At 35.5% G+C, this 144,179-nt stretch overlaps 2 protein-coding genes across 3 annotated transcripts; one reads left to right on the forward strand and one right to left on the reverse strand.

The window, feature by feature from the left end:
- Positions 1–23,179: 23,179 nt before the first annotated feature.
- Positions 23,180–102,090, forward strand: LIS (WD-40 repeat family protein / small nuclear ribonucleoprotein Prp4p-like protein). 2 transcript variants are annotated; one of them, XM_089830638.1, is made up of 6 exons: positions 23,198–23,588; positions 23,699–24,943; positions 69,720–70,173; positions 70,437–70,634; positions 100,890–100,971; positions 101,551–102,090. In XM_089830638.1, the coding sequence occupies exons 2-6, from the start codon at positions 23,814–23,816 to the stop codon at positions 101,643–101,645; spliced, it is 1,959 nt and encodes a 652-aa protein (XP_089686764.1). In that variant the 5' UTR covers positions 23,198–23,588; positions 23,699–23,813; the 3' UTR covers positions 101,646–102,090. The 2 variants fall into 2 exon arrangements, with proteins under 2 accessions (XP_089686763.1, XP_089686764.1); XM_089830637.1 differs by having other exon boundaries at positions 23,180–24,943.
- Positions 102,091–127,266: 25,176 nt separating this feature from the next.
- Positions 127,267–129,288, reverse strand: LOC149556357 (18.3 kDa class I heat shock protein-like). The gene is made up of 2 exons (XM_089785859.1): positions 128,858–129,288; positions 127,267–127,697 (listed from the first exon to the last, which is right to left on the reverse strand). Exons 1-2 carry the CDS (start codon positions 129,174–129,176, stop codon positions 127,420–127,422), a joined length of 597 nt encoding a protein of 198 aa, XP_089641985.1. The 5' UTR covers positions 129,177–129,288; the 3' UTR covers positions 127,267–127,419.
- Positions 129,289–144,179: the final 14,891 nt, after the last annotated feature.

Genomic DNA, 144,179 nt, shown 5'->3' on the forward strand with positions numbered 1-144,179 from the left:
CAAATTTTGGGGTTTTTACCTCGTTTTGCATGTCGCCCTATTTTCTTGGGTTTTCTTGGCATGAGTTTGGTCACGGCTTGAATGATCCATTTGGATATCGATCAGACCCTTATTGCACTTTTATGTTGCATTAGGATATGTGTTATGTCCATCCTCTCGATTTTGTTTTCAGTTGAGTGACTTTTTGCTTTGTGATCTCATCCAGTGCTTGTGTCATGATCTTCGTGATGGTGGTGTGCCACACACGAGTATGTACATGTACATTTTTTGGGTGACTTGCAAGGTCTAATCTTTAGAGTACTTCCAGAAGTTATGATCATTAGGGTTGGGTTAGAAGTTATGATCATTAGGGTTGGGTTAGGGATTTGCATGCCTACGGGCACTCATCGTTGGATGAGCATGGGTAGGGCAGTGTAGCATATGGAGGGGGCTTCTATCCCGCAGCCTAGTGATCATTGTGCCTATAGGGTTGGCGAAGGAAAGTAAGTTTTAAATAAGTGATAACTAAAATAACACATTGGGTGGTAATAAAACATAAGATAATAAAATGGTTCAAGATGTGCTCCTTCTATTAGGAAGTTTGAGCCGCCAATATTAGCTTGGGCTTGTCAATTCCAAGTGACTCTCCATGATGTTAGCCCCTACTTAGTAGCCTTTGAGTGTCTAACCAGGACCTGTAGTTTATGCATTTTCTTTGTCTTGGTTTCAGTCATCATATTGTTTGGCATGTGCATTAGCCATGGACTTTTTCTTAGCATGTGATTGTGGTTGGATCATTATCTCCATTAGCACGATGGGTGTGGACCTACGAGTACCACATGGTTGGGAGGCATAGCTACCCACACCACTACTAGGGACCGACGTACAAATATGGTCTTTGTTCTAGCGTGACTGTTGATGGATGTTTTCACTTGGTACTTTGGGTTCCAGAGTATGCTTTCTTATGATTCATGCTTTCATTGAGATGCTTGTATATCATGTTTAGATGATGTTATTTATTGATACATTTCCTTACTTTGATGATTATCATGTGATAGGTGATGTTATCTACTTGTAGAATTATCTGATGCTTTACTTCTAGCATGTTAGATTTCCTTATGCTTATGTTGTAGCATGTTTCCTAGTGATGTCCCCATTATGATAGTACCGACAATTTGATCGATGGCTTGGGATGTTATGCGTGGGGGATGGCTAGGGCCCACAATGGTCTTATGATGCCATTGACGGTTGGAGGAACCACGTATTTAGTTTGTTTATACTACTCATTGCACTATTATTTCCATTTACTATGATGTTGCTTGTGTACTCTGTGATGTTTCCTTTTGTACATTCCCTTTTCTACTTGTTGATGGTTAGATGTAGTTTCCATCTTTCAGTAGTATGTTCGAGTATTCACGCCTTGAATTGTGGATCTGGTACTCCTCGGTGTGGAGATTTTGAACCCTATTTAACCTCTTTTGTTGTCTTTTTGTGTTTTTGCATTTTTCCTGGGTGACCATGTGTCAGCATGGGGTGACATAATTTTATGTCGCATGCCCATTAGGATTCTTTCATGCAATACTGGAAAGTATCACACCCTCCTTAGTGAAGAGTCATACAATACTAGTAAAGTATCATACACTCTTAAGAGTAGTGTCACCCTATCACTAGAAGTGTCGCCTTGCTTCTTTAGAAATATCATGTGATACTAGAAAGTATCGCCCAATGTTGATTTAAAGTATTGCTTGGAATTTGCAAAAACCTGTGTCAGTGGGTAGCGGGCACTTTTCGATGGGACCCAAACTTTTTGAGAGGTGTTTAGGGTACCCTCTTAAGTTCTCTTCAATCCTTTGGTGTCACATTATGGATTCGAGATGTTTTGTTTCAAATTTAGTTGTGTGTCTTCTATTGTCAATTCAAGTAGTGGCGTCAGGAGATCTGTTGGTTTCTAGGATGGTGGTTAAGTCTTTCATTGCAATCTTTGTGACCCATGTATGTTGTTGTCTTGTGCACTTACACTTGAAAAAAAAAATCCTGGCTTGTATTTCATCCTTGTTCCAAGGATCTCCAAGTAGGACCTTACACTAACCAATAATATTATTATAATAAAAAATACTAATAATGTTTTTCATTTTCCACCATGACTGCTACTAGTTTTATGGTTTGGGTCATACATATGTATGTATGTATTTATATACATAAACAACCACTAATATCATTTTACTATTGAAATTCACTATTAAGATAATAACCACTTGACAATTTATCAATTAAAAGTGCACACAAAATCTAAAAGTCGCATCTCCATGTATATGCAATATTTAGCTAATTTAAATCATTCAACTAGCATTGACCTGCTTGATATGTATACCTTCATATGGTAATTGGATCATGTCAAAACATGTGGGAATTGCATCAGAATCTATGGTGATGCATGTTTAAAACATTTAATCTAATCTTTGCAATTTCCTTTCTAATGGTTTTTTGGGTTTTCATTCTTTTTAGATTTATAATAGGACACAAGGCTTGGATACTGAGATCTATTTTTGAACAATTGCCTATCTTTCAACAACTACTCTATCGCCTTCTCTAGTGTTGGGTTTCTGCTTGATCATATTTGAACTATATAGAATAGTCAGATATAGTATTTATTGTATTCTTTCTTATGTACCCATTTTATCCTTTTGTCTAATGGTCATTTCTATTTTGACCCTCAATTTCACTTTCTCCTATGTTTGTTCTCTTTTATTGTATTTCATTCATGTGATCACTCCTAACCTAAGGTGTTGGTAAAATTTTTATTTAATATGCTCTAGAATTGTTAATAGTTTAGGACATCTATATTGATCTGGTACTAAGATCTAAATTTGTATGTTGCTCAAGATATCCATTCTATCAAGGCCACCATAACAGGGTATAATAAAGATATTGATACACCCAAAATTTTAGTGTCCAATGAATTCGTTGTTGTTATTTAAGTAATATAAAACTTGGGAAATCTACATTATAATGAAAGACATCTTGTATGGAGTTGATAATGAAATTAATCACAAGGGAAGCAAGTCAAAGCATGGATTTTTATTTTCTTTTAGGTTACTTATAACATTAAATTTCTCTTACAATGGAAAGCGACGTTGCAGAAACCATGCAGGCAATGGAAAAGAAGGGACACTAGTCTGCCCGCCAGGCTCTGTTCCTGGCCTTTGTTTCTCAAGCTTCAGGCCTTTTTGTTTCTGGCCTTTTGAGGCAGCTTTTTTTCTGTCTTTTTAGTTTTAAGTTGTTTTCTGCTGTAAAACTTTGGGTTTCAGGATCCCTGTAAAACCTGTTTTCCTAATCAAAAACATTAAATTTCTCTTACATCTGGCTTTCAGTTTTGATAGTGGACCTTCTTATTTTAATATTAATTTTTTTACCATTTTTTTTGGAGATACCATGACATGAAGCCATCATAGCCTTTGATATTTATAGGAGAGTTGGGCAACAAGTATCTTATTTTTTTCTCTATATTGTACTACTTTATCAAACTATTATATTGACTAATGTTATGTCTGTAAGATTTAAGTTTTTTTTAATAGATATAGGTTTTTACTACTAACCAATTGTTTATAAATATTAGAAGCTTCAAATACTTTCTCTTTAAATTCTTAATTGATTTCTTCATATTAGGAAATTTATATTAAAGGAATGTATTTACATCATTAAGCCTTGTGGTTTGTTTCCTTGGATTATATAGTGTGAAGCCTCTCATAATAATATGTGTGAAATCAATATTTTTGTTTGTATTTTTCTATATTTCAAACTTGTAGAACTTGAATGGATAAAATGCTTACTGAAGTAACAAAAAAATATAAAGTCAAAGCTATACATTACAATTATAAGGATCTTTATCCATAAATATTAACATGTAGAGTGTCATTTTTGTGGTTTGTGTTTATCACTGCAGTTATGGTTTGTATTTATCACTGCAGTTATGGTTTGTGACTATGCAAATATCCCATGAAGTTTTCAGATGGCGATGCATAATTGAAATTTAGTCTATTTCAAAACTCTTAGCAATATTTATATAGATATAAAATACTACTCAACATGCCCAAAATATTATTTAAAAAACTTTTCTATCCTTTCTACTACTACTATATTGCTCATGGATTAGCCTCTAGTACACATAGTACACTTATTATACATACTTTTAGGCTTTTTTAGTGTGTTTCTATTATGATCTCATTCCTCTTATAAATTCTAATGTACTACTTAAAATTGAGAAGGCTACCTAGTTTCCTTTAATATTTCATTTATAATATATTAATTTCTATAGAGCTCTGAGATTAATCAATTTACTTAATTTCTTAAAGATGATAGAATTAGAATTCATCCACTATTTAATTTAAGTGATTCAAACTCTTGATAACCAGAAAATCATTTCAACACTATGGTGATGTTTCTTAGTAGTAATTTTTTTGTTAAATTTATTGTCCAAGTATTACTAGTGGTTCTATTTTGTAGGCAATCAAAATTATTTATGGATGCTCATAGCCTTCTAATGCATGCCTATAATGTGAAACATCTCGCATTACGAAAAAATCACTGAGGAATTTGTAAAGCATTGTGTGTTATGATAGGATGGAGTTATGCCTTACCACCTAATATTGCCAAGTCATTAGTCTTCCACGTCACTGAAGCAATAGAAAACAAAGAAAATCTAATTTTGTGGCTTCCCTTTATACTTGTTTATGTTGAGTATACTCTTCGAAAAATTTATATATATAACTTTTAAAATATTTTATAGGTAATATTTTGGATTTTTGTTTAACTATTCTATCAATAATCATTAACATTTGGGTATCCATTTCATGCACACTCTTGTATTTATGATTTAGAATCTATTAAATCACATTAAAGATACAAAATATATACAATATACTGGAAATAATAAGACAATTATAAAATATCTAGTACAATTTGTGTCCAAACAACTTTTAAAATTCAAAAATTAAATTTATAGGATGCAATATTCTTCATTACCTATGTACAATGATGACACATCTGGCTCGTCTTTATGATATAACGGGGGTGTCATGATATTGATTTTTTTATCTAAAAGTCCACGAATCACTAGAATAAAAAGCTGGAAAAGGTAGAGAAGATTAAGAAGGAGAAGGAACACATTAAAAGGAATGGAAAGATGCTTATAACAAGAACTATGAGATAACTTGCAATCAATGCGATGTTTGGAGATGATGAGTAGAGCATGTCTTGATGATTTTTTATTTATAACTTTGTCATTTTGCATGGTTCTTTTGTTTGGACTAATTGTATTATTTTATTCATAAGTCAACTTACAAACAATTACTTACAATGGTTACAAACAACTACGTAGAGGAAGAAATATTCATTTGGCCTCTAATTCAAGATATTTCAGGTAATATATCCTATAACATAAAGGCTTGTTTCAACATACACTTTTTATAATAGGTTGTGCTTCTCATTTGAACCTTGCAAAAGCCTTTTTTGTTGGTAATTCTAGAAAACAAGCCCCCCTGGTGTGAATAGTCTAATAAGAAGTTGTATAACTAGTAAGAAAACATTATTTTCATTTAAAGATATTGCATTTATGGCCTGATGTGAATTGATAAGTAAATATAAACACATAATAGAATATAAATAATATCCAATGATGAAATATATGAAATAGGTTGACATTATAAATTAGAGGACCCAATAGTTGTGCTTTCTAACTTTGTGTTTCTCAAAATACTACTTATAAATTTTAAGTCAATCCCAATTTTTTGCAACAAACTTCTCAAAAATTCCATTGTTTATAACTAAGGTTTTGACACCATATCATAAAATATAATTATACATTAACATATTTCTAGTTTAGTTGTCCACAATGACCCTTAAAACTAAGATTGATATATGTGTGGTAAGGCATAGTTAATCATTCACTAACATGACATCATATGCATTGCTTCTTTTTATAGCCATTTTAATCAATTATGAGTAGTAATCATCAACATTAACACCTTTGAAGCCACAACTATTGGTGTGATATTGTTAAAAATGATTGATTATTTTTTGTCATTAGATTGTGGTTGTCCTCTTTGTGCACAACCATTAATTACCCTTCAAATTACTTAAAGAACAAAAGGTGTAATAGCTTTTGAGGAAAAGTGTATTATGTTGGCATATGAAACGTGGCATCCATGCAATTTAAAAGCAAAACAAAATGTAGAAGCAAACACACAACCTTCTCTTTCAACATTTTTAAATAGTTAGATTATGATTTCAATTTAGTTTATCATTTATTTTCTCCCCTAATATTTAAAAAGAAACCAACTAGTTTTAAAAGTGATTGTATTGTTTTGTCTTATAATTTATTACAACAATTTGTATAGCAATATTTTATATAAATGTAATTATCAAGTTGTTAATCAAACAAAGCATTTCACTTGAAGCATGAACCAAAATTCATTGAGAGAAATTATAGCTTGAAGACAAATCATCAACATAAACTTAAACTTTATATCAAATTCTATAGTTAAGTAGGAAATAATTTTCATAGCAAGTCAAATTGTGATTTTTCTATCAAAATTCCCCTATGTAGTTTTTTAGTCAAACTCATTGACCCATGTTTCATGACTAGCAATTTATCATAATTTGAATTATCGTGAAAAACATCTTCTACTTATCAATTGACGATTTTAAGGGGCTTTCTAATGCATGGTTCATAAGGCAAAACTTTGTTAAAGGATTTTTATTGGGGTTGCACGAAAAGTGGGTTGAACTGTGGAGGAAACTTCATAGTTAAGCATGCTTGAGCTAGAGTAGTACTAGGATGGGTGACCTCCTAGGAAGTCCTGGTGCTTCACCTCTATGAGCATCACCTAGACACAATGGGTGCTAAGTATTCCATTTATTTTCATGAAAGATGAATTCTTATGAACCGATACTCATGAAACATGGGTCAATGAGTTTGACTCAAAAGATATACAATTGAATCTTGATAGCAATATCACAAAATTATATAAACAAAAAAAATTAGTTTGAAAGACCTATGAAAAAAATTAATTAGTATGTTTGAGAAGTCAGCGAATTTTAAATATGGTGTGCATTTCAAGAAGTTGTGGCATCTATTAGATCATATGTTTTTTTTATGGTAGCATATTAACATACGCACATATATGTTGTACATCTAAATTAATCTTAAGGGTTTGAATCTTGATGGAGGGTTTTCTATATTTCATGTCTTTATCTTGATATTCAATCAATTGAACTACAACCATTACATATAATAGAACAATTTAGAATTTGATTTTACTAAATAGTTATTTTAGTAAAACACGAACACAAATTTGTAAAAATGTTTGTGATCACCATGATCGATTGGACCTCAAATTAATGATAATTGATAAATTAAGAAAATTTCTAACAAGGAGGTTTGCAATGGAATTAGGAAGGTTGGTGTGATATGAGTAGGAGCAGTAGGGCTTGTAGCTGCCAAGGAGCTAAAGATAGAAGGATTTGAAGTGGTGGTGTACTATAAGAAAAATATAGATTTGGGTGACATTTAGTTGTATAATCTCCAAATAAGAAAAATTGCAACAATGGTGAACTAGCATACACTTCCTTAAAAGAACCTTAAAAAATGCACATTATGTTCCTTACTAGTATAAATATGTAAAAGATCACATATAACATATTGATCAATAAACCAAGATAATATCTACAAGCTAATATAACTATTGAGACACTCACAAACTACCTTGAAAGCTAACATAATCAAAAGAAAAACCATTGTTAGAATTATCACAAGTATACTCCCACTCCACCAATGCACATTCCACACCATTCTTCAAACATGTTGGAAATTTTTGAATTTTTTACATAATATATGTCTTAACTTGTATTATTGGGTCTACAATCATTTTCTAAGTTTAAGCAAATCCTCAAATCAAATTCTTGTTGTCTCTCCTATTTGTGCTTCATATTTTCAAGTTACAACAATATTCTCAAGTAAGAAACACTCTATACAATTAGAAGTGAAGATATACACTTTATCCACTTTGTTACATAAAATTTAACATTCCATCAATTTCTTTAAAATATCTTAAACTTCATTGTTTCTCAAGTCTATTGTTCAAATCTTTTTAAAAATTCATCTACACACATTATCTCTAATGTGTTGAGAATTCTTGTGGTCATGTATCAAAGTTGTGTGATAAGTCAGACGTGTAGAATTACTAAAAAGATGTGAAAAAATGATTCATTCTATTGCAAATCAAAATGAATTCACATTGGACACAAATATTATTTTTAACACTCCAAGTGAGGATACAACTTAGAGTTATATTGTGCATGGTACAAAATATTATATGGCTGGAATGAAAAAAATCATATAAAGAATACTAAGCAACATAAATCAATAAAGAGAAAAAAATATATGCACAAAATCAAGACACAAGATTATGATAATGATATAATGGTCTTTGAATAATATAAAGTATATGGTCCAGTAAGGACCTTATCACAAAAGTAGAGTAACAAGGGAACCAAAGTGTCATTGTTAAACTTTGGAGCATAAATACATAGCAACAACCTTGGAAAGTGAAAGTAACAAAGAGGTAGTGTAGTTTGACAAAATATAGCACAACCTATCAATTTGCTATCAGCCAAAGATGTTGCAAATGCACCATGCTTAGAATCTACTCTATGGAGGCAAGAGATGTAGAAACAAAAAAAAATTGATCTAAGTTGTATTTAAATCCTCAAGGTTTCAAAGGACCATGAACCATGTTTGATAGAAGAATCAAACAAAGAAATAAACCATCAAACGAGCATGGACATTAAAAAAATGAAAATGAATTTAAAGAAACCATTTTTTTTGTTTTCTACAAAAGCTTGGTGTTTTGAGTCGAAGAATTTTGATTTTGGCACTTTTATTTCATAAAGGGTGAAAGTGGAAAGATAGAAAACATTAAGGCAATTGTTAATGTTCTCCCATGTTTCTATTGAATAATTTGAGATGTTTTGATGGAGTGAAATTATTTTATACAACAATTACCATAGCATCTCTATAGACATTGGTCTCACTAAATCTAACATTTTTGAAATTTAGAAATAAATGAAATTAAATAACTACTTTGTTTGGCTTGTGGACCACCTGACCGATAAAGAGATTGACCATGAAGAGGGTCTAGCTAATACAAGTGAATTGGATGTTAGAGATACAAATCAAATGAATGAATGGGGGTTTCTATCACAAAGAGGACTTGCTGGTGGCAAGAACTTGAATATCATTGAAATACTTGGTCAACATGACTTTGATAATATCAAAAAATGGGATGAATGTTATATACCTTTATATTTCCATAACAATGCAGAGCATTTCGTAAGTACAAACAAGACATCCCAAACAGATGACCACTCCATATTACAAGATCATGCTCTAATATATCCATTATCTCCCATAAAAGAACTAGCACTTGCCACTATTAAAGAGCATTATAATGATATTTCCTCCAAACAACCCCTACACATGATCATGCAAGGAAGGATAGTCACAGGGAAATCATACTTGATACATTGCATCAAACATGCACCTTGGGTTTTAGCATTAAAAATAATAATCTACTCATTACTATTTCTCCTATGAGAATTGCAATATTTAACATACACGCATCGACCATACATGCTACCCTTAGAAAAATAATAAGAGAAATGTACCCTCAATGTGGACAATATCTATTAGTCTTTCAGGAACAGACAAGACATTTGAAAGATCTCCTTATGATGAATTTAGCTTCATAGGATCAAAAATGCTTTTGAAAATAGGTGATAGATTCTGTGAAGCTTTCACCCATCAACAAAAAGTGTGCTTTGGAGGCACATCTATAGTTCTTGTTGGCAACTTAACACAACTACCTCCTTTTACATGTATAAACCAATCTACTCAACACACTCAAATGCCAAATACCTTTGGGAGAAATTCACAACAATTATCACATCAACAACCACATTTCACCAACAAGGTGACACTCAGACTCAAATTGACTTTCATTGCATGTTTCAAAACATCAACAATGGAGATTTGACCAAACAACATTGGGAATTACTAATGCGACATACAAACAAAACACTACATATTTATAAACAAAGTGCATTTGAACAATCAATGCAACTTTACTCTACAAACAATCTAGTGGGGCTATACAACAACAAAATGCTTAAATTACTCAATCTTCTTGTTGCAATCAGTAGTGCAGTAAAAACACACTTACAACCAAGTATTGATAGTGATGTTGACTAACTTGCAAAAGAACTCTTGTAATGTAGAGGCCAACGAACAATATTGACAAAGAACCTCTAGATTCAAACAAGCCTTATGAATGGATCACTTGGTGAGGTGGTAGATACTATGTAGACACCTTGTTATAAATTCCTAGAACTACTTCTATATGTGGTTGTCTAATGTGATAATTACATTGAACCATCTTAGAACCAAGATGAACCAAATTTTTTACACATAACACCTATATCCTTAGGTAATCATAGACATATACCCCTACCAATGTCATGGACACTCACCCTATATAAATCTCAAGTATTAACACTTCAGAAAATAATAGTTGATATCGGTAAGACAAAATGACAAGGTTTTACTTTTACAACTATATCAAGAGTTAAATCACTTGAAAACTTTCATATAGAACCACCAGTCTCCTTTAATTGATATTCAAGAATGAAAAATTAATCCATATACAATTATTAGGAAAAAAATAAGAATCTTGATTACAACAACTCTCACTAGTTCTCCCTTAATATATTATATTCAAAAACTACAATTGGAACAATTGTTGCATTGTCATTGATGTCAAACCTTACTAGTAAGACATTTAATACCTGTGTTGAGTGCCATATTTATTAATTGATGAAGAGGATTTGAAAAGAGAGATAACTAGGTGAGCTAGTGAAGTTGTTCAATGAAGAGGAGCAAGTATGATGTAATTAGATTGGGCACTTGATTAGTTAGTCTTTGACAAGATAATGAATTGTTTAATAATTATATGAAGTAAGGAAGATAATTGAGTTGATGTTTAGAAGAGAAGACAAGAAATTGAGTAAAACACTACATTTGATTGAGTGATAGTTTTACAAGGCTATTGAAGCAAAAGATCAAGGAACTTAAGGTTAGCCAAGTAAACATTATTAGTCAAGTGATAGTTATGGTCAAGAAAGTTGGAGTAGTGACCGATTGTAGTAATGACCACATGAACCAGTGGAAGCCAAGAGAGACAAAACAATAGTAACTGAGCTACACAATGATGACTGAGTGTCAGCAAAATTTATCATTTGTAAAAGAATCAAGTTTGAGGTTGACACAATTGAATTTATGGATTAGTCAAAACACGTAGATGATAAGAATTGATGACTTCATATATTTAATGCACAAATAGAGTTTGTTATGCAATCAGAGGCAATGGTTTAAGAATAAGTTTCTATAAGTATCAAGAAAGGAGAGGAAGAACAAAATGATGGATAAATTCAATGGGTCTAACCTAGCCCTAAGATCTATGATGTTATTTAAGTGGCAAAAGATCAAAATTATCTATTTAAGGAGGCAAAGAGATATTTTCTAAAGTTGGTTTTGTTGTTGATTAGTGATCTTAAGGAGAACCTGTGAAGAACAAAGTAGCAGAGAAGTGAGAAGATTGATGAAGTGTGATTGCTTAAAGGATTTCCAAGAAGATCAATTATGGAGATGATAATGGAGGCCAATCAATGAACCAACATGAGCCAAATGGAGATCTGAATTTGTAAAGTGAGTTGTGTTTTGCAAATCAAACCCGATGTTACATTTTAACTATTGTGGTAGTCAAGATCCTTTAATCAAGGTTGACCTAACATTCTTTTTGTAAATCCTTTAATCAAGTTGACATTCTAATGAAATGATCCAAAGTCCTCTTAGTAGGCCACTCCTAATAGGGTGATTAAATTCTTTAACAGGGTCACACCTAACATTGTGTTTAGTAACCTAAACAGGGTTGGATCTCAATTGAGCTCACTTCAAAAGAGTGAAAAGTTGGTCAATAGCATGTTGCTGGTGTTTTTTTCCCAAAATGGGTTTCCACATTAAATCCTAGTGTCATTTGCTTGTGTGAATGTTATGTTATGCATGTTATTTTTATAGTTGTTTATTTTATAGTTGGTCGACACATATAAAAAACATAGAGTTAAAGAATGTTGAGTTGTTGATGATATGTTATATTGACTGAATTGTTTAATGAGATTATTTAAGTTGTTTAAAGTAATTAAATATTGAATTGGTACATCTGGACTTGAGGATAAGTGATTCACCCCCTATTAGTTATCCTAAATATTCTAACAATTGGTATCAAACCATTTGGTGCTTATGAGGAAAGTTTAAAGGGAATCAAGTCATAGATCAAGATGTATAAGAGAGAGGAACCTAAGTTGAACAAGCATAACTTCCTAGCATGGCAATGACTGATGAAATTACATCTATTTGGAGTTGGAGATTCTACAAGATACCACCTGAAAAATGAGTACATTGAAGCACCTAGACCCATGAGTGTTGAGAAAATGAAGAAGAAGCATGAACATAAACAAATGATGTTAGATTATGCATCTACATTGAGTTACATTGAATTTGATGATGTGGAGGATTACACTACTGGAAAGTAAATATGAGACAAGTTAGCACAAATCCGCAGAGGAGACAAAAATGTGTTGAGAGCTAAAGTTGAAAGCTTGAGAGGAAAGTTTGATCATGAGAATGAAAAAGGTGAAATTGTTGCACAATATTGTGGTTGAATCAAGAAGGTTGTGAATGCTATTAAGGGAGTTGGAGGCATCATATATGATGATATGCTGATAAGTAAGCTATTGAGGACTTTACTTCCTATATATATAATTAGAGTATCTCCAATTCAAGAAATGAGGTGTACACCTGGTAATGATCTAACCTTGGGTAGTCTAATTGGTAGACTTACTACATTTGAGTTGTCAAATGTTGATAATTATGCACCTGCTAATGTTGAATGTGCTTTCAAGTCTCAACTAACCCTTGATGGAACTAAGAGAAAGAAGAAGATTAGACATGTGGATAGTGATATTGGATGGGATGTTGATTTTGATGAGCTTGAAGCATCACTGGCAAGAAGGCTACTAAGAGGAAAAGGTAAGCCCCCTATTATCTTCTTTACATGTAATGAATTTGGTCATATTGCTACAAGCTGTCATGATAGAGATGACAAGGAGGAAAGGACGGACAACAAATAGAGAGGAAAGAGAGATGAAAAAGACATATGAGGTAACAAAGATTACAAAGGAAAAGGTAAAAAATCTTGTTGCGTTGCTAAAGAAGATGGTTCTGATAGTGATACTGATGAAAAGGATGAAGAAGTTGTATATGTAGCAATTAAAGATGAATTTGATGAAGATGATAAAACTATTTGATTTCACATGTAAACAAGAATGACAGATGGATAATTGATAGTGGTTGTTCACATCATATGACTAGAAGTACAAGTAAGTTTGAAAAGCTAAAACATTACGATTGAAGTCGTGCTAAGTTTGGAAATGATGCACCATGTTATGTGAAAGGTAAATGATCAATTATACTAAATGATAAGATCGTATGTGATAATGCATATTGGGTTGATGGTTTGAAATATAACTTGTTGAGTGTGGCATAGTTGATTAGTTCAAGCTACTGAGTTGAATTTCAAAATAGGAAGGCAAAAATATTTGATGCTACTGGTGAACTAATTAGAAGTAGTGATCAAAGAAGAGGTAACATGTTCTATCTAAACCTATCTGAAGATACTTTTCTATTTGTACAATTTGAAGATATTTGGTTATGGCATAGGAGGTTATGTTATGCGAGCTTTGATAATTTGGTAAGCATTATCAATATGAAAAGAGTTAAAGGGTTACCAAGATTAAGAAAACCTGATAAAGTGATGTGCAAACAATGTCAAAGTCTAGTTTCAATAGCAAGACATATTCTTTTGATGATATTTTGGAGTTAGTTCATACTAACTTATATGGTCCCATTAGAGTACAAAGCTATTATGGTGACAAATATTTCATTCTATTTATTGATGACTTTTCTAGAATGATGACTATAATGTTTCTTAAAGAAAAATCTGATGCATTTCAAATATTTAAGTGGTATTTGGCTAGAATTGAAAAGGAAACACAAAAGAGTCTAAATTCCTTGAGATCAGATAGAGAAGGTGAATTCATATTAGATGAGTTCGACATATTCTGCAATGACAAAGGAATCAAGAGAAAAATGAGTGCACCAAGGACTCCACCACATAATGAGATAATAGAAAGAAGAAATAGACCAGTGAAGGACTATGCAAGAACATTGATGATGGAGAAGAATGTTTCACAAGAGTACCATAGAGAAACTGTGAGTACTACAATTTATGCTCTTAATTGAGTTCATGTGGAGAAAGAAAAGAATGAAGAGGAATGCAATAAATAACCTTAAGACTACAAAAACTTTGTCTACATATATGAAGGTGAACCTATAACCTTACCTAAATGACAGAAATAGGCTACTAAACATCAACAATCAGACACTATTGAGGTTCAGCAGAAGAGCTCTGTCGAGCATCAATAGGCTACTAAGCATCAACATGCCATAGGAGTCGAGTCACAAATAGAAGAATCCAAATAATAGAAAGAGATAACTGAACACCAAATAGAAGAAGCCAAGTTGTAGTGAAAGATACCTGAAATAAAAGAACAAGCAAAACCAAATGGAATACATGAAGAAAGAAGACTTGAGCATGTCCTAGGAAAATATGCGAAGGGGAATCATGCACCAAACCAAATCATTGGACGTAAAGATTCAGGAGTCATGAAAAGAAGTAAGTTGAAAAATGATACATGTTTATTATGTGAAGTTGAACTTAAATCAGTTAAGGAAGCTTTGGAGAATGAAGATTGGATAAAGGCAATGAATGAGTAAATTGATCAAAATAGAGAAGAACAAGACATGGACATTGGTACCCAGGGCAAAGGACAAGAATGTGATTAGAACAAGTGAATTTTAAGAAAAAAGTTGAATGAGAAAGGTGAAGTCATAGGGAACAAGACAAGACTAGTCTAAAGGGATATGCACAAGAAGAAGGAGTTGATCATGGTGAGACATCCACTTGCAAGATTAGAAGGAGTGAGAAATTTTCTTGCATATGTTTCTTACAAAGGATTCAAAGTATACAAAATGGATGTTAAATTTACATTTTTTAATGGAATCTTGGAGGAAGAAGTCTACATTGATCAACTTGAAAGATTTGTTGATCCTAGTAAGAGGAATATGACATGTAAACTGCAAATAACATTATATGGTTAGAAACAAGACCCTAGAGCATGCTATGAAAGGTTACACACTTATTTAGTGAAAATTGGTTTTGCAAGAACTAATGACAATAACAGTTTGTACTTGAAAAGTGAATACAAAAGTAAAATCCTGCTAATTGAAATCTTTGTTGATGATATCATATTTGGAGGATAAGATCTGTTATGCAAGTTATTTGTTAATGAGATGATGAAGAAATTTGAGATGTCAATATTTGGAGAGATCAAATTCTTTGTTGGTTTACAAGTTTATCAACAGAAGAAAGGTATTTACATTACACAATCTAAGTATATAAAGGAGATATCGAAGACCTTTGGAATAAAAGACTCAAGACTAGTTAGAACACCTATGGTTACTGGTCATTAACTCTCAAATAATGATGTTTCGAATGAGGTGAATCAAATATTGTACATGGCAATGATTGGAAAATTGCAATATGTTGTACATAACAAACTCAACATTGCATTAGCAGTTGGGATTATAGTTAGATTTTTTGCTAATCCTGGAGCAAATCATATGATGACAATGAAAAGGATACTGAGATATCTAAAAAAGAACAAAAGACTATGACTATGGTATAAGAAAAGTGATAAGTTTGAATTGAAGGGTTACACAAATGTTGATTGGGCAGGCAACACTGATGACAAGAAGAGTAAAAGTGGAGGATCTTTCTTTCTAAGCAAGAGATTGATTCCATGGACAAGCAAGAAACAAAACTGTGTTTCTCAATCCACAACAGAGGTTGAATATGTTGTTGCAACAATTAATTGTTCAAATATTGTATGGATCAAGTAATTGTTGAAAGGTATGAAGGAAGAGATAATTGAACTTGTTGTGATATATTGCGATAACACAAGTGTTGTAAACATATCTAAGAATCCTATGATGCATGTGTTACCAATTTAACATGCCTTTTAAATTGTTATGTTTTACGCTAAACTAATTATGTTTTATCTGCTAACTAAGTGTGTTTAGCAGTTGAGAGTATACAATATAGAAAGAAAAGAATGCAGCAAATAAAGTATAGGAAGCATAAGAAAGAGAATTGATCACTTTTTATAATACAAGTGCTGAAACAATATTCAAAGTATTCAAATTAATATATTTTACAAAGTGTTCATGTTTACACAGTACTTGAATACAATGCATTCAGATATTACTAGTGCTCTCAGCTCCTAACATAAATATCTGAATTAAACACATTGTACAAACAGAAAAGTACTGAAAAAGAGATAGAAAGGAAAGGCATTCATTTCCTGAATGGAAAGTTGTTGCGTTGAACGCTAGAGGGTTGATCCCACATCTCCATCCGAGAGTAAAACCTGCAAAAAATGAGTAAAGAAATGGATCAGTTCATACGAACTGAGCAATGGAAGACTTTCCTATCATCTATACTCTGCTATTTATACAAAATGGTCATCCAGATAACTATGCTAAAAGGCAAGAAGGCAAGAACAATCCAAAGGAGATAAAACTCATTTTTACTAATAAGTTTGTTCCATGTGCAGATACAGGCATGAAGACATTGAGGAGACCATAGAAAAGACGTGCATAAGTTACAAGCACAAAACTTTCTGGTCAAATCAAGGCGGGGCGAAGACAAAAGACTTTGAGGAGATTGGTTGCCAAATCATTCATGGTAACACATACCATTTAGCACTTTGACCTGGTGCTGATTTGATTGATGAGCTTGGTGGTCTCCACAAATTTATGAATTAGTCAAGGGCATTGCTTACAGATTCTGGTGGTTTTCAAATGCATTCTGTTTCTAATGCATATGCGGATATAACAGTAGGCTCCCACAAGGGTTATTGAGCCCGACGTACCCACTAGAAACAAGACCTATGAAGGTGATCAAGACAAGTAAAATAGGAAAACAAAAGTATTAAGGGACATTACTAATAGTTTTGAAACCTTTTGCTTTAATATATGCAAGCAAGTGTGATAACAATAAAAGTATAACAAAAGAATGCATTTAGTGTTGATAAAGGATAAACATCACAAGGAGCAAGAGCTTTATTTTTGAGTTTTGAGAAGTAAAAGTACAAATATAGAGCGGACAAACATCTTATGCATATTGAGAAGAAAGTTACAACAGAAAAGAATGTCTATGAACATGGATGTAAAGCAATAATCAAAGAATGGGTTTCAGAACTAGCAAGTTGAAAGCTACAGACAAGAGCAGAAGAGAAAAAATGAAAGAACTATTTGTAGGAGAAAGAGCAACACAGAACCATCAGAAATGCTATAGGAGGGGTACTATAAGTAGAGTGCTTATACATTGCAATAAGTTTCAAACATAAATGAAATGCAAATTTATTACTGTTGCTGTTAGAACTATAAATAGCAGAAATTGCAGCAATGAAATGTATTTTCGTGAGTACATTCTATACAAATGGATCAAAATTGCAAGGAGCAGCAAGGGGTTTTGTCAAACAAGAAAATCTGGAAAAATAAAGAGAGACAGTAATGGCAACCTGAAACCCTTGAAGCTTCAGATTTGTTTTTGAAAACAACAAAGAAATACCCATCAACAGATTAAATCATGGCTGTAAACTCAGCACAACAGTTATCTGCAACAGCCACAGAGTTTCAAGAAATGGTGTCATCAGCCACAGTTTTGGATTTATAATGCAACAATATATGGTAAAAGAGTACGAGAATTATCAGATTTAAAAAATAAAAAATGCAGGAGCATAACAGCGTTTTAAAACGTCAATGGCAATGGCCGAAGTAAGGTCACGTCTGCAGAAAAATCCTGCAACACCAGCTGTCAAATGATAGGCTCTTAGAAGGGATAAATCATATGTTATACTATGAAATGCATACATCCCAGTTCGGTTTTTGTTAAGAATCGAAGGATCACATTAGATACCATGAAATAATGGATAAAAACCTTTGCAAAGTGACAAGGGTAAATTGCTAGTTTTATTCAAAGCAATTGCTATTATACGAAGAAGAACGAAATCTTAAATCTGAGAATGCTTCAGTGGTTACATACTTGTTAGGAAAATGCAAATAGGGTCGAATATAAAAACATGTGCCATTTCAGCAGGTAAACAATAATGGAGTGGCCATGGCATTACAACTGGTTCTACAAACCCAAAATGACGGTTAAAAATGTGAAGAAAACAAAAAACTTCTCCAAATCATGGCGGCTCCAAGATACAAGCTCTTTCAGAATACACTATCACAAATACAACAGCAACTCTCCAGCCATAGCAAATGAGAAAACTCCAGTCATGACGGCCAAAATGAGCCATCAACAAATTGAGACAACAGAGAAGGCTCCAAATCTGACCAAGAGAATGTAAAATCGCAGCATATACCAGTCGGGTGGCTAGGGTTTGAAAACCCTTTCATTCTTCCCCACGCAAAGAGCAAAGAAAAACACAAAAAATGCCTTTTACAAATGCCTTAAACGTATTTCAAGTTTTCCCTTTGCCATTTTTGATAGAGATTTCGGGTCCGAGTTGGAGTTTGTGTTTTTTGGCATTATATTCATATGCATGATAAAAAATAAGTGATATCTCAATCACTTTATAACATTTGAAACAAGGAAATAATTACTATTTATTTATTATTAAATCCTTCTATTCATATTAACACTAATATGTTTTAAATTAACAAATAAAACGTTAATTTTAAACATATTAATATTAATATGAATCATAAGGATTAATGAATAAATAAATAATTTCTTTTGTTAATATTTAATAATATTGATGTGTTTTATAATATTTCATTGCACATTAATATTAAATAAATATTTATAAGAAGATTTAGAGTTGTAAAATTAATAAATTAAATGGCCATCATTATAAGGCCTTTAATTTTTATTAATTACATAAAAGGAAATTAAGTGGAGTTAATTGCCTAAATGCAAGGAGAGCTATATCTGGAATGGGAAAAAGACGTTCAGTTAATACTTGGAGATGAGATTGTTTGATATTTTTAAGCAGCTTATGGGGCAGTTAAGATTAGTTATGCATCAAGTTCATGTGGAGGGCTTATTTTATGCATATATTGCATAAGTTAAAGTAGTTTCACATGCTATTTTTGTGGTTCTCTTAGTACATCCGAGTTGGAGTTTTTGTGCATGATTTTGGAGAGTTAAAGGCAGTTCCGAGTTATCCAGCAGTTATGTAGGTGGTTGAGTGCAGTTTTCAGAGGCTTTTTCATTGTTTTCATCATTTTTGGGTGATTTTTCATAGGCATGGGTTTGGAATCCGAGTTAGGGTTATTCTTCTATATATTGTACTTTCATCTTATTATGGGGGACCTTCTTTCGGATTCAGATTTTTCTTGCAGATTGCAGATTTTGAGTTGATTGTAAGGGCATTTGCGACAGAGATTCTTTCAGTATTGATTATAGAGATACAACGGTCCCTTGTCATAGATTCTTGTGCAATTTTGTGAATTTCTTGCTTTAATGTTGTGTTCGCCTTCATTATAGTTACATTCCTAGTTGCAGAGTTGAATCGTGATACATGTGATTGCAGGTCTATGTTTGTGATTATTGCTTTCTTGCAGAAAATAAAGGGAAAACTTAGGTATCCCTTTTAAAGCAAGAGATCCCAATCCTTATATAGAAACACTGTTGTGATTACGTGATTGTCTGATATTGTGAAATAATTATCTTTTTTTCATATTTTGTGTTGAAGTAATCAAAATTGCATTAGTAACCATTGGTGTATCACCTCACTTAGATTAGTTTTAAATCGTTCATTCTTTCATTTCTTACCTTTATCTCAAGTACAATATAGGATTAGGTGATCACAACTTAGGAACCGGCCTAACTTCCGGAGATTCTTCTCTCGTTTTAGGACAACCCACCACCCGAGAGAGTTTCCACTGTTTCACAGGATAGCTTGATTTTATATCTCGCTAAAGGCGCAAATCCTGATTGACAACAACATGCAAAGAAAAAACACATTGCTATCAAGTATCATTACTTGAGAGAGTTGGCAAGACAAAGAAGTGAGAATGGAATATGTGAACACAAAGGAGCAGATAGCTAACATATTTATTAAGGCATTACCTAAGGATGCTTATGCATATCTCAGAGGTAAGTTAGGGGTGATTCCCCTATCTGAAGCAAGTCGAGGAGAGATGTTTCATTGCATCAAATGTTATGATCAAATTATCTTATACATTGACACAGGAAGTCACACTTTAGAAGCTGCCTAGAGATTGTGAAAAGATGAACTGAAGCATGAAGCAATTGTGACTACAAGGAGTCAAGGTAAGATGAAAGAGAAAGTGATTTTGACATTTCAGTCAGACATCGACAGATTGAAAAAGTTATACATATGAATGATTGATGTCTTTGGCATTGTTGTCAAAGAGGGAGAATATTGTTGAGTTACCATCCTATATCTGAATGAAAGAGGGATACATATGAAGCTAGATGCATATCAGAGATAGAATATAACTAGCAGACTAGAGGTGTTGTCATCCATAGATCACAAAGAGAAGCATACATATGAAGGGAGACGTATAAGTGAGTGCATGGATGAGAATGAGAATGAAACTAAGGATATTGATGAAGATCTGTATCAAATCACAGAGGGAGTTGTTACTAATAAATCATGAGAATGTCTTTTGCATTTGCATGGTAACTAGAGGTGTTGCCATCAATGCCAAAGAGGGGAATTTTTAGAAACCACAATGGAACAATTGTTATATTGTCATTGATGTCAAACCTTACTGGTAAGACATTTATTACCTACATTGAGTGCTATATCTATTGATTGATGAATAGGATTTGAAAAGAGAGATAACTAGATGAACCAGGGACATTCTTGAGTGAAGAGGAGCAAGTATGATGAAATTATAATGGGCACTTGATCAGTTAGTCTTTGACAAGACAATAAATTGTTTAATCATTATATGAAGTAAGGAAGACGATTGAGTTGATGTTTATAAGAGAATACAAGCAATTGAGTGAAATACTAAGCTTGACTGAGTGACAATTTTACTAGGCTATTGAAGTAGAAGATTAAGGAACTTGAGGTTAGTCGAGTAAATAGTATTAGCTGAGTGATAGTTATGGTTGGGCAAGTTGGAGTAGCAACCAAGTGTAGTAACGATTGAGCGAGCCAGTGGAAGCCAACCGATACAGAACAACTGTGACCAAGCTATATAATGGTGACTGAGTGTTAACAAAATTTATAGTTTGTAAAAGAATCAAGTTTGAGGCCGATACAATTGAACTTTCAGATTAGTCAAAATGTGTGGATGATAATGATTGATGAGTTGGCATATTTAATGCACGAATAGAGTTTGGTGTGTGATCAAAGGCAGTGATTTAATTTCTAGAAGTATCTAGAAAGGAGAGGAAGAACTAAATGATGGATAGATTCAATGGATCTAACCTAATCCTAAAATGTATGATAATGTTAAAGTGGAAGAAGATCAAAATTACCTAAGGTTGGTTTTGTTGTTGATTGGCAATATTAAGGAGAACCTATGAAGAATAGAGTAGCAGAGAAGTGAGAAGATTGGTGAATTGTGATTGCTTGAAGGATTGCCAAGCAGATCAATGATGGAGATGATAATGGAGGCCAATCAATGAACCAACACGAGCTGAATGGAGAGCTGAATTTGCAAAGTGATTTGTGTTTTAAAGATCAAACTTATTGTTATATTCTAACCATTGTGGTAGTCAGAATCCTTTAATCAAGGTTGACCTAACACTCTTTTTATAAATCCTTTAATCAAGGTGACATTCTAATGGAATGATTCAAAGTCCTCTAACTAGGCCACCCCTAACAGGGTGATTAAATTCTTTAACATGGTCACACCTAACCATGTGTTTTGTAACATTTGATAGGGTTGACTCTTAACCAAGCTCACTTCACGAGAGTGAAAAGTTGGTAACATGTCACTGGTGGTTTTTCCCAAATTGGGTTTCCACGTTAAATCTTGGTGTCATTTACTTGTGTGAATGTTATGTTATGCATGCTATTTTTACTGTTGGTTGACACATATACAGAACAAAGAGTTAAAGAACGTTAAGTTGTTGATGATATTTTATATTGACCGAGCTGTTTAATGAGATTGTTTAAGTTTTTTAAAGTTATTAAATAAATTGAGTTGGTACATCTAGACCTAAAGATAACTATTTCACCCCCTTAGTTATTCTAAATATTCTAACAATATTATGAGTCTATGCGTGTTACTTCATTACTTTTTTATTGCTACATTTATGTATTTAAATATTTTCTTTCCTTGGCGAATACAACTATTGTATTATGGGTATTATGAGAAGATGCCCCTTATGGTGATGCATATCAATTTTTTAAGAAATATATCTCTTCTTGTTCCAAAAACAAACTACCCATTACCTTATAATGCATAATATATATTGAACTTGCCAAAAAAGGTGTCTAAAAGATTCTACTATTTTTGTTGAAAATAATTTACTTTGTAGACAAAATACATACCAATTTAACTATCTTTGATTTTTGTTTTCCATTTCTATATTTCTTTTTGTTTTATAATAAACATACATAAATTTAAGAACAAATAAATTAAACTATCTCAAATTAACATTGTTTAATTTATTTTTCAAACTTAAAAATATCCTTTATACAACCAACCAAAATGTATATGTAGACAACCAACCATATTATATAGATTTGTACCTTTTGTCACTATGGACATACACCTTCCTCCTAATACTCAGCTCTAATTCCTTTCTCATTCCTTTCAAACAGCTCAACCATTCCAATAAAAGAAAGAAAAGTAAATCCAACTTAAATTTTTGTAGCACATCACTAAGCCGAGCTTAAGATCGTTCCTATGAATGAAATTTCATAGGTATATGGGTCCAAATAAATAAAGTATTTCATCATGATTTCAACGTTTTATTTTTGGGTTTCAAATGTTTTCATTCATTTTTTCTGTTTCATATTTGTATGAAATTATGAATTTAATAGTTCACGAGGTGATCAAAATCATGATTCCTCGTGAAACCAAACCATTATACGCTTTTGTTCCAAGGAGTTCAGGAAAAAATTGGCACGTAAACGACTATCTGTTTTTCATTTCTCCTAGTTATAAGACGTTCTTTAACAGCGTACTGTGCTTTTCAATGCCGGGTTCAAATGTTCTTGTGGATTTCTATCAATAAGTTGATATCAAGTGGGAAAAAAATCGCGGCAGAGGGATTTTGAGTTTTGGGGGCAGTTTGTTTGCTTTATTCTGTAATGTAAGCGGAGGCATAAATTCCAATTCAATGGTAGTTGTTCTTATGGTTCTGTCAAATATTCTTGCAAAGAAGCATACTAAGTTCTAGTGCACTGTATTTTTGCTTTGCAGTGCAAGGATGTAATAAAAAGCCGGTCAGAGTCATAAAACCGGAGACACTGCTGTGTTCAAGTGATCTTAGGTTCAAAGTGGCTGGGAACTTGAAGAATTTGTAATTTAGGGCACCATGGACGAACCCTCTGCATCAGCAGGGTTGGATCCTTCTACATCCGCAATCAGCCCAATGGATGTAACTACTTCTCCACCAGCACCTTTAAATTCCACAGAAGCAATACCCCTAATTTCGGCACCAGTTGCTGCTGTTTCAGCAGTTATTGCTCCTCCTGCAATTGTTCCTCCATTTATCCCTCCCAAGACTTTAACATCCACACCAATTATACCTCCTACTCCTCCACCTCCTGTTAGGCCCCTTGCGCCTATTCCTGCAGTGCCTGCCGGGGCTGCACCAAATTTTCCTCCTTCATCCCCACTTGATAATAATTTATTTAGCTCGTCTATGTCTGTTTCTCCACCGATTGGAGTTCCACCTGTTGCCCCTACTCCAGTTATAATTCCCAGGCCCCCATTTGTACCTCCGGTTACTCGGCCTATAGCTCCTTCCTCCCTTGTGTTGTCTGCCCACCCTCCAGACAGTAATGATGAGCAAGGGCCAGATACAGACAGCAAAGATTCAAGCCCTTCTTCAAGCCCTGAACATCCAGTCCATTCATCCGCAGCAGACTATGAGATTACTGACGAGATTAGAAAGGCCAAGGAGAGGCAGGAACAGTTGGTTCAGGAGCTTTTGATGCGTAGGCGGGCTTATGCAATGGCTGTGCCTACAAATGACTCTGCTGTCCGTGCCCGTCTTCGGCGTTTGAATGAGCCTGTTACACTGTTTGGTGAGAGGGAGATGGAAAGACGTGATCGGCTCAGAACTCTTATGACAAAGCTTGATTCAGAAGGTCATCTGGAGAAGCTTATGAAGGTTCAAGAAGAAGAAGAGGCAGCTGCAAATGCTGCTGCTGAAGATGCTCAGGACACAGAAGGGCCTCAGTCTTATCCTTTTTATACGATAGGCTCCCAGGAATTATTAAAAGCTCGAACCGAAATTATGAAATTTTCACTTCCTCGGGCAGCCTCGAGGATACAGAGAGTTAAAAGGAGGAGAGAGGATCCCGATGAAGATGAAGATGCAGAATTGAATTGTGTCCTGGAACAGGCATCCAGGATTATTATGGATTGTAGTGAAATTGGAGATGATCGACCACTTTCAGGATGTGCATTTTCTTCGGATGCAAGTATGCTTGCAACAAGGTACTGTTTTTTTATTGATTATTTTATTTCCTACAATAATGCATATGATGCCAAGGAAGATTCTATGCATATCTCGGTTAGGTTTTGTTTCACAGACAGGGTGCATCTCCTAGGTAGCGTGGGATGTGCAGGAGATGTTTTGACAATGTACACGACGCCTCAAACAGACTGCGGATGTCTCTGGACATCTCCCAACAACTTAATTGATCTTTCTTAGTCTCGACATCTTTCCACGGTTGAATGGATATTTCGTAGTCCATAAATGTACAAAAATAGAGATATCTCTCATGATAATGTTAAGTTTAGCCCAGAAATATATGATATACAGCACTAAGGAAGAACAAAATAGATACAAAGTAAGTTTAGCCCAGAAATATATGATATACAGCACTAAGGAAGAGCAAAATAGATACAAAGGAAACACAAGATTATCCTGGGAAAACCCTTCCACTTGAAGGGAAAAACCAGTCACACAACAAAATATCACTTTTATTGATATCAGAAATGCTAAGTGTACTAAGCTTTTCACTTTGATGCGATATAGATGGCAAATAAAGAGACTCTTCGCATTACAACTGAAAGTCTCTTCAAATTCCAAATACATAACTCTTTGTATTTCCATATGCACGCCTTAACGCATGTCTTACGACACATGTCTATATTTAATATTATCTCAATTATTATAAAAAATCACCTCTTCAGCTGAAGGTGACCATATTGGTTATAACGACCATATTTCTAAAAATTAGAGATAAAGATCTCTATTGCAGCTACAATCTTCAACACTCCTTAGAAAGAGAGAGATCTTTAGCATAACAATCACACATAGCTGCAACAAAAAATGTCAATGATAAATTCTAATCACATTTATTTTCATAAAAAATATGTTATCTCAGCATAACATAATTCATGGAATCACTCAACATGAAAAATCTGCAAGAATCACATCCAGCTTTCATCACAGACTCTATCAACGTGATGTTGTCATGGAATCTCTCAACATGACAATCCTGCAAGACTTTTACATCACGAATTCTCTCTACGTGATGTTATCATGGATTCTCCCAACATGACTTGCCTCCAAGTATCACAGCCAGTTTACATCACGGACTCTCTCAACGTGATGCTGTCATAAACTCTCCCAACATGACTTGCAACTCCCATCATGGAATCTCTCAATGTGATGACATCATGGACTCTCTCTACATGATGTTCACCATGATTTCTCATAAGTGAAAGAGTTTGCATAGCTGTCCTTACAAAACTCATAATCAATAAGACAATCACCACTATAAGATGTATCGCGACTGAGATTCTGTCTCATCAGAGACTCCCTCTCAGAAGGGACAACTTTGATCGCCACACTAAGATAGATGACGTAATCTCCCTTTGAGGTTGAACATCTCCCTCTGATCAAGAAACGCCCTTTTAGTCTTATATTTGATTGTAAATATGCATCATTAACTCAGTAAGCAACATTCTCATAGAACCTATCATCATCCCATTGCGTCCTGCAATCAAAAGAGTTTAATAATAACTTATAAGATCCATACAAAAACATAAAATATATCAAAATTCGTAATCATGAAGAACTTATCTCTTCCTCAACGTGAGTGGGTTACCATACAACAAAACCATCCGATCAACAACTGATTGCTAAACCCCATACAGTCCTGCTCTTGGCACAAAAGCCAACTCCGATTACAGATGGCCCCCTCTAGCAGTAGGTGCTTCCTTTGTTCTAGGACCTTTAGCACTAGCAGTAGCTTGTCCTGAAGAGCCTTTGAAATTTCCTATTTCAATTCCTGTCTGTGATGTTTGAATCACAACAAGTTGTTGCTTGTGATTCTCATTCACAGACTGCACGCAATAACTCCAATCAAATAAAAGGCAAATGATCAGAGTGAAATAATTTATTCCCTGGTAGAGAATGAGAAGAGTCCTGCATAGCACTAAGGCCCTCAGAAAAAATTGCATAGCACTATCTCATTATTTTTGTCCTTTCCTTGGACCTGCTTCAACATCCGAAACATTATGCTCTGGTCTAAAGTATGCTATATCCAATAAATCTTTCATTGATCATTACTCTGTGACTCCCGTCACACCAATCACGAACAGAAAGGAGTAACTATATACAAGCAGAGACCACCCCGAGGAGATTCATATCTTACGATATGCATAAAGACACAAACGGGAAGATATAGGGAATCAAAGGTAAAAAATGAACTTCAAGATACTTTCACATATAAAATGGTAAAGAGCCATCATCAGGCACATAACCACCAGCGGACACAAAAGATGAAAAGGCCATAAATGGCCAGAATCTCAGACGATGAGAAAGAAACGTGATACAAGGCAAATAAAGTAACAGAGAAATATGACACATATAATGCAGAGCTGTGAACAATTATTTCCCGACAAAAGGCACAAATGGGCAATACAGGACAAAATACACAGGTGCGAATAAAAACGACAGTTAGAGAGAAAAAGATTCTCTACAACACGAAAGAGATCCGCTACAACTCTTCATAAATGAGGAGATACGAGCTAACAAAGAACAAAAATAACAGACTGGAATTATAGAATCTATGATGCTTTGACAACAAGGATAAAAGACACAAAATACTGAAACTGCCAAAGAAAAAACTTTAAAAAAATTGATACATGGGAGACAACTCTTACTCTAATCGTCTGATGGGTCCTGGATGATCAACACACGTGGGCCATCGATTTCTACGATACAAAATATTGTTGCTCTGTGAGCGGTTCAAACTGAAGATCTTCTGAAATAAGCAAGCTTATTGAAGCCCAATTGACTCACTCCTTTCCCAGTGTGAATATGTGTGGAGCGTGAAGATGACAGCGAATGTAAATGCGTGCATGTTATAGACATGGTTTTTTTTCTTTATTTTATGATCCCTGACAGGCCCCAAAATGATTCAAAGTGAGCTCTCGAGGAAATGTCATGGATACAATATTATTGGTATCAAGTGCTCAACCATGCGATTTCTTAATAGTCATTGTAACAGAAGACACCTTTTCATGGAACCAAACCCTCCATTCAACCTTCAAGGAGTTGAATGATGAGCTCCTGATTGAAAAATTCCGAATTTGATTATCTCAATCATGAATTTGACTGACCTGTTCATCATAACAAAACTACTGTCATGAAACTTGTACCCAGACAATTCCCTCCAATGCCCAACATTATTCCACACACAAGATTAAAACTGACAGATACCCACCGTTAATGTGGTTTGCTTTCCAAAACTCACAAGTTCACAACTGAATTGGAATCACATATAACTCCAAAATAATTAATTAATATAGATCCTATGGATTACCAATGAACAAAGAGAGACTCCTTTAATTACTGTTTTATAACTAGGCTCTAATACCATGTTAAGTTTAGGCCAGAAATATATGATATACAACAATAAGGAAGAACAAAAGCGATACAAAGGAAATTCAAGATTATTCTGGGAAAACCCTTCCACATGAAGAGAAAACTCCAGCCACACAACAAAAAATCACTTTTATTGATATCAGAAATGTTCAAGTGTACAATGCTTTTCGCTTGATGTAATATATATAAGTTTCTAACAAATAGAGAGACTCTTCACATTACAACTGAAGGTCTCTTCAAATTCCAAATACATGACTCTTTGTATTTTCATATACATGCCTCAATGCATGTTGTGCGACACACGTCTCTATATTTAATAGTATCTCAATTATTATCACAAATGTCCTCTTCAGCTGAAGGCAAGCATAACGGTTATAATGACAATATTTCTAAAAATCAGAGATTAAGATCTCTATCGTAGCTACAATCTTCAACATGCAATAATACCAAATTAAAGAAGGGAGAAACAACTAAACTATAAAGGGTTAATGCCTCACTTCCAAGCCACTTCTCACTTAATCAAACAGAGAACCTAAGCATGTTGTTGAAGAAAAGAATGACGGGATTAGGAAATAATTGTAGGTTTTGAGAGGAACAACTTCATTTGCATTTACAACTTATGTGTAGGACTTCATGTTCTCTTTGTCAATTCCGTTATTAAAAAAGCAGCAGCTGCATCACTAGTGCCTTGAAAGTGGTTGTGAATGTGAGTAATTCACATTTCAAAGATTTGAATGAAACAAAAATACTGAGCCAAATATGTAGCCCAACCTCTTTTCCTTGAGAGTATGTTCAAATTCTTTTGATATTCGTCCTGAGATCTAGGGTGATTCTGCTTTGATATGTGATTCTGTGGGAGGTATCCATTTTTGGCATTCTGTTGCTTAAAAGGGATAACATTGTTGTGTTGTGCTGGGTGTTGGGGTAGCTGTTTTTCCAAGGTCAGCTTTCTCTTCTAGCCTATTTGCATTTATTTGAATGGGTTACCAACTTTTATTACTCCTTATGTTTCTCTTGTTGCATTTTTTTTCTTCTTGGGAAAGAGGTACTCAATTGATCCATCATAGAGGACATTTGCAATTAGCATATCCACGTTACATGGACCTCTCCTTTGTATCCCCTTAGAACTAAGTTGCCTTTTACATTGAGCAGTTCTCATGTGTTTTAGATGGGTTCCATATTTTGGCCCAACTATTTTAGTCTATTTCTATTTATCTGGACAGTTACTAACTTTTAGCTACTCCTTAGGTGTCCCTCGTCATATTCTTCTTGCTCAAGAGGTGCTCAATTGATCCATCATAGAGGACATTTGTTAGCATATCCAGGTTACATGGGCCACTACTTGTCTTAGATGTGGGTCATGCTGTCTTAGATGTGGGTCATCTTTCTATATTAAGTGTTTCTTACATGTTGTAGATGTGACCATTGTGTAGGGACACCCCTTATTTTTGTTTGGAATTTTGCCAAATGAAAGGACAACATAAACAATGCAAATAGAGAGTTCCACACTGATAAGAATTTGTGATTTAGATTTTTAATGACCATTCGATATGCTATTAGAAAATTCCTGTAAGTTGACATTCAAAACAAAGCATAATTACATGAAATTTAATTCAAAATGCCTCCAAATCAGCAATTGAGATGTCTGAAGCAGGTCCTAAATCTGAGAATTAGCTTGCTGTTGTAGACAGGACAACCATGAAAGTTCACCCAGCTAAACAGCTAACCAAACACTGCTCTTCTATCTGGCACCCACGGGATTATGCACCTGATAATTTCATTCTGGATGCTAATGAATGATCTTAATCAGCAAGTAACAAATCTGTATAGTTATACTAGCATTAATATATCTTTGTTGAACTCTTTTAGCCTTTAGTTCTATAAATATAATCCATGTAACTCCCACCAATGAAACTCCCTTTCGACTATACATTTTCTTGAAGGTCTGTATGAGGCCATTCCTCACCTTTTGGTCATGAAGGGGCAAAATTTTATTGGGTCTTTCTGGATTCCACTTTGAATTCAATGCATTTGTAGCCATGTGTATGGGGATCACAAGATTCTACCATCTTTGCAGAATGATGGGTTGCATATGCTAACATTAGTACTATGGGGTGGGTTCTCTCTTATGAATTGTGGTCTGAATTTGGCTAAGCATGTAATCAATGCATTTGTATATCTCCCTAAGGCCAGGTTTGACAGAGCACCCAAATCTAATGATGTTCAAAAAGGGGGATACAAAAGATTTGATGTATCTCATGCTTGACAAAAAAATTCACTAACTACAATCTCCTTTAGAGTTTCCCCTTTCTTTTTCTTGGATTCTCCTCAGATAATCTAATCCCTTGTTATGGTTATAATTTGCAAGAGCTCTTGTAATCAAGTGTCTGCTCTAGTATATCACACCATAAATTGTTTTTTTCTCAGTAAGTTTGAGGTATTCCTTTCTTGAAAAGCTCCATAACAGTGCCAACAAAGTGTAGTGGTTGCAGTTGAATGTTTGCACCTCCGTTTTCATCAGCTCCAACCTTTTTGTTTACCTTTATTTTCCCGATGTCCTCAACTATATTTTTTATAATATTCACACAACGAGGAATCCAATAAACATTCTTGTAGTTGGTCTGATATTTTGTCCTACTGTCTTGTTCACATGCTGCATTAGAAACAATTTGCACTATATTTTGAGGGCCAATGTCCTCATTTGCATCTGTTAATATTTGAAACTGTAACTCAACTTTGTGTCTTCTTTAGAAACCAACACCTCTAAAGAAATAAGGTCCTTCCCTTCACGGAAGTATAATGTTAATGAGTTAGTGGTGTCTGATGTCTGTGTGTGTCACCCATCCAACATTGTGTTGCAGCCACTTGATACCCTTTTGGCCTTTTTCTCCTCTATTAAGAGGTTTTGATTTCTCTTGAAGACACACAAGTAACACCGAATTTTCTTACCATTGGCAAAGCCTCTTTCTAATTATTAGATTGAACAATATATAAAGGAATGCCATTGGAGAAAAGATTCAGCCTACGGTCTAATTTGCTTCATCTCTAACTTGTGCATTTAACATATTTGTAAATTGGTTTATCAATTTTGAACATGCAGTTCTTGGTTTCCTCTTTGTATAGCTTCACTCACTTTAAATGACGAAACTATAGGCGGCATAGTTAGTAGTGTAGAAACCTTGGAGGAAGTAGCAGATGGTACACTGATCTCCCTTCGATATAATTTTGATGATCTCAGCTCTCTTCTCAAGCGAGTGCTTGCTACAAGGGCCAATACCATTACCATCCGATATTGAAGTGTGCATTAACCTTATAATGGTGCCCTTCTAGTTGTTTCAACTTTCGGCATATGTTTAATTTATTATGCTGACTCCTGATTGAATTAGTTGCCTTGCTAGTGCTAAGCAATACTGCAAGCCGACTCAAAGGTTTGTTTTACATTAATAGGCCCAATGTATGTGGTGTTAATATGTTGGAAGGGCAAGAAAATAGCAATACAACCCCAATTATACGGCCTCTTTCGGTTACTTGGCTGGTTTTACATGTTGCTTCCCAACCTCAAATCAATGCCTGGATTGTCACTCTAGTAAGTCATTTTGATTCTAAAAAATGTGACAACAAAAAGCTAATAAAAACTACAATTTGAATTAAAATACAAAAATTTAACATGGTACAATTGAAAAGAAAGGACAATTTTTAAAGCTGTATAGGGTATTAAAAGTGTAGAAAAACCATCAAGAAGACTTTGTGGTTTTTACGCATTTTTGTTACCAGAATTGGACCTTTTAGCTAGATACTACTATTAGATTTTCATATTGTAATTCACAAATATTGTGAAATGCTATAATTAGCAGTTGCATGGACAAGAGGTCATGCAATGTACTAATATAATTTATAGCAGGAGAATGGACACGAGCTTGCTTGCACAAAGCAATGTTCATGTAGATAATTATATGAAAGTACTTATTGCATTAATAGGGGTTGCTTGTCTCCATAAAAGCAGACCTCCTATGCATATCTGAGATAGACACAGTTCTGAGAATTGAGTCTACAAAAGTTTAGGTGAACAAAGGGAACAAGAGCATTGATATCAACTGCCGTCAAATCTGGACAAGGATAACCATGTTTATGTGCAGTTTGTGTGTTTTATGGTGTTAATGAAGAAAATCTGGATGTTGTATGATGTTAATTTAAAGAAACTTTAGTGGGATGCGATCATCTGCATGTACTTGGTTATTGTTTAATTTCTTTTGCAAATATGCTCTAATCTGCAAGTTTGTACTTTGCATATTTTTGTATTGAAAATATATAATAGGAATGAAGCGTTGTGTCTTCAAGTCCAAGTTCATTTTGGGTGAGCCTGCCTGTCAAGGTGGTGGTTGTTGGTAAGCTCGCGGTGTGGCTTGAATGTTTGCACAGGTCAGAGTGCATAGTTAAAGGGAAAGCTAGTCAAATTTGTTTTGCCGGAACCCAATCAATGTTTTTCTTATGGAGGTGATTCCAAATTTATGGATTTCACACTGTGAAAAGTAAAGTAAAAAGATGGGTTGTAATTTTCAAAATAGTTTTAAAGGTATTGGTGATATGTGGTTCACAAAGCATATAAGTGCCTCTAGCTGTTGGTAAGTGTAAAACAACTAAAAGTGTGGATACAGGAGGTTAATCATTGGATATTGCAGTTGAGGGAGCAAAGCAAAATAAGAACCACGAGATATAATTGGCATGCATGGATGTTAAGGTTATCATACCTTGATGCAAAATGTAATGAAGAGCAAAATGCTGTGTTGCAAATAAGAATATGCCAAACTGTTCAACATGGCATTAATTGGTTTTTGTACAGCTATAATAGTTACATAAATGGTTCCTATATAGTATATACATTATCTCAAATCATTTAAAAAAGGGCATTCTCAGATTTTGAGCCAAGCTAAATTTATTCCAGTTATTTGTCTTATATATGGAGTGAGCTATTTAAAGGATACCTAGCCGCATGAGACAAAAGTATTTGGTATATACTGTAGGGTTCTCCACCATTGGTAGTTTTATTTTGACATACATGTGTTCTTGGTTTGAGAAATATTTGTAATGTCTTCAACCTAATGAAAGATCAGTTCTAAGCAAGGATGGACAAATATTTTACTTGCATAAAAGTATAATATATAAAGTAGGGTTATAGTTGCAAAATGGAAAGCAATTTGTGCACTTGTCTAAAGAGTTTGAGGGACAAATATCTGGGTTGAAGGCAGTGCTACAACAATTTATAAAAGATTGAACATATATAGCTGTGCGAGTTCAAGATGCACAAGACGGGATGCTTATGGAGCACATAGAGTGACTATGGCAATGACTCCATTTGACACTGCAACTGTCAATCAAAAGTCATATGGCAATTAATGCTAAGACAATATGGAAGAAAAACCTAGGGAGTGATATTTAGTGTTCAAGCTTCAATGTAGGTATGTGCAATACATGTGCACCAATATAGATATGTGTTTGTGCAAAGTCTTCAAGCTAAGCAGTGAAAGGAAGGTCTTATGCAGTTCAAACTTTTGGTTGTGCGTGCAACCAAATAAATGCCATTCATTAGTACAAGTGCTAGTATGTTTATGCAATCAAGTTTTTGTGTTTGTTGGTCGATGTGTTAGACCCATATCCAAATTTTAAAAATAAAATATGGATGGTGTTGTGAAGTCTTCATACCATTTTGCCATTGCAAATGGTACCCCCTCTTTTTGCTCCTAGTTGTAAGGTTTTGGTAGTTGACTTAAAATTCAAAGCTCATAGATTGAGGAGTGGTTAAGTGATTACATTGTTTGGGTTGTAAGTGCAAATAGGAGTATTATACTATTAAGGTTAAGATTTGGTCAAGTTGCAATTGTTTGAGGAAAAAATCTAAGTTTATAAAAACTTTGGCTAGTCAAATAGTCCGAAATACACTATAATGACATATTTTATGCATAATGGCTTTAAACTCCCTATTAAGATTGATTTTCCATACTTAAAATATACAAAAACCTTATGAAAATCTAAATTTCTTTATAGAAGTGCACTTTGTACCTATGGAAATAGAAATCCACTGCAAAACTGACCAAAGTCCCTATGAGGGGTGGGTTTTCACTCCAAATATAATCAAAAGCCTTGTGATAGATGTCTTTCCCCTTTAGAAATTATGAAAGTCCACAATGAGGTCGTTTTCCCAATTCTAGATAGCAAAACAAGTGAAAAAATTAAGTGTTGGGACCATTAGTCTCTATGGGTGTTGTTTTTCCCGTCTTGGGCATAAGGCACACTGACAATTAGTGAAGAGTCCCTATGCATATCAATTTTCCACTAGTCCTATACTTAGACTTTTTGGATGTGAAGTATGAAAAGTCCTTGTGATGAATGAATCTCCGTTTTTGTCGGTGTGCATATAGAATTTCCCTCAGTCCTTGAGAGGGTCATTTTCCCCTTGAGGACCGTTTGGATAATTGAAGTGATGAAGTAGTGGGTTTGGATTTGCCCCTATAGTGGGACAATTTTCCCCTTTTTGAACAAGGAAACAAGTAAAATAGGAGTCCTTGAGACATTCAAATTTCCCCTTTGAGGGAGAATTGAGGAAACAAAGGAAATTATGGAGGATTTTAAGTATCCATGTGCAAATTGACTTTCCCCTTTGAGGTAATAATGAGAATTGATGAAAAAGTTATGGGAGAAAGTGGGAAATTCAAGAAGGGATATTTTAAGGATTTGACTTGTGCTCATGGAGGTTATTTTCCACTAGCCCCATGAAGTTGAACATCTTAAGATAAAAATGCATGAAATGGCAAGCAACTCTCCCCAAAATAAAAAACCCACCTATAGAATGGAACAAAAAACAAGAATAAGTCTGAAGCAAATAAAAAAATTGAAGGATTGGATGTGGAAATTGAATAATCAACGGATTCCATAGAATTGTCAATTTTGCACAAATCCCAAGGAGCTGCATTCAACTTTGCACAAGTCTGGAGATCAAATTTTAAAATGCAATTTTAATCCCACATTGGCTGTGTGAGGTGAATCCAAGCCAAAATCACCTTTAAATGACCACCTAGAACATCTAATAAAATATAATAAAGCAAGTTGACCAAGCTTGCAATCAAAGGAAGAGGAGGAAGCAAGTTGACAAGAGGCTGCCAAGAAGTGTAATGTTTGACAAAGCACAGCTACAGCCATCATGGAATTCGGTCAGCATTAAGATGAAGAATTGAAGGTGCCAAAGAATACCACCCGAGTTTCTGTTACAAGGAGATGGAGTTTGAATGTCACCAAGGTGAGCGCGGGCAGCTAAGCAAGAGGACTGAATTTTCACAAATCTGAAACCCCATGATAAGCCGTGATTTTACAAAGACAATGAGAAGTTGCAATGAACAAGTTTCTAGGGTGTTTGAAAGTCAAGTTTTACTAAAAACCAAGACCATATCTAAGTATTCATGGAGCTGTAGTTTGATGTCTTCAGACTTAAGTCTGAATACTCCCAGGAGAGTTCAAATTTTTTATAGAAATTTTTTTATAGAAAATTTGTAGTTAATCTCCATGTCTCTATTCCCGGCAACACTTGCTGTAGGTTGTTAGGAAAGAGAAATTTGAGTGCAAAGGCCGAATTTGAGTGATTAAAGAGCTGACACACAGTGGTAAAGTTTCAAACTTCTCACAGATGCATGATTTTTCCTTAAAAAATCAGAAAATTTCTTAGTTCACTCAGTTATATCTGAGGTTGTGTAACAAGCTAAAATTTCATGCCAATTTAATGAATTGAAAATAACCAAAATAACATTTCTTTTCAAGATAATATGAAGGACAGTTGTAACTACCTTAGTATCATCTATGCATGGTTATCGTTTCATTTCCTTTTATGCATATTCAAGTAAAGAAATAACTGATTTAACTACTTCATAATCCATTAAAAGAGAAACTAACCATACTATCTAACTACAATACATAATTGAAATGCAAAACATAAACACAAAGTAAAATGCCCGAAATTTAGAGGTCTTGCATATAGACTTTGATCTTGTGTTCTGCAAGCCTTGGCTACTGGAGGAGAGGAGAATCATTGCCAAGGGCTTAACCTCCCAACTGCGGACCCTTAAGTACCCCCACACAATCTCTACTAAGAAAGGCCCTCCCTACCCTCGAATTAGGCTTGGGGCACCACTGTCCAACCACTGAGCATCTTGGTGTTAGAGTTTCGGCTAAATAGCCAGCTAGGCTTAGGATGCCTTCCATACACCTATCTGCCAACTATTAGCAACCTTGACCTCTAGTGATCACAACAGCAAGAATGCCACTAACCTACCTTGGCTAAGCATTTGTGAAGGCATTATGTACCCAATCACCCACTGCTTGACTTGACAACAGGACTATAGTAAGGACTATCATGAGTTGAAACGGGTTTTAACATCTCATTTATTTGCTTAAGTTACTGAGGGTTCTTTCTTTTATCATGCCAGAATAAACCATAATTCATTGATTTCCATTTCACGCCCTTCATCTCGACCGTGTTGGTCTTCTTGGATGTATCAACATTTGTAATCATGGTCAATGTATCCACCAATCTGGCCTTGTCATTATAAAAAATAACTTGAATGTCTAAACATTTATATTCATAGCCAATACATTTGCCATTCTGGCCTTGGCACTACAAAAGGTAGCTTGAGTTAAAAAAAACTATTCTTGATTTGCAAGGTGCTATTTTCTTATCTCAGGGAATACATTTCAAAAATCCCTGTATAAGTCGCACTCCAATTATTCATGATCTGAAAAGAGAATTTCTTAAATGAGAAATGCCATAGTTTTGGAGCATTCTTACGATGTATGCATAAAGAGCAAACATTGGTTCATATCTTGATCTATTCTAATCAACATTACTTAAACTTACGAAGTAGGCTTCAACTATGCCTCACTATATCATTTGGAAAATAAAACATAAGTGGTGATATCATGACTTGACTAAAGGTCGTCCTTGCACGGGCCTGAATAATTCTTGAATAATGCTTGGAATGCCCAATGACCGACTATGGAAGAAGGAAACAACAATCAGCTACTGCCATTTTGATTAGGCACCAAAATATTGACCATGATCGACTCAACGCCTGTAGAAGGTGTGTATAGAGCTCGTAGAGATAATTGTGAAGCAAGAATGAGTGTGAAAGAAATAATTCTGATCGTGGTGGTATTTTTCCGCCAAAGGTAAGAATGTTGTATTCTCAACGAGCTTTCGCATCACATGAAGCTCTGAGATCATCCAATTCCTAAGGTAACACATTTTAATTAAATGTTTAGTGATCTTTTTTTAATAATGCATATATATAGACTGGGTAACTCATGGTAGTCCCTACTATACTCTTGCTTAGCTGTTTTCCCCTTAGCCTTGGTGGTTAGAATTCATACATGTTGACTCATAGGTGAAGTGGTTTCTCTTGCCCATTTTTTCTCTGGCAATGCTTCCCCCCTTCGACATACTCCTGCAAGAAAAGAAATTCTCCACAATAATATCATATTCCTCAAATAATCATAATTACTATAACAAGTTATTGTTCATAAAACATCATAACAGCTAACTACCATTTCACTTCCCATGAATGAATAACCAACTTTCCAATATCTCTAGATAACAATATAATAACATCATAACGATTAACTAACATGTCATCTTCACATGAAATCATAACGATTAATCATCTTACCATTTCACATGATCATAACTAATTTTAATTGTCAATTGACTTCACATGAAAACTCAACGACTATATGACCAATTTAAAATTAGGCAAAAATTGGGATGTAACAGGTTGTTGCTAGGATTGCATGGATCATTTTCACAAGGGTTTGAGGAAAAATCATCAAGAAAAGGTAAGTTGCAGGTCCGTCTTCAAAAAAATCAGAGTTTGTGCAATAGTAATGAGGTTTGATCTATGCATTTGGGGGTTGAAATGAGTCATAGCAATCTGATTACATGTAGTTGCAGACTTGGTCCTCAGATTTTTTTAAAATTCCATGTCTTAAAGAAAAAAAAAAAAAAGAAGAAGTTTGGGACAATTAAGGATCAATTTTATGCTCATTATTGCAATAGTCCTCAAACATAGTCCTTCTTGCTTTGATTCTAAGTTCCATTTGCAGCCGTTTAGGTGATTGTTTCAAGGTCATGGAATTCAAATTAAATGGTAAAATCAAGGGATTAAGGGTCTGAAGTTAATTTCTCAACCAGATTTCCTTAACAGATCAGTAACTTCATATCTTCTTTTCTTTTGCAAGAGTGATTGCATGAGACATTGATAACCAAGGAGGACAAGGATGGAGCAATCGAGGGTATCTGGAGTTAATCAGAAAGTCCAATATGAGTTGATCTCCCACTTAGAGACTAAGGTGTGCAAAACGGGAACTAGACTACAAGGATAATATGTGTACCATCTTAACTTGGACATTATTCCAATTTAAAAAAGGTTTAGCACCTATTTAATGCGAGATCATCAATCTCTTTGCACCTTTCATTCCTTCTTCCCTTTTCTATCCTTTCTCCTAGGTGGAATCGGGGTGAAACCTTATAGATTCTCTTTAAAGTTCCTATTTTCATGGCGTTAAATTCAAGGTAGGATCTATCCCCCTAGGTCCTCCATTCCCTTCATCCATCCACTTGGAATCTGCTCTTTGCATCATAACGGCTATATCTCGAATTGTGCACTTGATTTTGGAGACCCAAGACTTGTTTTGGGACCTATTTTGGGTCTCCTCTTCGGGTCCTGTGTTTGGGTACATTTAGGGTGTTAATTCCTAGGCACGTCGGCCTGCAGGAGTTAGTCAATTCCGAGCTCTATATAAACCCTTCCATTTGCTTCATTTCTTATATCATATCAAGCGATCCATGATTCATATCTCCAAGCGCTCTAGCACTCAAACTTTCAAGTCTACAACTGTTCGAGTATTCAAGTCTTCAAGTCTTCAAGCATCCCTCCATTGAAGATCAAGGATTCAAGCATTCAAGCAATTGAAGGAGTTTATCTTCAAGATCTTCTTCAATTTATTCAAGATAATTTGTTGCATCTTCTACATCCATTCATCTTCATCTTGTTGATCCACATCAATTGGTGAAGTAAGCACATTGCATTCGATTCGATTGATCCGGCTATTGTAATGTGAATTCATACACTTACTTTACATTCATGCTATTTCAATTATTTCAATTCAAGGTTAATTTCTAAACAAGGGTTTGATCGAGGCAAACCCCCCATCAACAACAAAAACTCTTTTTTATTGCAGGTTCTGTTATCTGAGCAGAATGGTTGGGTATGTCTCAGAAATGCAACATTCATTTGTATATGCAACCATTGCACGGTAAATCTCTAATTCAATCAAACTGAATTCTAACGGTCTTGTAGAATGGAGGACACTATACTTGAGGCTTATTGCTAAATTTGATTTTACAAAGAAGGGCCAATCTCTTGGAGTCTCATCTTGAACTAAATAAAAATGCACACAAAATCTTCAATTAGTCAGGCACAAGCTACATCATAGCAGCCTTATTCCTTTTTAGCAATTCAATGCCATGTTTAAGTAGTGAGAACACCAAAGATTGCAGGACCTCAAAAGACGGGATGCTCTAAAGCTATTATTATTAAATATCATATACAGGATCAATATGTAATTTTCTTTTAGACAAATAGGGCGGAAATCCTTAAAGATTATAATAGCTATGACCATACTCTAAACTATAATCATGTCTTAAAGTACAACAAGTTATTCAACAAGAACACTCATTTCTCAACTAAGAATATATTATGTGCTACTGTTTCCTCTGAATCAAAGAACTAGAATGTGAAATTCTTGGTGCTTTCCATGTTTTTTTTCATTCAAATCCATTAAGAGTCCAATTTTCTTGTTTGTATTTGGATCAAACATGCATGCACTTTTGGGTTTTCAAGAGCTCAATCTGACCATGTTGATGTTGTTTTGCAATCCTCTTCTACAAGGGATATCACACATTGGAACCTGCAGTGGGGTTAGGGTTGTACACCTTGTTGGAGATGATATAAGGTAAAAATAGTGCCCTCACGGTCTTGACAAGGGGCTTATCACACACCAAATCGGCTGGTGGTGACCTAAAAAAACTACCTTTACCTTTGTAGGATGCTCTGGCATGTAAGAAAAAACATTGATGCCTGAGGGAAAAGCTGATAGCATCCTATTTGGCTTGCAATAACCATAGCAGGCATGGCAGTAGTTTCTTTAGACTTGTATTATGAATCCTTTGGAATTGCATCATGCCTATTTTCACTGCCAAAATTATTCTGTTTTGCATTTAAATTAGCATTTAAATTAGGGTTCTTTCTCGAAGAGTTCCACTGTCCAGAATATTGTATGTTACAACTTGGTACAATGAATATAGGCTGAAGTAAGATAGTTTCCTTCACCAATAGCTGTGAATAAAACCATAAGCTTTGATTCTAGTATTAGTGACAACCATAAATTCTTGATCTGTTGGCATCATCTTTAGGCGTTCACACTTGAATATTTTGGGTGTTGGCATCACAGGGCACTAGCATTGGTTTGGTACTCTGGAGCAGTTACTTGGTTCTGCAACATGTTGGTGAGTTTCTTGACACATTACGTGCTAGTGCTGGCCATAGGATGTGAGTTAACACTTGATGAACTCGAATATTATTATTTTTTTGGTCCACTTGACACAAGTGAGGATGTATTCTTTTGGGTTTGAAATTGTGTGTCTGCACATTCAAATCATTTTCCGCCTGCATCTGTGCCTCCATCACCTCCTTTAACATCACTGTAATATCCACTTGCTCTGTCTCCTTCGCTTTAAACTCCTTTGCCTGAGTCTACTGAGTCTTAGTGGCCTCCAACTGCACCATGAGCTCTCTCTCTCTCTCTCTCTCTTCCCAACTAATTGTTGGCTAGCCAAGTCACTCTCCACTACTACTAACCGAGTAGCTTACTCCTGTTGAGCCTGCTCTATTGGTACTCTATTTGCCTCACTCTATCTCTGAGCATAGTAGGTGTCTCTATACACTTGCACTATCTCGCGGGTAAGGGCCTCGACTCGGCTCTCCACTGCTGACTCTCCAACAATCCAATCTTCCAATATCTATGGAGCCTTTGTGTTTGGCCATTCTTGTGCCTCAAAGAAGGTGGCAAATGCATCTGGACACCCTACTCTCATGAATGATAACACATGCCCCAAATCCCAAAACACATCCTCTAAGGCTCGAGCCTATGCAAAGACCACCACCTTGTGGCCTTGAGTCACCATATTTGCCAAGTAGGCCTCTACATCCTCGCTAGGGAAGTTTTCAGATGACCTTGTGGTGGGCTGCTCCTATGCACTATGTTATCTGTATGACCTCTACCATAGCTTGAGAAGTCTCTCCTACGAGCGGTCTCTCATCCATTCCACTGGATGACATCCTCTTTCCTTAGGTGTAGGTGTAGCGACCATGATAGGCTATTCTCCTCCTAACTCCCTCACCTTAGAAAGAGGCACGTCTCTCATCGGTGAGAGTATACTAGGTCCACGTGTGACTGGGGTGAGCCAAAACCTTTGCGTCAAGTAAGCATTCATACGGTCTAATCGACGTGGTTGGCTAGGTACCCCTCCAACTATAGAACTCTCTTTAGTTGGCTCGACCAACATTGCGGCATCCACGATCACCACAACATTAGACCCAACTACCTCCAGTCTCATCTGTAGCTCCTCATGTGCTTACCTTGTATCTCGGGTGTCTCATTAGGTATCTCCATAACCTCCTCTGACACAACTCTAGGTGGTGATGTGGGGGCCTTTGTCTCCTTCTTTGAAATCACTACCATTGTCTCTCAATTCTTTGTCTCAAGAACTATAGGAGCTCTCTCTGTCACTGCAACCGATGGAGCTATATCGATGGGTGGCCTAACCTGCCCAAAAGAAGAAATAGGTGTTGTGCTAATGACGGTGCTCAAATGTGTTGTGTAAGGTAGGAGAGGCCTGACAAATAATATAGGTGCCAAAGTGACTACCTTTACCTCATCCTCCTTGACCATCTGAGTGTTGTTGCCCTCATCTGTATCACTCTCACTCTTGGAGATATCCTCTCGACCACTACCCATTTCTCATCATTCTGAATCCTCCTCTTGCCTCTGCCGTTTTTGTCTTACGATGGCTTTTGATCCTGTGACAACCTTCTGTCCTTTGGGTGTGCCCAAGTGATGCCAACGTATGATGGGAGGTTCTCTTGGCACCAAGTGTCCTGGCTTGACTTCAAGCATGTCTACCAAAATCTGTTTGAGTTTAGCATCTAGAAACAACCCGATAACATAATGCGACATGTAGAAAGTCTTGTGTTGCAATATCATAAATTCATACATGCGGTCAGATAATAACCTTGCCCAATCGTACACCTTACCACACATATATCTATTCATGAGTCTATTTGCAGAAAGGTGATATCAGAGGCACGACTTGATCTTGTAAGCCTGCTTTTCACCACATCCATGAGGCAGTGCCAATGCCCTTCTCTGTTAAATGATTTTTGACCCCCTTCCTTTAGAGGCCTTCCTGAGAGAATCTATTTCTGCTTGTGAAAGGTCATCCCTGCATAGCATTTTGATGAAAAATTCCTTCACCTCGTCCTTCATTTTCTTAGCCTTTAAATCAATCTTGTACCCCTTCACAGGTATACTTTACACCTGTGTGAACTCAATTGTAGTGAAGGAGATCTCCAAGTCATGACCAAGGAGGAGATGGCACTAGTCTTGGAGAACATGTCAAAAGTTTTGACCATAGCGTGCAAGGGTCCCTAAAATTCCTTGATACAAAAAATAGGCATTTAGATTGCCCACTATACCTGTGCCCTTCTTAGACTATCTTTTACCTGATCATTTTCAAGCGTCTCCTGCTACCATTTCCGACAATCCAGTTTGTTCAAACTTCAAACCCTCGTAGGTTATGGTATGAGGCGTAATGTAGTCTTTTGACAAATTTGTAGACACCATCTACACTTGTACTTTCAGTCTTGTTTTCTTCTTTCCAATGTTATGCGACCTGTAAGTCGTACTCATGAAGGCAAAATTTGTGCACTTCTATTCACACTGCTACTAAAACTAGAGCCACTTGCCTGTGTTTGTAACTTCATCTTTGAACTTCTCTTTTCGACCGAGTCCATAATGGTTTGTTGCTTGTCTTTTTATGTAGGAAGAAAAACGGTTAGGGATTCCCTCTTCTCTTCCTTCAAATGTACAACTTCTCCAACATTTCCCACACATAATTATTCCACTTGCTGGACAACATTCTATTTTCCTTCCAGCTGTAGCTTATGTGTATGGCCTCTAATCTCGTCTAGCGTTTTTTGCAGGCATTGAGACAATGGTTGCATTAAAATATCTATGGCTCCTTGTTCCTTTTATGGCCTCTTGTTGCCACTATTGCCCAAGGATGCACTAGGCCTTAGCATATAGTGCCTTCCTGCTGTGCAGTGTTTCTCTCCTTGGAGCAATACTTCTCCAATGTCCTCGGATGTTGTTTTCAATTTCCGAATACCCGTATAGTATGCTTTGTCTTTGTATGATATCCTCTATGTGCCTTGGGGAATTGGGTGTCGTATGATATATATCAATACCTCGTATGTGATTATCTTTGGATGCGTTGAAGAGTGATTTACTCCTGTGGCTGTACACTTCTAAGGTGCTTTTATATCTTGCGACTATACGATGCTTCTATATGCTACTACTGTACATCCAAGTTGCTTCTCATGTGGCTGCACAGTCTGTTTTTCAAACCGTACGATGTTCTCTCTAACCCGTTGCACAACCTTGTCAATGTAGGTTGTATGGTGTACGGTGCATGTGCTTAGGCCAAACTTCCCTTTGCCTTCACCTGGTGGGAATGTTACCGTACGATGTCTTGGTTTTTCCCTATGCCACTTAAGACAATATGGTATTTTACCTTTCCTTTAAATGACCTTTTCTTTAATTCAAACTCCTTATGGCTTGCTTGAGGGATCATATGGTTAGTGGTTTCTATATTTATTTTTTCAATTATTTTTTTTTTAATTTTTATTTTTTTGCCTAAGTCTATATTATTTGTCTATCAGAGCATGAGTCATTATCTCTTGGACCCTCATGCCTTTGATGGTAAATCTTTAGCTTCGAACCATTAATTGGGTCCGTTATTTCCTTTCCATCAATTGTCCATAGTTTAATTGCTTTGTTGTCACCCACTTCTCGCACTTTGTAAGGCCTAAGTCACTTCACTATAAATTTTCCTGGCTTGATCTCATTGCGTTTGTTATATTTCAACACTATGTGTCATGGTGCAAATCTTGTCCTCTTCAGGTGCTTATCTGTAATGAACCCTTACCAATAGGCCATTAAAAAAAAAACCTAAATTTAATACATTGCTGAAAGTATATTGCTGAATGAAAGAAATTTTTCTACTTAAATAACTGATGTAAAATAGTGCTAATGTATTCATTCAATGATAACCAAGTGTTTTTACATATGATATGCAATTTTCAGCACCGAAACATTACAATATGGCACATTACAGACAACCCTAACTAGCTGAATTCAACTAAGAACTTGTTACAACTACAAACTGAAAAGAAGAACCTGGATTGATCAAATGCTAGAGACTGAATGCTGAAGATGATATGATGAAAGTGCAACTCCAATTGAAACTCCAAACCAGCAATTAAGCACAAGTGAAAAGACTGAAATATCCTTCCCACAGCTGCAATAATTTAGGTGATCTTTCACACCCTCAAAATTGCGTACCAATTGAGAGTTTTCGTTTTGAATGGCCAATTGTGACTACTTGCAGAAACCCTAGGCTCCACAACGCACATCAGCAAATATCAATAATAAATCTCGATGATAGGCAATGAACCCTCAATGCCAATTTATTCTTTTTTCCTAAATAGGTTGGCCTCCTTTTTTTAATTTTTTCTCCGCTTCTTCCAGCAACCTCTAGAACATTATTTTATTTAATGACTTTATAAAATATATCACTTCATTAAATTAATTAAATATAAAGTTACCTTGTAATATATTTTTTAATTGATAACTTTATAAATAATTAACTCCACCAAAACGGGTACATTACATTATCACCCCACACTTTTCTCATTTCTACGCTATTTCGGTTGTCCACTAATCTGTGAGATGTTGTTCATCCAATTTGTTGAGATTATACTATCTCTCTCTTAGACTTTCCATATCTCCCAACTTGTTGTCGATAGCAATCCTCAACCTCGGTACCGTAAACTCAGCTGGTATGACAACCTCTTGTCCATACATCAACTAAAAGGGTGTGTGTCTTGTAGTGACCTTGTAAGTGTTGTGATAAGCCCACAATACGAATGGCAACCGCTCTTCCCAATCCTCTTCGATTTTGCATGACTTATATATCACTGACACAAATATCTTGTTGGTGGCTTCAGCCTGGCCATTCGGTCGCTCTCGGGTAGTATGGAATCGGAAAAGAATGAAAAATCTTGAAGTTCATGCTGAGTAGTTTTATCACGTGGTTGACAAAGTGTTTACCTCAATCACTCATAAGTTGGAGGGGTGTACCGTATCTCGTGATTATTTGTTCATATATAAACCTCGCTATACTCAAGATTGACTTATCTAGGAGGGCTCTTGCTTCAACCCATTTGGCAAGGTATTCCATGGCCAAGATGATATACCTACACCATCGTGCTTTGCTTTCTTTGAGCGGCTCCACAAAATCCAGTCCCCATCTTTCAAACAACTCTTGTGCATTGGAGGGGTTCAGAGACACGAAGTCTCTCTTTAGAGGCTTCCCTGCTCTCTGACACATATCACAACTTACTAGCCATTCTCTTGCATCATTGTAGACTGTTGGCCACCACAATCTGGCTAGTAACACCTTTCGTTCTGTCGTATTTGGTCCTATGTGTCCTCCTGTGGGACCTTCATGTGTTTCCCATAGTACACTCAAGACTTCCTCCATAATGCATCGACAAAGAACTTGGCCAGGACCCATCTTACACAACAATCCACTAATGAGCTGCAATGTTCTGATCCTCAATACCAACTTTCTCCATTCACTTGGTTGCATCTCTTGTGGAAACTCATCCATTGAGAGGTATTGTCTGATACTTGTGTACCAGGATGGTAGCACTGCTATTTAGAACATGTGTGCATTAGAAAAGTCATCATTTACTCCTTCAGGTGGCTATCCCAATTTCATTCTTGATAAGTGATCGGTGCTTACATGACTCTTCCCAGGTTAAGGTTACACTACAATGTTGAATGTAAACTCCTATAGTAGAAGTGGCCATCTACTAACCTGCCCTTGAATAATAGGTTTATTCACCAAATACATACTAGATACAACAAAGCCTGGTGATCCACATAGAAATTGAACAGTGTCGCCAACAAGTAATGTTGAAACTTTTGTATGACGTAAACCATTCGATGGCTTCCCTCTTCCTCGTACTGTAGTTCTTATCCTTTGACATAAGCCTACTTGCAAAATATATAGGGTGGTTCAGTCTACTACGCTAGGGTTTCTCCAATGGCGAAGCTTGATGGGTCCACATGGACGTGGAATTCCTTGTCCTACTTTGGGTACGCAAGAATAGGTGCTCCCATTAGTCTTTGACATAAGAATGCTTGCAAAATATATAGGGTGGTCCAGTTTACTATGCTAGGGTTGCTCCAATGGTGAAGCTTGATGGGTCCACATGGACATGGAATTCCTTGTCCTAGTTCGACTACGCAAGAATAGGTGCTCCCACTGGCCTCGTCTTGAGCTCTTTGAATGCCTTCTACTCTGTTTGCCACATGTAGGGTTCTTCCTTATGAGTGAGCTTGTATAGTGTGTAAGACACTTGGGCAAAGTTCTTAACGAATCTCCTATAGTACTCAATGTGTCCCAAAAACAACTTTACCTCGATTACATCCAACGGAGGTTCCAGCTATAGAATTACCGCACCTTGTCTGGATCCATCTTCAATCCAATTTTGTAGACGATGTGTCCCAATAGTTTCCCCCAGGGCACCAAATATTGCACTTTTTAGGATTAAGTGCCAACTTAGCCTGTTGACATCTCTCCAGACACTCCCTTAGGGCTAACAAGAACTTGTCCTCTACGCTAAAAATGGACCTATCGTCAAGAAAAGCTTTGAAGTTCTCAATCGACATCTTGTTGAAAATGTGCACAATGATCCGCTAGAACATTGCCGAAGCGTTACAGAGTCCAAAGGGCATTCCGTTGCACGCATACACTGCATCTTCCACTACAAAAGTTGTTTTTAGTTTATCCTCTTTGGTGATGGATATTTGGTTATACCCAAAAAATCCATCCATGAATGAATAAATCTCATGGCTTGTCACTTTCTCCAGATTGCTATATGTGAAAGGTATTGGGACTGAATCCTTGATGGTGAGTGCATTCAAATACCGAAAATCCACACATATTCTGATTTGATTAGCATTCTTCTTCAACAAATGACAATTGGGGACACCCACTCGATTACCTGCACCCGAAAGATGATGCCTTCATCAAGCATCCTTTCAATCTCTTCGTTCACTCGTGCTGCATAGTTTTTCTTCATCTTGTACGAACGCTTGCCTATAGGTATGACCCCTCGCACTAGCAGTACCTGATGGACGCAAAGTTTAGGCGGAATATTTTTTAAATCCTTGTAGGTCCAAGCAAATACATCTTTATACTCCATAAACATTTTGAACGAAACTGCCTTCAGTACGGGGTTTCAGTCATCACCCAAAAAAATATTCTTCGGATTGGCTTAATCTCCTAAGTTCATTGCCTTCATTGAATTTTCCTTGGACTTTATTGGTTTTTCTTTGTCAAATTGGTGTGTAGGTTCTTCCATTATTTGTATTTCTCCTTTATATTCGACATACTCCAAAGGGAAGTTAGGCTTTTCTTCCCCTTCGTCCATGTGCAACATGTTGCAATGGAACAATTCACAATTTTCCATTTGCTAATGGAAGAGTCTATTTAGTGAATCTAAATCATCTTTAGAACATCCCTCTATTTCAAAAACTCCCTCCTTGTTTGGTTCCATTGTCGCTTCCTTTTATCCATTTCTTCCTTCCCTTCTGACTTCAAAGATGCCAAGTCCTCGCTCACCATTTATGTGCGTAGGTTGATTGTAAACTTCTGACCCTCTCTCTTCATTGAGAGAGTATTCCTCTTCTAGATGCATTTTACCTTTTCCTGTACCAACCAACCCTCTGCCAAGGATAGCATCATTACCCTTTTCTTTTCAGTGTATTCCCACGAAATCCAAGACTAAGGATTGTGTCCCAATCATGACTTGTCGTGCCATTAGAGTCGCAATTGGTTTGATGTCGTGTTGATTGACACCTATGAGCTGAAATGTTGGCGGCCACAACATAGGGCACCCCAATCTCCTTGTTTCTTCCGACATTACATTGACACTAGAGCTGTTGTCCACAATGGTTTTGTTTAAATGGTTCCCAAAATACCCATTTCTACCACTGTTGGATACCTTCTAGTGTTTACTACGGGTAAAATGATATCCTGTGCAATCTTGAGGGGATTCTCCTTCTTGAGAGGGTTTTCACCTTCATTGTGGGTTCCCTTTGCCTCTGTCCCACCCGACAGCTTCAGGGATGGTGTCACATTTAGTAGAGTGATTCTCAATTGTGGCTTAGCAACGAGGTCTTTCAACTTGATGGGGACTTCGGTTTGTAACACTTGTTGTACGATGTTTTTTCCAGCCTAACCCCTTGGTGAGGTGGTGGTGGCGTCGTTTGTCTCCCTTCTTTTTGCCAACATTTTGTTTTCAATAGCTACCAGTGTTACACAAGCACGAGAGTGCGGCGGTGTGGGGGGACATCCAGACAAGTTTCGGGTGTTGGAAAAAAAAGGGCCTCAATTTGGGGACAGCAAGGGGATGACGGGGGTGTTGTGGGGGGAGGGTGGGAGGTTGCATAGTATACATATATGACTTAAAATGCTAATAATGAAATGATACTTCAATATAGCATACTAAATATAGTCGAACAATGGATATAGAAAATTGAAATGTGATTCACGAATCATGAGTCCTAAATTCAAACTTGAAACTTCATAACCAATGACCATTGAACTTAGTAACATACGCATAGTAAGTTGTAACATTAATAACATTAAAGGTTTAAACGTAACAATAATGATAAATAAAACATATAAATCATACGTAGTACCATGTAAGTCAACCATTGACTATCAAATGACAAAGATGAAAGATTCAAAATTTATTGTTCAAATTATAAATGAGATATAAAGATCAAGATGCTTATGATTACAATGAGTAGAGTAGCATGAAACAATGAAATGAAATAATGTATCATAGCTATATCAAAGGGAGTACAATCTACAAAATGTCAATAATGAGAATATAAGGGTGGGAACTCTCTAATCATCCCCTAAACCGAAGTCCTCATCAGTAGAACTACTAGACTCGTTATGGGTAAGATAATATTAAAAAGGTTTTAAAAAAATTAGCTTTTCAACATGTGCACCAAACGCACCCCGCACATCCCTTGGAAGCACCTCGTGTGCACTTGTGCACTTGAGACGCACTTGCCGGGTGTGCCGAATAGTGCAGCCATGGTGTAGCGTCGCTTCGGCGGCGGCGGCAGATCGCAGGTGCATGACGTATCTGCACCTGGGATGTTTGTGCACTTAGTGCGCCAAGGTTTTACCCAGGGTGCTCGCACCTGGGTATGTATTCTTCTTTTCTCAATTTTAGGGTTTGTGTAGGTAGCCTTCTTTACCTGTGCTCGGGTGACTGTGAAGACCTCTCCATTTCCATCAATATTCAAAAGATCTACTCCAAGCTTCAGAGACTTCGCGTTGTTTTGGTCTCCAAGACCACACCATTTGCATAGAAATTGCGACACTGCTGCCCTTCTGTAGTCTCTTGCAAAGTGTCCCCACTTGTTATATGTTCGACACTATATCATTGGGCGCCCACTTGCATCATACTGGATACAACTCCAACCCTCATGGATGTTATTGTTATTATTGTTTCCAGCTCTTCCTCCATGCTGGTTAATTTTTATAACCACTAGATGATGCCGAATCGATGTTTGTGTTTGCCACCCACGTTGTTGAAGTGGATGCTTCCTATGTCATTAAAATTTGTTAATATTTTTTTTTTCATGTTTTACGGACATTCCTTAGTGGAATGTCCTACATTTTGATAGATGTCACAAAATTGCTTCTTTGGATAGGATCGCTTCGTGTGACTTTCCTTGCAATCTATACACCATAAGTCCCCTTCATCACTTCGGGTGGTGTTACTTTTCAAGTTTTTGGATTCTTTCATCATCTGCAACATTTCTTTTTGAAGAGCTTGAATCTTTTTGATCTACTCTTCATTGTTACTTTCTCCTGAAGAGTCATTGTCGTCGTCATTGGATGATTTGTTCTTTTTTTCTTCATCATTTTGTTTTCACTCTCAAGATCCATTGCTCGATTGTAAGCATTGTTGTATGATGCCAAAGGCATTATATTCATTTTCCTCCATAGAGTAGGCTATAACACTTTAATAAACCAACGCTTCAACTTTACATCTTCCCCAACAATTCTTTGAGTCTCCGTTCGTACCCTCGAACAAGTTCATCTTTAGCTTGTTTGGTGTTATATATTTCAGCCTCAATTTCGTTGTCATCTCTTAGCAGTCCGAATTCTTTCCTCAGGTTCACCCATGTGTCCACCTTTGTTTTGTAGACATCTGTGAACCAGTCAATGGCTACTCCCCTCAATGTTGTTGTAGATTGTTTTACCCAATCATCCTGATTTGTGGTGGATAACCGTTGTGACAGTTATTAGTTATTTTATTTTATTGATATTTTAATTGAAATGGAGGAACATGTTATTATTGTGGAAAAATGCATTTTGGTTGCAGGAGCAGACAAAATGAGGGAAATTGCTAAACTGAACTCAAGGAGTGGGGCACCAATTTAGTCCATCTTCACACTATCAGGCATTGTTTACAAACTTGGCGTTATATCGTCAAAGTCGTGGTATATCGCGAGAATTTCTAGTGGCCGAGTATATCGTGAAAGATATCGGCTTCGGTAAATGACAAAAAACCGTAGCACAAAATACGAAATAAATCACGAGTAAAACCAAAAGATTGTAAAAAAACCTGTTGAAAAGTCGTGTTGATTGGTCGTCAGGGTTTTAGGTCATAAAATTTTAGGTTTACAACATTTTATGATATTCATTCCTAGCATTGGATATTCACTCGGCGACAAACAACCTAGGCGATTTGGACTTTAGAGTCTGTCTATTTGGCGACAAACGAACTTGAGCCTCCAACGTTCGATATTCAATTGACTGCAAGTGTGAACGACCTCCTTGAGCCTACCAATCTATTGTTTGCAATTGCATTCAACCTTTGGTTTGGAGTCTGTCTGGACTCTGGAGCGATTTCAAGATTTTTCTGCAACGATTTGGACAATTTTTTTAGAGATTTTGTGATTTTCCTTGCTTGTAGACTTCACACTTCACAGGTATGTGAAATATTTTCTAATTTTAAAAAAAAATTAATACATATTGTTAATCATTTGTGTTTAAAACTTTAAACTTTAACTTATTTTGTAATACTTATTAAAATACTTATTTTTGTTTAAAATTTAACTAAATAAAAAATTCAAATACATAAATAATGATTGACTGTAATACTGTATTTTAATTTCTTAATTTTCTGTAATACTATTAGTATTATATATATATTATATTATTTATAATGTAATACTAATTAGTAAATTACAATTAGTAATTTAGTATGACTATTTAATATTGTAATAAATTATAATTTATAGCAGTTTATTTTATTTACTATTTACTATTTTGTATTGCTGTAATAGACATTCCAATCGTTATTTTGAATTTTGATTATAAACTCATTCTATTTTATTTGCTTATAGACTAATTCTAGTTTATTTTAAACCCGAATAGTTGGATAGTAGATCTCACCCTCCTTTTGATAAAAGTTGGATTACAAATCATTAAATTTTATATATTCATATTGTTGCAAATTATGTTTGATATCAATCTTATTTAATATTTGATTGTTCATTCTTATACTTGTAGAGTGCAGACTTCGAGTGTCAGCAACATACCTATAGAAACAAGATGATTGGTGGTGGTAGAGTTAAAGATCCTTTATGGAAAAATGGGATCCCAAGGGTAATCAATGGACATGTCAAATGTATCCATTGCCATAAGCATATGACTTCAGGCATAAGCCGATTGAAATACCATCTTGCGAAGATTCCATGCAATGATATTACGCTGTGTGATGTATGTTCGGAAGAGGTTACAAGAGAGGCTTTGACAAGCCTACAAAGAGGTCAGGCAGAAAAAAAAGGACTTTCGAGGCCATGGCAACCCCAATGGGGACTTTTAGTTTACAGGATCACAAACAAGTGGAGAGGGTTCTTCTATTGGGCCTCGGATACGAGAATTGAGAAGTTCAAGTGGGTCTCTAGAAGACTTTTGGGTTCCACGTAACACTTCTAGCACTCAACCCAGCTTGCTAGGCACTACATGGAACAAAGAGATGCATGAGAAGACAAAGGTGGCAATTGCAAAATTTTGGATCTGCAATGATATTCCTTTCAATGGTTTATGTAGTCCATATTGGGATCAAGTGGTAACTTCCATTTCTTTGTCTAGTAAGAGGTTCAAGCCCTTGACTCCCTATAAGGTGAGTGGGCCATTGTTAGATGGCGAGGTAAGAAACATTCATCAGCTTGTGGAAGAGCAAAGAAAAGTTTGGGAACAAAAAGGTTGCACTATTATATCTGATGGGTGGACAAATGGAAGGAATAGGATGCTCATCAACTTTATAGTTGCTTCAGGGGGGCAGTTGGTATTTTTAAAATCAATTGATACCGTTGATCAAATAAAAAATGCAGAAAATTTGTTTAACATGTTGGATGAGGTGGTATTAGAAGTGGGAGTGGCTAATGTCATCCAGATTGTGACTGATAATATAGCTGCGTATGTGGCAGCCGGTAGACTTCTGATCGAGAGACATCCCACATTGTTTTGGAGCCCTTCTGCTGCCCATTGTCTCGACTTGCTTCTTGAGGATCTAGGGAAACTGAGCTGGGTGTAGAAGGTGATTGAAGATGGAAGGAAGATTGCAAAGTACATCTACACAAATACATGGGTCTTGAGTTTTATGAGAGAGCACACAAGTGGTACGGATCTTGTACGAGCAGGGGTCACATGCTTCGCTACTAATTTTCTAAACTTGCAAAGCATATCTAAGACATTGTTAGACCTCAGGCACATGGTTAGAGAGTCCTTATGCCAGGAAGCCCGAAGCAGAGAAGATTGTGAGGATTGTGTTTGATGGTAGCTTTGAAAGCTAATGGAGGAGACCCTCAAAGTAAGTTTTCAAGTCTTCATTGATGATTTAGTATTTAATTTTGAAATATTTTCATTAATTGATTTTTGTATATTTTATTATGTCTAGGTGTCAAAACTTTGGTGAAGGTTCTACGTATTGTGGATGGGGATAAAAACCCCATAGGGTTTCTATATGAGGCCATGGATAGGGAAAAAGAGGCCATTCAACACTTGTATAGGTCAAATGAGACCAAATATAGACCAATATGGAACATCATTGATCGTAGGTGGAACCGAAAACTCCACCAACACATCCATGCAGCTGCCTACTTCTTGAACCCCAAGTATTATTTCTCCAACACTTTTAAAGTAGATGCAAAGGTTCAAATTGGCTTGGACATATGAATTCAAAGATTGGTTGTTGATACAGTGATACAGATCTCTGAGACCTAATACTTGATGAGTTGCAGAGCTATAAGAGGGAAGAGGGGCCATTGTTTTCTTCTCCTGATTGCAAACATAGGAGATACACCTTGAAGTCAGGTAGAAAAGAACATGTGTTTAGTTTTCTCATACCATTTATTTCGCTCGTGAAGTTTATTGGAAGGTTTACCACAACATAAATAGTTTTTTTAATCCTTGCAGATTTGTGGTGGGAAGATTATGGTGCTACAATGCATAATCTTCAACAGCTTGCCATCCAAATTTTATCGCAGCCTTGTAGTTCTTTTGGCTGCGAGAGAAATTGGAGTACTTTTCAGAACATACATACAAAGAAATGTAATAGGTTGACTCAAAAGCACCTAAATGATTTGGTTTATGTGAAGTAAACCTTCTCTTGCATGAGAAGAAGGTGAAAGGGCAAGCTTCATATGAAGCACTAGACTTGGATGACATTGATCCATATTCAGCAGATTGGATTGCTCCTCCTGATGGTGAGGATGTAGATGCAGATGTGGGTGAACCTTTATTAATAGATGAGCAACTAGCTGAGTTTGAGATAGAGGCAGATGATTGGGATGTGGATGTGGTAGTATGTGAGGAGGAACATGAGCTTGGTCATCCATCAAAGGCTTCTGTGGAGTGTGAGGCACCTAGTAGGACACCTCTTGAGGATGTTGCCACAACAACTACTTCAACACCACTCACCCAGCAGCAGCGATCTCTTTTGAGTTTTACACGTAGATGCAATTTATGATTGCTAGTAGCTACTTTTAGAATTTATTGATACTAAAACATGAATTGAATATGTATTTAGAGGTAGTAGTTTCATATAGTTTGACTTCTATGTATCAAACTTATTTATTTCAGATGTTGTACTTGTTTTTTGGTATACGATTCTAACAGTATGTTAATCTACTAAGTTTCTCTCGCTATGAATTACTGTTTAACTAAAAACTTTGAATGATATATGGTGGATATCTCAATTTTCAAATTATTATATATTGCGTTTTAAAGAATATTTTAAGAAATTTTATATTTTCAAATGTTCGATAAAAGTGTCGATTTATTGCCATTTTTTTGGCCGAGTTTTTGCCAATTTTGAGTTTTTTCAAAAAATTTAGGCCGACTGAGATATGGCCGATACCGAGTTTCTAAACTATGCTATTAGGTATGGGCTCTAACTACCTTGATGAGAGATTTAATGGCTAGGCAACAAAGTACACTTTGGACAGTCATGAGCTACTTGGTCAATTTTATAACAAGAGAAATAATAAACCTTTAATACCATGAAAGAACTATTACCTCTTTTCATTTTTGAGACTATGATTGAGCTCACCATTATAGATTTCTCATATATATATATATATATATATGATACCACTATGATACTCTAATAACATCTATTAATTGCACTTACATGTATATTTAAGTATATGCGTACGTGACTAGAGAGAATATAATGATAGAAAGAAATTATATGTACTCTCAAAATTACATACGCATATATATATATATATATAGTGGTAGGTAGGTAGGTAGGTACCATCCTAGACAAATTATCAAAGGCATGATGACGTAATATTATATGTATATACATATATATAAACATTATATAATACAAATATTATGGAGAACTATATATATATATATATATATATATATATATATATATATATATCTTTATGTTCCAACATGAGTGTTGCCACCCTTAGCGGCATATTCTTTTTAAAATTTGAATTCAAATATTCTTGTAACTGCAAGTTGAGCACTTCTTGTAACCGCAATAGGGAGACTATATTTCTATCCTCGTGGTATTGGAGCTCTCTCTCCCTCATTCATTATTTCTCTCCATTCACACGATTATCTTTAGCTCGTCTTGTTCTCTTTTTACTTCAAAGCATATCACAGAAATTCAATACCAAGCAGCTTGTGTAGAGCTGTAGATTTCATAGTGATTGTTCCACACCAATACCTGGTCTTATATCTTTTTCTATATCCAGGTCACGTATTTTCCCTCATGTCATTCACATTGTGAGTAATGCATTTTCGATTGGTCACGTATTTTCCATCATGTTATTCGCATTGTGAGTAATGCATTTTCAATTCAAGAAAGCTTCATTTTCTTTTCAAATGCAGTGTTAGCATTGAGCATTGAACACGATTAGCATTTGAGAGGCTATGACCTGCTCCCTATTTCACACTCTTATTTTGATCAGCTGTTTACATAAGCATCGGCTGCTATAAATTTGGGAAAGGAATGCCTAGCTGATGAAATAATATAATACTCTATGATCTGCCTTGCAATAACCTCTATTTTTTGCTACTTGATATGTACTAGTTGTGTATGATTTCGACATATTTCCACAAATAATCTTCTGATTTAATGGAATCTCATGAGTATCAACAGTCTCTTAGGAAGCACCCAAGGCCGAATAGAGTCAAGTATAAATAGGTGAAGAGGAGAGGAATCTTACAAGAGAAAGGAAAATAAAACTATTAATCAGTGTCTTAAATATTTGATCAATTTAACAAATAGAATTTCATAAGTCCAAGTCAGCTCATGTTTGTCCAAGATGTAATCGGTTGTCAAGTCGAGTGGTGGTGATTGGGTTGTCTAATACCCACCTAAATCCTTGGCCAAGGTAGTAGAGAGGCATGATTGCCATAAATGATGACTAGAGGTTGAGAGCGCTAGTTGACAGAGGAAAGGTTGACGGAAGTATTTCTCAACCTTGTTTGCTACTTAGCCGACACTCTAACATCGGTATGCTTACGATGGCAGGACTATGGTGTCCCAGTCTATCCCAGGGTAGGGAGGGTCTTTCTCATAATAAATTGTGTGGGGATATGTTAAGGTCCGCGGTTGGTAGGTTAAGCCTATGTCAATGCTTCTCCTCTTTGCTAGATGTCGAGTCTTGTACAACACACCGTCAGTTAATTCAGTTAGCTCAGTATGTATCCTAAATCTTTTACTTGCATGTACCTTTATATTACTTGAAATGTATAGTAGTAGATGTGATTGAAATGATTTGTATCTTTTAAATTGAAATCGTAGAAATCAGTTAAGAAAGTTAATTTAGTTATCTTTCATATGAAATGGATATAATCGTTGTTTAATTTTGGATTATAGTTATGATGTATTGTTTCTCAACTGCTTCATGTTATTGTGTTTTGATATTCGGTTATAATCCTAGAATGTGTACTCATTTCCAAATTAGTAAAAATGGTATGTTACATATGGCATTAGGGCGTTGGGTTCCACTCTAAACCTTGGGCTCATCACTCATCAAGTTAGTCAAACTGTAAATTCAGATTTAAATTTAGCAGGATGTATGTCCAGAAGACTCCACCCAAGAAAACCCAACATCCCATATTCTTTTATTTGATAAAGAACATGCCAAAGCACGATTATTCCTATTGCTCCATACCACAAGATGATGAAACCCTAGCTCAAGCCATGCAATGAATAAAGAAGGAAAGGGTTAGATGGACTCCTGCCAAGAAGGCAATACTAAGGGACAAACTTATCAAAACATGGAATGCCTGACAAACTGATATTCTCATGATCTGCAATAAAACATGGATAGTGCGGAATAAGCACAGAATTGAAATATAACAAAAGACCCAAGAATAGAATATCTAAGCATTCAATTAGTATTTCTTTGTAGTATCCTTAGAAGAGGAGATTTTTGTAAATAAAAATCGTTACGAATGTAATTGGGAAATTGGTGAAATCAATAAAATGAGCAATTAGAAGTATCTTATTTTCATGTACTTTCTTTTGAACAAACACATTTAAAAGTATGAACTTGAAATTGATTGAAGAAAACTTATTTATAGTTCAGGGGCATTTAAAATAAGAAACATGAATAGCAACGGAAATACAATAGATAATGAAGTGACCAATGAAGTCAACCCACTGATTCCTCGGATTTGCTGCTTTAGGTTTTGCAAGTCACCAAACAAAGCTGGAAACTATGGAAAAGAAAATCATAGACTTGGCAGCCCAGATAGGGCGAGGTCAAGAGGAGATGCAATCCTCGCCGCCACGTAGAACTAAACATGAAAGTTCTGGCCACAGCGAACAAAACACTCAAGTCTCACCCATGCAAAGTGAGAAATGAAAGAAACTTGAAATAGTTAGCGACTTGTCCTCTGATATTATAAAGATCAAGCCACCCAGATTCTCTGAAATTGGAGAGGATGTAGAGGCCTGGTTAACTGAGATGGTGCAATACTTTGAAATTAGGAGTTTTTCTAAAACATCAAAGGTAGTATGGGGAATATACCACGTTTCAGGTGAAGGGGTCAGTTGGTGGGGAAATGCGAAGATAGAACACAACATTAAAACAACTGAGCCTACTTGGGATAAATTTGTATCCATTTCCATAAATCAATGGTTACCCTAGACTTTCTAGGATAAAAAATTGTTAAACTTTCAGAATCTTAGAGAAGGGGATATGACTGTACAAAAGTATTGGGAGAAGTTCACTCAGTTGCTGAAGTATGTACCCTCGTATCAACAAGACAAGAACCTAAAGGTTAGGAAATTCATTATGGGGTTGAACAATAGGATCGGGGGAGTAGTAGATGTCCTCGCCCCCAAACTATGGAAGAAGCCCTCGAGAGAGTAGTCCAATAGGAATACAAGATAAAGAGGGATGATTCTATTCAAGATAAAAAAAGGAAAACCAACTGGAACACCGAAGGGTCAAATTCAGGATCCCATAAAAATAACTTAGAAAACTTCAAGCCCAATAAACCAAAGCCAAGGGGAAATGGAGGTACGGAATTCAAGGGTAATTCAGAAGGAGGCAGTAAAGGAAATGTGAAGGGACCACCATCAGGATGTTACACTTGTGGTGGGGATCATTACACCAACAAGTGACTTATTTACGCCAACAAGTGCCCTAATAAATCAAGTACAAGTCAGCCACCTTGACCCCCATTACCACCACAATAGACTATCTACCAGCAGAGGATTTATGTAGCACTAGACAATCGGCAAGCAAAACAACAATTGGGGCCAATAGAAACCCCGGGTAAGATCTACAGAAACTCTATTTCTATATTAATTGATATAGGAGTAACATAATGTTTTATATCCCCAAAGCTACTAAGTAGATTCCCTCGAAGAATTAGTTTTATGGAAAATCCATGGATTGTTGAGTATACAAATCAATCAAGGGCTAAGGTTGAGTAGTGCTTGTTTGAGGCTCGAATTGACTTTCCGATTTTTTTGACAGAATTGAATCTATATGTAGCACCTCTGGGGTCCTATGATATTATCTTGGGTATAAATTGGCTCAGTGAACATAGGGCTAAGCTCAATTGTCCTGATAAGACAGTAGAATGTTTGGGTGATCAAGGAAAACCTCTAATCATCAAGGGAGTTATTCTTAAAGTCAAAACCTGTCGGATATCGGCCATGCAACTTCAAAGATATAGGAGGGGGTGTGAAATTTGCGCAGTAAAAATTAAAGACTTGAGAGAACTTGTATATACTACTTATGGTGATGATTTTATCTTTGAAGATGGAGATGTTAGAGAGAAATCGAAGGAAGCCTTCGAGGAAAAGTACACATACCTCAAGAAGTTTTAGGATGTGTTTCCAGAAGAACTTCCTGGAGTACCTCCATCAAGAGTATTCGATTTCACCATAGACTTGGTACCTAGGGCAGAACCTATATCCAAAGCACCTTACCAAATGACCACTACCGAATTGATGGAGCTACAAGTATAGTCACAAGAATTATTAGATAAGAAACTTATCCGACCTAGTGTCTCACCTTGGGGAGCTCCGGTGCTGTTTGTTGGGAAAAAGCATGGGACTATGAGACTGTGTATGAATATAGGATGCTTAACAAGGTTACTAGTAACAATAGGTATTCACTCCCTAGAATTGATGACTTATTTGATCAAATGAGAGGTCTAACTGTATTTTCTAAGATTCGAAGGTGTGGATATCATTAGCTTTGCATTAAAGACGAAGACATTCACAAGACTGCTTTAAGCACTAGATACAAACATTATGAATTTATTGTACAACCATTTGGATTAAGCAATGCCCCGATCACTTAAATGAACCTTATGAAGAGCATTTTTCAAGATTGTTTGGATAAATTTGTGTTGGTGTTTATCGACGACATTCTCATATATTCACAAAATGAAGAGGAACACCAAAGGCACTTAGAGATAGTTCTACAGAGGTTGCAAGAACACAAACTATACAGAAAACTATCCAACTGTTCATTCTATCAAAAAGAGATCTAGTACCTGGGGCGCATTATATCAGCTCAAGGGATAGCCGTAGAGCTCGCTAAGATCAAGGCAATTAGAGAATGGCCTGTACCTAGGAACGTGACAGAGGTTAGGAGTTTGATGGGTTTAGCAGGATTTTATGGGAAATTTGTTAGAGCTTTTCTAGGATAGCTTATCCCATCACCTCAGTTCAAAGAAAAGGGAGGAAGTTCACATGGACTGAAAAGTGCCGGGCAACTTTTGAATACTTGAAGGAGAAGTTAACTATTGTCCCGATACTTAGAGTACCAGATCCTCAAGGACAATTTGTGGTTATAACAAATGCATCTAGGGAAGGGTTAGGGGTTATATTGATGCAGGAAGATCAAGTTATTGCCTATGAATCTAGGAAACTGAAAAATTATGAACAAAATTATGTCCTACATGACTTGGAGTTAGTAGCCATTGTTTACGCCTTCTAGATGAGGAGGCACTATTTGGTAGGAAAACCCTTTGAACTCTTATCAGATCACGACTTTGAGATCAGCTACATTAAGGGCAAGGAAAACAAGGTAGCAGATGCTTTCAGTTAGCGAAGGCATGTGTCAACTATGGTAGCCATAACTATCAGACTTAGGGAGCAAGTATTGCAATACCTAACCAGAGACGATCTCTATAATGAGGTCAGCTAGCACTTCACAGAGACCCTCAAGATCCCCGGTATGGAGATTATCAACTAGAAGAGGATGGATTGTTGAGATGCAGAGGTAGGATGTATATACCTAAGGTTTCAGAAGTCTAAAGGATGATCTTAGAAGAATCCCACACAACTCCTTATTCTGGACATTCTAGTGTGAACAAGAAGTTGGCAGACATGAAACCCTTGTATTTTTGGAAGGGGATGAAAAGAGAAATAACACATTACGTAATTGGATGTCTTGAGTGTCAAAGAGTCAAGGCAGAACACTATTACCCCGTTGGCCTACTACACCCAAATGATGTTCTTGAATGGAAGTGGCAGATAATTACCATGGATTTCATTCAGGGGTTGCGTATGATCCGAAACAGACAATACCATTTTAGTGGTGATAGACAGGCTAACCAAAGTGGCTCACTTCATACCCGGTAACTTAATAGATGGAGCATCTAAAATTGCTCACAACTTTGTACGAGAAATCTTCGGACTTCATAGAGTCATTGTAACAACCACTTTTTCTAAGTCTTAATTAACAACTAACATATCAAAGAAATACAATTATTACTTCATTTTCATAGGAAGACAGTTATATCAGTTATGTTCAGTGAGATTAACAGTCATAATCAATTAAACAAAATTTCATAACTAACAATTTGAAAACACCATCAATGAATCTATTATGGAAATTAAAATCTACATACCATGGAATTCGAAACTGAAATCAATCTAGGGATGCTTCCGTAAACACCTAGGTTAGTCCACAAATACCACTTAGGATCAAATGACGATTACCATCCAATACCTCTATATCAAAATCAAATGACTATTACCATCAAATACCACTATATCAATTAGGGCATTAATTACCATTGGATCATTTAGGGCATCGCATACCACTGTATCAATTAGTGCATCTATTATCATTGGATCATTTAAGGCATCAGATACCACTGTATCATTTAGGGCATCAGATACCACTGTATCATTTAGGACATCAGATACCACTGTATCATTTAGGGCATCAGATACCACTGTATCATTTAGGACATCAGATACCACTGTATCATTTGGGGTGTCAGATATGTCTGTTTCATTCCTTTTCTTCCTATTGCTAACTGTGGCAATAAGATTAGGAGATATGCTTATAATCATTATTCTTATAAATGAAAGACTGAAATAACAATCCTATAGATATATTCCATATTCAATTGGAAGGTCAACCGATCTAAATGGTTACCAATTACATTGATGAGAAAGGTTGCTTTCATCAAAGCAAATAACCAAATTCAACGATATAAATTAATCTATCATATCTTCTACTTGTATAAATAACATAAAAGTAAAATTACCTGTTACCAATAAATGTTTGCATGCTCAACTTATCTTTATTACCACTGTATTATTTGGGGTGTCAGATATGTTTGTTTCATTCCTTTTCTTCCTATTGCTAACTGTGGCAATAAGATTAGAAGATATGCTTATAATCATTATTCTTATAAATGAAAGACTGAAATAACAATCCTATAGAGATATTCCATATTCAGTTGGAAGGTCAACCGATCTAAATGGTTACCAATTACATTGATGAGAAAGGTTGCTTTCATCAAAGGAAATAACCAAATTCAACGATATAAATTAATCTATCATATCTTCTACTTGTATAAATAACATAAAAGTAAAATTACCTATTACCAATAAATGTTTGCATGCTCAACTTATCTTTATCCGATGCATGTTCTGACATCGCATGGAGAGGGGAAACATTTTCAGGAGCTTAACCTTTTAACCGTGGACCTCAAACTTATCCCCACACTTTCTCTAATTAGAAAGGTCCTCCCTACCCGAAATAGACATGGAACACCTTGTCAACCACTGAGCATTCCTGGTACTTAATCACACCACTTGACAACAAGGGAACAATAAGTATGAACATGCATGAACTATTAAATGATTTTCCTTTCTCAAATAATTTAGAATCAATATGTCATCTCTGATTTTTATTTCTTGTTAACGCAGATTTCTATTTCACCTCTCCACCTCTTCCTTGGCTATACAACCAGGTGAGTCCCAGGTGTTTGAATCTCAGAGCAACCAGCTCTTTTGGTTGATCCTCAACTGATATAAGAATATTATATGTTTCCAGCTTATCACATTTCTGTGATCTGAGAAATATAACTTTAAGACTTGCAGAATAAATACCATTTGATTCTGACATTCAACGACATAATAAAGATATGATATCATGTCATGGATACTTGGTTTTGACTCATCATAAACAGTTTTGTCCTAAAGAGGATCTAACGGATGATATTTAAACAAGATGATTTACAACATATTCTGGAGCTGCATCTTACTGTTGTAATTTCAAAATGCAGTAGTATCAGAAAATAAACATATTATAATCATTGGGATATGGGGCAATCACATAATTTGGTAAAATTTGGAAATATAATTAAGTCTTGGCTGGACGCTATCAATCAGCCCCCTTCACGGAAGAACTCTGGTTGTAGACTTAGTGTGGTTGTAATCATGTGCTTCAGCAAGGAAGATACATATGAAATGGTAAATCACGACAAGGAAAATGCAAAGAAAAATCGGGTGTAATAATGCTGAGATAAGTTGTGAGTAATAATGCCCATGGTCTCTTAACGGCTTCATAATATAATGAAGTATTTGATAACCTTATGGCTTGCAAGAAGTCGTAACTTAAAGAAAAGACTTGGCTTCGTGAGCGCCAATATAATATGCCAAATGTGCATTTCGGTTTCAAATAAAGAATTGAATAAATAAGGAAAAGAATTTGAAAGATTACAAATCAAAAGAATAATATAAACATATTTATTTACTTGCACGTAAATATATTTTATTAAGATGGCACGTATTAAATGTTTATCCAAGGTCGTTTCTTTGAAATATGTATATCTAATTACATGTTTCATCTTGGAAGATTTATTTTCTCTTCTTGTACATGCATTTAAATGTACATATTAAATAGATAAAGCCTTGTATAAAAATAATATCATGATGTCACCTTTAATTTATATCTGTGTACATACATAAATATGTATTATAATGATGTGGTGGAAAAGTCAACCAAAAACCATTTGAGGTATGCATTAATTAAGTTAATATGATTAATATTTTAAATGTTTATTTAATAGCTCATGCGTGTCTAATGTATGTATCCTGTTATGCAGTCGCTAGGTCCTCAACCATGGTGATTCATGATTCATACCCATTTTCCCAGTGATGGTGATGCTCCTATGGCCAATTCTTTTCTAACAATGCTTCCACCCCTTTGACGTGCTCCCTATAAGAAAATTCTTCTCAGTTAAATCATATCGCCATAATAAGTTATTAATCATAATGGCTAACCGCCTTTTCAATTTCACGAATTCATGATAATAATCAACTAGCATGTTATCTTCGAATGAAATTATAACGACTAACCATCTTACCAATTCGCAAGATTATAACAAATTTAACTATCAACTGACTTCATGTGAACCTCAACGGCTATATGAACATTTAAATTAGGTCAAAAATTGGGATGTAACAGTTCAGAACAAGATTATATCCGACATGGATGCTAGGGTAACATCCAGGTTTTGACAAACTCTATTTTAGCCTTGGGAACCAAACTAAATATTAGTTTCGCTTACCACCCAGAAATTGACAGTTAGACATAAAGAGTAAATCAAGTTTTGGAAGACCTCTTAAGAGTATACTGCATGGATTGACAACACCATTGGGAAACGTATCTTCCCTTGGTAGAATTTTCTTATAACAATTCTTACCCATCCGTTATCAAAATGGCACCCTTTGAGGCCTTGTATAGTCATAAATGCAGAATTCTTGTAAGTTGGAATTGAATTGAGGAAAAAATTATCATTGGACCAGAGATGCTATTAGAGATGGAAGAACAAGTGGTTCAGATTCGTCAGATGTTAAAAGAGACAAATGATAGACAAAAATGTTATGTAGACGCTAAAAGAGTACCTCGAGAATTCTAAGTGGGAGAAAAGGTTCTATTAAAAGTTAAACCATTAAAGAGTACCATCAAGTTCGGAAAGAATGCCACACTAGCCCCAAGATATGTGGGACCCTTTGAGGTGTTAGAAGTTATAAATTTGGTGGCCTACAGGATCACACTACGTCTAACCCTTGCTAGGATGCATGACATATTCCATGTATCATATCTTAAGAAATATATCAACCATCATGAACATGTAATTGATTGGAATCTTTTGCAGGTACGAGACCCAGGGGTGGTGGAATAGAGCCGCTCAGAATACTCGAGGTGCGTAAACTTTGCTTACGAAATCGAGACATAACCCAGTGTAAGGTTCAGTGGAACTAATATACTGAGGAAGATGCTACTTGGGAAGATTATTATGAGATCTTCCAAAAGTTTGCCCATCTTTTCTCTAGGACCAGAGTATAAATTTTTTGTGACTATCTATTGAACTATGCGTTGCTACTTAAGTAGGATTTTTTTTTTCTTTTTCTTGTTGTAAAGTTCATTGGGGATGATGAAACACAAGGGGGAGGGTATGCTACATCCCAAATTTTTTATCTTTTAAAAATAATGTCACAGCCATTGTAATGGTAGTTAGATACTCTTATATCATGATCTTGTGAAATGGAAGTTATGATTACCGAATTGATTCATTGGAAAATGACTTGTTAGTTGATTTATGCTATTTTGGCAAAACAAATACTATATTTTAATATGAATATTTGTGGTGGATAGCCATTGTGACAGTTATCGGTTATTTTTATTTTATTGATATTTTGATTGAAATGGAGGAACATGTTATAATTGTGGAAAAAAACATTTTGGTTGCAGGAGCAGACGAAGGGTGGGGGGGGGGGGGGGAGCATTGCTAAATTGGATTCAAGGAGTGAGGCACCAATTTAGTCCATTTTCACCCTATAAGGTATGGGCTCTAACTACCTTGATGAAGGATTTAACGACTAGGCAATAGAGTACACCTTGGACAATCATGAGCTACTTGGTCAACTCTATAACAAGAGAAATATTAAACCTTTAATACCATGAAAGAACTATTATCTCTTTTCATTTCTGAGACTATGATTTAGTCACCATTATAGATTTCTCATATATATATATATATAAATGATGCCACCATGATACTCCAATAATGTCTATGAATTCCTCTTACATGTATATATGAGTATATATGTACGTGACTAGAGAGTATATAATGATAAAAAGAAATTATATGTACTCTCAAAATTACATATGCATATAGATATATACATAGGTAAGTACCATCCTAGACAAATTATCAAAGGCATGATGACATAATATTATATATGTATAGACATATATTTAAACATTATATTGTGCAAAGATTATGGAGAACAATATATATATATATATATCTTGATGTTCCAACATGAGCGTTGCCACGCTTAGCGGCATATTCTTTTTAAAATTTAAATTCAAATATTCTTGTAACTATAAGTTGAGCACTTTTCTTGTAACCCCAGTAGGGAGACTATATTTCCATCCCCGCGGTAGGGAGAACTCTCTCTCCCTCATGTGTTCTTTCTCTCTGTTCACAGGATTCTCTTAAGCTCTTCTTGTTCTCTTTTTACTTCAAAGCACATCACAGAAATTCAATACCAAGCCACTCGTGTGGAGCTGTAGATTTCATAGTGTTGTTCCGCACCAACACCTGGTCTTATATCTTCTATATTTAGGTTATGTATTTTCCCTCATGTCATTCACATTGTGAGTAATACATTTTCGATTGGTCACGCATTTTCCATCATGTTATTTGCATTGTGAGTAATGCATTTTTCGATTCAAGAAAGCTTCATTTTCTTTTCAAACGCAATGTTAGCATTGAGCATTGAACACGATTAGGATTTGAGAGGCTACGACCTGCTCCCTATTTCACACTCTTATTTTGATCGGTTGTTTACATAAGCATCGACTACTATAAATTTGGGAAAGGAATGCCCAGCCGATGAAATTATATAATACTCTATGATTTGCCTTGCAATAACCTCTTTTTTTTGCTACTTGATAAGTACCAGTTGTGTATGATTTCGACATAGTTCCACAAACAATCTTCTAATTTAATGGAATCTCATGACTATCAGCAGTCTCCTAGGAAGCACCCAAGGCCGAATAGAGCCAAGTATAAATGAGTGAAGAGAGGAATCCTACAAGAGAAAGGAAAATAAAGCTATTATTCAGTGTCTTAAATATATGATCAATTTAAGAAAGAGAATTGCATAAGTCCAAGTCAGCTCATGTTTGTCGAAGATGTAATCGGTTGTCAAGTCGAGCGGTGGTGATTGGGTTGTCTAATACCCACCTAAATCCTTGGCCAATGTAGTATAGAGGCATGATTGCAATAAATGATGACTAGAGGTCGAGAGTGCTAGCTAACAGAGGAAAGGTTGACGAAGGTATCCCTTAGCCTCGTCTACTGCTTAGCCAACACTCTAACACCGATATGCTTAGGATGGCAGGACTATGGTGCCCCAGTCTATCTCGGGGTAGGGAGCGCCTTTCTTGTAATAGATTGTGTAGAGATATGTTAAGGTCCGCAATTGGGAGGTTAAGCCTATGTCAATGCTTGTCCTCTTTGTCAGATGTTGAGGCTTGTAGAACACACCGCTAGTTAATTCAGTTAGCTCAGTATGTATCCTAAATCTTTTACTTGTATGTTCCTTTATATTACTTGAAATGTATAGTCGTAGATGTGGTTGAAATGATTTGTATCTTTTAAATTGAAACCGTAGAAATCAGTTAAGAAAGTGAATTTAGTTATCTTTCATATGAAAAGGATATAATCGTTGTTTAATTTTAGATTATAGTTATGATGTATTGTTTCTCAACTGCTTTATGTTATTCCGTTTTGATATTCGATTATAATCCTAGAATGTGTACTTATTTCCAACTTAGTAAAAATGGTATGTTACATTGATACTCATGGCGGCACTAGTATCCTCCGTGTCTCTACCCTCGGCTTCTCTCTCTCTCTCTCTCTCTCTCTCTCTCTCTCTCTCTCCCTCCTTCAAGCCTCCTTGCCAACTTACATGGAGTTAAGGGCGAACTCCTTGTTTCTTCAATGAAACCCTCACCATTCCGTTCATCAACGTGACCAAACTCCTCTCCATGTCCACTATCTATGGCCTTGCCTTCGGCCTCTTCTAGTTGTCCTTCGGCTATCCTCCAGAATCTTTGCTTTCTCTTGGCTTGTTGTAGTAGTATGACCCTTCTAGTGGCCTCCTATTCTTCTATTTTGTTTTTTCGTATTTCTATTCTTATTCAATTAGGTTGGCATAAATATTTCACTTATTCATCCACACGAAATTAACAACACATAATAAAATTTTAAATAACACTTTTATTTATATAATATTTTGTCTACAATTAAAGTCTTTGTAGGACATAATCATGACTCTATGTTCTCTTTATTCATTTCCCCTTTGGATTCTCTTCATGTCTCCCCTACGGCGGGCTTCATCTTCCTCTTCCCGACAACGTTCCTCTTACTCTCAGTAGAAGTTTTCGAGGACTTGTTGATGTTGGTTCTCTCAATTAGTTTCTTCACTTTGGTTCTGGAGTGCCAAAGATATTTGGGCAAGCAATCGTGGGAGACGACACATCAATCGGTTGACAACGGGATTTACTCCAAGTGCGCTCCAGATAACACCTTCTGGGATCCCTTTCCATGCGGCTTATCTGCGCACATGTGTCTTGATGGATGCTTGCAGAATGGAAATACAGGCCAGAGTTAATTCATATTCTCCTTCAAACAAGTCAAGATTCTCGTCCTCCTGACTGCTTTCACCATAGTCTACCGGTTGCCCCATCAAATTCCCTTTGCCATTCATGCTTTCTTGGAATCTTGAAGGCAACGACGCGAAATGTTTACTGGTTACAGTAAACTGGGTTTAGTACAACTACGAAAATAGGAATGCAATACAAAAGTAAATACCAATGCAAGGTTTCAGGAAACCACAACTTATATTCCATTAATGCTTTTCTCTAGTACATCACATGACCATACAAGACAATATGAGATTCAATGCCTTTCTCGTAAATGAGAAAACACACATATACTACCTGAAGGGTTGCAATTCAACCGTCGTGTCATAGTGCCCTTCCATAACTAACAACTTCCTAACACATATTTAACTATCCTCGAGAGATAATACAACTTTACGGACAACATTGTGTAATATCAAATGCAAATTAAATAATTGGTATGATTTTGCTTATTCAAATGGAAAGCTCTGCAAGTGGATGGGCTGGTATAGTAGGAATTGCATCTTTGGTGTCCTCTCTCACTAGCATGTTGGGCAATTTTACATTATAGTGGAGATTCACTTTTCTCTTGTTTCACGTTTTCTGTTATTTTTTAAAATTTGATGAAATTTTAGTTTGTTTTGCAGTACTGTATATAGATTTGCATTTCAACTTTTCAGCTCATATAACATAGTTTCTTAATATTACAATATGGACTGATATGGACGGATTTTTTTTTGGAAAGATAATAGTTGTTGGGTTAAAATTTGTAGATATCATGTTGTTGACTTCATTTATGTTTAATAATTGAAGTGCTTGGAGTGGAGTCACAAAATTATGGAGAGTGCCGGAAGTAAAAAAGGTTGGAGCTTTAAAGGGGCACACTGAACGGGTAACAGATGTCGCCTTTTCTCCCACAAACAATCATTTAGCAACATCCTCAGCTGATCGTACTGCAATACTTTGGAATTCTGAAGGAGGTATTCTGAAAACATATGAAGGCCATTTAGACCGTCTTGCTCGTGTGGCCTTCCATCCATCCGGGTTGTATTTGGGCACCACTAGCTTTGACAAGACATGGAGATTGTGGGACATTAACACAGGAATTGAATTGCTTCTGCAAGAAGGGCATAGCCGTAGTGTTTATGGGATTGCTTTTCAGTGTGATGGTTCATTAGTAGCAACTTGTGGGTTGGATGCATTGGCACGTGTATGGGACCTTCGTACAGGAAGAAGCATCCTTGCTTTGGAAGGCCATGTGAAACCAGTGAGTTGCCACAGTTTCTTCCCTGCAATTTTCTTACACTAAATCTGTTCTGCTTATGTTACTATTTCTTAATTTGCCCATGTTCTTTGTATAGTGCAATCTTGATGATGTTCATGATTGGAAAATGGTTGTACACATTGCATGAACAAGAAATGCCAGATTTCTTACACTGTAATTGATTTTTCATGTTGTAATGATGCCATTTAGCTAACCAGTAACTATGTTTTTCTTGACTTCGTTTTCCATTTGCTATTCACTTGTAGGTCCTTGGCATAGATTTCTCACCAAATGGGTATCACTTAGCAACAGGTGGTGAAGATCACACCTGTCGCATTTGGGACATGAGGAAGAGACGATCAATTTATGTCATACCAGCACATTCTCACCTCATATCACAAGTCAAGTTTGAACCTCAGGAGGGGTATTTTCTGGTAACTGCTTCATATGATAATACTGCTAAGGTATGCCTGCATTTTTGCAGAATATTTCTGCCCCAATATAATATCTGATTAAAACATTTACTGTTTTTGTAAGGATTATTTTGTGAATGAAATTGATATAAAGAAAGAAAGAGTTTATTGTAAACAGATAAAGATGTCAACTGAAAAAAGGAAGGAATACAGAAAGTAGGGGTTTGGCAGAGCATTAGTCTTGATTTTTCCTTTGTTTTTCTGATGCCAAAATTGTTATTAAATTATTACCATGAAAACAATGTCTACAATGTTATAAAAATGAAGTTTTAAATGACCAAAACGTTTTATCAGTTGACACAAACAGTTGACATTTAGAATGTTCATAAAGTTCTGCTGCTATGAGCTAAAATAATGGTTCCGTTAGTGTGCAAAACTAATGTTTGACTTAGCCAGCCTGATAGTGATATGCCAAATAGAATCAATTATGAAGTCATATTGTTGCTCAAAAATAGAAATCATAGCCAATATTCTTGAGGAACAATGATTAGTGGGATCTGGCAGAGCAGCAGTCTTGATACTTCAAACTTTCATTGACAATGCTAAAAATAGTCTAAACTGGTTATTAAACTATTGATGTGCAAGCAATGCCGATTGCAAGATAAATGTGGTGGTTTGGCTGTATGACTACATCATTTAAGCATCTAAGAAAATATGGATTCTTAATGTGATATATGTAATCTTCATGCAGTGCAGACTGAAGTATCAGCTGTGCTAGTGTACAGAAGTGATTCTGGATAGCTTGGATATGTTTAATGCACAGTAATTTTAATGGTTGAGATTGTGAAGTTATTATTCTGCCAAAATTTACTCAGGTCTTTCAGTTTCAGTGAATATCATCACATTTAAACACTTGGGTGTATGGTCTTGCACTAGAATGGAATCCTTTGTAGCTTACAAATGCAAAGTCAAATTTGGTGCTTGACCCGATTTGCCTTGAATGAGTATATTGAGAAAGTACGCCTGACTTAGAATTTATATAGCATAAGACAAATAACATGCATCCTGGAGTGAAGAAACCAACAAGAATTATTTCATGTGAAAAAGTATATAGCTAGGAAATTGCATGGCCATGAGTTATTGCCATTGGTATGCTGGGTTGCATGGGTACGCTTACCCACATTCCTAGGACATGTACCCATGTAACCAAGTACCGGGTACTCGGTGGAGAGCATCATAGATAAGAACCTTTATTAAGATATCGAAAACTGATTATGGCTCAAAACTCCCCCAACGTGAAATTTACTGTTTTTGAGCTATGGTGAGAATTTCATGTCCACACGTGCTCATATGCAAACTTACTAGAATAGAAGGCCCTATTATTTTTAGCCTCTTCAAAAATTGAAAGTTCTAAACTGTTCTCCAGGACATTGAAGGAAATAAGCTTTTGCAAAACCAAGTAGCAGTCAAAATTAAACCTTTTTTTTGGGTGATGCAAGGTTCCTCTTACACCTTGAATGCTCTTGCATCACCTATTTTGAGCATGAATCCTTTAAGTCTTTATTCATGGACATGCCCCTTGATCTGACGTCAAATATTTTATAGAACGTTCATAGATTTCCACAACTAACTTCTTGAAAGTAAATGAGTTACTTCATAAGAATGACCAAGTCTTCTTAGAAGGGCTCAATAAATGTAAAATGTATCTTGCGACTGCAGTGTACGAATGGTTATTGTATCATAAATTAGATATTTTCCTCGGCTACCTGTATAGTCTCTCAAATGAGAGCCTTTAGTTGAAGGTCTGCAAAATATTTTTGGTGCTGTGCAAGCACTTGGAACTTAGTTTGAAGGCTGAACAAGGTGGATAAGAGGCTAAAAGGTTAAGAGAGATTGGTCATGAACTGCACAACCAAATTATCATTGGACTTCCTACATAGCTCTATACTCTTTTAGACAGCTACACGTCCTCCATTGAATTTTTATTTTGATTTAATTAGGTCCAACCTCTATCCAAATGTGGTCTTTGTTGGGTCTTAAAAGTGCTGCTCTACTTCCTAGAATCAAGCTTCACTCACAAGGTTAGGGTTGTCATGCAATCGAAATTGGTTGTTCAATAGAGTATGGAGGGTTAATGGCCAACTCTATGAGATTGTGATTTCCTATGCTTTGAGCTTAGTTCAGCAGGGTATTCCTACATGTATACCTCAACAACAATTGAGACCACATGAAGTGATCAGTTACAAACTAATGATAGCCAAACCTTACTTGTTGACATAGCTCAAAGATTCTCACTAGACTATGAACAACTAGCTGCCTTGATAACCCCTATATAGTTAACACTAGCATACTATCGTAACCCACACAAGATGAATGCATCCGAGGCTTGCCAAAGCTACATCCTTGGTTCTAATCACTAGGTAATGAAAGAACACGAACTACTACTTGTACACTATTGATCTGTATTTGATTCGAGAATCGGAATTTGTTAAAGATCTCAGATTGCTGCCTATCTATTGGAAAATAGAGTCACATTCCATCAACTAGAAAAGAAAATAGAGACAAGAAGGAAAGCAAGACTTGAAGGTCTTATATTTTCACATACCCAAGATCGTGAAATTAGAATGACAAAACTTACTTATCTATGTAAAACGGAGTTGCATATATTCATGTACAATATAAAAGAAATTACTACAAAGCTTGCAATTTTTTCAGAAAGCTGTCACATTACATTCCTGCCAACAAACGTGGCAAGGAGAAGTCCTAACTACCATTCCAAAAGATATGCATATTGCAAATATAGACACTGGCCATAACTCACATACTTTTATGAAATCTTCTTGCATCCATAGATCTGCAATCTAGAAATGAGTGGAACTTGGAATCATTGGTTACATTGCAACTCCCTTTGGCATCCCAAGAACCGCATTGTGACCAGTTGCTTGACAATGAGTCAAAAATCCCATCTTAATGGCTGCAAGGGGTAACCCTTAAATGCGACACTGCTCATTGTTCAAACTTCAAAATGAATTGATTGCTGCTTGAAATGAATGCTGTAGATCAATGGATCACATCTGCAATAGCATTTGGTAAGTGGATGGCTGTCCCCACAAATGGAAGTAGGTCGAGAGGAGAAATGCGCACAACCATCAAGCCCCAAGAGAAAACAAGTTGACATTATCATGCCACGAAAAAATGAATAAGAAACTCACCCAACGTTTTATCCCAAGCTATCGGTTCAGATGTGGGTATGAGAACTCGGTACGTAGATACATGAAATATCTTTTTGTGGGGTTGGATGCGTTTGGCTACATGTGTGTGCGTATATATTATATAAATTTATAAATATACAGAAGAGTTCAAGAAATATATAGAATTAAATCATTTAATAGTATGACACTTTGTCATTGATCAATGCCAAATGCCAAAGATAAATATTAAATGCCATTTGATGGTTCAAAATTATTCAAATAAGCCATATCATATATGTCTATGTTCACAATTCCAATGAAAATCATTGCAATTTTACAATGTAGTCCACGATTCATCAATTTTCATTTTCAGCTGCTGCAAGTTCAAGATTATTGAACTGAAAGCTGCTGCAAATTTAAGATCATCGGAACTCACAGCTGCTGCAAGTTCAAGATTGTTTGAACTCAAAGCAGCTCCACTCGCCTAAATGCACCATGTGTAGGGATGTTGTCATCATCATAACTGTAGCGAGCCTAGTAAGATCCTTAATGGATGCATTTAAGTTGGCTCAATCAGGGGCTACATCCCAAAGCTTCACTGACCATCCTTGTAGTGAGGATCTTTGATTTAGGGTGTTAGGGAAAAACAACACATAAAAATCTGTTTTTAAGTGATTTTTTCCTGGGGCCTAGATGCACCTGGATACTCTCCAAAAGTGTTCTAGGTGCTTATCCACACTGGTGGATGCACTTGATGTGCATCTGAGTGCATCCATAGATTGTGGATGCATATCAGGATAACATCCTTACTGCATCTGGTTGCATATCCGCATCTGAGCACATCTGCATCGAATGTGGGGCTGCAAGTATGAATCCGGTAACGTAGGCCATATTGAGTCTCAAAATCTTCCCAAAAGCACATGCCACATGCTAACAGGTTATTAGGAAGAAATGGTATTAAAGTTCACAGATCCCCAACAAGAGGAATTGTTAGGGGTCCTATAACAACCAATTTTTCTGGGTCTTAATTAACAACTAACATATTTAAAGAACTACAGTTATTACTTCAATTTCATAGGAAGACAATTATATCAGTTTTGTTCATGTGAAAGAGATTGACGGTTAAAATCAGTTAAACAAAATTTCTTAACTAAGAACTTAACATACCATCAAGGAATTTACTATAGAAATTTAAATCCACATACTAGGGAATTGAATCAAGAAATAATTGGAGGAATGTTTCTGCAATCACCCAGATTAGTCCACAAATACCACTATAACAAAATCATATAACGACAGCCATTTAATACCGCTATATCAAAATCAAATGACGATCACTATTAAATACCACTATATAAAATTAGGGCATCACAAACCACTATATCAATTAGGGCATTGATTACCATTGGATCATTTAGGGCTTCAAATACCACTGTATCACTTAGGGCTTCAATTACCACTAGATCATTTAGAGCATGAGATACCACTGTATCAATTAGAGCTTTAGATACCATTGAATCAATTAGGGTTTCAGATACCACTGTACCATTTAGGGCTCTAGATATCATTGTATCATTCCTTTCCTTTCGATTGCTTTACTGTGGCAACAACTCAAGATTAAAAGCTATGCTCTTATTTGATATTCATATAAATGAAAAACAATCTATAAATCTATCTCTCACATCTAGGTGTAAAATAACTATAACGATGAAATAACTCAATTAATCTTACCTTCATGCATATACATCTTAAAAGTAAAATACTTGTTTCCGGTAACCAATTGAATGTATAACTTATCTTTGTCTATTGTACGTCTGACAACTTGGGGAGAGGTGAAACATTGTTAAGGGCTTAACCACCCAACTTCGGACCTTAACTTTATCCCCACACAATCTTTAACGAGAAAGACCCTCCCTACTTGGAATAGACAGGGATCATCTTGTCATCCACTGAGCATCCTGGTATCTGACCACGCCTCTCGACTTAATAGCAAGAGATTACAATAACAGGATCATACATGAGTTATTAAATGTTTCCCTTTAAAAAAAAATGATAAACATTGTTATGTCATAACTGATACTGTTTCATGTTATTGCAAATTCTTTTCTCTCACCTCTCCACCCTTTTCTTTGACCACACAACCGAGTGAGTCTCAGGTGTTCAGAATCTCGGAGCAGACAACTCTGTCAATTATTCAAGAAGATTACATACATCCAACATTTCACAATCTGTGATTACATGATTATGCTCTTTTAAGATTTCAGAATTGATTGTTTAAATTTGATATCCATTGGCATAATGATTATGGATCCATAGTAAGTTTTTCTTGGCTTCCACTTGCCATGACAAGCAAAATTAAAAGAGGATCAAATCTATAATATCAAATAAGATATCAAACTTAAGCGATAAACCTACAAACATATTGCGAACATTTGAAAAGGTTGGGTCAACATATACCATGTCATGTAAGAGCTCTTTAATATTCAAACGTTACCCAACAAGTATCTTTGGCTTGTACTACATTTGTTGAAGTTCGTGATTCTTCCTATATATGGCGGCTTGGCACAATGATTGAATTCATAAAATCAGTCTTTCTTTACCTTGCATAGATTCCATTTTTTTTTGAAATACTGAGTGAAGACAATATTATAGCTAAACATTCTATCTGGGGATCAAGCATTTACCAAAATGAATACCTGAACCAAGGAAAGCTACCGTCATAACAATGCTACAGTTAGAATAAAATATATGATCTGCATGAGAGTTTTGGTTTCCATAATAAGAAAGAGATGTTGCAGACGTATCTATGCAAATGCTTCAAAAAGCCGAGTTCATAAGGCCGAGTTACTGTTGAAACATGGTTGCTTAGACTGGGAGAGAAAATGAGACTTCGACTCACTGGATTGCACGAAACCAGGTGTTGGAGATGACAAAAAGATTAAGGAAATGCAGTAAAGATTGAAAAGTTCACGCTATGCTATATTGGAAAAATAATACATATCCACGGCAAAGCAGACGAGTTAATAAAAAGGTGTCAGACTTCAATCACGGCTTCAGCTACAAAGAAGAACCGTGCCTTCTTGGCTTCTGCCAGTTGAAAGATTATTTCCGTGCCCAATAAAGGAAGTCGGGTATGCATGAAGATATATCTCCGGTGAATAAAAGAAGTCGGAAAATAATATATATCCTTGTCTCCCTCTCAACTCATATTATAAAAAGGTTTAAAGAAAACTCTTGGCTCCCTTTTTTTTTTTTTTTTTAAAGATTATAAGCCATTCGAATTCCTAAGTGTTTAATTTGATTAAAACAAAAAGAGGGAAAAATAAATACAAGGTTGGAAGATAAAGTTGAAAAGATTATAATTTGAATATTATAATTCAAATGTTGTTATATTTGAATATTATTATAATCTTATATTTATATATGTGCATATACACATCACTTTATTAAATTATTAAAATGTGATAGTGCCAAATCATTTTTATATTTATATGCATGTATATAAATATTTATTAAAATACTGCGATGAAAGATCAAAAATCCTTTGAGGTATGTTTTATATTTTAACTCAATTATTTTATGTTTCTCAATTTTTTTATTTAAATAGCTCATGCAGGTCCCACTGATGTATTCTCGTTTCAAGTCACTAGAGTCTCAACCCATCTCCTCAGTGATGGTGATGCTCGTGTGCCTAATTCTTTTCTGACAATGCTTCCACCCTTTCGATGTATTTCCTGCAAGGAAATTCTTCATAATTAAATTATATTATCATGATAAATTATTTAATCATAAATAATCATAGCGGTTAACCATCTTCTCAATTCCATGAATTCGTGATAAATGATCAACTAACTTGTTATCTTCATTTGAAATTATAACGACTAACCATCTTACCACTTCGCAAAATTATAACAACTTAAACTGCCAATTGACTTCATGTGAACCTCAACGGCTATATTTTAAATTAGGTCAAAATTGGGATGTAACAGGTCCAGTCATGGGCTTGATGCCTGCCTTGGCCATGTGCTCATTTATCACTCATGTGTTGCTCTCCTTTATCTTCATTGATGCTTTCTTCTCCATTAGGAACCAACACCACTTTCACCTCTTGAGTTTTGCTGAGGCTGAGTATATTGCAGCTAGTCAAGCCAAATATGAAGCCATTTGGCTTCATATGTTATTGGTTGGTTTCTTTAAAACCTATGGTGATACTACACAAGTAATTAATGAATGCAATCTATTTGTTATGAACAGTTTATCTGTCTGGGTGTGGATGTTCTTATATTAAACTCACGAAGAATACAATGTTTGATGACAAGTCAAAACATATTGAGATCATGTTCAAAGAGTAGTTGAGCTGGAGTTCATGTTTACTGAGGAGCAGGTTGTAGATTTACTTATGAAGTCCTTGTGAAGAGGCACACATGTCTATTTCAGAGACAAGTTGGGTGTAATGTCCCCTTTTTAGCATTCATAGCATGATGTTGTCGTTAGCCTATTTCCCTACGGTCCCGTAGGCTAACTAGGACATTAAAAGGACTTAGAGGCCATTTGGTCTAGATAGTTTCAGTTGCAGGTCTTTCTGAGGGGTTTTGAGGCAACTTTGGGCATACTAACTATTTATAGTAAGTCATCTTGGACATGGTCGGACATCCAGTGGCAGCGGTATGTCGATGGTAATTGTTTAAAATCGACAAGAAGACTTGTTTATCATTGATAAGATTTGTTATGCATTGATAAAGCTATTTTATAAAGTTAAATTTAAATATTTAACTTTATTAATGCATAGACTATAGTTTGTGGAAAATATTTAAATTAAAAGAGTCCCCTTTATTTTATAACACATTGGAGACATAAGTTACATAAAGGGAGTTATGTTTTATCCCACATTAAGAAAACGAAGGATTGAGCTCTTTTGAGAACACTATAAAAGAAATGGAAGAGCTTCTTTTTAGTATGCTTGGATGAAGATTAATGTTATGTTGTTAAATATTTGATTATCGGGCTTGGAGGATGGAATCCCTCTTTGCTAGCATTCTCTTCACTGTTGAAAGACACAATCAGGAGGAATTAACGGTGTTTCCGAACACTGGATTTCATTTAGTGTTTTGCTACGTGTGGATGAATAGTGTTTTGCTACAGTGCGCGTGAATAGTGGTTGCTACAGTGCGCATGAATAGTGAATTTGCTACAGTGCGTGAACAGTATTTGCAACAAGTTTATTGTTAATTCTTGCTGATTTGGGGGTTTGGAAGGCTGCCAACTACATCTGCAAAAATACTACAGCAACTAATTCCAGGTTCCTTATGTCAAATTTTTATACTTTTGCATTGTAGTTGTTGAATACGAGACTGATATTTGTCACAGCATGTCAAACAATTGTATGAGCACATTTACATGGCAAAAATCAATATTTAATTAGCAAATAAGAAGTTTTAGATTTTCCTATATATTGTAGCATGTGTGCCAAGTGTTTGACAAAAATGCTATGTTGAGTTATTAAGTAAATTAATTGATATCATAAAGTAGCTTGCAAGTTTCTTTATTTGGGAAAAAATAGGGGAGGATACTACAGTGGTATCAGAGCTATAAGTCTTGCCATCCTGTGGGGGTCTTATAGGGAATGTGGAACAGCCGGATAGAGGGGAAAGTGTTTGACGAAATGTCAAAACACTAAAATCAGAGCATTTATGTTTGAGCATGTGATAGGGGCTTTATAATTTCCGCAATACCAGAGCAAGACAAAATAGGATTTTAGACCTGCAGAGCGAATAGTCTAGATCATCCGTGCAGGTGGACATAGAATCCAATCATACGGAAACAAAGGAGGTATTCTTTGATCAAGACAACAATATGGGTGACCGAGATGACAGGAATACAGGATTAGGCAAAGGCGGGAATGCCGGTCCAGATCAGGGAGAGGAAAGATTCTTACAGTTATTAGACACCTTGGCACAAGGACGGCGATTAGCAGAGCAAAGAGCACATGAACAGAGTCAGAGATTGGAGCTTATGATGTAGATGATGTCCCGTCAAATGGGGTTGAATGCTAATGTGGGTGGAGGAAATAATCAGAATGGTAATAATCAGGATGGGACACATAATGGAGGCAAACAAGTTGGGAACAATTTCGGTCATGCACCCCAACAAACTAGGATAGTGAGTTCGAGGCCCACGATTCCCACATTTCCTCCTAGAGCTCTAGAGTAGCCCGCACCAGAGCCCCAGATCACTAATATACAGGACCAGTTGAGGAGAGATTGGGAAGCCAGAGGTCCAGATTTTACTGCTGCAATTACCTTTAAGGAGTATATGGATGTGCAGATGAAGCATATGCCACGTGGACATGACAGGAACCAGAGCTATGAGCTACGGAAGAAAGTAGGGAAACTTCAGTTACCATATTATGATGGCTCGGGGAAGTCTACAGCAAGAGCTTGGGTTCTCTTTCAATTGAACCCTATGCCTGAGGAAGAAGCTATTAAGTATGCAACAATTCACCTGGATGGGTTAGCACACGAGTGGTGGCATCATGGTACGGTCACTATGGGTCATGCACACATTACCTCATATGTGGAGTTTACAAAGAGACTGATTGAACATTTTGACAAGAAGGATCCAAAACTCCATTTCAAGGAGTTAGCTCAGCTTAAATAGTGGGGATCATTGGAAACATACATTTTAGAGTTCCAGAAACTTGCAGTGTTAGTAACAGATGTATCTGAACGAAGGATATTGGTTCTATTTATGGATGGGTTAGCTGATCCGTTGAGAGGGTGGATTCAAGCTCTCAACCCTCCCACTTTGCAGGAAGCCATTAAGAAAGCTCGTGACATGGATTCCTCTTCAACTTCTAAAAATAAATTTCAGGCAAAGAGTTTCCCTTCGAGGAAAGATAAGGACATGAAACCTTTCCATAGAGAGGCTCAACCACCTAAGGAGGAAAGTAAGAGGTTGGACAATGAGACACTTAATGATCTTAGGAAGAAGAAGCTTTGTTTTCATTGCAGGGAGCCTTGGGATTTGTCACATAAGTGTCCATTGAAAGCAAAAGCTAAGCAGATGGAGTACTTTTCAGCCGAAGAGTCAGTGGATGGAGATTCAGAGCAGTCATCAAAATTAGATGGAGATGATGATAATTCTTCACATGAGGAAGCACGCAGTGATAGCACGATAGCTCAGCTGTCCAATATACAGGAGGCCGTCACTTTCAGAGTTAGGGGAACTTTGGATGGACAGAGATTTGTGGCACTCATTGATACAGGGGCAACACATAACTTCATTAATGAGAAGTTTGTGTCATGCAGAGGGCTACATACAGAGGAGCATAGGGGATTTAAGGTGATGGTTGCCGATGGCTTCATAATCGACTGTACCAAGAAGATCTCCAACTTGCAGCTTCGTTTGGGAGATTATGACATGACAGGAGATTTCTTTGTGGTCAACATTGGTGATCAGGATATGGTGCTTGGGATGAATTGGATGAAGTCTTTGGAAGAGTTCACATTTAACCTCCAGAAAATGGAAATGAGGTTTGAGGCAAATGGTAAGAAGATAGTGCTCAGAGGTTTGTTAGATGGGAGACTTCGAGTGGTGTCACTCAAGTGGATGCAGAGTTCCTTTCGACATGATCAGGTACAGTGGGCAACAGAGTTCAGAGCAATGCCTGAGATGACAGAGTAGCATGAACAAAAGTATCCACTTGATGTACAGGAACTAATAACCAAACATACTAAGGTGTTTGGTGAGATGCCTCCAGGGAGACCCTCGGATAGGGGAATCGAGCATGTTATTGAGTTAGAGGAAGGGGCTAAGCCAGTCATCATCACACCCTACCGCCATCCAAAGAGATATAAGGATGAAATAGAAAAGGCAATCAAGGAGTTAATTGACATGGGGCACATACGGCCAAGCAAGAGTCCTTTTGCTTCTTCAGTGGTATTGGTGAAGAAGAAGGATGGTACAATGAGGATGTGCATTGATTATAGGGAGCTAAACAAGAAGACAATCAAGAACCGATACCCTATCTCGCGCATCGATGAGCTTATTGATGAATTGCACGGTGCATGCTACTTCTCTAAGATTGATTTGAGATCCGGCTACCACCAGATACGGGTTAGAGAGGTGGATGTGGAGAAGACAGCTTTTAGATGCCACTACGGACATTTTGAGTTCTTAGTCATGCCCTTTGGGTTGACTAATGCCCCCGCCACTTTCCAGTCCTATATGAATAGAGTATTCAGAGATCAGTTGAGGAAGTTTGTGTTGATTTTTTTTTATGATATACTGATATACAGCCGTACTTGGGAGGAACATTTTAAGCATATTGATGCAATGCTCAGCATTCTAGAGAGGGAGCCATTATATGCCGAGATGAGTAAATGCGAGTTCGGGATGACAAAGTTGCTCTATCTAGGGCATATTATTAGTGCAAGAAGTGTTCGGGTTGACCCAGACAAGATCAGCGCCATTCTGGATTGGCCACCGTCGAGGAACACTTCACAACTCAAGGGATTTCTTGGGCTTTGCGGGTTTTACCGCAGATTTGTGAAGGGATTTTCACAGATAGTAGCACCACTTATAGATTTGACACGGAGAGACAGTTTCAAGTGGTCAGAGAGGGCTCAGGATTGTTTTGACAGGTTCAAGGAGCTGATGAGTACATGTCCTGTTTTAGCCATTCCAGATTTCACCAGGCCTTTTGAGCTGCAGTGTGATGTCTCAGGAGAGGGTGTAGGAGCTGTCCTCATGCAGGACAAACATCCCATCGCATATGAGAGCAGGAAATTACGAGGTGTTGAGAGAACTTACAGCATCTATGACAAAGAAATGGTAGCAATCATGCACGTGCTAGCTAAGTTCAGGCAATACTTAGTAGGGAGCCGATTCACGCTAAAAACAGATCAGAGGTTGTAGGCGCTGTCCTCATGCAAGACAAACATCCCATCGCATACGAGAGCAGGAAATTACGAGGTGTTGAGAGAACTTACAGCATCTATGACAAAGAAATGCTAGCAATCATGCACGCGCTAGCTAAGTTCAGGCAATACTTAGCAGGGAGCCGATTCACGGTAAAAACAGATCATAACAGCTTGAAACATTTCCTTGGACAGAAGGATCTTAATGACAAGCAACAAAAATGGGTGAGTAAGTTACAGGCCTATGATTTTGACATAGTCTATGTCAAAGGGAAGAAAAAAATTGTCGCAGATGCTTTATCCAGAAGGACCCATTTGCTTGCTATTGGGATAGTCATGGATGATTGGAGAGAGTTGATCTTGGCAGAGTATGCCAAGGATAGTTGGGCATCTAGTGTTATTGAAGGAGCTATTCAGGATAGTCGATACACTGTTGTAAATGATTTGATCATTTACAAGGGAAGGATTTGTTTGGTACCTGGGTCTGCCATGAAGCAAAAGATCTTGAGAGCATTTCATGATTCACCATTAGCAGGACATCCAGGATTTTTTAAGACCTATTGGCAGGTGAGAGAGCCCTTCACTTGGAAGGGGCTTAAGTCAGAAGTGCTACAGTTCATTAGGGAGTGCCCAGTGTGTCAGCAGAACAAACAAGAACATTCCTTTCCAGGCGGTTTACTACAGCCCCTACCTATACCAGAGAAGAAGTGGGATAGCATTTCCATGGATTTCATCACAGGCCTTCCAAAGGCATAGGGTCGAGATTGTATTTTTGTTGTGGTAGACAGATTGACAAAATTTGCACATTTCTTTGCGATTTCGTCCACATATTTAGCAATACAGACAGTAGAGCTATTCTTTCGAGAGGTATTTAGATTACATGGGATGCCACATAGCATAGTCAGCGACAGGGATAGTAGGCTTATGAGCCACTTTTGGCAGGAGTTGTTCAAGTTGTGTGGAATAGAGCTAACTCCGAGTACCAGTTACCACCGCCAAACTGATGGGCAGACAGAGATAGTGAATAAATGGGTTGAGGGGTACCTTCGAAACTACATTGCAGGAGACCAGAAGGCTTGGGTGAAGTGGCTACATCTAGGGGAGTACTGCTATAATACCTCTTTTCATATGTCTATTCAAATGTCCCCTTTCATGGCACCGTACGGGTATGATGCTCTTAATTTTCTGGATTTGTTATTTGGGGACAGTAGGGTGCCTAAGGCCAAGGATATTTTGCAGGAGTGTCAGGACATTATGCGATCCTTGAAGGAAAATTTGCAAAAAGGCACAAAATTAGCGGAAGCAATATGCTGATCAGCACAGGGTTGAGAGGTCTTTCGAGGTAGGAGACATGGTGTATCTCATGTTACAGCTGTATGGACAGTCCTCTCTCACGAAGATTGGAGCAGAGAAATTGAAACCACGCTACTATGGACCATTCAAAGTAATCAGGAGAGTGGGCGAAGTAGCTTATGAGTTGGAGTTGCTTGCAGACAGTAAAGTGCATAATGTGTTCCATGTGTCACACCTTAAGAAGGCATTGGGCCACAATGTGGTGCCTTCAGTAGTATTGCCACAGCTTGATGATGAAGGAAAGCTTATCTTGGTTCCCAAGGCTATACTTGACTCCAAAGAGAGGGTGCTTCGCAAGCGGATCATCAAGGAGTACTTGGTCAAGTGGAGGAATCTACCAGTGGAGGATGCTACTTGGGAAAATGAGCAGATATTATAGCATCCAAAGTTGAAATTGCTTGAGGACAAGCAATTTTGGGAAGGGCGGACTGTAATGTCCCCTTTTTAGCATTCATAGCATGATGTTGTCGTTAGCCTATTTCCCCACGGTCCCGTAGGCTAACCAAGACATTAAAGAGACTTAGAGGCCATTTGGCCTAGAGAGTTTCAGTTGCAGGTCTTTCTGAGGGGTTTTGAGGCAACTTTGGGCACACTTACTATTTATAGTAAGTCATCTTGGACATGGTCGGACATCCAGTGGCAGCGGTATGTTGATGGTAATTGTTTAAAATCGACAAGAAGACTTGTTTATTATTGATAAGATTTGTTATGCATTGATAAAGCTATTTTATAAAGTTAAATTTAAATATTTAACTTTATTAATGCATAGACTATAATTTGTGGGAAATATTTAAATTAAAAGAGTCCCCGTTATTTTATAACACATCGGAGACATAAGTTACATAAAGGGAGTTATGTTTTATCGCACATTAAGAAAACAAAGGATTGAGCTCTTGTGAGAACACTGTAAAAGAAATGGAAGAGCTTCTTTTTAGTATGCTTGGATGAAGATTAATGTTATGTTGCTGGATATCTGATTATTGGGTTTGGAGGACGGAATCCCTCTTTGCTAGCATTCTCTTCGCTATTGAAAGACACAGTCAGGAGGAATTAACAGTGTTTCCGAACACACTGGGTTTCATTTAGTGTTTTGCTACAGTGCAGATGAATAGTGTTTTGCTACAGTGCGCGTGAATAGTGGTTGCTACAGTGTGTATGAATAGTGAATTTGCTACAGTGCGTGAACAATATTTGCAAGTTTATTGTTAATTCTTGCTGATTTGGGGGTTTGGAAGGCTGCCAACTACATCTGCAAAAATACTACAGCAACTAATTCTAGGTTCCTTATGTCAAATTTTTATACTTTTGCATTGTAGTTGTTGAATACAAGACTGATATTTGTCGCAACATGTTAAACAATTGTATGAGCACATTTACATGGCAAAAATCAATATTTAATTAGCAAATAAGAAGTTTCAGATTTTCCTATATATTGTAGTATGTGTGTCAAGTGTTTGACAAAAATGCTATGTTGAGTTATTAAGCAAATTAATTGATGTCATAAAGTAGCTTGCAAGTTTCTTTATTTGGGAAAAAATAGGGGAGGATACTACATTGGGAACGGTGGAGAATACTTTTTTTTTGCAAGAGGGAGTGCTAAATCGTACTGTGGAAAGTGGCCCCTACTTTAAGTCAATATGGCTAGGCTTTTAGCATATGATATCCCTCGCTCATCTATGGTAGTAAATGGAGAATTTGCAGTCAAGTAATATTGCCAAACACTTTGTTTGCATGCTGGTTTCTATTACAATCTGATTGCAATTGATGTAGGGAAACATATGACAACTAAACATGAACAAATTCACCCAAAAGACAAGTCTGAAAATTCAATACTGCTGCCATAAAGTTCTGATTACAGTTTCAGACTTTGTAAGGTGCAAAACACCTTTATTTATTCAATACAAGTGACATATGAAAGTACTCTAATGGCTGCCCCTAATTTACTGAACACAAGTACCTCAAAAAATAGTACAATAATAGATAGTTTCTATTATCTTTGTTTAGTATCTAATGGTTATCTATTGTAATCTTCTGTAAATATTAGAATGTGTCTAATATTTAGTTTTATGTTTCTAGAATAGAATGTTTCTATTCCTTATGATTGCTTCTTAAGGAAACATTGTTCAGTCTCTTGTATAAATTGATCTTTTGTTGACTGTTAATAACAAGCAAATATTTTACCATTTATTGCGTAATATGGTATCAAAGCCAATACTCTAAATTTTTTCGAAAATAAAATTATAATTTATTGGCCGAAATTGTCTGCTTTTTTGTTTTTGAAATTATTTACATGCATATTTGCTTCCAATTCTCTCTATAATTTGACTAGGGTTTCCGTTCTAAGAGATCTGAATCCGTCAACTTTTGGTTCGGTTCTACAACCCATTTTTGTCCACATCTGTTTGTTTTTCTGCACATTTCTGCCATTTTTTGTGATTTTTTTGCAGCAGGGTCGTTTTTGTTTAAAACCCTAATTTTCAAGTTTGGAATTTTTTTTGATTCCAAATATTTGGTGAGTTTTTTGAGAGTTCAATTGGGTTGTCATAAGATTTTTCTGGGTGCCTTAATTTTTGAGTTAGCTGATCTAGAAATCGACAACTCATTCTTTCTGGATTTTTTGAGCTCTCTTTTGGGTCACCCTTCAAATTTTATGGGTCTCTACTTTTTGAGGGTTGGATGTACTTGCATGTTGTTTGCATGTGTTGCTTTACCATGCAAAGTCTCGTGTTTTGCCTCAAAAATTCTGGTGGGTTTGTAATATTTTTCACCTCAAAAATCATCTCAGGTTTTGATTGATTTTTCACCTCAAGAATCATGTTGGGTTTTGATTGATTTTTCACCCCAAAAGTCGTGTTCGATTTTTTTGATTTTCTCCTAAAAATCATGGCTTTTTGCAGTTTGTTTTGGAGCATTATGCTCATCTGCAAAGTTTTGGAGCATTATCCAAAGTACCATCAACAAACATCTTTTGCTCCAGATTCTGAAGGCTTCTGCAAGAAAAACATTCAATGCAACTATTGCAACAAGTTTGGACACATAAAGGTTGAATGTCGGAAGCGCTTAGCTACCCTATCTAGGCAATCTGGTTCACAGTCCACAATGAACTATGCAGAGCACCTTGAGCAAACAAAATCTGCCCTTTACGCTTTTGGACAGCTTCATGCTCTGGATAGATTAATCATTAAAGGAGGGTATTACGATAATAGATAGTTTCTATTATCTTTGTTTAGTATCTAAAGGTTATCTATTGTAATCTTCTGTAAATATTAGAATGTTTCTAATATTTAGTTTTTTGTTTCTAGAATAGAATGTTTCTATTCTTTACGATTGTTTCTTAAGGAAACATCGTTCAGTCTCTTGTATAAATTGATCTCTTGATCACTGTTAATAACAAGCAAACATTTTCCAATTATTTCATAATAAAAAATAATAGCTTCAATGATGATTAATGCGGTATAAGAAGCTGAAATGAATTGCAGATGTAATCATGATCTCACACAAATTTTTCCCGATTTTTCTAGGACCTCCAAGTGCAAAAACGACCCTAGCATATGTCCGCTTCCTTGCCCTTGAATTGCAGATGTAAATTAAAATAAATGTAGCAACTAAACTCCTCCAAACCACCTTTGAAATGATTGGATCATGGATAGAAGTTATTTGCACAAATACCTAGAGCGAATTTTATGCTTTAGAGGGAAGATATGGGCAAAAATATGATGCCCTAGCAGCTATATAGAGTACCTCATAAAAATTATCAGTAACCTGATAATTTCTTGTAGATACTCCTAAAGTATTGCCTTGTTCTTTTGAGTTTAATGCTCCAACACCCACAGAGAAATAACATCAAAATGAAGCCACATGAGCCAAAATCCTAATATAGATGACCTCCATGAAAGCTTCAGAAAATCTAGCGTCTGGGCACCAAATTTGCACAATGAAGAGACTGAGGTATCTGCTCCAATCGCTGCAATAATCTGAGCTGATAGTTTCACAGCCTCAAAATTGCTTAATCTATGAGAATTTTCGTTCCCAAATGCTCAATAAAAGTTGTAGAAACCCTTGGCTCCACCAAAGAACATAGAACAATTGTCAAAACTAGATGCTTGATGATGAGGCTCTCACCTCTATTTATTCTTTTCTTTCACCCCTTCTAGAAGAAATAATATGTTATTTAATTGCATTTTCTAGAAGATTCCCCTTTCCAATATAATTATATTTTATATTTGCACTTTAATAGCGTCAAGTACTATTGCCAACTTACCCTCATCATCCAAGGGTGGTAGATTAGTAGAAGGGATCACATGATGTCCTAACACCTTCTTGAGGTGTGACACATGGAAAACATTATGTACTCTACTATCTGCCACCAACTCTAACTCATAAGCCACCTCTCGCACACGCTGAATGACCTTAAAAGGCCCATAATATCGTGTCTTGAGCTTTTCTGCTCCACCCTTCTTGAGAGTAGACTATCTGGAAGGCTGCAACATCAAATGCACCATATCCCCAATCTCAAAAGAGCGCTATCTTCTGATCTGTATACTGCTTTTGCACATTCTGTGCCTTTTTGGATGTTCTCTGGAAGAGTCCTCACGATTTCCTGATTCTTTTGCAATATATCTCCAACACAAGGCACTCTAGTGTCACTCATCAACAAGTTAAGAAAGGTAGGCACCTCATAACCACACAAGACCATGAATGGTGTTGTATGAATAGAAAGACGGTAAGTGGTATTGTAGCAATGCTCAGGTATATCCACTTATCCCAACTCTTCTATTGCGCTACGATGTAGCTCCTGAGATATCCTTTCACCCATTTGTTAACTATCTTTGTTTGACAATTTGTTTGTGGGTGATAGCTAATACTTGGAGTGAGCTTGGTTCCACAAAGTCTAAAGAGCTCTTGCCAGAAATGGGTCATGAATCAATTGTTTCTGTCGCTAATAAGGCTCTAAGGCAATCGAGATATCTCACGGAAAGACAATTTTGCTAGGTGTATAGATGAATATATAGTGGTGATCAAGAAGAATGAGCACACGTAGTCAAATGATGCCCCACCACATAAATGCAATCTCCTATTGCCTTACAATGTAGCTCCTGAGATATCCTTTCACCCATTTGTTAACTATCTTTGTTTGACAATTTGTTTGTAGGTGATAGCTAATCCTTGGAATGAGCTTGGTTCTTCAAACTCTGAAGAGCTCTTGCCAAAAATGGGTCATGAATCAATTGTTTGTTGCAAATAATGCTCTAAGGCAATAGAGATATCTCATTGTTGCTCAAGTTTCAGTTCATATCTTTTGCTCTAGGGTTTTGAGTCAAGTCAAGTGTCAATGTCTTGAGTTTGAGTCTAGATTGCTATAGGATGATCTTTCTTCTCATCATTCCTTTGAGTGAACCTAATGCAGGAATCATATAAGCAAAGCATCAGTCTAAAGCTAGGTGATTAGTGTTTAGAGGGTTTGTTATGTGTTATCCCTATGAGAAGGTCTTGATATTCTGCTAATTCATATTTCCTTGTTCCTAATCACGTCGAAGACAAATATTCATGTTGAGAAGTAGTACTTCATGAAAGCATTTATAAATCTCTGAGAATTTCTAACTTAATGGTCAAAGGTCTCTATCTAAAGGAAGAGTACATTTAAATAGATGATCACAGGTATATATAGAGCAAATGCAGTAGAGAACATCAAAGATTGATATGCAGATCATGAGAACAAGTCAGAAGCAAGATTAGTTGAATTCAATACAAAGTGAGCGCTCAAAAATGCAGAAATGACGAAAGAAACAAGTCAAAAGTGGTATGACTCTTTTTGAAATGAAATTGATGGTTAATATTTAATCTGCACTTACACATTGCAAAGTTGAAAAGTCAATTGAATGAAAGAACGCGTGCTATTGGCCAGTTGAAAAGTCCAAATGCTTACCTGTCAGATCGGGTCCCATTCAAATATTAAACAAAAGTTGAATGCCTTCAGCCATCAGATCTTACAAGATCCACAATCATCGTTATGTCGCTATTAAAAGTTGTTTGATCGTTATTTGTAGCGACATAACGATAGATCAACAAGTGTCTCCATGGGCCCATTATATTCCACGGGGTACAGACAGGTTGACGTCAGACTCTCCGGTCAATAAAGTACTACCACATGTCTGCCACGAGGTATATAATTGGAAGGTGGATCCACGCCGTGAAACAAAGAGACTTAATATCGTTTTATTACCACCGTCAGATCAAAAAAAATCTACATCTGTCGCCATCTCGCTATGTAAAGTTGCAAGGAAAATAATCATAGCGACATAATGATGGAAAGATGTGTGTACACAGAGGGACCCGCGGAGGAAGTTACAAAGGTTTATAATAATTTAATCTTGACTGTCGATTTGAGATCAATGATGGAAATCAAAGTTCCAATGATCGTTATAATATGAATTATATTGAATTGGTGCCAAATAGCAAAATGCAAAGAATTGAAGGTTTCTGCAGGATTTGTGAATTTGCATGAAGATGAAAGGTCATGAAGTGTTTTCAGGAATATCACGGATTCAGAATCATCAATAGAAGAGATAACACATACTCATATAACGATGCAGATTGGATAATTTCATATTTTATTCTCATTTTCTTTTCTATTATATGATTGTTGCTCTGCCAAAATTAAGAAATGATAGAGAACTATAAATGTAATCTCATTTGATAATACAAAGGTTGGCAAACTTGATGGTGAATTTGTTTGTAATTCCACCTATTTGCTTATCATGCTTTGTTGCCCATGGATAGATTAGTTCTGCATTAAGAGTTGAAGGAGAATTATATGTGATCCTGTGATAATCAAGTGGATTCCATTTCATTTTGATATTTGCAGTAGAGGTGATTCCATTTACTTTCTTCATATATGATTCTGCTTCCTCTCTTGTTCATTTCATATTATGCTAGATAGTTTCATTGGGAATTGAAGGATAGATGTGTGTGAATCTATTAGTAACTTGCTGAACCTCCATTTCACTAAGCCTAGTAGTCAAAGCAATTCCATTTGCCCTCATGTGCATTTCTTCTTCTCTTCCTCTTTGGCATTTTGATGGTTAACACTGCATTTAGAATAGAAGTAAGAGTCTAGAAATCTCAAGATCATCTATTACAGTCATTCCATTGGGTGTGATAGGTCATCCAAATCTATTTTGTCTGAATTGTTTGTGCCTACAAACAATTTGGTTATCCTTTACTGCTCTCAGGTTAAGAGCTTATAATGTCAAAACTTCTGATCCCATAAAAACATATTCATTGCATATCATAGCAAATCATAAGGAGCTGTACCTATTCAATTTAAAGGGCAGTGATATAATATATACACTGAGCCATTTGTTGGTAAACATCCTTTTGTCTCTCCAAGCATTGGGTATCAAAGATTCAAGATTATAAAATCTAATAGGAGAACAAACTATTAACCAACACTCATGGAAAGTCAATTTTGCTAGTTGTCTAGATGAATATGTAGTGGTGGTCAGGAAGAAATGAGCATACTTAGTCAAATGATCCCCCACCACATAAATGCAATCTCTACCTTGGACTTCTAACAAGCCTGAAATTAAGTCCATTGATATGCATTCCCACTTCCTATCAGGATGTAGACCTCTATAACACAAAGTTAATGGAAGAAGTTGGATCATACATGGGAATGGGGGTTGTGAGATACTATTGGGGTACATTGCATGATAGACCTACAAGGGGTGGTAAAAGAAATCATCTTTTTCTAGTTGCTAATCCTAGTCATTTGGGAGCAGTTGATCTTGTTGTCATTGGAAAGCACCCTGAGGGAGTGGAGGCTTCTCAAGATATAGACATATCTCTTGATGATACCTCTAATATTTAGAGGGAGTTTGATGTATATTTGAGTCGACTGATCCATTTGATGTACCTAAAGATTTTGCTTTGGTGGTGTGGAGAATGCTGCTCTTGCTAAGAGGGGGTCTCAACATCAGCAACCCTTTTATGTGTTTTAATCATATTTCTCTAAGACAAAGAAATATGAGATGAAACCACTTGAAGAGATATTGCTCTTTAATAGATATTTCTCTGAGATGGAAAAATACAAGGTGAAAGTGATTCAGAGATGTTGCTCTTGAATGCATATTTCTTTGAGATGGAGAATTATCAAGGGAAAGCCCTTGCGAGATGATGCTTTTTCCACACATGAGGGTAGCTATGTTGGACGTCATGTTGAGAGACTCCATAACGACTGAGTGATTCCATGATGGGCACTTGTGTATATCTATGTTCCACGGAGTTTCCGGGACGGGGACGTTTTAGGGGACGGGGACGTGTTTCCGGTACGGGTACGGGTCGAAGCCAAAATTTAGGGGACGGGACATCAGGGGACGGCGATTAAAAACATAGGGGATTTTTTTAATATAGAGACAAAATTCAAATATGTATATCATAACATTGATAAACCATTCACCATAGACATTTTAGAAGATAAATACATGGAATATTATCAAATGGCAAATACTAAGTGCTTCCATTATAACAATATCACATACATATATAGCAAAAATTAAAATGCCTAAAGGCTTCAAGTATCATGCTGAAATCAGAATGAAATAAAGAGAAGTCCAACTAAAATAGTTGGTAAATAGTAAATACCGAACGTAGTCTTGCCTCACTAAACACAATCTTTGCTCATTGCTGCTACTGCTCTTATGTTTTTTTCCTTCCTCTTAGCAAGTATGTTAAATCGAAAAATGAGTAGAAGAGTTAGTGTTTTAATGGACCAAATATGGGTTGCATATTGTTATTATGTCTTTAAGATGACTAGGGGCCACACGAACAACAAAAATTAGGAAAAAATGTTTTTTTGGGGATGGTTTGCCTTTACCAGATTGACTGGAAAAAAGGGGACGGCCAGCAGTTTCGGGGACGGATAGGGGACGGCAAAACTGTCCCCGATACTGCTGGCCGTCCCCAAGTTTCCTGCCCAAAAAAATTGGCCGTTTCGGGGACGTTTCTGAATTCTTCAAAAAAGGGACGTCACAAGGTACGGCCAAAATCCGTACCCGCGTCCCCGTTTCGTACCCGGTACGGGTACTAGGGTACAGAGGCAGGGGACGCGTCCCCGTGGAGCATAGGTGTATATGTTTCTTTCTACACGTGAGTAGCCATAGTGGACGCCATGTTGAGTGATTCGTGACGTTGCCATGTCGCGAGATTTCGTGATAAAACTCTATTCCTCAAATGGGTGTAGCCATTGTGGATATCATGTTGAGTGATTCCACGATGTTATCACATTGAGTGATTTTGTGATAAACTCTTTTCCACAAATGGGTGTAGCCATTGTGGCTGTCATGTAGCATGGCTATCTAGAAAGATACCTCTCTAGCTAAAAGTGGTGTTGATGTTATAGAGTTAGGAGCTAATTTTTCCCTTATTATGAAGTATCTTAATAATCTATTTTTTATTGATAAACTCTTTTCCAAAAATGGGTGTAGCCATTGTGGGTGTCATGTAACATGGCTATCTAGAAAGATACCTCCCTAGTTAAAAGTGGTGTTGATGTTATAGAGTTAAGAGCTAATTTTTCCCTTATTATGAAGTATCTTAGTAATCTATTTTTTATTAAAGATAATGAAGGGCCCTCACTTTGAAGGGACAAAACATTGAAGAGTCAAGACATTGAAGTGTCTTCAGTTTGTAATGACAAGATGATGAAGCATCAAGGCAATGTTATATTATTCAAGAAGTAATTCACTGAGATAGATTGATATCCTTTGCCGAGTGATTTTATCAAAGAGTTATTTCATTTATTGTCTGCAGATCATAGGGATGATGATCATTGCTTCAGTTTTGGTCTAGTTTTGGGCATATTGTAAATCTGTTTTCTGCTCTTCCATTGATATATAGTAGTGTGGGTGGGCTTTTCTCCCTCAAACTGGAGGGTTTTCTCAAAATAACTTGTCATGTCCTATGTTGTATCTGCTGTGTCTTATTGTTCATTTATTTTTGTTTGCTGTTTATCTTCGTTTCCGTACAAAACTTCAACACAAACAATACCAATGAAAATTTTTCCTTGTCAGGAGTTGCCTATCTTAGACTTTTGGGATGTTTTTGTGTGAGGTTAGATAACCATCGGTCTTCTTCCCCTTGCTCTAATCTCCACCATTCATTTCTAGGCTTAGGTCAAGTGCAAATTTCATGTTTGAAAAATGATAAAGGTGGCTGACACATGTTATACAAAGAGTGTGAAGAAGAGTTATTCATGGCATTTTTAGCAGGAGGTTGCAGCAATAGCAACGATAATCCTTCAGCAAGAAGCTTGACCCTTTGCTAAGAGTAACAACAGCAGCACGTGCTGTCACAGCTGGATATGTTTAAGGAGACTAAGACTGGTTCATATTGAACGGCAGTGAGCATGATATTTGTTTCTCCTAAGAACAGAAAAAGGGTGAATAGAGACGTGCGAGTTTCTTACTTGGTTCTGTTGAAGGTTGTAGCTGCGATAGAGATCTTTATCTCTGGAAATATGGATGGTTTTACCGTTATTGTCACCTTCAACTGAAAAGGACACTTATGTTTAAATTGTAATATTAAATGTAATGACATGTGTCATTCGACATGCATTGAGGCATGAAAATTCAAAGAGTTGTAATTGTAATTATAATAAAGAGACACATTTTAGGAATTTGGAGAGACTTTCGGTTGGAATGTGAAGAGTCTCTCCTTAAGTTATTTGTATCGCATCTAGCGATAGGCATTGTACACTTGAATTTCATTATCAATAAAATGGTCTTTTGTTGTGTGTGGCTGGGTTTTTCCCTTCATTCTCGAAGGGTTTTCCCAGGATATTTCTAGTGTTTATTGTTTCAGTTTTGGCTCTTTCTTCATTGCTTTTTATCATCTTTAGTTTCTGGGCTTGAGATTTAACAAGTTCTGGGCAGATTTGAACAGCATATAAGATAAGTAAGTCTGAGATTAATAGTTTTACAGTTGTAACTATATCTCTGAGTATTCGTTGCAATAAAACTTTTCTTTTGGGTTTTTCCCCTTTGGGGTTTTTATCCCCGAGCTTTAGCTTAAGCACCTGTCACATTTTCATATTATGTCATTTAGTTTTCTGTATTTGTGTTTCAGATTTGTGCTTAAGATTGGTTGAAAAATTATCTCAGTTCATGTAATTTCATCTTTCCAAATTCGACTGTAAATGCTTTGAAACTATGAATGACATGTTGAAACTGAGATCATATCATGGTGAAACGAAACAGCTTGTTCCCACTGCTTTTAACATATATACAATAGAACAAATGTTAAATAGTGAGATTGACAAGGTACAACCTTTAAATCGACAGACGGAGGCCACAATGATCATTCATTAATCAAATGTTGTTAATTCTTTAATAAGAACAAGGATAAGGACAATAACCAATTTGACATAACCAGGGGATACTAAGGCTAGCAATCCTATCCCATGCTCTGATGACCAAGATACTTTGCTATGGATTCCTGCTGAGATGACGTTTCAACCTTCACCTCGCATGTGCACCTTCTCTCTTTGATGATGCTCTCCCCCTATTGGCAGTTGATCTTCTCTTGTCTCTGCTGTCAAGAAAAGGATCAGCCATATTCACATCTCTTCAAAACATCTTAAAGAAAATAAATCATCTATAACTATTATCCATGCTTGAATATTAATTGCCCATGACAGTATTATTTATTCAATAGTCCTCATGATGAAAACAACATAATCTCATTAATCATAATCCTCACAAATAAACATAATAATTCTTAATCAAACATGTCACAATTAACTAACTTCATAGTTCCCATGAAACAATTATTACGGTTATTTGAAAGTCCTCAAGGAAAGGATGTAACACTTTCAATGGAGTATAAAAGAAATTATCCCAATCATTTAAAGATCATTTATGAATCATCAGCCTTGAATCCACAAGATCATCCAAGCTATTAAATATATTCAGCAGTCCATTGCATTGGCAAATATAATTATCAAGGAATATCTAAGCAGTCAGGACACTAAGTATCAAACGACTAAGATTGATTCATAGAGATTGATCAACATTCACATCCAAGAGTTTATCTTCAGATTGATAGACTGATATTATATCAGATCGGCCATCTTCAACATCTTTCCTCCTTACAATTATTTGTGCTATAATTATATGCATGCACCGATAAATAATAGATAATGCTTAAACAATTGTTCATACTAGAATATAGGATGTGCTAGTTTGTGTGCAACCCATCTAATAGGAAGGACCTAAGGTGCTAGAGGAGGGCAATGAGGGTCGTGTAAGGAGGCCATCTTATAGTTGACCATAACTGGCTCCCAAGGACAAGAGGACACTTACATAGAGGACCAAAAAAATTTAAAATTCCCTTATGACCTCGGCCAACTCCGCAAGATGGCACGTGTCTTTGGGAGGGTGAGATTTTGATATGGAAAGTAGGTACAAGAAAATTACTCTGTATGCAAAGAGGAGGCCTTCGGCAGACATCAACTCTGTAGCTTGGTGCAGAAATATTTTTGGATGGACTTATCATGCTTCTTCCTCCAATATGTCTGCATAATATTATTCTAGTGTTTCATTATAATGTTATCTTATCTAACCCCAATAATTGAATATGTATACATACATAGAAATATGTATGTATGTTGCTTATGATTGTAGGATTCAAATAGAAGATCATGTTATTCAAAGGAGTGTTTACTTGGTAAGATGCTATGTTCACCCAAGTTTTCAGGACAGGGACAGCAAGGTACGGCAGGATGGGTTTCTGGGACGGCAATTTTTTTGGTGATTTTGGGGATAGGGAGGATGGCAAATGGGGATGGCTATATATAGGGAAATTTTAAAATATATAGTGAAATTTGCAAATATACATACCATTCATATGAAACTAAGCACAAAGCATGTCATTTAAACATTATAGAACTTTAACATACAACATTTGAATGCCATCTAGGAAATAATAACCAATTTCAATACTCAATTGTCAATATGCATATCAATATGTGAACAAAAATATTTAAATATAAGTTTAGCGGTGAACAATATCAAAAAAATCTGAAAGTCTAAATATGCCCAAAGGCTAGAGGGCTGCCATAAAGTATCAATGTATTATTATCATATACAAGTTCAACATAGAAAGCAAAATATAGAAAAATGAAGCAGACTGCTGCTCCTATTCTACCTCTGCCACCATGGCATCAAAATCAGAGCATAGTTTTTATGTTTTTTTGTTGACCTTTTTTTTAAATTTTTGCATGGAACAAATAGGGGACGATTGACCATCCCTGGTACGGTTGGGGGACGTCTAGACCTCCCCTTTCCGTACTGAGGACGGCAAGCCATCCCTTTTCTTTTTGCCTAGGCCTCCCCGAGTACCTAAAACGTCCTCTATGATTTTTGGCATTTTGGGGACGGCGGGGGGATGTTCCATACCCGTCCCCTTCTCGAAAATTTGGGGTTTTTTGCCAGATGGCTATATATATATATATATAGGAAAATTTTAAAATATACACTGAAATTTGCAAATATACATGTCATTCATATGAAACTAAGCACAAAGCATGTCATTTAAAGATTATAGAACCTTTACATAAAACATTTGAATGTCATCTAGGAAATAATAACTGATTTCAGTACTCAATTGTCAATATGCAGATCAATATGTGAACAAAAATATTTAATTATAAGTTTAGTAGTGAACAATATCATAACAATCTGAAAATCTAAATATGCCCAAAAGCTAGAGGGCTGCCATAAAGTATCAATGTATCATCATCATGTTCAAGTTCAACAAAGAAAACAAAATATAGAAAATGAAGCAGACTGCTGCTCCTATTCTACCTCTGCCACCATGGCATCAAAATCAAAGCATAGTTTTTATGTTTTTTTGTTGACCTTTTTTTTAATGTTTGCATGGGACAAATAGGGGATGACTGACCGTCCCTGGTACAGTCGGGGGATGTCTAGACGTCCCCTTTCCATACCGAGGATGGCAAGCCTTCCTTTTTTTTGCCCAAGCGTCCCCAAGTACCTGAAACATCCCCTATGATTTCTGGCAAAAAACCCACTCCCCCTGTTCCAGGGACGTCCCTCTCTTGGAAACATGGGGTTTTTTGCCAGGGACACGACCCCGGGGTACGTAGGCAAGATGTAACCTTAACTCTAATTTGTTTCAATTGCAATTCCACGGCATAGTGGGAAAGGGACATTACACTAGTAAATCTTCTGATGGTTTTCTGGACATTGCTATCAGTTCTCTTGGTCTTGTTTTATTTGGGGGTGAAAGAGTTATTCAGTACAGAAATCTTGTCCAAGGAATCGGATTTCTGATTTTACATCTATTAAATTAAAGAAATGCTTCTATAGCAGCTATTAATGTAATAAATTGTGAGAAAATAGTTGTGACTGGCCCTTGTACCATATGTGAAGTTGATATTGTATGCAAATGAGTGTGTGTCGTGGTAATGGATCCTCATGAAATATAGAACTCATAAAATTAAATTTACATTTCTGCTATAGATTAGATCAAGGTACTTTAATGTATTTTTGGTATTAATTATCTGTTGGTCGATTTTTATCTTTTTCTTTCAGCATGTTTGTAATGTACATCCGTGAAATTTTTTATGCCTTTTCTGATGTCGAATTTGACATACAATATTTGCCCATAGAAATGGAATACAAGCAATAATCTGATCTGTTTGGTTTCATTAATTCATAGAAAATAGATATAAAAGGAAACTCAACATTAATATCATCTAAAACTGAAATACATGAACTATACAAACTGCAGTTTACAAAATCAGAATATTTTGACATTCACTTTGGGCATTACAATCATTTATGCACTTGGCTAAATAGATTAAGCATGAGTACCTTAAAAAATGTGAGTTTACTTGCTGCTATACGTCTGAGATACAATGTTCGCCAATGCAATGATCTGGTCTGTTTGGTTTAATAATTAATTCATTCATAGAAAATACATATTTTAGGAAATGCAAATTTAACATTATTAAAACTGAAATATGTGAACCATATAAACTGTTGTTCACAAAATCAGAATATTTTTACATTCACTTGGACATTACAATCAAGTATGCACTTGGCCAAATAGACTTAGCATGAGTACCTTCGGAAATGTAAGTTTACCTGCTGCTACGGTTCTGAAATGCCTTCAAAATCACCATAAAATGCTCAAACATTGATTGCTACAGGTCTTCCATTAAGTTTCAGTCACACTATAATCTTTAATCCACCAAATCAAGCCTTCAATTCTCGGAAAACTAAACTCAGGAGTCTCGTCCAGCAAGCAAATGAATGGGAAAGCACAGGGGCAATTCACATAAGCATTTCCAGACTTTACTTTTTCCTTTCAAACTGAATCGGGGTTGATTAGAAATTTTAAACGCCACCAAGGAATGATTTGGCATCTTTTAAAACTCAGAATTTACCTTGCCAATACCCATGTTGCAAGGCTGGAGCTGGGCACTTCTATTCTTGGGCGATTTGAAGCTAGAAAAATCAGTTCTCAACTAACACCCACATATTATATATCAAAACTAATTTCCAAGCAGTAGGAAAGTGTCTGCAATGATACCCATAATGATACAAAGTTTAACCAAAAAGATAGAAATAAAAAAATGGTTCCCCGTGTCTTTGAAAATGGTATGTCCAGCATTGAGAAATTGTTTGAAATACACCAAACTTGAACAACAGTCCAAAAACAGAGCTAAGCTTGCCCAAAACTGGATGCCCATATTAAAATAGTTTATAAATATTAAATTTTCATCACGTGCAAATCCTTGTCTCCAATTTCTAGCCAAAATCATTGAAGCTCAAACTCAAAGCACAACCAGCTAGGGTGGAACTTGCACCAACAAAACCAGGTTAATTGAAGAGGGTTCCAGTGCTCAACAATTTAAAGGAGAGCTCTGGGAGTTCATTTCAAAATGTTCCGTATGTGTGCACAAGAAGAATATGAGAATGAGAGATCAAATCCCAATATATATACTTGGAGGGAGAATTTGGGGGCAGGTTTGAATATTCAAATATAATATACCCTCAAAGAAGGCCCCTATATAAACCTTTTAAAACTACTTTTGTCTTCAATTGCCTAGGGGTCCCAATTGGAGACACTTTCTGAAACAGTAGATCACTAAACGTAAATATTAAAAAGTCACATTTAAATCACTTGAAAATGTTGAAGTAATTTTCGTAACCGACTGAAGTTGACAGATGATAATTAATGCCGACCCAAGAATATTCTATAAATAGTGGTGTTCTTTGAGAACCAAAGAGAACAAACACAAATTGATCAGTGCCATGCAGCCACTACTATAAATGGTACCATTTTTCAAAAACCAAAGAGATAAAACCTAGAAAGATTGGTACTGTGCAAACACTTACTATAAAAAGTAATGTTCTTTCATGACCAAATAGAACAAACGTAAAAAAACGCAAGAAAGATTGGTACCATGTAAATGCTTACTAGAAAAAGCAATATTCTCCAAAAGCCAAAGAGAATAATCCTGAAAATACAGAAAGATTGTTGCCATGCAAGCACCTCTATTATAAAGAGCAGTGGTCTCCAAAGACTAAAGAGAACAAAACTAGAAAAACCCAGAAATATTGGTACCATGCACACTTATTACAAATAGCTACTGCTGTTGAAAGTCATTGAGAAACAAGCTCATCAAGAACATTTGAACCCTCCCGATGCATAAGGAAACCTATGGAAAATCCTGAAAACTGGCTAATGATGTTTTCTCTTTTCTGCTTTTGTTACCTTTTAAAGTTTTTAATTAATGTATGTTCCATATATTTCAGGTGTGGTCTGCACGAGACTTCAAGGCCATCAAGACATTGGCAGGACATGAGGCAAAGGTTACAAGTGTGGATGTAACAGCAGGTAAGAAGCAAGATATGTTTTTTCACAATGTTGGAACATTCTCTCTGGGCTTTTCTGTTGAGCTGATCATATTTTTGTTGACCATAACAAGAGTATCATGCATGTTTTTTGTTGACTAGAGTAAGGCTATCATGTATATTTTTTGTTGAGCTCTGCATTGGGTAATATAGTGAGCGATCTATATATATATATATATATATATATATATATATAGACACACCTGTAGCACCCAAGAAGGGGAAAAAATCCCGGACCAGCTTATTTGGTTCTGTACCTGTATCTGCACCTTGTTTGCAACTTAGCGAAACACTAAGTCAAAGGAAAACCTTCATTAATGTTTAAATCTTTAAATTAAATATAATTAATTTAAAATTGAAAATTCAGATTCCCTCGCTTTAACCTAAACTAAATATTTCTGCTCTTGATTTTATTTTTCTTCTCCTAAATTGCCAAAAGGAGTCCTCCCCATTCTTCGTGAATTTGAGTCTAATGCTACAATGGCTGAAACATCTTTTTCTTAATGTGAATTAATCTGCACCTTTTTTGCACTAAGTTCTCTCTTATTTTGCGGCTTGGCAGATGGGCAATACATTGCAACTGTATCTCATGATCGAACAATAAAACTATGGTCCAGCAACAACAGTGGCAATGGCAATGAGATGAATATAGGCTGATATTGTGAAGAGAATAATTACATGCATTTTCTTTGAGATATGTGAGCAAAATAAGATGGGGGCATACTCAAAAACATGTGAATATCTCTGCAAGAAATGCTCAGCTTTGGGGACATATCCATGCTGAATACCTAATGGATGATGTGGCAGTCCAATTCAGGTTTCAGTCAATCTTGCTCAAACTATCTAAGAAATTAATTTTAATTATTAAAGGATATGAAGGCTGCCTGCTGATATTCTTAATTAAATTGTGTACGGGAAGAAAAGACATATTAACTGATGTGTTCCGTCTGACTTCTCTTTTCTGTATCTACTATTAACACCGAAATCATGTTTTTGTGTGCATTTAGTTTGCATATAACAATCACGAGGTGATAGTATTGACTTTTGATATATTGAGATTAAACAAAATGATTTTGGCCTTATAAAAGACACATATTGTAGAGATTAATTTGCCAGATTCTTTGTATGTTATTTGTATCTTTTTTGGTTCAAGGTACACAACTCTTAGGCCCTCACATTTAAGGTAATTATCTGTTTTCTTAAAAAAAGTATATAAGGATTTTATAGATGACATCTATGCACTTTTGGATGTTAAGCTTTTAGCTCATAAATAAAGATAGAAAAATTGCACAAAACACACAAGAAATTATCATGGGAAAACCCTTCCACTTGAAGAGAATAATCCAACCACACCAGCAAACTATCTCTTTTATTGATATAAACTGTTCTAGTACAAGGCTTTTTACTTCATTGTTTTACAATATACTAAGCAATCACATAAACAGATTGCATAAGACTTTTCATCTTTCACACCAAGGTCTCTTTGATAGAAATAAGACCCTTCATATTTCCACACATTCAACACTAAACATTTCCATATTCGCATGATGTATGACACATCTTTTTATATAATATCAACTTAAATATTCTTACAAAAGTCTCTTACAACTAAAGGTGACCATAATGGTCATAGCAAACATATTTCCATTTTATAAGAGTAGAGATAAAGATCTCTATCACAGCTACAAACTTCAATACTCCTTAGCAAGAGAGATCTTTAATGAGGCAGGCACACAGAGCAGCAACCAAAGATGTTAGTGATATATTCTTATCACATAACATATGTTATCTCAACATAACATAATTCACCATAGTGACTTCATAAGCACATAAAATTTGCGTCATGGAGTCACATGCATGACTTTCACCATGCCTACTTGTAGAGGGCGATCCATTATACCTAGTTGTAGAGGGTAGAACAAGGGCTTTAATCTCAAAAAATCTCCGAGAGAAGGATACATTTCCACCATGCCTACTTGCATAGGGTGGTCCACTGTACCTTACTCGTAGAGGGTGGGACAAGGGCGTTCACCTCAAACTTCTCCTAGAGAAGAAACATATCCACCATGTGTAATGAAATAACTTGCACAATAGAAAAAATAATATGAAATATTATATAAATATTTGATAATGACTAAGAGTAATAGGTCACTTTGAGGGGCCAGCCTCCAAATTTCTCCAATGAGAACACACTTCACAATATGATGTTGAAATAACACTCACAACCTTCTATATATACTTAATTATGCTAAGGTTGAATAGACACAACCCTACATAACACTTAGGCTGACCTACCTACTTAAATAATAATATAATAATAATAACATGACTTAATTAAGGATTAAGATAGCCACAAGTTGACTATTCATAACCTTATATACACCAATATTAAGGGTGTAGCATGCCCCCTCCCTTAAAAGAAGCATTGTCCTCAATGCTAACCAAGTGGATTCTTTTGAATGAACTCGTCATCCTCCTATGTGGCCTCTTCAACTAGTAAGTTCTTCCATTGGATGAGATATTGAGTCAAGGTTTTGTTCCTCAGCTTCTTTGTGCGTGTTTGAAGAATGCACTCTAGTTCCAAAATTATTCTTCCCTTTTCATCAAGTTTTGGTAGTACTATTTGAGTAGGAATATTTTGCCCAATTACCTTCTTCAAACAATAAATATGAAAAATTGGATGTATCTTTGTTGTTGGTGGCAACACAAGCTTGTAGGCAACACTACCAATCTTTTGCATGATTTGGTATGGTCCATAATATCTTGGAGACAACTTATTATTCTTTTTTTGTTGCTTCATTGAGATTTGTTTATAAGGTTGCAATCTCAAGAAAACCCAGTCCCCAACTTCAAAATTTCTTTCACTACGATGTTGGTCCGCTTGTTGTTTCATTTGATTTTGTGTCATAGCTAAATTCTCCTTGAGTCCTGAAAGTACCAGTTGTTGATGAAGCAAGTGGTCCTCTACTGTGTGAACTCTTGGGGACACCTTTAATGATGATGTGATGGGAGGATGATATCCATAAAGTGCAAAAAATGGAGACATTTTTTATGAGCAACGAAAAGAAGTATTGTACCACCATTCTGCAAAAGGTAGCCAATCTACCCATTGAGATTGTTTTTCTGAAGTGAAACAAGGTATATATCTTTCCAAACATTTATTAACAACCTCAGTTTACCCATTTGATTGAGGATGGTATGAAGAACTATGAGCCAATTGAATACCCAAACATGAGAATAAATCTTTCCAAAAGTGACTAGTAAAGATAGGATCACGATCACTAACAATAACCTTAGGTGTACCATGTAGTTTTGGATATTCTCCAAGAAAACTTTTGCCATTATACTTGTTGTGAAAGGACGTGATAATGCATTGAAATGTGCATACTTAGTGAGGCAATCAACTACTACCATGATGACATTATGACCTTTTAGGTTTGGGAAGCCTTGTGATGAAGTCCATGGATACCTCTTCCCAACGTTGACTAGGAATAGATAAAGGTTGCAAGAGACCCGGTGTCTTAATTGTTGTCGAGTCAACCTAGTAGGTTGAGGAAGAGGTGTTGAATATCCTTTTTCTCTTGTCACATTAGCCCCTTGCTTTCTAGGAATCAAGAACTTCTCTACCTTGCATGCTAATATAAAGACTTATTTACTGAGCTGGGACAAAACATGCATACCTCATGTTGAATGTGATCCTTGAGACCACCCAAGAATAAATAATTCAAGTTCTCTTTTGTAATTATATCCACTCTTAAGGATAGATCTTGGAATTTTTGAATATAATCCTTAACTGATCCTGTTTGTTGAAGCTTGGCAAGTTGGCTAAAGAAGTTTTATGTCACACTATTGCTATATTGTGCTTGGAGGTTTTTTGTAAAAATTGACCATGATATAGTGAAACCCTTTTTCCTCCTATGAGTACAAAGCCAATGATACCAAAAGAATTGATTTGGTTCTAGATATAAGGAAGCCATCGTGACTTTTTCTCCATATGGGATTTGATGTATTTCAAAAATATTCTCCATTTGATTTATCCATGTTAGAGGATCCTTGCCATCAAAATTGCGCATATCCACCTTTGGAAAAAAAAAAATCCTAGATCTCGTAGGATTAATAAAATTTGTGTCATTATTAGTCGACTTGAAGGTTTCACCTTGATTGCTTGAGAGCTCCTTCCTTGTTTCATTCATATAGGTGCTTAACATGCTTCATATATTTGATATATCTCCTTGTAGGTCACACATATTCTTCTTAACCTCTTCCTTGAACTTACTAAGCTTTTCATTGGGATTATTATCCTCTGTTGTGTCCTAATCTTGATGAGAGGATTTCCCCGGTGTGGTAGCATTCTTTTTGCCTCTTGTTGAAGGCCCCATCATGATAGAAACCAATATTTTTGAAATAAATCACACAAATGAAATATAAATTCTCTGATTTATTTATTTATTTACTATTGTAACTTATTAGGGCTAAGATGCCCTTACTCGGAAAAAAATCCAAATTTTTTATTATTAAATTTGTTGTCTTGAGAGAGAATTTTCCTAATTTTGCAATATCTTGCTTTGCTTTTTTTTTCAATATCTCCAAGCTTTGAAATTTAAGCTCCTCTATTATGTATTCAAAAACCCAATACAAGCTTTACTCCAATTCAGTAGGATGTGAGAGATATGAAGATCTCAATAAATTGTGTAGAAATAGTAATTTTGCAATAGTGCACAAACCTTATCAATCACAAACACCCTCATCGACCTCTCCTCTTGCAAAATAACATTCTACTATGTATACTTCTTCACCATTAGGTATCTAAACCTTAAATGTGGTACACCATGCAACCATCTATATGTGACCACAATGTATTACCAAATCTTAATTTATCATTAGTTGGTACTGCACAATCAACCACTTGAATCACACATACATCTAACCTTTTCCCTTTTACCTATGAGCATACACACTTTCAAGAAATTTCATCACATTTCCCCATGTATAACTTGACCCATCAAAACTTATTTATTCCATGTCATTGCCATATCATCAACCAACTCACCATTGTGAAAGATCTACATGAAACGACCTACATGTTATGGGTTCAAGATCAAACACAAACATTCAACCTCTTCTCCATTTTCCTTCTTGAACTCTCTTCAATCAATCCAAAGCGCATCTTTCTATAAACTAAATCAAACAGAATTCTGATCATAATCCAACAAATTAGTAATCATCATTAATCTTGGATTTCATCTCTTGAGACAATACATATTTGATAAAGCGGTCCAATCAATCACCATATGTTGTAAAATAATCAACTCGATTAAATTCTCTCACTTCAATTGATCATAACTCACTCAATACTAATTTTAGGAAATTTAATAGGGAAAGTAAGATGTTGAGAAGGGGGTGTGAATTAGGATCTATGAAACTTATATCATTTCAAACATGAATTACATTCATACTTAGTTCACCACACACAACTTTGCCTTAACCTTAACCATGCATAATCAAACATCAACATGTAATATCACATCTAATAACATTAATAAAAGACATAACCAATAATCAGCACAAGTCACTAGATATAGTAACACAAACCCTCCAAGGTGAAGGCAAAACTGTGGTGGGGATGACACCTATAAAATCTTCACTACTGTGGCAATAAAGTGTGCCTGTATCACTTATGATGATCTACCTTGTGAGGGGTTTGCCCTACTAAGAGCTTATACAACCATTAAGTATATCTTCATTAAAGGATTTAACGTCACAATAAAGTGAGTACTCTGTTAGGAGATTTACAAAAGGTATATTAGGACCACTCTTAAGATATTCACCTGATCCACTATTTAGAATGAAATCAGTACCACAATCCTTCGATCTGCACTTAATTGATGATGACAATTCTTCTCTTTTCAATATACAATCACCTCAATGTGATAGATATACTTTATCCCCTCTCTATACTGCTCGGTCGCCTTAGTCCTTTAACCTTTGATTCACCTTCAACTATGCAATCCTCTCACTTCCAATTTCAGCAACCACGAAATTAGGTCTAAAACTCTCCTTAAATAGTTATCTGGTGAATCTTCTAGATCTTGGTCAACGATTAGGATTCATTCTTTTTGGCGCTTGACCTTTCCATTTTTTTTTATTGGATAATCCCATAACATCAAGATTACTGATCTACAATTATAGGCGTAATTACCTCCATAAATGACTCCTTGGTCATATAAACACACTTTCAACTTGACAAAACAATTTACCTATGAGTTTGTGCCATTCCAAACTCAAATACAACAAATTGTGTTACTCGTCTCATATAGCTTCTAGCACCCAACTCTGTTTGTTCTAACTTGTTGTCCCTCGACATGAACTTGACTCAGTCATAACTAAATCTTCCCTTGGATTGCTCAGTGCATGTTGCCTCCTGAATCACTCAGCAACCACATAAATGTTTGGTGACACCTGTGCACTCAACAACTATGTATGCTTCGATACCAACTGAACTTCTTCACTTCTTTTTTAAGCGCTCAGCCTGTATGGTGACTCAGTCGTAGTGATGAATGATCATCATTGTCTAGTAAATGACTAAGCATTTTGCACCAATAGAAAAGTATGCCTTTAGGGTCAACAATCTCCCCCTTTGGCATTCGTGGCAAAAATACTTATCATTATCAATAAATTCATACATAACAAGACTTCAAAACTGGAACTCTCCCTTTGGATATACTCCATACCTTAGCTCAGTTACTATATACAGTGTTCTGCTCCTCAGTATACAAAATTTTCCCTTCTTGTGATCTCTGATCATCTTTGTACATTTCCCCTGTGTTTTTGCCACAATTGCCTTTTGATTGTAAGCTAGGGACTAGGAATCAAACCATTTTTAGTAAAAAATGGTTTATGTCATGGAAAGATTAGATCCATGGTGGCATCCCAATTAGCCTCAAGTGTTTCAAGATTTTGACATTTAATTTCCAATTTTACTGCTAAATCTACCATATTGTCTACAATGGATAAATTCTTATTGCTTTGAATTAGATCCTTGGCAATTTACAAATGTCTTTGCATGACCTCCAAATGAGGTATCAACAAAGATTGAACTGTGATAATCTCTACCCTTATTTTTCCCTCTTCCTATAGCAACTCAGATTGCTTGCCTTGCAAAAATCTCAATTTTGAAAAATGTATTAAGCTTGAACTCGAGTCCAATGTTAGTGTATCTCCACTCTGTTGCAAATCAACATCAATCTTGTCCATTTGATCTCTTATTTCTTTTGTAAATGATGATATATAACATAGCTTCATAAATAATGTATTTACATTTTGAGCAATCTTCTAAAAATCATTTACAAGGGTAGAAATTTCAACCCACTTCACTGCAATCTTTGTTGCAACTTTCTTCATTACCTTATTTTCATTTCTCTTTGACTTTTGCATAGGATTTTCTCTTGTATCAATGTCAGGGTCATTCATCTTTTCCACAATCTAGACTAACTATTCAATGATTGGGGCTCGTTCATTCAAGTTCTCAACATCAATAGTTTCAAGAAAAATATCCTTGATCTCATGCAATACTTGCCTCTACTGGTGTTCTCTCCTCATTTCCTCCTGCTTGGTTTTTCTTGCAAATAGCTTGATCAATATTTTCAATTGATCAAGAATCAAATTGTGTCTGTCCCAATTAGGGACCACAATCACTTCATCTAAGGTAGCAGGCTTACCTTGAATTCCCTTTGGAGACTTGATTTTCTTTTTCTTGGTCCCTTTCCCCTTTGAGTTTGGGCTTCTTGAGCTCAGCATAGTCAATTGTAAACCTTCAATTTGTATACTTACACTCAGTCTAGGTGTCTCCTCGGTTTGTGTCTACTTTATTATAGTTGTTTGGCTCTCAATAGTAGTCACCTATTGTTCAGGTGCATTCTCATTTTCCTTCTCAACATTTGTAATGAGTTCACTTGTGGAACTCAATTATCCAACCTCCTTTTCTCCTTCAATCTGAGGTCCTCAATCACTTGGTCTTCCACCTGTAGTGGAATGGTCAACTTGATCATTTTAGATCTTTTCATACTTCTCTTTGGTATACACTTTAATAGTAACATTGCCCTCACTAGCATCATTCTTATGTTCTAGCACGTGGACATTTTGTTCTTCATTGGTCAACACATCTTGTTGCTTGGCCTGACCTTCTCCTTGACCTAGTTCTTGAGTGACTGTGACAATGGGAACAATAGGGATAACATGTGTAGTTTCTACTTATTGTATGGACTCATGTGCATCGATCTTTGGATAGTCCTTTACTTTCACAATCACGAGATTGGGTTCCATCAACTTCTGACGAGATGGCATCTGTACTGACTTGGTCTATACAATATCTTCACTTTGGTTCCTTGGATCAGCAGTGACATTCCCTTCACTTAAGACATTCTTTTATAGGCTCTTTTTGGGTTCATCATCAATAACCACCATCTCCATCTACCCTTCACTCATTTGAAACAAATTATGGAATGTATTAACAAGATTATCTTGGCTATCATAAATAACTTTAGTATTATCCAGTTTCACATCTTCTTGTTCATCTACTTCTTCCTTCTACTCATCCTCAGGAATCAATCCATATCATTTTTCTTTCCTCACAACATGTTCAATATTGTTTTTCAAGATTTAGAAAGCCCTCCTCTTAGGTACAAATCTTTTATTAAACTCTTTCATGGGTTTTGCAATTTGTTTCTTGTTTAACTCGGGTGTGACTTGGGCAAGTGTGCCCTCTCTGATTTGCCTCTTAGTTGTTAATGCATATTTACATTTCTCATCTACTCTACCATAGAACTCATTGGGTATCAAATTCCTTAACTCTAATGTTGTATATTTAAAGTTTTCCATCATATCTAATGCTGCTTCTTCTACTTTATTCTTACCAGCCTTGCTCAATTTATCAAACTTAATAAAATGGAATCCAAACAGTCCTGCACTTCCCCTAATATTTTCACATACCTCATCTATTGTTTGGGGTTTCTTATGTACAACCACTCTAAACTAGCTTGTATCCTCTAGTTCAATCCTTTCCTCATCATCATCGTCCTTTGCAACCACATGCCATCTCCTCGACTTCTTCATTAGTCTTATCGACTCGACCTTGTTTGCAGTAACTTTTCTCTTTTCTAAGATTTTTCCTTGAGTTGGTTTTGTAACTATGACCACTCCTTTCTTCTAAGGCTCAACAACTATAGTAGTAGTTGTCCTTGTTCTTTGTTTGGTCACTCTTTGTGTTTTAGGGGTAGGCACTAGATCATTCTTCTTTCCTTTACCTTTGACTTCTTCGTCTTCATTTTATTCTTCTTCTTCTTCATCACTGGATATATATTCTCATTTACCTTTCACGATCTGTAATGGTGACTCTTGCTCAACACCTTCACCCAAAACTCTCTCCAGATTCGTAATCATCCCTTCTTCTTTTTTCAGCTTAGGAACATTTGTTTCCATCATGATTTTAAATTCTGCAGTTTCATATGTGTTGAATGCCTCAACTTCTTTATCTATAGGTTCATGAAGCAATGTTGTGATTGTTGCAATTGCTTCATCAATGTTAATTTCATAACTTAATGGCTTTAGCCATGCAATTATAGGTATGACAGCTTGGATGTAGGTTTGATTAGTATCCACCAAAAAAGATAACTTGCATAATACTTGTCAACTAACAACTTGGGGATCGTTGACCTATTTTTCATTTTCTTCTTAAATTCCTCAAAGTAACCATCCAAAATTGACTCAAAATTATCTCCTGACTTATAAACTCATTAATCTGTTGGGTGATCGACTTCTTCTTGCTCCATGTAACATTGTCTTTTTTAGGAAAATAATTTTGCACATAGAAAAATACACAAACTAATAAAAAACCAAACTCACACATCGTATTTCTTGACTTCTTGGTACTTCTCAAGTTTTCTTCTAGTTGTTGTAATTGCAACTTGGCTAGGTCATAAGAATGACCTTTCTTCACAATTTTCTAAGCGACATCAACCACAACACATGGAACAATGTCTAGTCGGTTGGATTGGTAGAACTTGCGAGCTATTAGCCTCACAAAAAAAATGGTCTCAGCATCCTGAATAGTAGAAATTGTCATTCCACGCTTGTTCCACATTGTTAGTGTATTAGCCTCAATCTCATCTTTTCTTTGACATCTCATAGTCTTTAATTTGTCAATTGTAGGATAACCAGTCACTCGGTGAATAATTTTCTTAGTAATCTCCCTGGGTCCATCCTCTCGACACAACTGCATCTCATGTACACAGTTAGGATAATCTTTATCCACTGAACCTTGAAAACTTTGAGGAAATCTAGGGCATAAGTGAGTCTGGCCTCGACAATATGTTTGTGCTCATCTTTGAGTTTCTCATCAATGCATAACCTATCATTCAAAATTCCTCGACTTCAAATCGCCTATCTCACCAATTTTGCATGTGGAGCATGACCTAACATCATGGATCATTATAACACTAGGTGGGATGGATGACAAGGCACCAGATGCATTACCCTTCAATGCAATCTCAAGATATGCTTTGAAATTTGATGGTTTTACATCTTCATTTTGAATTAACTGTATATCACTAACCTTTGATGCTTCGCCCTTCTCAACTATATAACTTGATGCCATTTATGCATTTAGGATTTGAGGAAATTGAACTTTGTTTCGCTCAACATCAACACAACCTCCAAATCACTCCTAATTTGTCGACGACGCGTTGTAAAATCCTTATACAAATCACTTAGCTTCACTCTGCTTTGGAATCTCGAAAGCAAGATGTTCAAAATGATCAACAAAATTCATTGTAAGGGTGGAAAATTTAATTTTAGGGCCTCCCAAATATTTCGTACATATAGTAGGTGTATGACAGTTGTCTCGACCTTCACTACAAAACTCGGCAGTCACACTTCCTTTAGTCTTCAACTCAACTCACATACTAACTCGATCAATACTACCAATCTTACTCAGCTGCATTACTCATTCATCATTCAACACAAACACTCGGCCATCTCTAGCTTATCAGCTTGGTCTCCACACATTGCTCGGTATAAACATCAATTCTTCTCATAATGCATCTGACAATATATTGACTTGGACTTTTGCACTTTCAATGTGAGGAACTGATGTATGATTTAGCACATTAAAAATATAGCTCCATACATACCTCTTTATTTAGTTTGAGGTGGGGGAATCACCTAATCCATTGGATTGGGTGATCACAACTTCACCAGTTGAGTTGTTTCCTTCATCAATTTTTGTCCTCTTGTTTGATTCATCTACTTTCTCACTTCTTCAGCATTAACCTCTGTCTTTTCATTGTTTTCTTCATTATTGGATATTGGTGCTCGATTCATGCAGTCTCTGCTTAGGTGACTAACCTTCTGACTGTCAAAACATACTAAACCAAAATTCCTCTAGTTTCCTGATCTTCCACTGAGATGTATCATTCCACAATTTGTTGCAATGTGTCCATACTTTTCACAAAATTGACAATTGACCCAAGTATTGTAATCCCAATTCATAGTGTTACCTTTCCTAGTTGTATTGCCTTGACCTTTAGATGTCCAACTATTGTTTGCATTGGATCCACAGTCTTGTGCCTTGTGACCATACTTGTGACATGTGTGATAATAACCTTCAAATCTAGATGTAGCTTGTGTCTTATCGAGCATTGATCTACATTCATGTGCTTAATGTCCATGCGTGTTACAATTGAAACAATTACCATTGAATTTTGTCTTAGAATTTGACTTACTAGTTTTGCTTCTGCAAACATTTGATGTGTGATCCGATTTTCCATAGTGATAGCATGCAAAATTCTTGTTCTTAACATTCCTTTGTTCTCCATGCTTTGATGAATCTCCTTGCTCAATAGATGATATGAACTCAATGTAGCCTAATCCATTAGTGTCACACAGTCTTCTTTGTGCTTTTAACTATTCAACAAGTTGTCTCATAGCCTCTCCCGATCTATTCATCCTTTCAATGATATCCTTTTCAGCTCTCAATTCACATTTTAGTTGATTGTTCTCAGATCTCATATTTGTAATCTCTTTCATCTTCCTAGTGATCTCATGATTGACATTTAATAACTGATTGACCATATCAAATTGATTGTGAGTTAGCCTATGTACCTCATTGATATTATCATCAATACTTGTAGCCATTTATCGTTTATCTTCATCATCCTTTACCTTGTCCTCTTCAACCTTTCTTTTGTTTAGTACTTCACATATCCTAACTGATTGTATTTCATGTTATTTTTTCAATGCTCTTACTTCTTCATTGAGGATGTTGTTCTTCTCCAATAGATCTGCTATTGTTGTATCAGTTTCATTGGATATGCCTTCATCCCATAGGTCCTTAATCACCTTTCCTGACTTGAAGGCTTCCATCTCCTAGATCTTTGACTCTCAAGTGGTTAGACTTCTTTCTTAGAGAACTGATATCTGATACTAATAGTTGGAAATCTAATAGGGAAAGTAAGATGTTGAGAGGATGGAGGGATGAATCAGTCTATTAAACTTTTATCACTTCAAATGTGAATCGCATTCATACTTAATTCACCAAACACATCTTTGCCTTAACCTTAACCATGCATAATCAAGTAGCAACATGCAATATCAAATCTAACATCTAATAACATGAATAACAAATGTAAGCAATAACCAACACATGACACCAAATATGGTAATAGAAAAACCCTCCAAGATAGGTGAAATTGTAGTGGGGATGACACCCACTAAATCTTCACTACTACAAAAATAAAGTGTGTTTGTTAGGGCTATAAAGTTTGATCACTTTTGATCATCTACCTTGTGAGGGGACTTCCCTGCTAAGAGCTTACAAGACTATTAAGTCTACCTTGATTAGAGGATTTTACAACACAATAAAGTGAGTACTATGTCAGGAGATTTACAAAAGGTTTGTTAGGACCACCACTCTGTTAAGAGATTCACCTGATTCACTAGTTAGAATGAAATATCTACCACGATCCTTCGATCTATACTTAATTTTTGATGACAGATCTTCTCTTTCCAATATACAATTACCTCAACGTGACAGATATACGTTATCTCCAATCTATACTGCCCAGTCACCTTAGTCCTTTAACCTCTTATTCACCTTCAACTACACAATCCTCTTACTTACAATTTCAACAACCACAAAATTAACTCTAAAACCCTCCTTAAATAGCCCTCTGATGAAGCTTCTAGATCTTGATCAAGGATTATGATTCATTATTTTTGTCACTTGACCTTTCCAGTTTTCTAATTGGCTAATCCCATAATATATGGATTAATGATCCACAATTACAGGTGTAATTACCTCCATAGTTGACTCCTCGATCATGTAAACACACTTTCAACTCAGTAAAATGATTTACCTATGAGTTTGTGTCATTGCAAACTCAAATACAAAAACTGTGTTACTCGGCTCATATAGCTTCTGGCACTTATCTTTGCTTGTTCTAACTTGTCATCCCTCGACATAAACTTGACTCATCTATAACTAAATCTTCCTTTTGGATTGCTCGGTGCATGTTGCCTCCTAAATCATTAGCAACCACTAAAATTCCCGATGACGCTTATGCACTCAAAAACTATGTATGCCTCGACACCAACTGAACTTCTTCACTTCTCTTCTTAAGAGCTTGACCTATATGATGACTCAGTTGCAGTGATGATTTGCCAACATTGACTGGTAAATGACTAAGTGTTTTACACTAATAGACAAGTTTTCCTTTAGGGTCAACAATGTGAAACACATGAAATTACATATGCAATAACTAGAAATGTCTCTAGGTCTCTCATACCAGTCACACACTCTAACCCATCACAAAAATGAACTATACACTTGATTTTCCACTTGCATGGTAGGTAACTTGGCGTTCTAGTTAATAATTTATCACCAACTATCAAGTTGACATCAATAACAACACAATAATTGATTCAATCAACATCAAACATGTTCTTCAAGACATTTTCCTCAATTATGAAAACAATCTCCCCCTTTGGCATTAATGGAAACACTAAACAACAATCAAACAATACCAATATCATGATAAAACAATATCAAGATCACCATTACAAATAGCAAAATCATTGGCAAACCAACAACTAATACAATTGATTTCTCTCGTGGAGCTAGTGCATCCTCTCACCTCTACTTCCACGCTTCTCCCCTGGGATGTAATATGCCTTGTTCTTCTTAATTCTCCTCCCTTTAATTTTCTCACTTGTCTCTTTAATGATCAAGGTAAACTTTAAGAAAGCCACCTCCAAAAAAAGATATAAAATATTGGTGAGTCTTCCATTATTTTGAAAAAACAAAATTATTTCTATTGGCGAATCTCTCAAAATTTTATCCTAAATATGATTAATATTGGCGATTATTTTCAAATCATAATTTTTCTATATAAAATATTGATGAGTCTCAATAATAACATTAAGTTCATTATTCGCCATGGAATATTACAAATCAAAATTGAACATTTTTTTTTACCTCGTGGAATATTATGGGGATCGTTAGATATACTTTAAATCAATAGTGAAAACTAAATATTGGTGATATATCCTTAAAGTAACTAATAATTATAATAATTTTTGGTTAGTTCAATATAATTTCTCCAATAATATATAATATTTAGGTGACTCAAATCTAATCATGTATTGAATATTGTGGAAAATATTTAAGTTTAAATTTTTCAATAAAATAAAATTTTAAGCAATTTTAAATATTCTAGAACTAAATTTTATAAAACTATGGCGATTTGGGTTATATTAAATCTTAAATTATTAGCCAAATTACTAGCCAAAAATTTCTAAGATTAGCCAATTTGCAAATATTATCCACTAAAATATACCTTGTTATGATATTTCTTGTTCTTCTCCCCCTTTGCCAACAATAACAAAGGTGCATGGTAAAGGTGCTTCACTCATTTCTGAGTTCACCTTCATACTTTGAATCTCTAACAACTTTTTGATCAGCAAAACCAACTGACAAACCAACCAGCTACTTACTCCTGCCTAAGAAGTATTCCTTATTACATCAACCTATAGAAAGATGAACATTATGTTCAGTGGATTGATGCAGTAGTAGCATTTTAATTCTGACCTAGTAGGGGAATGACCCCTAGCTTACCTCTCAAATATTCAAAACCATCCTTATGTAACAACTTAGTCACATTGACATTTCTTACTTCTCTCTCCTGTAATATTCCCTTATAAAATTAGTACTTTATTTCTATATGCTTTGTCTTACGATGTTAGATTGAATTCTTTGATATATTGATAGCAATGTTATCATAATAGATAATAATTGATCCAATTACCTTCTCGTTTATACCTTCCAAAGCTTGCTTGATCCAAATCACTTGTGAACAATTACTTGAGGCAAAAAAATATTCAGCTTTAGTTGTTGATTGACATATGCAATTTTGTTTCTTATTGGTCCAAGAAACAAGTTTTCCACCTAAACTGAATGGTCCATCACTTATGCTCTTCCTATCATCAACATTTCTTGCCCAATCTACATTAATAAACACATTCAAAACAATGTCATCAATGTGAGAATACTAAAACCATAATCAATTGTTCCTTTGAGATAGTTGAATGTCCTCTTGACTTCCACCATATGTGCTTCCTTTGGATTTGACTGAAATCTTGCAACTATTCTATCTACATGAACAATATTAGGTCTACTATGAACAACACAATGCAACTTTCCAATCATGAATCTATAAAGAGTCGCATTAATCGAGCTTGAAGTATCATCCTTAGAGAATTTACAACCCCTGACTATAGGTGTACCTACTATTTTGAATCTTCCATGCCAAGAGTCTTCAACACTTCCTTGACATATTTAGACTGGAAAATGAAAATTTCATCTTCTAGTTTCATTGCTTGTTACCCAATAAAGAATTTAATTTCACCAATAATTGGCATTTCAAACTCTTTATTCATCTCTTGAACAAAATCCATACTCGTGTATGCAAGAAAACCTACCATGTTGGGAACAAGAGTAAACAAGCACACATTAGTTGCAATAGATAAATCAAAAATTCAAAATGAAACAAACAAAATTAATGCTATGCTTGAATTTTGAAACTCAAAGCAACCAAAAAGATAAGTCCTCATGCAACCTCAAACAACTCAACAAAGACACCCATAAGAGGCCCTGTTGGTGTGTTTTAGATTGGAGGGATGTTGGTGTGCTCTCCCAAAACACAACTATTTGAATCCCAAAGTAAGAAATGCAATATGAGAATGAATACTATGCTAAATGAGTGGAGAATGCTTCAAACAATGGCTATGAAAGAAACCATGCTTGAGAGAATTCAAAGGATATGGAGGTGGATGCAAGAAAACAAACTAATCTAACAATGCAAGATGAAATGCAATCTATCAACTACCAAGAGTTAATAACAATGCAACTATGAAAATCACTAAGAGCTCTAGCAACAAACTAGCATGTTAACAATGCTTATGTGGGAGATGTAAAATGCTTGAAACAATAGCTCTATTTATAGGCTTGAGAGAGGCCTTGGTGAGGTGGCGTCTATGTGGCATCCACATAGGTGCCACAAGGGAGACATGTAAGTAAGTCATGCAAGTGGTCAACATTCAAAGTTTGCTCACACGTGTGAGAAAACTTGAAGGAAGGAGTGGGGGACAAAGGTGTAAGAGGTGTGGAAGGCATGAGAGGTGTGAGAAGTGTGAGTGTTCCTCACACATGTGTGAGCACACACTTAGGAACTCAAAGGGGTTTAGCAAGGTGTTTAGGATAAATAAGTGGGATTAACTAGTGGGTAGGCTTAGAAGGATGAAAGTGATGGTTGTAGACTAGGTTTAAGATTAAATTAAATAGGATTTAATTTAATCATAGGTTAAGAGAATTTAATGGAATGGAGGGAATTAAATAAATAAGATTTATTTAAAAGGAGATTTATGGAGCACCATGCATTAAATAAATTTAATACATTAGGGATGGAAGTATTTAAATTAAATTTAAATACATTAAGAAAGTGAACTTATTTAATTAAATAAATTTAATTAAATAAGTAGAAGAATATGACCAAAATAATTAATTAATAAATAATTAATTATAATGTCAAGAGAAATATTAAATAAATTAATATAGTGTTTGGGATGATTTTAAGCGTCTACATCATGTTATCATCACCTCCAAAGATAATGTCATCCACAAACACAACAATCAATAATATATCACCATCCAATTTCAAATACACATTGCTCTATGCACCTCTCCTTTTGAAACCAAATCATAACTAAGTGTAACCTTTCATACCATGCTTTTGGAGTTAATAATCCACTTTCCTTTCAACTAAAGCTTTAAAGATTTTAAACTTATGAAAATATTTTGATTTTTCTATCTAGAACGTAATCCACATCATTCTAGAATAGTCATAAAATACTTGTCACCATGATGACTTGTAGTTCTCATTGACCCACAACGATATATATGTGCCAAATCTAAAATGTTCTCAAATGAAGAATATTTTCTACTGAAATCAGTACTTGTGAACTTACCCAATTGGCATTCCTTGCACATAACAATGTTTGGTTCAACTAAAACAAATAGTCATCTAACTGTATCAGTCTTTCCTATCTTTATCAAACTATCAAAGTTCACATGGAAATACCTTCTATGGCATAACAATGTTCAAGCTTCACAATCAAACAACTATTAATAGTGGAACTCAAATACAAATAAGTTAACTTGTGTCTATCTCCTGGTAGTAATCAAATCTTTCCTAGAATCCTGCACACACCTCCTTTGAACTATAAAAAATATCCTTTGTCATTTAATTGACCAACACTACACAAATTGTGCTTTATACCAACAACAAAATAGAAATCATCAACATCACTCTTTCCATTAAGTGAAATAGATCGTTTACCTTTCCCATACAAAGAGTATTATTGCCAAATGTCACAAAAATGCCATCAAACTCTTCAAACTTGATGAGCTTTCTTTTATCACCAGTCATGTGATGTAGACAACCATTATCAATTACCAATTTAGGACTAGGCTCCACATTAGAAACAAGAGCTTTCTCACAATCAATAATATCTTCCTTTATTGCAACAAATACACCATTTTCTCCATCATTGTCATCACATTCATCACCATAAATTTCCTCTTCATTAATTGCAACATAGCACTGTTTTGTCCCTATGTCCTGAAATATTTTCCTTTTCTCTTTCTGACCTATATTAGAATTAGGACATCTTGCAACAATATGATTTATCTTGTTGCACGAGGAACATACCAGTGGTTCCCTTGTACTTATTAGTACCTCTAGGTAATCTCTTTTCAAGAAAAACTTCAAACTTGTCTTATTTCCTTTCTTCATCAAAGAATGACTCAAGATCATGAGACTAGACTAACTAGAAATTTCCTTTTACCTTTACTTCCTAGATTCAATGATAATGAGGCTTTAAAATAAGCCTCAACCTTAGGAATACTATTTTCATTATTATTCATCTCAAAAGAAGTAATCTTACCAGGTCATCAATAGAGAATTCGTCAAAAGTTCTTAGCTCATGAATTGTAAAAATTCTCATTGGGTAAATAGGCAAAAGATACTCAATAATTTACTTATTACAACATCATCTTTGGTAGTTCCATTCACATTTATGATTGCAACAACTATCCCTTTCAATCTATAACCATATTGAGCAAAATTTTCACCTTCTACCATCTTTATGTCATCATACTTTCCTTTCAAACTCTCAACCCTGTCCTATTGAATATGAACATATCCACCATAGACTAACTTAAGTTGAGACTAATATCATGTGCATTATTAAGTTCACATACATCAACAAAGTTTGTGTCAAATAGATTACTTACAATTACATTAAAGATTTGTATGCTTTCAATCTCCACCTTCAACTTATATGCACTTAGAGTACCATTAGGTCTTGTATACTTGTACTCCAAATGTGTCGAATACTTTGGCCTCACTCCTGTAACGTAAAGATACATCCTATTACACAAAACTAAGAAGTTATCCTTGGGTAATTCAAGACTTTCCTTGTTCAACATCTTGATCTTTTCTTAAAGCTATCATATTTCCACAAAGAGGATCAAAATTTTGATACCAATTGTTAATATATTCAAGGTCTACAATTATTGGGGGGAGTGAACTAGTAATCCACTATTGTCAAACTTTAATCACAACTTCACAAAATAGATTAACCAATACCATATCTAACATCTAATGATTCATCCATTCATTCTATAATATATTGTGGAACTAACCATAAAACAACTCACAAAGACATCCCAACAAGTTACACACTAACAACAAGATTTTTATTGTGGAAACCCTTGGTCATAGGAAAAAAACATGACCAAACTTGAGACCCACAAGTATTTTGCACTCTTTTGAAACGTGCTTTGTTAAAGGTCGTACCATGTTAGGATCTTAGAATGATGCTTGGTTAAGAGCATATCCTATTAGGAGTGACCCATTTAAGGGATTCACCTTAGACTTATTAAGATCTTTAATTTGTTAAGACTAACCTTGCTAAAAAAAATCTAACTCAAATTAATGGGTCACTCGGTTAAAGAAATTAACTTCAAATCCCACTAAAGATCCTGCTAAAGGTCCTGCTCACCCTATTAGAAGTGACCTTGTTAAAGGCTTTTAACTTGACAACCTGTTAGGATTAACCAATTAGAATGATTTTAGAAATAAAACTCCAATATTTCTTGAATAGATCCTTTTTAGTTCACCATATGCATCTCCTAGTTGACATTCAACTACCAAACTGATTGCATAACCCTTGTTGATCACAATAGTCCTGCTGACCTCTTCTCTTGGGAAATAACATTTTCTCGTATACATATACTTATTCACCACTAGGTATCCAAAACCTAAACTTTATTACAAAAAGACATCATCTCCCCTCATTTGGCATAATAACATAATAATACATCTAAGTGCAAGCTATTTGTCAAGCACTTGAGAATTCAAGTTGTGCAATTGAGGATTTGGATCAAGATTTAAAGGCATGCATCTGATTCAAGATCTCCAAGTCTTCATTTCTCCAAGACCCATTCAAGAAAATGCAATCTTTTCTAATTGATGCAAGTTTCTCTACCATAAAGACCAAGTAGATAAATTCCCAATCAAGAAAGAAGATCCACATATCCATCCTTCTTTCTTCACATCTTCATGTGGTTATCAAGGATATCCACATTCAAGATCTAGGAATAGAAATCATAGATCCATGCATTTGTAAAGGCATCCTTCATTCTACATCTCATTCTCATGTCAACTATTTTGATTCCAAGGACATTCAAACATCTTCATAAATTTGAGTGATTACTACATCCATTCATGGAGATTTCATACAAGGTGAATTATTAACTTGTCTTTTTATAGTACTTTCTTTGTGCAATTTCTATTCAATTTCAAGATTGATTCCTAAACAGGGGCTTCACCAAGGCAAACCCATTTCCACAATATTTTCCCATTTGGTTATATGCAAGAATAGGTTGTAGAGCTAAATTTCTAGATCTGAGTAATATAGGTGTAGTCATAGAATCTAGAAAAGTCTCATCAAATTTTTGCCAAGAATAAGTCAGCTAGTCAACTTGTCCCTAGAAAGTTGACTTGTTCCCCCAATAGTCAACTTTTCCCTTCTATTTTTAACTAAAATTTTCAAGAGAAAAGGATTCAAATTCCCACCTTCTAGATCTAGAGTTACAACAAGATGTGAGATTTTGATGATAATTAAATTTAGATATAAAGTCCTGCCTTTTTCTATTTCACTTACAATTGCATTTATTCTCCCTTATTTTCCTTTGCACTTACTTTATCAGATCAGATCTATCATCTATACTTTATCATATCACATTCACCCCTTAGGAATCCAAATACCCCCTTTGAGAATAAATCTTGTACTAGCGCCCTTTATCTTTTTGGTTGTGCTCATCAAATTCATTTAAGGGTGGGTTTGTATTCCAATGTATACCACAAGATCTTCATCGATGATCTCCAATTTAGCATTGCTCACCATTTTCTTCTATACAAATTTATAGGATTATCACATAACAAATATTAATTACAAATTTTTAATGCAAAAATAAAACTTATATTTCTGATGTAAATATAGTACTTAATAAATAATAAATTTTAATTTTAATTAATATTTATTAATAAATAATAAATATTCATAATTTTGTATCATTCTTCTTAAGATATAGACCTTACCTATCTCATGGGGTTTTAACTTATTTAAATCTAAATAAAACAAAGTGGCAAAAAGCATCTTTCATTCGATCGCTCTAAGGTTGAAGCCCTAGTAGTAAAGCATGACCTCCATGCTTATCTATTTTATTTTGATCTTCCTTGTTTTGTTTGGACGAGAGACATGGGTTTAATGGACATTTGATGGAGATCTCTAGAGTTTTGTTGAAGAATTTTGAGGGCCTTTTGAAAAATTGTATGAAGATTTTGTTGTTGATCATGGTGGATTTTATCTCCATTCATTCTAGAAACCAAAATCTAATTCTCCTATTCTTTTGAACTCCGATTAAACACACAAAAAAGTGATGAAAATGTTTATCCTATTTGCACTCTCATGCTTCATTTGAACTTTGACTTAAAGAAACTAAAAAGGAATCTATTTTTTTTCTATGTACATATTCAGAGGTCTTGGTTGTGTAATAAAGATTTCGTAGAAATGATGAAATATCAAAATTCATTTATGTTTTTGAAGGGTGACAACTTTATCCTCCTTGTTCAACGTATGACTTTCACTGCTATGTTGCAGGTCATGGCTATATCTTTTGAAAATGTCTGTTCAAAACCATTATCTCATACTATTAACTTTGCTAAAAAATCTTAATGTTTGCTCAAACTAAAAATTTATCTTTTTCTTACCTAAAGTTTGCATTGTTGTTTTGGAAATATGGTGTTTATTGAATTGATTTTATTGTTGACTTTATGAAGGAAGTGATTTGTTTACAAGTATTGTGTTATCTTGTCAAGACCTTGGAGGTTTCCCTTAGAACTATTGTTGATGTCATATATCATGTTGTTCACAAGTTCAAACCACACCACTTTCCTCTTTTCAAACTCACTAAATCTAAATATAAATTGATACTCTAAATATGGATTTTTTGTCATTTATGAATGAGTTTCTACTTCATTAATGAATGCACTCTTAACTCTCTTTTTTATCTCCATGTTCTTATTTTGTGATCAATTACGATAGTCACTATTATGTTTGAGATGTACTTGCCTTGACAAAATTGAGCCTATGTTCCCTATAGCATGATAATTATCCTATAACACCTTTTATGAATGAAGCAATTCATATTTAATGTTCATCTATTCATCCTTTATCTTTAAGACCATTCTTGACTCAGCCCTCGTTGGAGCCTATTTCAACCCATATGTTGAAATTTAATAAATATACGTATACTTGCACATGAAACAAACTTCTTAGATAAAAATAATTATTTCTTTAATTTGTCATTCCTCTTTCTATTTTGATATCTAATTCATGGCATTGCACTTTTCAAGCTTCTTGCACTTATCTAATATTTGATATTAATACAATGTAAGTTGCAATGACTATATTATGTTCCTGTTGAAGGGCATATGATTTGATTCATGTTTGGGGCTCTAACCAATCATTTTCAGTCCTCTTGATTCATCTAGGGACTAGGAATGACAAGGAGTAAGCTAATGTGAATATCAACCCAAAGGCACTTCATGCAATGATGGATATGCTTCTCTTTACTATGCTCTCTCTTTGTTTCATTAAAAAAATACACAATGTATTTCTTGTATTGCATTGGACTAACTATCCCTATTACTTGTGTGGGTCCTTTAATTTTCCTTTTCTTTCTAATGAAACAACATTTGCAATCTTGTTTTCAAGCTTGTGCAACTCACCATACATCTCTATTTTGCAACAAAATAAAGCATTGTAAAGTGTATTGCAAAATGAAAAAGCCCTTTTTTGTCCCCCTTGTGTACCTTTGTTCTTACTACAAAACACTAAATGGAAAATTGAATGTTTTTTCCTTTATGAAACACATTGAATGATAAAATTGAACTTTCCTTTCCTTTAATTGTAATAAATGCAATGACTTAAGCAACATTAAAATGAATAAATACTTTCCACCTTAAAATTAACATAAGCTTAATCAACTCTACCAAATTGAGTTGTAGGTTCAAATTGGTAACAATTAGAAGTGTGTGATTCCAAATGACAAGGAATGATAACCAAGACTAAGTGGCAAAATACGCATGATGACAATAATGTAAGGGTGATCTCATTTTATGTAATAGACACGCAATCTAAATTTTTAAACCTAACAAATAACACATAATGACTAGTTGAAATTGAGTCCAATTTATATCTATTGACTTCATCGATAATAAAAATTATTAACAATAATTTGATGGGAGGAGGCCATGTACTCCTTGGCTAAAGATTGGAGCATTCTTTGTTATTTTATTTCATTTTTTTCCTCCTAGTTGTTATTTTCTTACGATAATTAGATTTAATGTTAGCCATGTGACCAATTTTGTTGGCTTTTGTTGTTGTTTTTCTATTATGATTTATCTATATTTACATACCAAATTTAGTTCCCTTCTCTACTTGTTATAATATAAAAAATTAATAATTAAAAAAATATAATTCATCTAAATAATACTTTACAAATAGTTTTTTAAAATAATAATAACATATAATTATTAATCAAAATTAAATCTATTGATCTTATTAAAATATAATAATTTATTCAAATAATAAATTATTATGAGACTTGAGGAAAATAAACTGAAAATATTTCAGCATGATGGGCATGCCACGATGTTCATCTACGAGATGAAGAATGGGCCGGAATGGGCCAGTGTTGTTGATAATCATGTTGCTTTTGAAGAGACTCCTAAACGGTTGCTTAAAGAAATGAGGGATAACAGAGGCCCCTTTTCTAATAGATTGGAGTTCTTTGCTCATATGCTTGAGCGAAAGAAAGTTACTTGGATGGAAGGAGAGTTTGGTTGGACCTCCTGGATCAAAGACCATGATGAAATCTTGGAATAATTTCTCTGATTTTCTTTTTTGTAATCTCAATAACTGTTACATATTGTGCTAGTTGTCTGTTTATGGTTTCCTGCTGAACTTGGTGGTTAAGGTTCGCCTCCCCTTTTGACATTGTAATTATCTTTTTTGATCAATCGAATATTTAATTTTATTTTTTTAAAATAAATATATTAATCTTATTAAAATATAATAATTTATTTAAACAATAAATAAAATTTATTTGACAATTTTTTTTTTTAAAAAATAAACTTAATAAAATCACCAACTTAATCAAACTCATATATAAAATTCTAAACTCATCATCCACATAAACATATAATAAAAATCAAAGGCTAGAAATGCACGGTATGCACACTTTTCCCATACAATAAGAAAGAATGGAAGTGCACTAAGCCCATAAGGTGGGATTTAGTTGGAGATGCCAATTATGGCCAACAATAAATAGCTGCAACTATGTAATTCGCATTATTTTAATATTTTTAAAAAAAAATGACCAACAATCATTAGGATATTTTTATTATTATGGGTATCCTTGCCCAAGATAATTTTTACATCCTTTTCATACCTACAACGAATAATAATAATAACAATAACTAGTTGCACTTTAAACATGTGAACACATACGTTTACAAGTGTACTAATTGTGCACGAATGTCTTATCTTTTATCCATGCCAACTTTGACCATACATAATTGACCACATTAAATTAATTTATGTATCTTGTTTCGTCCAAAATTGAGCTTATTTCTTAGCATAGGAATCATATTCTTGTCGATGAGATATGAAGCCAACAAATAAAAGTAAAATAAAAGCACGAAATGGAAAAATATTGTTTTATAGTGGAAAGGCTCTACTTCAAATTTTTAATAAATTGATGCAAAGACAATCTACAATATGTGGAAGGATGGAATTGAAGGAAGATTCTTTTGTCATCATTATATACTTTGGTTTTTATTTATTCAATCTTTTTACTAATCTTTGATAACTTCTTTTAAAAAGTGATATTTAAATATATGAGTGTTTGAAAAGTCTTAATGTTCCATTTTTGTAGGCATCATTTAGGGTCTGTATTGTTGGAGGAATTGCCAAATGCGACATTCACCTACGTTATAATAAGCTCATTTTGAAATTTGCCCATTCTTAAGATAATGTTGGAATATCATTTGGACTTATTTGGTTGAATTAAAAGAGGAGTCTTAAGACACATATTCTGTGTTTGGTTGCAAGAATTGAAATTGAAACTGCAATAAGTTTTTTGTTTTTATTTTTTAAATTTGAGTATTTGAGAAAAAAACTATTTTTGAGCTCCCTGACTATGCCTATGTCATTGCTCTTCTTACCACATTTCAGCAAAAAATAACTTCCCTCAATCTCCCATCCAACTTGGTTCTTCGCACTTTGAATTTAATGCATCTGAATTTATGTTGAATCCCAATTTGTGCATTGGGGTACAAAGCAGGCAAGATTGGATTGGCAAAATGCAAGGGATCTTCCTCAGAACAGTGCTTGTAGTACATGCCATTCGAGTGAAGATGAAGCTCGAGCGAGATTAACAGCTAGAATCGAAAACATAACAAAATTGAAACAAATAGAAAATGTTATTGTTTTGTATGTATGTATGCTGTAGGATCGGTGAATGTATTTGGGCATGAGAATTTATAGACAACTTCCTACATTCTTTGTGTTCCTTAGTAAAAGGTATACCACATCCTTTGGCGGCTATGGAGTGAGGCACAATGGTTGTGAAGAACGACTAGTTGTGCTCGACCAAAATACTATTTTTTCCCCTCCAATAATTTGGCTTATGTGTCTAGGGCGAGACCCAATGAGATATAAAATTCAATTTTTTTAAAAATGGAATAGAAATAGGCTATTCCTATTCCACCTTTTTAAGTAGGAAGTTTGCTATGCTCATTTTGGGCTAAAATTAGAATTAATAAATTCTAATTCTACTTTACGTGTTTACAACCAAACAATGAATTTCCAAATTCTAGCAATTAGATTTTCCTATTCCCATCCAAACCTTGCTACCAAATGGGCCCTTAAGTGTAATGAATATCAAGTAATTTATTTATTCTTATATAAAATAGGATCATATGAATCATATAAAATACAATTTATTTAGATAAGGTCAAAGATTTAAATTGATATACCATTCTTATAGGAAAAACCCGACATACATTTGACTCAAAAGTTATACAATTGAATAGTGATATAAACATCAACCCCTCTATAGTATGTAAATATATTATTGATTCTTTAACTTCAAAACTTAGAACTCCCAATATGTCTTTATCATTTATGTCACTTAATCTGTAACTTGGACCACTTTGAGAGTAGGAAATGGTCCTTTAGTAGTCTTGTTCTTAAGCTTGGGTATTCTAAGATCAAGAACACCATCATCCATCCTAGCACGAGCATGCTCAATATTTCCATTATGAGGAAGCAGAAATTTTCTCATATATTCCACCTTCCACCACTCACCATCACCTTCTTCCATGTCCTCTTCTTTGTGATTCCACACTCCTCCTATCTTCAGAATCTGACCATTCTCCACTGTGACATTAATATCATCTTTCTTCATCCCTGCATACATGCATCCACCCAAAAGAAACAACACACTCTTCAATCTTTGGAACTTCAAGTAAGCACAATTATAATATGAGATCTTCGCATCTGAAAATATCTAAGATCATGCATTTAGATCAAAATATCATGAAATCCAATTTCCAAAATCATGAATTTCCTTCCAATGTTCCATTCTTAAAGAAAAGAATTGGTAGCTCTCTTGTAAAGAAAAGGTACAATATAATTGTATCTTATATATTTTAAGATTGACACATGGAATTGAAAGGAATTATATCAAGTAATGATATACACTACATGATATTTTCACATCAAGAACATGCATTTAGATCAAATTTATGATGGCATTTGTTCTTCAAAATCATGAATCTCCTTTGAAATCATTCCACTCTTAATTTAAAGAAGTGAACCTCAAAGTAGATTGGAATACTAGAAGAAAAAGTTATAACACAATTGTATGTTAATGTCTTGATATTGATAACTGAAATTGAAAGGCTCCGAAGTTTGAAAGAGAAAGGACACAAATACCCAAGTTCACATTCTGAATGACTAAAGCCAAACGTGAAATTAAAATAAGTCAAAGAGGTAGGTTTAAAAGTAGACTAAAAACATTTGAAGAAAAACTTTTGACATATATGTAAATCCATATTTTTATATCGTCAAGTGAGATTGAAAGGACCCATATCTATCAAGGAAGAACACCCTCTAATATATTTAAATGTCTTGATATTCATAACTGAAATTGAAAGGGTCTGAAGTTTGAAAGAGGATCCAAGTTCACTTTCTGTTTGACTGAAACTAAACATAAACTAAAACAATTCAGAAAAGTGAGTTTGAAATTTGAGTTCCTAAAATGCTTATTTGTGATATTGATTTGTGAGATTAAAAAACCTAAATCTATAAAAGAACAGGTAAATAAATACTGAAATACATGTCCTAATTGAACAAATCATATATATATATAATTGACTTTGATATTAATAAGCATGACTGAAAGGATCCAAATCTCTGAAAGAAGAGGTAGACAAATACCCAAGTACATGTTCTAATTGAACAACAGAAAACTGAAAGGAAAAGATTTGAAACATGTACAAATGCGTGTTTTTGATATTGATAAGTGAGATTAGGAGGACTCAAAGAAGGTAAGAACATAAACATACCAGGGAGGTCACAGCAGAGAATGACGCTATCATCTGTCTGAAACCAACCCACTCTAGACTTGGAGAGTGCCACTGTTTCTTGGGGCCAAATGTTGTGGGGAGTAGTATCCCACAAAGCAAATGGCTCAGAAGGATCCATGAAAGAGCCAAACAAGAAGGGGTCAAATAAGTACCCGGACCTGAAAAAAGTATCCAATACATCTCTCCTCGGCAAGAAGAATGAATTGAACATCACTTCAGTGAGAGGCTCCTTCCATTGCTGCCCATCTCTGCTGCTGCTAGCATTCCCACTGGCTCTAGCCTCCTGAGATACGGCCATTGTAGAGAAGAAACAAATCAAAGCCCCCAAATCCTTAGAACCAAAACGCTATAAGTTGCTTGGCCTTGTTGTTGAAATTAAGAGCGGAAATGGCCATGCCCATTTATAGAGATTGGTAGCTAATGATTTTAAGTATTGGGGGTTATTCACAGCATATATTCCTCAAGCACAAAGAGAGGATATGGAGGAAAGTGACGGGACCGGCAACCATTTTGTTGATGGAATATAGGGAGGACAAGTTTTCTTCATAGAGGGTCCCATATTGATGTTTGCCTGTAAAATGCACGTTATTCTCCCTCCACCGACCACTTGGGGGAAGTACCTCTGTTCTTGCTACCGTTGATTTGTATGCATGGGAATATATGTTGACTAGCACAGGGCAAAAGCAATACAGGGGTTTGGCACGTTGTGTTTTTTTTTGTTTGTACAACCTTTCTTAGGGATTAAGATTTGCTTTAAACTGCTCGTGTGGTTTGGTTTGTGCCTTTTGTCGTGTGAACATATGGGGATTCCTGCTTTGCTTGTGTTGTAGGAATCTATAGGAGTTGGAGAAGTTGATTGCTTATTATTGGGTTTGGTTAGATGGGAGGGTTATGAAGTTGTAGATGCTCAAAAATAGTTCGCATCTACAACCTCATCACTTCTTCATACTAATTTGTTCCATTTTCTCATTCTACTAACTTCGATCGTTTGGCCAGGTTGACCATATTTTGTCATTTGTATCCCCTTTCGTATCAATTTCATATCAACTCAGAATCATATCAAATCAACTCGGAATCATATCGAATCAACTCGGAATCACCTCAAATCAACTCGAAATCACCCCAAATCAACCCAGAATCACTCGAAATCAGTCCTAATCAACCCAAAACATGTCAAACATCCCAAATCAATCATCATTTATCCGCTCCTAGGCATTGTTGTGGCTTTCAGTGCCTTGGAAACCTATCAACTTATCAATCTTATCAATCTGACCTTAGTACTGTCATGGCTCTCAGTGCTAGGTCAAAATATCATTCATGTCATTCAATATTTGACGTTGTTGAGGCTTTCAATGTCAGATCATGGCATCATCAACCATTTTAATAATATTGACAATGTCCGTCAGTGTTATTATGATCGAACCTTATCAATCAATTTCAATCCTATAGCATTTACAATGTCGGTTAAATGTTACATATCAATTTATTCATGTCATGTGTCCTTGGCATCTTATCAATTTCGATCTATCAATTAATTTGACCATGGTTTTGGTCTACCTTTTCATCATCTTATTTGATTTCCATCATCGTCACATTTTCATCAAAAGATACGGTCGCATTCATTTAATCAATTTGGCCAATCATCTACTAATTTTCTCTATAGGATTAAATAACCCATAATTTAATTCTATTATTCTCACTAATTATTCTTCCTGATTATCATCCTCAATTAATTAATTTTATTAATTAATTGATTCATTATCTGCAAACCATGGAAATTTACAATTTCCTAAGTTCTATTTTCCATCATTAAATCCATTTTCTACTAATTCTTATTTTGTGGAATAAAAGGATTTTTAATTCAAATATTCCATAAAATATTTCATCATCATGACACTTGGATGTGACACCTCATGGATTCTCCTTTGACACTTGGCTGAGATTTGTCATAATCAAATATTATTACCTTTTACGCATGTCCCTATTTGGCTTATTCGTCATAGATTCTTGACTTTAAGGGGGTTGAAGAATCTTATGACGCATCATAGATTCTCTTCCAAATTTGACTCTCGTGTGTCATAGAATCTTACTTTTGGCATATTCTGTCATATGCGTCATAGGAATTATTATTACCTCTTACGCATGTCCCTATTTGGCTTATTCGTCATAAATTCTTGGCTTTAAGTGGGTTGAGGAATCTTATGACGCGTCATAGATTCTCTTCCAAATTTGACTCTCATGTGTCATAGAATCCTACTTTTGGCATATTTCTTCATATGCGTCATAGGAATCTCTTGCCACATCGCATGTCTATGGGTGACAAATCCAATGCTCTCACCCTACGTGAAAATTATAAAATGGACACCCTTCCTCTCATTTCAGGGCGAGAATGCTTAAGTCTTGAGTCCTTGAATCTTTGAGTTTTGAGTCTCTACTAATTTGCATTTTGCATTCTCGCTCTCACAATAAAATCACACTTCAAGTATTCTCATGGCTTTATCCCTATCATAGGCTTTTGCTTCAATCTTGTGTGCACTACAGGCGAATTGGAGCTACAATCATTTGGAGAAGAAAGAAGGACATGGGAGCTACAAACGGAAAAGGAATTTTTTGATTATGTTTGCTTTCTTTTGATTAGTTTGGCTTTCATGGTAGACTAGTGGGTGCTAATACATGTTGATTGAGTTTGTGATTTGCTCATAGTGTGTTATGCTTTTAACCCATTTTTCTGGTCCTACAGAAGTATAAGTTTTGAGTAGTGGAAGTTTCAATTTAGATTAGGTTCTCCAATGGAATATTGAGACTATTCTATCTTAGACTTCTTTTAGTACACTGTGGAAGTGTGATCAAGATATCATGAATAAGAAATTTTGAGTCTATGTTAGGATACGTATAATCAAAGATCTTTTAGTTTCTATTAAAATATATTATGTTAAAGTTAGGTATGTATATTTGGTACTAATATGGTGGAGTCCAATTGCTTTCATTCTTTGACCAATTTTGCAAATTCAAATCTTATCTTTTGGCTATTTACAAGATCATATCTTCAGAGGGAAAAAACTAAGAAATATCTAGAGAGTTGTAGGTAGAGTTGAATCCTCTTGCAAGAATAAGGTTGACCTTAGTCATACTCCTCAATGTTTCCTTTCATTTGACTAAAAGCCCTTCTTACAAACGCTTAGATAAATAGGATCAATTAGAGCATCTATCCTTGAAATAAGAGAGATGATTGAATATAAAGATACCAAATAAATCATCATCTCTAACACTATCTACAAGATTTAGTGGCAAGAGGTAGAAAAAAATAATGCTAGTTATAGCCCCACACACAGATGAGGTTGGAAAATATGTAAAGAAGTCACCTTGAAAGAGATTGATTTCTAGTCTCAATCTAGCTTAAATTTTCACAAGGAAGAAAAGAAAGTGAAGGGGAAAGATCCCTCATAAGAACCAATTAAACCTATAGAAGTAAAATTTATCCTTGTTCCTAAGGAAACCAAATTAAGCATTAAGGATGTAAAGAAACTAAAAAAAAGTGGAAGGGTATTTTCATATTATCTCATGAATTTTTTAGTGGTCTATGGATCTTGTGGTTTTACAAAATTTCTAGTATCACCTTTCTTGGTCAAGGCTCAAATCAACAACTATTTTGGGTAACTTGCTCCTCCTCTAACCTTTATTTTGCCTCTTCAATATATATAGTCTCAACCTCCTTTCTAAAAAAAAATCTAAGACACTTAATCTCCTATTCTAGTATCTATTATAAGATAATTAATCACAATGAAGGTAAATTTTACTATGGTTTTCAGTCTTAGTAATAACTCTAAGTTGGTCAAAAGGTGAATTTACTTGGAAAGTCCATATAAGCAATCTGTATTAATCCATTTCTACATCCCGCGACATCTTCAAATTAGAATGCATAATTTTCACTCCAAATCAAGAGCAATTATTCTTTTCCAAGGGTAGAACTAAATTCAAGGAGCATAAAACTACATCAAGACATCTTTAATTATGATTTCATGATGATTTAGCAAGTGATTGCATTGATCCATGGAAGACTTATCCTAATAACATTGCATAATCAATTGGAGTCATAATTATTGCAAATAAGAATTTCCATTCAAGCATTTCAACCTAGATTTCTACTTCAACTTGTCAAATTATTGTAGGGTTGAATCCCAACTTTTTGTTTGACTAAGGAAAACACCAAAACCATTTTTCTCCTCTTGTGTGCAACTTCACTTTTAGCTATAAGCTCTTGATAGAAACCAAAGACATAAAAGTGTTTAATATGTAGAGATAGAGTGTTAGTTCAAAACCTACTAGAAAATAATTAGACAACAACGCTCTGGGGCCTCATTGCCTAGATAAGAGTGTTTTGGGGCACCAGTATCTTGGGCAAGGGAAATTTGGGTTTTTTTATTCTCCCAATTCTAGTTGAGGTTTGGTAGGAGGCACTTCTATAGAGGTTTGGGGTTCTAGATCTAATTCAATGCTAAAAAATTTACCTAGTAAGACAATGAAACCCATACCTGCCATTGTCTCCTTAAATTTCTATGACAAGTTCATGTTTGCATCCTTTTCCCACTTTTGGTTTGGTTTTTTGGTTATTCATTTTGCAATTATCTACTTATATAATCCAATGTCATCTTTGCACTTTCTAGTCGTAATCCTCATATTTCATTCACATATTTTCATAGCTCATTTTTAACTCAAGAAAGGACTATTAGATTTACTTTATGCCCTATCATTTTTAATCAACTTTGAGGTTGATCTAGTTGGATTCATTTTCCTTCTAATATTATCATTATAAAATAGACTTACTTCCTAGTTTGCATGCACAATCTAGTGAACACTCCATCCATTACACCTTTAATCTTTCAAGTATTTTGAGATGATTGCTCCAACAAATATCACAAGAAAGGGATTTTGTATGAAAAAGTTGTGAGCACGTAAATGCCTCAAAGTGAAGAATGAATTGAAAATGATCATACTAATACTTTTATTAATAATCTAGAAACATTACCTAACTTTGATTCACCTTTTCGACGCCTATATAAAAATCCCAAATTATGATTTTAAAAACATAAAATTCATGCCCATTTGCTTTAGTGTGCACTTCTAGTCTTTTCAAAATGAATATCCGTTTTGAAAATTTGAATATCTATTTTGCAAATAGATATCCATTTTGGAAACATAAAATCAATAAAAAGAACTCAAGGAAATAGATATATGTCTCTAAAAAGGTCATCTACTCTATGGTGTTAAGAGGCTTTGCCTTCTTTTCAAAACTTCATTATTTGTGTTAATAACTTGTGTATATGAATTGAATGAAATAAAAGGGTTTATCTAATAAATTGGTAGCATTATAACAATATAAGATGTGATTTATTTTGAATTTAATAGATACTTATCATTGATATTCTACATTTACCATGTTTATAATCTTTTTTGAGACTTTTTAATAAAATTGTTCGAGCTTTTAATTATGTGTGAGCACACTCTTCAACTTATTGAGCTTCTCAAACTTATACCAAGGAGGCCTCCCCCACTTGTGGGAGGTTTTCCTTAGTAACCTATGCTTCTTTCTTCCATCTTCCCTTCATTATTGGTAAGGTGGCTCAAGGGACAAAGAACTAGTCTCGGACTGAGTTGGTACAAAATGAAGGGATTAGGGCACATTTATTTAAGGAATTGGTTGCAAGAGAGGGATATACTTTAGAGGGAACTCGGTTCATCATCCAACCCTTCTTGTCTTGCTCAAATGATGGATACATACGAGGTAAGGTCCCTGCTTCTCTACTTGTCATTAAGCTTAATGCCCAAATGGCCATGGCTATTGAGAGTGAGAAAAGTAAACTTAAAAACTCCGTAATTTTTCTTGTTTCTTATGATAGTTCTGAAATTCCTCCCCATAACTATCTAGATTATTGGTTGTATAATTTTTGGGGTAGAAAGTTCACTTTTGCTACATTTGAATGTTGTAGAAAGGACTTCTTATTATTTTCTTTAATAACCCTAGCAATCAAAAGGAAGTTGTATTTTATTTGGAAATCATCTCATTTTTTTTTAGAGTTGTCCCATAATCCTCTAATTCCATACATCAAGAAATACTAACACTTTCATGTCATAGATGGATCGTAGTTCTAAATTTGTCACATTTTCTATGAAATCTTCTTCCTTAAGCCCTTAAACTTATTGGGAGTGTGTACATCGTGGATAAATTTGACACTCTTCTTACCCACACTAATACAAGAGTCCTTAGTTTTTTAACCCATGGCATTAATGCATGAAGGGAGATTAATTTATAACTTGATCAAAAGTTATTTTCCTACCCTATTACATTCCTTGGTGGTATTAACACATGTTTCCCATATATGAAAGAGGATCATTTGAGACACAATTGATCACTTAGCAAGAACGCTAACAAAATTCATAAACCTAATAATAATGGAGGGACCTCTTTGGCTATGCCTAACACAATTGACAAGACCCCATCACCTTCCTGAAAGTCCTCTTCCCCATTCATTTATTGAACTCGTCACCTTTGCTCCCTTAGCTAAATCTCTAAATTTTGACTGCATTTATATACCCTTGGTAGTTTCCTATATGCTCTTTAGTACAATGAGTTGTGAAATGCTACTAAGACCATTCCTAATGCTCCTCCCCATACTTGTGACAAAAATTCTAATGTGGAATATTTAGACCTTGGCATTAAAGAGAAATTGAATAATGCCAAACCTAAAAGATTGTGTAATCAAAAGATTTCCCTAGAAAGAATCAAGAGGAATTCTAAGTCGAGGCAAAATAGTAGGAATAATCCCAACTCTCAAAATATTATAGTAGAGAAGCTCATGAAAATTTTGAATAACTATAAATGTGTCCCTTTCATTACCCCCATTAACAATGAGAAGGGTGTCACCTCTAACTATGGGGTCACCAATTATAACAATGTAATGGATGATTTGTGAGTCCCAATGAGGTTACTGGTGTACCTAGTTATTTGGCATTTGATGCACCTATTGTAGTTGATGATCCACTTTGTAAATTTTATATTTCTTATCCGTGCTCTCCCGACCCCTCATCCTAGGACCCACCTTTTTCCAGTGAGTTCAAGTGGCCCCTCAACCTTTGGAATGGTGATGATGAGAGGGCCAAGACAAGCACTGCTAATTAGGTTGAGCCTCAAAAATTAGAGGAACAATGTTGGGTCATTATACCTTATAAGGGGAAATAAGGGAAAGCCTTATCTTTGTCTTTGGTGCTCATAAGAAGAGGAGGAAACTTAGGAATAAGAAGACACCCTTTATATATTCAATGGTTGAATCTATGGTTGAATGTGGGAAATCCCCTAATTCCAAAATTAAAAGAAAGATAGGTAGACCATCAAGATCTTGTGGAAATAAGGGGTCAAACATTTTTAAGAGGCAATTGTTGAATTGTTATAAGAGCTTCAGATTTCCCATGGATATCAACCCTTAATATGACCATGGACATTAGATGCACTTCTTGGATTGTTAGAGGGTTGGAATCCCCAGGTAGGAAATACATAGTAAAAATATTTATATTAATTAATTACAACATTGAATTTTAATTTTACATGATATCAAAGCAGTAGACTTTACTCTTGATATTAGTTTGAAGTGTTTTTGGAGGGAAGAAAAGCACATTACCTCTTTCCATGGTAGAGGCAAAGCAATATTTCTATTTTGTATTGGTCCTAACTAGGGAAATTCATTGATGGTTGGTGTTTCAGACAATGCAACATAGTGGTATGAGTTATATCAAAAATGGGTGATTTAATATTCAGGGTGTGTCTATTGTATGATGCAAATCATTACAAGAAAAGAATAGATTCTATATGGAAAGAATTACATGAATATTAAGGGGATTTTAATATGATATAAAAGCCTCATGATTTAGAGAGGGGATGTAAATTTGAATGGAGAGGAGATTTTTTTTCTAGTTCAATATGGAAAAGAAACAAAATATTTTGGACCCCTTGGCTAGAAACAAGGCTGAAAATAAGGGGACTTGTTTCACTTGATGTAATTATCAACAAAGAGATAAAATGATATACATTAGATTGGACAAGCTCTTGGACAGCAATTTTTTTTGTTTTAAGAGAGATTCAAATGGATCATATGTGATCCATTAAATCCTTACACCTTATTGGATCATCATCCATTCATGTCTCATGCTTCCGTGAAAGATAAACCTTCTAGGCACATGTTAGTCATGTGTAGAGTCACCTTTTTTTTTTTTTCAAGGACCTCCTTCAAACCCCCTTTACTGACCTTCGTTCGAAGTCCTTTCCTCATCATTTATGTGTTCACCACTCCTTGAAGTAGTCGGTCGAAGTTGCAGGCTTCAGCGGCTATGATCCCCTTCATTTGAACCGCTTTTGAACCACTTTGAACACTAGTTCAAAGTAGTTCAAAGTAGTTCAACCAAAGATTTTTATACTAATGTTTTTTTTTCTTTGGTAGGAAATATTTTTTTATGCTGTGGCTTTCATTTAAGCACTTTGAACCACTTTGAATCTTAGTTCAAAACGGTTCAAAGTGGTTCTTGATCAGAACGATTGGCGATGATTTATTTATAAAATACGGTGCACCACCTTTCACAATCAATTGAGCCTCGTGTTAGATATCAAAAATCAAAAGATCTTGCTCTTTTTCCAAGGAGGAGGTCGTTATCATTAGAAGTGGGAGAAAAGATCTCAGACTTGAGGAATGATCAGATATTGTACGAAATCAATCATTGTTAATTTATGTGAAAATAGAAATCATTAAATGAAAAGCTCATGCAACGATGCTTTGAACGTGCCAAGGTTGATGTGAGGTGATATGTCATCATGCCTATTAATTATCCAATACTTCCACACGTAAACCTTTCCTTTAACAAAACCATTCAATAGCTTCGTAAATTACTTTGCAAAAACCTTATTTCAAAGAGAAGGAGCTGTTAGAGAAGATAGAAGAAGTTGTTTCGTTTTCAGCGGAAAGCAGGTGAGAATTTAGAAATCTTTGTTTTCTTCTGCAAATCTGTTGTTTTCAAAGGATTGTCTGCCAGAGGTTTTGCTTGTTTGGTTGAAAATGAAGTCAGTCTTGCACTTTTTCGGTAATGCTTCCAGCCTTGAATGTAAAAGACCAGTGATCTGTGATACAAATTTAGAAGGGGTGAATGCAGAAAAGCTGCAAACGAATTTTCTTGAGAATTCCAAAGAGGTTAAGGGATGCATGGAAGTGTTAACAAGTGGGTTAATTGAAGCCGCTGCCTTTCCTCCTACTTTCCTGAGCCCTGAGCTTCTACAACTTTGCATTGACCATTATGATGTAAGGAGTAGAAGCATAATAAGTGAGAATGGAAACACAATACTTTCCATCTCAAGGGAAACCATTTCATATGTTTTAGAATTAACAATAAATACCTTTGCCACATTTTCACCCACTCAAGCTTTGGCTGAATATCAGGAAACCCCTAGCATTTTTTGAAACACCCTTGCCAGGAAATGGACCGAAGTTAACTATGGAGGTGGGTCTAGGCTGCCCAAAGTCATTACGAAGGATCACATGAAACCTCATATACATGACCTGGTTGTATTGTTGCACAGGGTGAAGGGTTCAGCTAATGTATATTTGTTTGAAGAATGGATGTATAGATATATTGAGATTATCTTGAAGGGCGAGCAGTGGATCGACTGGGCAGAGATCATTGCCAATTCCTTGAGGAACCAACTCAAAAGGGCCAAAGAATCTCGTGAGGATTTCTATATGACCTCGTATTTGACTTATTGTATTGCCTATACATGTGATCTCACTACCCTTCCACATGGGGTATGGAACAAAGAGATAACTATCTTCCAGCATTGTCCTTTGTTGCAGAAAGACAAAGTTTTGGAGGATTTCTGTAAGGTGCATGATGTGTTGTATGGAAGCATTTATTTGACTCTAAAAGGTGTTCAGATGCCACGACTTTCTTCTGAGTCACAGAAACTAGTTCAACAGTACGGGAGTCACTTCATTCAATTTCCTAGGTTTACATACTTAAGAGTCGAAGGGTTTGAAGATAAACCTCTGAAGTTACCCCGATATGCCCTCGATTGTTTCATTTTAGCCAAATTATGCAGACAGCTTTTCTCACTCATCAAAGATAATCTTCCTCAGAAGAATTAGGGAATGGCTTTCCCTATCACATTGGGCTCCTTAGTCTATACTAATATGAATAACGCTTCCATCATCGAAAACAATTTGCTGGGATTCAATCTTGGTTTCTACCACAGCAGGAGAAATTTTGATAGTAAGGGGTAGGCAGCTCTAACCCTTGGCCTTGAAGTAAATCCTTCAAATGCTCCTCATCTAGAAGACCTATGGAGAGATTGTGGAGATGAAGAAGAAATCTTGAGGAAAGACCATTCTAGATTAACCTTACAGCAAATCAAGTCTTTCAAATTGAAGTTCCAAACACAGGGAATTATTGAAGACAGTTCATACCTAATCGAGCCCGGTTGGGAAGAGTCCAATGAGTCAAAGTTCCTAGTGGTAGACTGGAGAAAAGAGGAGGAAGATGATGTTAATTTGAGAGCTAGATCTATATTAACCTATACATATGACTAGTTATAGAGGAAAAGGAAAGGAAATATCAATGAGTCTTCTCCTAAGGTGATTTCTTCCCCAGGACCACTTCATTCTAACATTCCATTTTCTCATATTGTAGGTGACGCACTGATTCCAGATAAGAAACTGAGATTCCCTCCCCATTTGCAAGCTACGGCCCCTAGGACGAGATCCCAGTCTAAGTCCAAAGCCTCAAAGCAGCCTAGTATTCAGAAACAGAAAATGACATATCAGAGGCAGGGTTCAGATGATAAATTTGTTTCCCCTGATGAAGCAGATGGCAAGGTTCAATTCATTGAAGCCCCGAGAGTAGATCAACCTAAATTCTTAACTCCAACTAGAGACACTCAGATAATGTCAACCACTCCTATTGTTCCTTTGTGGTTATCAAATTCAATTAACCAGAAGCAGAGCCTACAACCGGTATCCACACCAGTAAAGGACATACTCACTAGATACACAGCCAGAGGTTCTAAGACAAAAAAAGTAAAAATGGATGCTTGTCTCACCAAAGACCCGGTAACGGGAAAGATCACGGCAGAGGTGGCCACTTATAAACAAAAGAAAGAATCTGGGGAGATCGATGATGAAGGGTTCAAAGTTACTTCTTTTGAACCAGGTGCTATAAATAAAAATACTAGCAACAATTTCTTTAAGTTCTCTGCTGACCACATGCTCACACAATCAGAGAAAGATTCCAGGGAAAAGAAAGAACTAAAAGCAATGGTGGTGACAATGGCCGCATACATCGATTCGCTGATCAACCTAGGGGCTGCTCCCATAATCCAAGTATCACAACCTTTTGACCCAAACTCTATTGAGAGCCAGCAATTGATGAAACAGATGCAGAGGGGAAAACTGCTAACTGATGCCATGACTAACTGGACGAACAACATAGTAAACTAGGGAAATAAATTTATCTCTGAAGTTGCTAGCATCTACTCCGAAGGTGAAATACTTCTAGGGGAGATTCAAACCTTGATCCCAGTATGGGAAACCGAATTAGCACGTTGCCAAGCTGTAGTTCTCCAGGTCTCAGAGGTTGAAAATTTTGGGGTCCTCAAATTCCTGAATGAAAATCCTATGAAAGCCGTGGACCCCTGTATACTTTTTATTCTAAAAAATAATATGAATTGGAAGGAGTCCATTTACAAAGAGACCATCATGGAAATACAGGGCATCGAAAGTAAGATCATAGGAATGCACGAGGAACTGGTAAAGGACATGAAGATTGTCAATCCTACAGGCATCTTACAATTCGAGGAAGGAAATATGGACACTGAAGCACTAATCAAGAGTTTCACCGGAGCAGTAGAATAGATCAAAGACAAAGAATCACCAAAGGCTGATGATTTCACCTCCTTGGCAAGCATCGAATCCATGTTGCGCCTTAATGAGAACCTGATGCCATGTCAGAACCTGAAGGTGAAAGAGTATAGGTGGCAGAAAGACGCATGCAGAGCCCGGGTGATGAGTTTGAAAAACCCATACCCCCATGCCACGCAGGAATTCATATCCACATTTTAGAGTTGGAAGCTACTGCGTCAAACTGTTGGAGAAGAGGAGAAAACTGATGCAGATACTAGGAACTGAGCGATCATCTGTTGGCGCCCTTTCTTTTTGATAACTACTTTCTAGTTTAATAACGGTTTCTTGTATTAATCCGATAGGGCTGGGTTTTAATGGAGGCCCTTCGGATTTGAAAAACTATAAATTCTGGGGCATTGAACTGTGTTTTTTTTAGCGGAGAGCAAATAGGAAATAGAAGATAGAGGTTAGATAGCAGTATTTCATTATAGATTTGATTTTGATAACAATATTTGGGAATAGTATATGAATGTTTTGGGTTTCAACGACTTGGTGCATTGAAGTTTGAATATTCATATATGAAGAATTTTGGATTATGCTTTGAAACTTTGTGTTCAGAGTGTCGAATTATTATTACTTTGTGAATGTGATTTGGCAATTCAAAAGTCCCAGTTTGCTGTTACTTGACTGTAAGTTCTTTAAATTTTCATTCTTTGTTGGTGATACATGTTGAGATTTTAACAAAAATTCATTCTTTGAAGTGGGTTTTCTTTTTCATATCAGTTGAATCTGTTCATCTTTAAGTAGGCTTTGATAATTACCTCACTACCTAGGAGTAGTTGAGTGTAACGCCCCGCTCGGGAACCCAAGAGAATTAAACCTAACATGTTACAATGTTTACTGAACTATTTTTTTTTTAAAGTTTAAACAACATCAAGATAACATTAATGTGGAAGCAATAAGAACATACATATCAAATACACATTTGCAATTACAGATACAGTTTCAATTCCTCAAGGATTCCTTTACATTGAGTCACATTTAATAATTTTAAAATTAATTAGTTTAAGTTCCAAGTACAATGTCTCAAGATCATAAAGAAATAACAGATACATAATCGCATAAGCAAATGCATAAGTATAACAATACAATGAAAGTACATCCACTAAATAACATCCACTGCACATGTCGCAGGGTATGTGAGAAAAGATACAATACATCAGAATACATGATAACATATATACATCATCTGAAAAGAAGTCTCTGAGATAAGAAATAAGAATGATAAAGGTACATCTTCTGCAACGAACATCCAATAGCTAGCAATGTGAAGGGGGACCCAAATGGTAAGAAGACGCTACCTCCCGACCGCGTGGTTACCTAGTCAGGCTTCCACTCCCACCGTGCAGGGAAGATAATGAACAATCCACATACGGCTATCAAACATAAAACATTCCTAGGCAAGGTACCCCTAATAGCCAAAACTACCTCAAAGGTAGCACATACTACTCAAGAAGATAAAATAATCCAAACGTAAGAACACTCAATCCAATACTGACACCACATAACCAAACATCATACACAAACCAAGTATAAACCAAATACCAAGATCATAAGATAAAGTCAAAAAAAGACAATCACCTCAAGTCAAAAGCCACATGTCAAAAGTACATCATCCATAAATCACCAATCATCATCAATGAAAGTAAATAGCCATAATAAACACATTCGACAATAGATACACCACATCCAACAATAAGTACACCACCAGAGATACACAAATCTACAGAGGAGACTCAAACTACATACTAGGGAGTGTCATCACATGGCTGCTTGAGTTATCCTGGACTGATCTCTTAATAGACCCCGGACCCTCAAGCGTTGAGTTACCCAGGACTGGTTACTCTGAACTCCGGACCCTCAACATCACACATATGGAAAACTAGAAACTCCTCTCAAGAAGACGAGGCACTCATCTCATTCCCATCCTTAGTCTATACAAGCACTAAAGGCATGGGTAGATCAAAAATCTCTAACTTATCTTTTTAGTGTGTTTTCCCCCCATAAATTTTAATTACTAGATTATCACTTATTACATAACTTGCATTAGGTTACCCTGGCACTGACCACTTTGGGTCCCGGACCCCTATGCAAGTCACTCCCAAGTCACGTACCTAGACAACCTCTCCTAAGCACATAAAAACACAGTTGTGTCCCATACCACAACACCCATAAAGATCAAACTCGGTTCCTTAATAGGCAACCTAATAACAAGATGGTTCTCCCACCCAAGTACACATAATTTCTCCACAAGATAAACCTCATAGATATAATCTCCAATATGAATCACAAAACACATCACAACATCTAGTCCCATAAATAGTATCCAAGAAGTCTCACAAAACCTCTGGTGTTCATCCTAGACTGGTCAACACCTAATTGACTCCAAAATCCGAAGGCATAAACATCACATAGAAAACAAGACAATCTCACAGTTGGGTTTGATTTGAAAATACAAAGTTGAGTTAAACAATAAAGTTTCTAGTTCATGTTTGTAGTGCAAGCTTCAAGTAGATAAGATTCATCGTTTACCCCTGTAATTTAACCCATTCTTATATTCCTATAAATTGCAAAATTATCTCTATTCATTTTTAAGTCAATTCTTTCAAAATTATCAAAGGTAATTATTTGTTATTAAATAATACTTATTGATCTTAGAATAAGAAGCTTATAATTTTATAAAACTCAATATTAATAAAATTATATAAGCTTAGAACTTAATTGAACGCCCTTCATCATTAATTAATCTTAATTAAATCATATTTAATTAAATTAATTAATAATTACATAACATATTCATATTAATATATAGTTTATGATTCTAATTTATTTTAATAATAGTTTAATTAAATATTATCAAAACTTAGTAATCTTTTCTCTTATCCTCCAAATACATAATAATATAAATTAATTAAAACGTTTATTTAATCATTATTAAATTCCTTAAGTATTTATTTTATTAATTATTATTTAGACAATAATAATAATAAACAACGCTATAATTATCATCTAGCATTTATTATTCAACACTTAATAAACTTAATAACTTTAAAACATTTAATAATTTTGATATATATTAAATAACATTCATATTTATTAAATCACATATATTTTATAATGTAAATTTATTACAATTTAAATTAAATAAATTTTAAAATGTATTAAATTTTATTAAAACAAAATGAAACATATATTATTTAGGCGTATTTAAAGGCCTGCCGGCCTGGTACCTGTGATAGCAGGTACCCTACTGCACGCAGCAGCAGTACAACTGTTGCATGCGGCAGCAGAGGTACCGGCTGCCGCGGCTTATT

Source organism: Cupressus sempervirens, chromosome 5 (assembly GCF_028749045.1).
Source record: "Cupressus sempervirens isolate cs-2001-9-10 chromosome 5, ASM2874904v1, whole genome shotgun sequence".
Taxonomy (NCBI): Eukaryota; Viridiplantae; Streptophyta; class Pinopsida; order Cupressales; family Cupressaceae; genus Cupressus; species Cupressus sempervirens.

Excerpts from the sequence above, each read along its gene's own strand:
- LOC149556357 (XM_089785859.1), bottom strand. The coding sequence starts at position 129,176 with ATGGCCGTATCTCAGGAGGCTAGAGCCAGTGGGAATGCTAGCAGCAGC. Across the intron at positions 127,698-128,857 it reads TCTCTGCTGTGACCTCCCTG|GGATGAAGAAAGATGATATT; the intron begins GTATGTTTATGT and ends GCATGTATGCAG.
- LIS (XM_089830637.1), top strand. The coding sequence starts at position 23,814 with ATGGACGAACCCTCTGCATCAGCAGGGTTGGATCCTTCTACATCCGCA. Across the intron at positions 24,944-69,719 it reads GCAAGTATGCTTGCAACAAG|TGCTTGGAGTGGAGTCACAA; the intron begins GTACTGTTTTTT and ends TAATAATTGAAG. Across the intron at positions 70,174-70,436 it reads TGGAAGGCCATGTGAAACCA|GTCCTTGGCATAGATTTCTC; the intron begins GTGAGTTGCCAC and ends ATTCACTTGTAG.